Source organism: Misgurnus anguillicaudatus, chromosome 12 (assembly GCF_027580225.2).
Source record: "Misgurnus anguillicaudatus chromosome 12, ASM2758022v2, whole genome shotgun sequence".
NCBI classification, from domain to species: domain Eukaryota; kingdom Metazoa; phylum Chordata; class Actinopteri; order Cypriniformes; family Cobitidae; genus Misgurnus; species Misgurnus anguillicaudatus.
In genome coordinates, this window is record NC_073348.2 from 13,603,868 (window position 1) to 13,731,434 (window position 127,567).

The 127,567-nt window shown below is 37.4% G+C and overlaps 1 protein-coding gene across 3 annotated transcripts; it reads right to left on the minus strand.

The window, feature by feature from the left end:
* Positions 1 to 17,661: 17,661 nt before the first annotated feature.
* Positions 17,662 to 95,678, minus strand: plppr1 (phospholipid phosphatase related 1). 3 transcript variants are annotated; one of them, XM_073873982.1, is made up of 9 exons: positions 94,902 to 95,097; positions 63,609 to 63,675; positions 63,435 to 63,534; positions 40,374 to 40,562; positions 31,741 to 31,873; positions 27,114 to 27,364; positions 26,655 to 26,831; positions 25,792 to 25,923; positions 17,662 to 19,063 (listed from the first exon to the last, which is right to left on the minus strand). In XM_073873982.1, exons 3-9 carry the CDS (start codon positions 63,492 to 63,494, stop codon positions 19,031 to 19,033), a joined length of 975 nt encoding a protein of 324 aa, XP_073730083.1. In that variant the 5' UTR covers positions 63,495 to 63,534; positions 63,609 to 63,675; positions 94,902 to 95,097; the 3' UTR covers positions 17,662 to 19,030. The 3 variants fall into 3 exon arrangements, with proteins under 3 accessions (XP_073730083.1, XP_055065195.1, XP_055065193.1); XM_055209220.2 differs by lacking the exons at positions 63,609 to 63,675; positions 94,902 to 95,097 and adding an exon at positions 95,433 to 95,678 and having other exon boundaries at positions 63,435 to 63,532; XM_055209218.2 differs by lacking the exon at positions 63,609 to 63,675 and having other exon boundaries at positions 63,435 to 63,532; positions 94,902 to 95,096.
* Positions 95,679 to 127,567: the final 31,889 nt, after the last annotated feature.

Here is a 127,567-nt window from a genome sequence, read left to right on the forward strand (position 1 = left end):
ATTTAAAGAGCTCAGATGCCCGTGTTTTATCATACTCCTAAAGGTGCCATAGAATGTAAAACTGTTTTGTAGGTCCATACTGAAAAAAACACAAACTTGCAACTCCAATTGTTCCATCCATTTCCAATCTACGTCTGTTTACTTACAGTTTTTCTCAATTGCTAAAACACAATTTCTGAAACCTTGCTCCTTTTTCTGAAAACATTAAACACAAAACCTCATCTTCAAGCACTATTTGCAAAACCTCTGATTTCTTTTCCAAAATGAAACTTTCGCCCCAAAACAGTTTTACCTGTGTGCAAAATTAAACACTGTTCTGAAAACAGTTTTACCTGTGTTCAAAATCAAACACTGCTCTCAATTCATAAACAAAGTGATCAAAATCATATACACTGTCAAACAGTGAGTAAACACTACACCAAAAAATAGAAAACACATGGTTCAAAACATATAGTTCTCAGGGAGTAAATTTTTACTTATTTACAGTGTAACCCTCATTGTTTTGGACATTGCAAATGCTTTGATACAATCAAGCAGATGATTATGTACAAATGTCTGCTGTTTGCATTTTCAATTTACAGTTTTTCCCAATTGCTAACACACAATTTTGCAAACTAGTCTGGTTTTATAAAAAAACTTAACACAATTTACAAAACCACACACCCAAATAGCAAAATACCACATATATCCTGCAAAATGAAGCACTCCAACCTAAACTACATATAACATTATCAAAATCAAACTTTGACACAAATTGGAACACACTTCATTCATATTACCAGATTTTTGTCTAACCAACTACACACAGTTGGGCATAATGAAAAGTGCACGTTTCTTAAGTATGCTTTGCCATAATACTAAAATATATATTAGATTGTTCACATGCACAAAAATATTTGCAGATACACACACATGCTGTTGATTTTTTTTCACCAAACAAGTCACAACGCCTCGTCCACATCACAGGCAATATATTCCCTTGCCAGACATCGAGGGAAGAAGCACCTTGAGCGCCTTATCCATCCCTAAATTGCACCAACATCAATCTCATCACATGACTCTTCCATAGCCTGCAAAAGAGGCATGCGCACAAAGGGCTGCTGGTCATATACCTTCCATATACAGTAACACTTCTATGGGGTTCAAAAATGGCAAGTATGGGGGGAGGTATTGCACGATAAATGTTTGGTAGTCAGCAAACCAGTTTTGGACTGGAGCTACACGATGAAAGCTCACGTTGTGCCATACTACAACATACCGGTTTCTTTGGTCTACATCATTCATACACTCTGATGGTATGAGAATGTTGTGGAGTCTTTCTAGAAATGTGAGAATATGGGCTGTGTTGTATGTTCCAAGGTTGGCATGACGGTGGAGGACACCATCCATATTGGAGATGGCAGCACACATTGTGATGTTCCCACCACGTTAGCCAGGAACATCTATAATGGTTCTGTGGCCAATGACGTTCCTGTGGTCTTTTCTAGTGCTTACATCCTGATTGAAGTGTTAACAATTAACTATTCAGGTGTTTGGGCAGGTGGCACATATATTGGCCATTTAGATCGTGTAGTGTCATTTTGAATGGTAGTGTTTTGAAAAGGCAAACATGTGAGTTTATGTCAGATTGTTGTGTCTTGTGCAGAGAACCGTGTTCAGTGCGTTTAAAAAGTGCCATTGTGAATTGCAAAATGTGTGTAAAGCAGAAAATGTGTTTAGACTTTTGGAGACTTGAGAAGAGGTGTTGCTCTCTGTGTGTCAGTTTAAATAGTTGTGCTGTTCACGTCATTTTAGTGTGTTAACAATTGGAAAAAACTGTAATTTTCATGAAAATACATTATTCTGGTTTCCATTGAATAGTCTTACACCTCAAAACATTTAGGAATTAGTTCATCGTGCATACTGTAGCATGGAATTGTTGACCAATTGTGTCATAATCTGTTACTGTAAGCATGAAGCAGGTTTTCTGTGGGGTTTTTTTTGTAAATGTGAACTGAATTGATAAATTCCTGTCAAGTTAATCCTGAAATTTGGAGTCATTTTTTGAAATGTTTTATTTTTACTGTAATTTTTTTTTCAAAAATCACAATTTGTGTTATTTGTTTACATAAAAAAGGTGAACATGTAAATTCGTCCACAGTTTACATAAAAAAAATACTGACACATATAATTGTGTACACTTGGTATATTGACAACATGGCAACATTTTGACTGTCTTGTTCATGAACAATGACACACAGACTTGCCATTTTGATGGAATTGACATGTTCACTAATATAAAAATTTACTTTTGAGAGACTTTTCACCCCTAGTTTTACAGTACTGTACCCTGCATTTCACAAACTTGTCCTTTGTTTCTGTGATACTGTAAAACTGTAAAGCAGTCAGTACTGTTAACAAAAGGAAAGCACAATGTTCAGGGCCATACAATTTTTTCATTGTACAGTATACAGCCTAAAATGCACTGTACTTCTGTATACAACAGTGAACTGGCTTATATTGGTTGTGTCACATCATTTGAAACAGGTTAAATCCATTTTGAGTGGTTGTGTTTAATCAATGACATGTGTGATGATATTTGCAATTGATTGTTGCCGCTTGTGTTTAGCAGTATGCATGACATGTGCATTTGAGTGCAGATTGTGTTTTGAGAATGAGTTTGTGTTTGGAGTTTTGCTAAAAAGTCTAATTGAGATCTGCAAATTGTGTTTTACGATGTGAAATGGTTTTAGTGTTTTAGCAACTGAGAAAAACTGTAATTTGAGCTCAGTGTTTCCCACAGGATTTTAAGAGACTTGTGTCGGTGATGACATCAACGCTAATTAGCATATACCTGATTTACATTTGATCGAGTGTTGGCACCTGAAATACAGGCATGAAAATGGGTCAGGGGTGAAAAAGGTGAGAAGAGTGCTCGAGGGGCGACGTGGCCTCTGATGGGGCCGCAAGGTAATAAAATAAATATTACGGCCTCATTAGGGGACACGCTGAAACTTAAAGGGGTCATAGCATGAAAATGTTAGCATTGCCACTTTGTAGGTTTGAGCAAAAATGTGTCGTTTTGGATGTGTTTTTTAAAATGCAAATGAGCGGATGAAGTGCAAACACTGATCACAATGATGGTGGTTTGTTGTAAATCAAACTCAATTGTGCTGTCAAGTCCTTCTTTTCTCTCCAGTTGTGGGCGTGACCGAATTAGAGAAAATGAGCTCAGCCAGGAAAAACATGGTAATGAAGAGACGAGCAGTTCCAACAATAATAAACAAGTTTCAACAATAATAAACAAAGCGTAAAGTTTTATCAGATTTAAAGACTTTACTGCATGTTTGGACTATAAACTTTATACACACACGTGAGGAATATCTTCATTTAACGTTATGTCTGGACATTGAGGAAGAGAAGCATTTATCTTTAACGTTAACTAAGAAGAAGAACAATGGAAGACGCAGCAATGGAGGAGGATATATTCCTGAAGAAACTGTAAGTCATTTGTCTTCATTTATATTTGGTATCATGTAATATGTTATGGCTTGTGCAGTTCAGCCTACATAAGCAACCTTAGCAGACTGCACGCTTTGGATTGAAAAACTTTTGCATTGTTTACAAACGAGGACGCGATCTCACGTAATGGCGGATTGCATTGTTACATGCTGTACAGTGTTAGACACAGTTATTCACTTTCGTATCCTTCATGGCAACTTTGAGTAATGCTGCACTGCTGTATCTTTTAAGTGTTTGCTGTAATATGATTCCATGTTTACATGCTTATTTACAAACGAGTATGCGCGTGATCACGTAATGGCGGATTTCATTGTTACATGCTGTACAGTGTTAGACACAGTTATTCACTTTCGTATCCTTCATGGCAACTTTGAGTAATGCTGCACTGGGGGATCTGCTGTAATATGATATTGTTTACATGCAACGCATTCCATACATTGCGCTTTACACGCGACACCGTTTTATTATGAGCTCCGCTTTGTTTACACGGAGACGCGAGCTCGCGCACACGGACGCCACGTGCGATGTGTTTTTAAAGTTCATACTCGCTTACAGAAACGTGTTTAAAACAGAAGCTAGACGATAAGGGGATAGGCATCTGAAAACAGTCATCTGAAAACAGCTTTTTATATAACTAATCATTGCAGATGTTTATCTGAGATACTAATTTAGTTTAGGTACATGATAGTTTATCTTAATGCAGTGCTATCATTTACCCATCAGTTATGTATGTAAGGGTATTTCTGTGGACAATTTATGCTAACAGCTGCTCATAACTCTCTTACAGGTCTGCATCCCTGTCATCAGTACAAAACTATGAAGTGGAAAAACATATTCACACTTTTTGGGCATAAAGTTATATGGTAACATGAGCCACATGAAGTTTACAGCTCTGTTGTTTATCAGTTTCTTATACAAGTTAAGTTTTTGAATAGGGTTCATTTCCAAATAAACTGAAAATGTCCTATTGACCTTCATTTCTATTTTGATTATATTGTTAACTTCTTAATAAACCTCAAACAAACATGTATACATTTTTCCTTACATTCTTTACTGTAGTTCCCTCCTGCCTCATTATGCAGCTCATTATGCGAGCCTTTGTTTGCTAGCTGTCAATCAATCCTTCTTGCATACGGCCCCTCTTAACAAAAAGTGTCTTACAATTTCTAAATCAATATATTGGTTTATGTGAATGAGTAGGCAGGATGATTTTCACATCATTTTAAAGAAAAAACTCTAGACTACTAGATTCTGTTTAGGAAAGTCTTGTTAAAACATGTTTAGTATGGGTTTTGTGGACTTATATCAGTGACTTAAAATTTTTGCTTTTTTAAAAACCACGCATAAACCTTTTTCTCTCAAAAATACAAACATGTACATACATGTAGCTCATATAATATTTTATCCCAGTTTGTGCTGAACACAGTGGTATGAGACACTTGCCATTATTATGTTTTAAAGCAACTGAAAAAAGACCAAATGTAAGAGCATGTCAGAACCTCTGAGAGTGTCCCAAAATGGTTGGACCCCAGAGGGTTAATAGCAAGGAGCCTGTAGAGAAAGGCAGATTAATTTACTACTTTATAAGCCCCCATCATTTTAAAGACCACTTAAGTACTTTTTAACAGGAGTGATTTACAAGGCCAACCTAATCAGCACTGAACTGAACACCTGAACAGCAGTGATTTACAAAGTCAGCCCAGTTGGCCCTGAACTGAACCATTCATTCAATGGTACCATTTAGAGATAAAGTTAGAAGTGACCAAACACATCAACGTTTTTCCTATTTAAGACGAGTAGTTATACGAGCAAGTTTGGTGGTACAAAATAAAACGTAGCGCTTTTCTAAGCGGATTTAAAAGAGGAACTATATTTTATGGCATAATAGCACTTTTGGGAGTACTTCGACTCGCCTGAAAATCCGCTCTCCTTCCCACTCTCATAATGGGAGAGGGAGGGTGTTACTGCGCCGAGTCGAAGTACTCCCAAAAGTGCTTTTACGCCATAAAATATAGTTCCTCTTTTAAATCCGCTTAGAAAAGCACTACATTTTATTTTGTACCACCAAACTTGCTCGTATAACTACTCGTCTTAAATAGGAAAAACGTTGATGTGTTTGGTCACTTCTAACTTTATCTCTAAATGGTACCATTGAATGAATGGGGCTAAGCTAAATGCTATCGAAGCGTCGCAGCGCGCTCCAGCGCTTACGTGCACGCACACAGATGATAGAGGGATGTATAAACAATTCTTAGTTAAGGTAATAACATATTTTAATATTGAAAATGAGTAGACTATTCCTTTAACTTGTCAAACGAATAGGTTGTTGAAAACACCATGAGATCACTTACTGAATGTGCTTTTACATGGAGACAAAACAAAAAAGTTGTTAAAATGAAGATGATTTAAATTGAATTTAGTCACATATTGCATAAAAAAGCAAATCAGCTGACCACACAGTTCTAGGAGACCAAAACAACTGCAAAGAAAACTTTAAAATCTCATTGAAGGATCAAGCTACTTGCTTTGTTAAGATAAAAGAGAAATTGCATGCAAGAATCCTACCATAAAATTACTGGAGAACAAGGGAAGTGCAGATATGAGAAATGTCATTGTGCCCAAGTCCACTGCCCCTACCAGGATTCGAATCTATGGTTTTCTGCATGGAAGCCAAGTGTTCTGATGTGCTGTCAGGCAAATCACAAACATAGAGTTGATGCTTGTAGAATCTGCCCAAATATGGTTTATTACACAGACAGGTTCATCAGCCATTCTTAAATCTGTGATTTACTGAAACATTGCAGTAGCTGAGAACTGGACCTAGGATATAGCTGGTTGTTACTTTGTTCAGTAACAAGGTTGTCAAAGCTCCCTGTGTGAAACTGGCATCTTGGTAATGGTCAATACAAGCAGGCTGGTCATTGGTTCAGTTAAGAGGATGTTAATCCAAACTGTGCTGTTTTTGTGGTTTCTGTGCTCAGGAGAGAATTCTACCAATGCATTAGGAGACCACAGCAACTGCACAGACATATAGAATCTCAACAGAGAATCAAACTAGATGCTTGTAAGAGCATTAGTAAGATTATTGCTGTTTAATAGCAAGGAGCCTGTAGGGAAAGGCAGATTAATTTACTACTTTATAAGCCCCATCATTTTAAAGACCACTTAAGTACTTTTTAACAGGAGTGATTTACAAGGCCAACCTTGCCCATATTATGACTGCTTTTCCACAAGTTAAATAGGTGTATGAGTTCCATAAAGCATGTTTCAAAAGTTGTTTGCTCGAAATAGCAAAAGGAAAAGGAAAAGATTTGTAGCCTCTGTTTCAGTGCATTTCAGATTGTGCCGAGTTGAGTCAGTCATTACATATTTATGAGCTGCTGCTCCTTTGATCACGCCCCACTACTAACGTCATGTGCCCGTGCACGTGCTCAGTGGTGTCATGAGCAGTACAGACCATACTGTGTTATTATTTTTATATATTATTATTAACGGTTTATGTTGCCAACAGACAAATCAAGCAGAAAAGTATCACTGATAAGTACACTCCAGGAGAAGAAACTCATCATGACACACAAAGATTCCAAAGTCAATTATGATGTAGCAGTCTCAACAATACACTCGTTTTCCCTGGACAATACTAACATATTCCCGTTATAAAACATTTTCAAACGCATTATTTTCGCAAATGACAGACATTTAGATCCGGCGGGGGATGTATACTGTTTGTGGGCCGCGTGCTAATTGCTGGAAGCTAGCGGGAGGTCCGGACCGTAAAGTTATAAGAGACTCAGGGGTACGTTGGCCTCGTCAGAAAAGCCGGATCGGTAAGACCTGGTCTTGGTGTGTCAAAGTCATCATGACAACAAAGATCCCAGAGTAAATTGTGATGTAGCAGTCTCAACAATACACTCATTTTCCCTGGACAATACTAACATATTCCTGTTATAAAACATTTTCAAATGCATTATTTTCGCAAATGACTGCTTGTGGGCCGCGTGCTAATTGCTAGAAGCTAGCGGGAGGTCCGGACCGTAAAGTTAACCGACTCGGGGGTACGTTGGCCTCGTCAGAAAAGCCGGATCGGTAAGGCCCGGTCTCGGTTAGTTTGGCAAAACACTTTTAGTTTGGCAAAGCACTATTATTTAGTTCATGTAGAATTGTAAAATAAAGCCGTTAAATATTTTTTAACTTTCAAAACCACGCTGCAAACTATCTAGCCTGCAAAAAATATCTATATATCCTACTATATACAAACAATAAAAAAAAAAAAAAAAAAAAATATATATATATATATATATATATATATATATATATATATATTTATATAAAATGTATAATTTACGGCATTAGCATCAATGTATGATCTCTGTTTTGAGATACAGATGCAAATGTAGTATTTTGTGACAGAAGATGACAACATGCAAAATATAACGGGACTTCTTACCTTTTGTGTTGATGTAGCGAGCGCGAATCGAATCCAGTCTTTTTCAGATGTGTGAATAATCCATGAAAGTCCAATAAAATACATACAATGACCATTTTTGTTCACAAATGCGTATAATCCATGAAAGCTACATAGTCTGTTGTTTACATCAGATTTCGCATGAACGTCTTATCGCCTACAATCTGAGGACAATTTGCGGCGTAACACACTGTATATGAGATCACATTTTAGGTTTAAATAAACACGCGTTTAAACTTTGTTTTTAAAAGTAGGCGGGAGTATAATCCATAATATCCAAATAGCGCTGGCTGTTATTTCCGTGAGCCATGATAACAGCATAGAGGAGTGACTGCTCTCTCTGTGCTCTCTCTAGCTCCTGGTGGGTGGAGACCTGCGAGTGGGGTGGTGGGCGGTAAAATTCAAACGTAATGTGACTAGGCCTGGCAAACTCGACTCCTTTTAAGGAACCGGGTTATTGTGAGTCACTCACTAAAGTGATCCGGGTTGTGTGAGTCACTTGAATCACTTGAGTCAGTATTGCTAAATCGCCAAGGAAACTCAGTACAGACCCACTTGTAACCGGCTGATCCACGCGACTCGAGATTCTCAGAGCCGGAAACATTGCAGACTCGCAGACCATGGGACTCGCTCTACAGATCCACTAACCGGCTGATTCGCGTGGATCAGCCGGAGCCAGTTAGTGGATCTATAGAGCGACTGAAGTCTCCTCAAAAGCAAATCCACAACAAAAGCCTTTCACTTCTGAGATAACATGCTTATAGGTTTGGTGTGTATGGTCGACCATTTAAAAAAATAGGCCTAATAATAATAGCATAATAATATAGAAAAAAAACTGTGTCCTGCTTATGCAGCCCCCAGAGGCGGAGAGACAGTTCACGCTGATCAGCCGGTTACGAGTTGAAAGATTCTCGAGTCAGAGCAGATTCGCAGATCTCTCGAGTTTGCAATGTTTCCGGCTCTGAGTGAGAATCTCGGGTCAGTTCGCGGCTCGCGCGGTTCCGCGGGTCTCTCGAGTTTGCAATGTTTCCGGCTCTGAGTGCGAATCTCGGGTCAGTTCTCGCACAGATCAGCCGGTTACGAGTGGATCTGTAGTGCGAGCGAAGTCTCATCAATAATGTTGAAAGAGGTTTGTGTGTGTGGTGGCGCTGTTTATGGTTTTACATTGAATTGTAGTAGGACTCAACTGATCCGGGTAAATGACACTAGAGACTCGCGACTCATGAGTTAATTTAAAGATCCGGGTTAAAGATCCGAGTGAGTCGCGACTCAAACAGGTCTAAATGTGACGAAACGGCTAGTTACGTCACAACGGAGCTGAGTTTGAACTCGCGCAATCTGAGACTCATGGCAGAGAACATTCAGAAACCTGGATTTTTTTCCAAGTTTGTATGCGTGTGGAAGCATCAGAGACACAAAATAACCCAGAAAAAGTGAGTTTTTCATAATATGGGCACTTTATTTTCTCTCCATACCCAAATCAGTCAACACGGAGAATCACAACAAAACGTGTCAAGGTGTCATGCTACAGTAGTAGTGTGCATAACACAGCAAGCAACAGACAAACATAAAATACTGTATCCAGTACAGGTTACAATTACAGTAAATAACAACAACCTTAAAAAATAAAAAAACAAAAAATGGCAATATTGTTAAGAAAATACTACGGTCATCCCTGCTGAAAGAACCAGCATACCAGCAATACCAGCATACTGTAATGTTGTGTTTTGGTGCTGGTGACTACCAGCATTCCCATGCTGGTTTGGTGCTGGTTTAGCTGGTGGTCATCTGCATACCAGCATAAGCATCCCATGCTGGCCATACCAGCAAGACCAGCATATGATGTGTTTTGGTGCTGGTGTGCTAGTGACCACCAGCTAAACCAGCATGGGAATGATGCTGGTCTATGCGTTTTTTTCAGCAGGGACATAAATTATCTCTTCGCCTAGCTGGATCTGGCCAGAGAATTTCATAAACATCACAAGCAATATCTTCATTAGCAAGACAGCGCAGGAAGAACCATCTTGAATGTTGAATCCATCCTTGCACAGCTATGGTGTCAACTTGGTCACAGGCATCCTCCATGGCCTGAATGAGGGGTACCTGAGACTGGTGCTGGAGATCATAAACCTTCCACTGCCATGCAGAGAAAAACTCTTCGTTAGGGTTTAGAAACTAGTACTGTCAACTGTGGATGGTGTTCTGGACCAAAGTAAAGCAGTGGAATGACATATTGTCCCAGATGACAGTGTAATGTATCTGGTGCATTTCATACCTGCTGTGACAATGTGGTGCAATCGGTCAAAAAAAATGCGAGAATGTGAGGTGTGTTCTGAGGGCCCATTTTGGCATGATGAGAACCCCATGCTGTGAAATGGCAGCACGAAGGGCAATGTTACCCCCACGTTGTCCTGGGACATTGATTATAGCCCGGTGGCCAATTATATTTCTGCCTCTCCTTCTTGCTTTTGTGATTTTGAACCCCGTCTCATCAATTTATATAAATTCATGCAGGACCTGCTACATTTTTATAGTGCTTAAACCTGATTGGTGTGTCTACAATTTAGCAATAGTGTGTTTGTGCTCCTAATGGCTGTGTTTAACAGACTGGTTCATAAGTGTGGTCATTTGACAGTCAGTGCTTTGGAATTGTCTGGTGTATACACGTGTGTTTAGTGTTTTGCAAATCATTGTGTGTAATGTTTTGCAAATTGTGTGAAGCTGACAATGTGCTTACAGTTGTACAAATCTAGCCTTGTGTTTTGCTCCTTGAGTGTAAGGTTTTGCTAATTGTGGGAAAAGTTACATTTTAGTCTGTAAGCAATGGTAAAAAACTGTAAACTACAAATAAGAAAAAGAGCCATCAAAGTGCCCAGGTTAAGAAAAGAGGAAAGATGAGGAGAAATGTACAGAGGATAAAAGTATGTATACTGCTATATACACTCACCAGCCACTTTATTAGGTACACCTTACTAGTACAGGGTTGGACCCCCTTTTGCCTTTTGAACTGCCTTAATCCTTCGTGGCACAGATTCAACAAGGTACTGGAATCATTCCTTAGAGATTTTGGTCCATATTGACATGATAACATCACGCAGTTGCTGCAGATTTGTTGGCTGCACATCCAGGGCACGAAGCTCCCATTCTACCACATCCCAAAGATGCTCTATTGGGTTGATGTCTGGTGACTGTGGAGGCCATTTGAGTACAGTGAACTTTTATTTAATGTTATAGAGTAAAAATTATGATAATATGCTTTGGAATGTATGTTTTCCAAAGAAAAACACTAATAAAATACAAATACTAGAAAAAATACTTTTAAGTAAGAAGTAAAACCTCTGCTTGATAGTGACCCTAGCAACTTGTCAACCCACCTGTGGTCTGTGAACGTTGGCATGAACGATCTATTTACTTCTCCTTTCTGTGTTTTTTGGCAGTCTGTAAAACGATAGATCCGAATTTTGGTTAATTTGTTAGTACAGAAAGAGTGTTTCTGCTGATTTCAGACTGTACATAAATTCTGCCACTTTGTCTTTTGCCAGTCAGTGGGAGTAACCGCAGTCACTTTCGCCGAAGGTAACGTCACGTGCATACCCTCTATACTAGCACTTCCTATTTCCTGTCATGTGATCGCTCACAAGTAATGAACATTAAATATTGATATTGAAATACTAAATTTGCTCATTTTTAGACCTTCCGTGAGGAAAACCTGTTTATTTTTTGGTTTTAGGATAAGACTCTATTTGGTATAATCATTTGTAAATACAATGTCATACAGTTATGTTCCAAATAATAGCAGTGTACTAATAAAAGTGAATAAAGTGCAAAAAAAAATTAAAAACATTTTATTTCAATATTTCAAATGTATTGAAAACATTACACATTTAAATACAAATCAAAGCATTAACACAGTTTACAAGTCTGTTTTGTTCTTTTAAAGGCAAGCAAAGAAAAGTAAATTAAGCTGTTCAAAAAATAGCAGTGTCAACATTTTTCTCTGTAGACACTTTAAACTGAAGAAGTATTTCACTTTACTTTAAACTATTGAATTACTAATATTTAGTTGCAAAACCATTGTTGTTGATAACTGTTGCACATCTATGTCAAATCAAGTCAACCAACTTCTGGCACCCGGAAACAGCCCAGAATCCACAGTTCCTGTCAATTTTTATAGGTTTTGCATAAGAAACTGCATTTTTAATGTCACTCCACAAAATTTCAATGGGGTAGAGATTAGGAGGTTGAGCTGGCCACTCCATAACCTCAATCCTTTTTTGTCTGGAACCAAGATTTTGCCCACTTGCTTGTGTGTTTGGGGTTGTTGTCTTGTTGAAACACCCATTTCAGGGGCATTTCCTCTTCGGAAAAATGGCAACACAATCTCTTTAAGTATTCTGATGTATTCAAACTGATCCATGTTCCCTTGTATACAATAAATAGGCCCAACACGGTAGTATGAAAAACATCCAAAACCACCATGTTTAACTGTTCTGCCGATAGCCACTTGACCCAAAAGAACAATTTTACTCTCTTCAAGACACAAAATGTTACACCATTTTTCTTTGAGACAATTTTTGTGTTGATGTGATTCTGCTCATGCCTTTTTTCAACAATGGTGCTTGCAAACAGCTTAGCTTCAATCAGATGTCTTTTGACAGTCACAGTACTTACAGATCATTTTAGATCATCTTTGATCTTTCTAGAGGTGATGAAAGGCTGAATCTTTGCCATCCTCACTATTCTTCAATCTGTATTAACCATAGTTGCTTGTTTTCTCCCATGTGCTTTGGGTTTTTGTTGCCCTTTTAAAGCCTTTAAGATTATTTTAGTTGAGCATCCTAAACTTTGCTGCATTTCTTTATATGTTTTCCCTCTCAAAATCAAATTTTTAATCAAATTGCATTGTTCCTCTGAGCAATGATGGAATGGTCCATTTTGCTTTGAAATTCAGAAGCAAATATATTTTATAACAATAGGTGAAACATTTGCTTCCAATCTTTCCTAATGAAGGACAAAAAGGAGATGAACAGAATGAACTCATTTTCCAATTAAACTTTACACTGCTATTATTTTGATCATGATTAATTTTCAATAAATTAGTCTATAACTCAGAACAAGTAGTGTGGATATCATTAGGGGTCAAGCCCAGAATGGGCAAAGCCCCCTATTGTATCCGTTAGTTTTCTTTTCCTTTTGAAATATTCTTCTTCTTCCTGTTCCATTGCGGTCTATGGCTTTGAAATTTGGCACACTGATAAAGGACAGTTCAAATAATACCCATAGCAATTTTGGAGTCTCTATCTCAAACCCTCTAGCGCCACCAACAGGACCCTATGACCCTATTTTCTGCCATTTTGAATTATTTGTAAAACCTACTTTTGCGAACTCGTCCTACAGTTTTTACCCGAACGCCATGAAAATTGGTATGTAGCATCTAGAGAGCCTCACGGCAAAAAGTTATTAAAAGAATTTTGATAAACCAATCCCTTGTCATAGAGCGCAAAAACAGATTTAAAAAAAAACAGATTTTAGGCTGTATCTTTGCCAAACTTAGACCTATTGACACGAAACTTGGTACATGAGATGCCAGTCAGGAACTGAGGGTGCATGCACAGTTTCGTTGCAGCTCCACCTAGTGGCCAGACAAATGTTTTATATGCCTATAACTTTAGCTGTGATTGACGTATTTTCACGGGACTTGTTTCCTTGGAGTTTTGAATAGTTGCCGAGTCCAACGATACCAAACATGCCAGGATTCGTCTTACGGCTAGCCCTGTGCATCAAAATAGCGCTTAAAAACACGTGCGAATATCTCCACGTGGGTTAATCGGATCGACTCGAAAACGCCATAAAAAGAACATTACTTCACCTTCTGAACATAAAGTTCTATTGGTGTTATATTACAATTTTCATCGGAAATGGGCGAAAATTGCAAAAAACGAAAAATTACCTTTAAATTTTGTGTTTTTTACACATAAATGGTTGTAACTTCGTAACGAAGAGATATTTTTTCACCATATTTGATACGCTGATGTATGAGCACAGTCTGAGGCCACACAAAAAAATAGTATGCTTGCACCACTAGGTGGCCTTATAATTGAACAAAACCTGTGAAATCAAGCAACCTTTTGGTCATACAACTTTTTCTTCACTAAACTAAAGTGTATAGTCATAAAACTAACTAGACGTCATACACTCATGACCTGAGGTTGCATGCACAATTTTGTCATTGCGCCACCTAGAGGTTTTGAGATAGAAATATGGTATTTTTGCCTAAAACTACTGCAACAACACATCTAAAACCTTGAGTCATCATGGATTATTCCTTTCATGGCTTGAAGTATAATCAATAGTGGATGTCAATTCACGCCCTAGCAACCAATGAGAATACCTTATCAACCGTTTTTGCAAGAGCTATATCTCTGCATCAGATCATCATAGAGACTTGGGGGTGGGCTCTTTTGACTCATTAACACCACTGTAACATTATGAACTAAGTATTGCCCCTGCAAACACCACTTACTTTTCCTTTAGTGTTCTAGTTGTCAGTGCTCCTCGGGATGAGAGGGAGAGACTTCACTGAATGAGAACACAGCTTTTTTCCTGATAACTGTTATAATATTTTGTCTAAAATCAAGAGAATTTCCTATGTTGTTCAAACCGCTCATCCGAACTCAACTTTACTTTCTTCTGTGCCCTTTTTGGCTTGACCCCGGCAATTGCTGCTTGCAGCTATATTTACAAATGGGTCTGTTGTTTTTATATTACACTACTAGATCTGTAAGTAAATCATTTCCAATGCAGAAATATTTACTACTACAAATAACAGTGGTTTTCCTTAGCATTTAAAACTTTACATGTTAATGTTGTTTATGTATTTTAATTGTGTTTGTTACATTTTTTTTACTATGCTCCATACAGCACTTTGATCAGTCTTTAAAATGTGCTTTATAAAGAAAAACTAGATCTGGAAAAAAGCAGCAAGTTATGTCAACTTATCACAGGTCAACACTAAAATAGTATGTTGAATTGACTTTTTGAATAACCAAGTTGTTTTTCAGTGCATTTTACAAATGCCTTCAGATCATGAAAAACATTCAGTCAAGTGTCCCTAAACTTGTAAACAGTAGTGTACATAACATTCTTTCAAGTTGGTCTCTTAAGGCAGTGTCAATAGCAAGACAGTATATTCAGTACATCAGTGATGCCATAGAAGAACCATTTTTGGTTGCCCAAAGAACTATTCAGTCAAAGGTTCTTTAAAGAACGGTTACTTTCATAACATTTACAGTTTTTTACGATTGCTTACACACTATAATAAAATTTCCCCCAATTAGCAAAACCTAACACTCAAGGAGCAAAACACAAGGCTGGATTTGCACAACTGTAAGCACATTGTCAGCTTCACACTATTTGCAAAACATTACACACAGCGATTTGCAAAACACTAAACACACTTGTATACATTAGACACAGAAGTCTATCAGGATGTCACTTCTTTGCAATTCCAAAGCACTGACTGTCAAATGACCACACTTATGAGCCAATCTGTTAAACACAGCCATCAGGTGCACAAACACACTATTGCTAAATTGTACACACACCAATCAGGTTTAAGCACTATAAAAATGCAGCAGGTCCTGCATGAATTCATATGTATTGATGAGACAGGGTTGAAAATCACAAAAGCAAGAAGAAGAGGCAGAATTATTATTGGCCACCGGGCTATTATCAATGTCCCAGGGCAACGTGAAAGTATTTTACAGCATGCGGTTCTCCTCCATCATGTCAAAAGGGGCCCTTAGAACACACCTCACATTCTCTCATTTTTGGACCGATTGCACCACATTGTGCAAGTATGAAATGCACCAGATACAATATACTGTCATCTGGGACAATGTGTCATTCCACCGCTCTGCTTTGGTCAAGAACTGGTTTCAAAACCATCCACAGTTGACAGTACTATACCTTCCACCATACTCTCCATTTCAAAACCCTATCGAAGAGTTTTTCTCGGCATGGCGGTGGAAGTTTTAGGATCTCCAGTCTCAGGTACCCCTCATTCAGGCCATGGAGGACGCCTGTGACCAAGTTGACACCGTAGCTGTGCAAGGATGGATTCAACATTCAAGACGGTTCTTCCCGTGTTGTCTTGCTAATGAGGATATTGCTTGTGATGTTGATGAAATTTTCTGGCCAGATCCAGCTAGGCGAAGAGAGAATATATAGTATCCCTGCTGAAAAAAACAGCATAGACCAGCAACATTCCCATGCTGGTTTGGTGCTGGTTTAGCTGGGGGTCACCACCATACCAACACCAAAACACATTATATGCTGGTCTTGCTGGTATGACCAGCATGGGATGCTGGTGCTGGTATTCTGATGACCACCAGCTAAACCATCACCAAACCAGCATGGACCAGCATGGGAATGCTGGTGGTCAGCACCAAAACACAATTTGCTGGTATGCTGTTTTTTCCAGCAGGGATGACCGTAGTATTTTCTTTACAACATTGTCAGTTTTTTCAGATTATTTTTATGTTTGTTGTTGTTGTTATTTACTGTAATTGTAACCTGTACTGGATACAGTATTTTATATTTGTCATTTGTTTGTTGAGCTAACAGTGTTATGCACACTACTGTAGTAGCATGTCAACTGGGACATGTTTTGTTGTGATTCTCCATGTTGACTGATTTGGGTATGGAGAGAAAGCAATTACTGTATATAGTTGCACTTTCTCTTTGTACTTCATTTGTAGTACTCTAATCAATAAGAATTAGACTTGATAAAAGTGTTTTAGGTTAGCAGCAGCAGTGTGTAACTGGTTAAAAAAATGAATTCTTGTGAAATGTGTGTGTTTCTTATGGTAACAAAATATTCTTTTTATAAAGTTGTGTATAGTTTTGACAAAAGTGTTCCATTTTGCAAATGATCTGAAATGTTGTGCTACTTTGGTGAAGGGTTGTGTTAATTGTGTGTAGTGTTTTGACAAACCGGGCCCTGTTTTCAAAATTGTGCTTAAGCAATCGTAAAAAACTGTAATAGTTTATAATAAAGAATCTTTGGATGTTAGAGGTTCTACATGGAACCATTAAACCAATATGGTTCTTTATCTTCTATGTACAATGCCACAGAAGATACAAATGTAAAATGTTTATAAATGTGTAGCTGGCAACACTTCCAGGAGTAAATATGTTTTTTGCTAAATTATCCATAAATACGAAAATGAACAATACTTTGTTTTTAATTGTCACATATGTGTTTTGTTAAAAAAATCTGCATTTAATGACTAGAACACACATATGTTCCTCCAACGTTTCCAGTAGTTGAATAAAAAAACTAGGGCTTCACCAATATATCTGCCTATAATCGGTATTAAGCAATTTTCCCCACTATCAGACAACGGACAAATGGTTAATAACACCTGATGATCAGGGCAGATAACATCTTGTCAATCAAAAGGAGTGAAAAAAACAAACTAGAACTCATACTATGTGATTATTTTGAATTGGGTGACAATGACAACAGAATTGCAGTTTGAACTCACTGCACTTCTAGGATTTCATAACATCATAATTTGAAACAAGGAGTAAAAAGCAAAACTATAAGTATCTATATTAGTATAAATATCGATGCATCCTCAAATTTAACTTTATGACCCCTCTTTAAGAACGGATCCCTATAAAAACACATCCAAGGTTCACTACATTTAATTTCTTTTTGCTGGAAAATACAGGAACACAATAATAGAAAACAACACGCTCACCACAGCACAGCAGGCAGAAATAATCCTCTATCACTACTAAATGTGCAGAGGGCAACGAGTAGAGAATACAGTATGGGCTTCCAGAGAAATGACATGTAATCGCAACCCCAAGGACAGAAAATGTCCTGGGGCCTCATTTATAAAGCGTGCGTACGCACAGATTTGATCGTAAAGGGTAAGTATGCAAAAATCCACAGCAAAGTCCATATTTGGTCTGAGCAGACGTACGCACTTTTGCTTGTCCAACTGCTGAAGGTTTTTGGGAATATAAGCCATTCTTGCTGCTCAAAATTGGGTTTAAACATTGACAAGCGCTCTTTTATATGTCTGTGACATTAAATAGGCATCGTTTAATGGCGGAGGTCTGAAACTGCTCAGCTGCACAGAAGTTCAAGATCATTTGCGATTTATACATTTCACATCTGAAAGAAAGGGGTATGCGCATTTTCTGTGCGTAAGTTCGGTCTATGAATCACACGTACATATTTTTGATAAATGATCAGAAGATCAAATGTAGGATGGTTTCTACGCAGCATTTTATAAATGAGACCCCTGGACTTTACTTAAGTGTGCTTTTCCCCAAAACCCACTCAAATGACTGGACTCAGCTACGAGACTATTTATTTGACAAGACTACTCAAGAAAATATATTTAGCATTTCAAATTCTGAAACGCAGACTTTAAACAAGAAAAAAAACACAAGTTGAGAATAACAGGCTATTCCAACAGTTTTGTGTATTTCATGCCGAGTACATGTCCATTCAAAGATGCCCACGAAGAATCAGATACGACGATGTGTTACAATTTGACATGTTTTTTAACCTTACACACACAAAAAAATAGGTATACCAAAAACATTCCTGGAAAATCAGCAGGCAAAGTTGATCAAATGCTTTATACAGATTTAAACAAAAGGAATACAAAATGATCTTTGTTCAAAAGTGTACAGAAAAAAATCCAAATAAAATCAGTTTTTGTACAAATGCCACATAACAACATTGATATTTCAATTACATTGTATATATATATATATATAGACTGTATATATTTACTTTGTGATGTAAAACATGACAGAGAAGGCATACATATGGATGTGAATTGAGCTGTGTTAACACCATGAGGGAAAGCTACAGCACTCTCTTTTACAAAATGTACAAAACAGCTGCTTCTAGGTATAACTAGTAATAACATAATACTGTCTTTTTTCATTTTTTTACAGTATGCCACAGTACAAAAAAACTTTTTGTGCCTAGAAGTGTTGAGGTGATGCGAAAGTGACGTGGTGCTGCCCCCTTAGTCATGTGACCTCGGTCATGGACGCCGAATGGTTCTGAAAGAAAACCAAAAACAGGATTCAGAAAGCTGTGCTATGTTGTTCCAGATGGTAATAAGTGTTTGTTTGACACTTAAACGCTGATTACCCATCAGGCCCATTTGACTGAAACGCTGGAAAATCACATAGCAGAACCTATAATTTCACAATCCCTATTTTTACAAAATCAACAGTTACGATTATTACACTTGTCTAGGATAATGACAGGAAACTCGATTATTCTGGTTTACCATACACACTGCAGTGTACGTTTTACACTGCCAGCTCTAAATTGCACTATAAGGCATAAGAAAAAAATTTGTTTGGTTCCGGTTTCCGACCGACCCTGCCAATTTATGTGCGACCCAAATTTATTTTATGAGCTTGGGGAAGAAATAGTACACATTAAATAAATACACAAAAACTTTGAGGCGAACTATAATTTACCTTTTAGTACAGCACCGTTTTTGTAAAGCACGCGATGCAACGTCCTCTACCAATACTAAAAACAAGGCAGCTATACGGTCGTTAACACAATCGTTCACACATCGTTGTCGTCACTTACAAAGGCACTGGTAACTTTTGGTGTGCATTCGAGATGCTTTTTCGTGCACAGCAACGTAATCTTTTGCGCCCGCCGAAAGTTGTAACTTACAGACCAAAAAAGACGAGCTGAACAACGATATGCAAGTGGGCTTTTCTCTTCCAGAGAGGACAAACCAAGGCTCATTTTTGCGGTCAGAAAGTGAATTATAATATTTGAATTTATGGTATTATGACCAGGGCTTGACATTAACACCCGCCAAATGCGGGTAGATTTCGGCCGTGGCGGGTAAGACAGCCAATCCCACTAGTCACTTTGCCAGGTTGAATATAATTTTTTAATTGTAGTTTTCTTAAAAGTTATGCGAAATGATAAACAATACGCAATGCGGCAACTTCCATGAGCACTCTGCACCCAGCGCAACGCAAAGAGACCGTTTGTTGAGAGACGCTCACGCGATCAGCGGGGCGTTGCGGACCAAAGCGTCACCTTCCAGAGAGCGCGCAAGAGCTGATGGATTTGCGAATGCACAAGAGGACGCAGTCTGAGCCCATACACACTTCGGGAAAGATAAAACAATTGCGTGGAAGTGATTGATTAGATATAAATTGCGTGCAAACTCTCAGGGCAAGAGCGAAGAAAAATTCAGCGCATACCTGAAGGCACACGAAATCAAAGAAAACCCGCCAGCTGAGAGGTTTGCGCATCATTTTAATGTTACAATAATGCCCTCTCAACATTTGTCATTAAAAAGTCTTAAATCACTTTTATCAGTAACCATGATCAAGCTTATAAAATACATCTGCATAAACTAGCTGACAGTAAAATTCATGTACATTTCTTGACAGTATTTACTGCTGTTGGTAATAAATATTTAAAGTGGTTGTCGATGGTTTTTGTGTTTATCTTTTCAGTTTAGAATTAGTGTTTCTTCTACACCCCTGCTCTACTTTTAATATATTCATTCAAAGTTAATCTATTTATGCCTTACTTACTAACATGTTTTTCATGCACCTAAATATATGATATGATCTATACTGATATACCAGCTATATACCAGCTAATAAATGTTGTCTTAATTTGGGTAGTCAGACTGCATTTGAAATTCAGTCTGCATCTAATTTAGCAAGTAAATTTGCTCGAATTAAAGTCATTTTAGAATGCCAAAGTCAAGGTTAATCATATAAAATTGATTTTACCAGCAACAAAAATTTGGCCAGTGAAAATGCTGAGTGGCTAGTAACTTTGAAAAACTAGCCACTTTGGCTGGTGAGCAAAAAAGTTAATGTCAAATCCTGATTATGACAAAAGAGAGAATCCGTGGAGACGTGCTGTGCTGCGTGAGACAACCACGCAATATAGCCAAAGTCACCTCATATATCCGCTATTCAATTTAAAAATGTAACAATTTCCTACCTATCCCTTGCTGCCACTGAAAAAAAATAAAAATAAAATAAAATAAATCCCTACCGACCCATGACCTAAACTGACAACCAACCAGAACCAAACTTTTTTTTATGCCCAATGTTAAGTTTGTGTTAAAAACTAAAAAGAAATGATCCAACCCAGATCAGTCGTTAAGAGGTATTTTGCTGGGTTGCAATCCGGCTAGGAGGCTATTTACATGACATTGATATCTGTAGACTGGAAGGTTTTATGTGGTTTGGCTGTTCGTTTATATGACAACAGCATTTTGGGGTCCTGAAATGCAAACTTTTCAAAATGGGTTTCAAAGTTTTTGATAACTCCTTGTTGTCTACGTGTAAACTATGCTTTTCCAATAACGTTTTTTTAGTCTTTTTAGAAGGTTGCGTTTGTGCACAAGCTTTGTGTTTTTTACAGGGTAACATTGCCATCTACTGGGCTGGCATACGTAATACAGCAGATTGTAGTGATAGATTTACTAATCTCTTTTGCTGTTAAAAAAATACAGGTCAGTATTTACTAAATACACGCACTGAAAAAGTTGTGCTTTAAAAGGCGTGAAAGCGTGTCGTTTTTTTCAACTGACCTTATTGCATATGCATTTGTAGGAGATTCCCTTTCAGACGCAAAATTTATGGGAGAAGAGTTTTTAAAGAGCACCTATTACGTTGCTAAAAACAACGTTATTGTGTGTATTTGAAGTAATACAATGAGTTTGCGTAGTTTATGTTTCAAAACACGTTTTACCGTGCATTATTGGTACTACTCTATGCTCTGACACCCTAAAACGTGTTGATTTTGTGCAAAGCTCATCATTCTAAAAAGCACAGTGTCCTCCGATTGGCCTACCTATGTCGTCAGCAGGAAATGTGATGCTCCTTACTTACGTGTTTGAATCATGGTCTAGTCAGTAGTAAATTCTTTAAATATGAAAACATAGACTACTCACAGGGTGCCAATCAGAAGCGGGAGGAATTATAATAATGACCGTTGTGTCCACGTCAACAGGCACAGGAAGTAAACTGTTACCTATAATCCATGTGTTTGTTGTAGTCCGAGAAAAGCGATAAGTTGGAAATGATAACATGCCTCATTGTTTACTTTGGGATTGTTACCTTTTGCATATCATTAACATGTACTAATACACACTCACATTTAAAGGAAGTGTAAAATCTTAAATCAAATAATTAGTGCTCTATAAAAAAATCACAACACAATTTACACATTTTTAAATTAGATTTTTAAGCATGTGTTCTTTAGTGTGTCTTGTAAATCACCCATAGAAATTTCTTTTTTGAAATGGCACTCTTACACTAATATTCCCCGTTTAGTAAATCTGGCCTTAGTTGTCTTCTCGGATCTGTTTAAACGTGAATCTTTGAGTGTGTACGAGCATTTTTTATAAATGCCAATGAAAAACTTTTCAGTTTTTGGCTACATTGTTGTTTTGTAAACATAGCCTAGATATTCCCATCAGCAAATAATCTCTTTGAAAAAATCAATTCAAATTTTGGTACATGATAAATAAGTGTAAAATAAGTGTAAAAACGCCTGTAAGCGTAAAATGTCAATTTGTTATGTTCTGTATAAATAAGTTTATGTCTACTTTCACTACAAACAAAGTATAAAAAATTCTACAAAGTCATCAGTGAACATGTCTCAGATTAGTCAGAAGATACACTTGACTTTATGCGGCACAGCAAGAAAGACATCGAAGTACTGTAGGAGTAATTACAAAGTAATTAGACTCCACTGTATACTGTAATTTCTCGAATCGCTCTTGATGTACTATGTCAAGCACGCCTATAGTCAAGGGGCATTGAGCCGATGATGAAATCACAACAGTGCCAATATTCAGTCTAACAGCATTCTTGCACTAACGGCGCGTTAACGCTTGACGGAAGGCTTACAGCCAATCACAGTTGCCGCAGCACATGCTCCGGTCTTCCGTAAATGTAATTGGCTGGCTCTGCCTAGGTTATTTGCATAAAGCAATCTGATTGGCTGACGCTCGTGTTGCCGCTTGAAAAGTTGAGAAATGTTCAACTTCTGCCCCAAGCAACGGCAGTTACGCGGCGCCGACGGATCACCAATTCAGGTCACCAACGCTTGATGTCACCCATTAAAAGTGAATGGGAAGTAGGGGTGGGACAAAAAATCGATTCTTAGATGAATCGCAATTTGGACGTGGGGCGATTCTGAATCGATTCACAAATGTCAAGAATCGATTCTTAAATGTTAGTTTACAAAATACGTTATCAGAACCAAAAGGCGGAACTCAACTGGGGGAGCGGTGCTGCACACGGACAACTTAAGAGAGTGCGCACTGCACGAGCGCACAGCGGAGCTTACAAGAGGAGAAGAGAAAGAAATAATATCTAGAACACCCCTGTTTGACTCATTCTAAACTTCAAGAAAACAAGATACACTTTGGGATAATCTTTCTCTGCCTTTTCTCTGTTCAGTGAGTGGCAGGGAGAAACAGCGCATTTAATTTAATGACTCTTCTGACTGTGCTTTAGTGTTTCCCTAAACCACCGCTGACTGTTTAGATATAACATGAATATACTTCTATAAAAATATGCACATAGTTTGTTATTCAGTCGCTGGATGCGCTGCATTATATAAATACAGTAATAATGCCGATCACTGTGTATAATGATGATGCTAGACGCACGTCAGTTCAGTGAAGTTAATGACGGTTAACATATAGAACTAATATGTCACGTTTACTTACTATTTTTACTGGTTTTAATGTCTTACAACAGAAACAGGACATATATGTATATAAGATAATGTATATACATAATTTATCCCTTAGTTGCATTAAAGTACTGTATATGACAGTTCAGAGACTAGTAGCAAAAGCACAAACATTAACCTGGCTTTGAGAGCAAATGTGACGTAATGACGTCACAGATATGCAAATTAGTACGTCAAGAATCGATTCTGAATCGAAACGGGACCCTAAGAATCAATTCTGGATCGATTCATGAGGGTCCAAGCGATTCCCACCCCTAATGGGAAGCGTCAATGCTTACGCCCCAATGCCCCATAATAAATCTCTTAAATAAACAACTTGTCTATTTAATGACTGTTTGTTAAGTTGTTATGAATAGCACATTTAGAAGCAATATGAGTAGCATTACATTTGAGATTGTCAATCACTGTAAACACTGGGTTATTTTGTGCCATGTTTCACCTTGAGAGAGCAATTATTCCCAAGGTTCCAAGATATTTCAATGCATAATTGTAAACCCTGAAATAATGTTTGCATTTGCATATTGATAAGGTCATTAGCATGAATTGTATAAGTACAATTCGCATAATTCTCTTCATTGGTGTAGTTAACACACCATCAGTGTTAAATTTTCAACGCTTTCACTGACGCTGAAATTAAACAGCGTGTTTGTGTGTGTGTGTTTAGTAGAGTTTTAGCGGGTGCTCAGAGTGTGTGAATATTTAATGAGGCACTTAGGCATCATATGATCGGTTCTTCCTTCTTAAACGCCTCGCTGTAACCTTCTACTACCATAGAAGAGGTTTTGTTACCAAGAGTTAGGGTTAAAATTTATCTGGGATTTAAAGGATTAGTCCATAAAAAAATCCAGATAATTTACTCACCACCATGTCATCCAAAATGTTCATGTCTTTCTTTGTTTCGAGAAGAAATTATGTTTTTTATGAGAAAACATTCCAGAATTTTTCTCGTTTTAATGGACTTTAATGGACCCCAACACAACAGTTTAAAATTGCAGTTTCAACGGAGTTTCAAAGGACTCTAAACGATTCCAAACAAGGCATAATGGTCTTATCTAGCGAAACGATTGTTATTTTTGACAAGAAACATTAAAATTATGCACTTTTAAACCACAACCTTTCTTCCTCCAGCTGTAGTTTCGCATACGTCCTCCGTGACCTCTTGGCGTGATGACTTATTGTGTGAGGTGGTGCTGGCGCGTCACATGACCGGAAATAGACGAGAAATTGTGGTTTAAAAGTGCATTTTTTTTGTCAAAAATGACAATCGTTTCGCTAGATAAGACCCTTATGCCTCGTTTGGAATCGTTTACAGTAGTGTTGTAGTCAAGACCACCTAAACCGAGACCAAGTCATGACCAAGAAAAAGACAGGCTGAGACCGAGACAAGACCAAGACTTTAAAGGGTCGAGACCAAGTCAAGACCGCGACAGGGCGAGACCAAGTCAAGACCAAGACCAGTGCAAGTCACTGCATTAAAACACTTAATGATAAAATGTGGACTTGCGATTAGGCACTTCTTGTCTGTGTGTGTGCGTGAGTGTGTGTGTGTATGCCATCAAGTTGATAAAATAATCAAAGGCATTGCAGATATGTTGAAATTTATCTTTGTCTATAAGCAAATAAAAGTGAATAAACACTAAAAAGCTGGCCATCCACTTGAAATTAAATTCAACCGAGACGAGACCAAGTAAAAATGCGGTCGATTCCAAGACGAGACAAAGACCTTTAAAAAGTGGTTCTCGAGAACTACATCACTAGTTTACAGTCTTTTGAAACTCAGTTGAAACTGCAATTTTAAACTGCATTAAAACTGTGTTGGTGTCCATTAAAGTCCATTAAAATGAGAAAAATCCTGGATTGTTTTTTCTCAAAAAACATAATTTCTTCTCGACTGAGCAAAGAAAGACATCAACATTTTGGATGACATGGTGGTAAGTAAATTATCTGGATTTTTTTTTAAGAAAATGGACCAATCCTAAAAAGTGCTACAGGTGGATTTTGATGAGGAGGTTACCTGTGCACTGAGTGTCTCCAGAGGGCTTTCCACACGTGGGAACGTCATCAGTGGAAGTCCACGGTAATCCTCCTGCTTCTGTTTGGTGGGTGTAGAGTGGGTTCCTTTGAAATTGTGCACTACGCAGAGTCCCTGCAATAAGCACATAAACAATTCAGACAGTTTGTAACTATAAGCAGAAATCTAGTATCATGAAAATAATAAATGTATAAACTAGGGCTTTGCAAAAATATCGATACAGCTAACTATCGTGATACATTTTTCTATGATAGTGTATCGATATTTTAATCTCTACTATCAATATTTTTTTAAAACCATCAAATCCCTCTGTGTGCGTCAAAAGACCTCCTCCACCACTGCTGTAGTTGTCGCTGTCCAGTTGTCTGTCATATACGTCCAGTTAGCGGGAGTGAGAAAATGGCATAAAATTTTAAAAACACCTGCAGCTTTCAAAGCCGACGTGTGGAAGCATTTTGGCTTTAAAAAAGTTTACAAATTCAGCTCTACTTTTTTACATTTTTGATAAAAAAAGGAAAAAGTATTGCAATGTATTGCAACATGCAATGTATTGTATCGTATTATATCGTGAGGCCCTTGCCAATACCCAGCCCTAGTATAAACAAAGAATAATATAATAAATTATGTAGTCAGAAGCTAAAGACTACATTTACAATCATAGATTTGGCAGACACTTATCCAAAGTGACTAGTGGATTTGATATAAAGACTATTAACATAACAACTATTTACTACTAAGAACATGGCACCTAAACATGGTTTATAAAATACACATTTTGTAATGGAATACTTTTAAGTAGAAATAAAAAAAGTTAAGAACTTGTGAAGATGTTTTATGAAACCCACCAAGAACAGAGCTACAGAGCTTCCTAATATGAAGCCAGCAATAACATCTGAGCAGTGGTTGCGGTATTCCGAGACCCTGTTCAAGCCGGTAAGGAAAGAAGCACACAGGATCCCCAGACAGAGCACAGGTTTTGCCAGACGGCTGCTTTTCGTCTTGATGGTGCTCGTGATGTACATCTGAAAACAGACACACGCACACAGCCACACTTGTTTTAATCTCCAGCAGGTGACGGAGGAAATCAAGCATAAATAAATACACAAGGCTCGCTTCACCTCTGGGAAATTATGGCAAATTATAGAGAATGGAATTGGAGTAAACAACCTGTAATTCCTATTGAGAAAGAGGAAGTGAGAGAGATAGAGAATGAAAAAGAGAGATATTTTCTAAACTCATACTAATACAACTAAAGTGAATCAAATAATTTAGCTGCGAGACACATTATTTAGGCTGTATCTTACAGTGACATAGACAGCTGAGTAGACACCAAGCGATGCATCTTTGGATGGGAATGACCTCCTGGCTTTCTCCACCACCATCTGGTTCCCGGTGCAGATGTTGCCATTGGTAATGAACTGGTGATTGAGGTTACAGTCCACCCCCGTATAATTTGGCTTGCAGACACTCAGAAAGTACGGTGCCAGATTGCCCGTCACTACCTGGCCGGCATTGACAAAGATGTCGGTGGCAAACAGGCCGAACGCAAAGACACCTGTGATAGACCAAGAAGCCACACATTTAATATATAAATAACCTGTACAGTTGCTCCTAATCAGAAGTGGAACATGTAAGTAATTCAGACAAGGGCTTGGAGGACGACCATGAATACAGATGCAGTCTTGTCAGGACAATCTGTTATTTTTTATCTTCATCCAGAAGTAATTACAGATGCCCAGTAGAGCAAAAGCAAAATCTGCATACACCATTTGGCACAAACAAAACTACTCTGCAAAACTTTATATCTTAAGCAAGTAATTATGATCATTCATCTTAAAACAATTGTATCACTGATTGTGAATCTTGTAAAAAAAATACTACTTTTAGGAAATGGCTTAAAGTCATTGCAGTTAGTAAGTTGGATATTAAATGAAAAAACACCAAGAAAATAAAATAAGTTAACAAAATCTTAAAAAAATAGGCAGCATTCTCTGCTCTCAAGTGGTGGGGGCGTTTCCGCTGTCAACGGTGAAACCTCGCCCACTCGTGGCTGCCGTCTCTCTCAACTTTTCACGCCTACTTAAAAAAACCTTGAACTCAGAAATTGTAATAAAAGTTTACTGATTTTAACTGCAATTCTGTACTACATAGTTTAAAGTCTTTTTGTCATGTTTCACAATACATTTCTAACATTTATAATGTGTTTAGAAACAATTTTCAAGATTAACTTTACATAGACTTTAAACAAACAACATATATGTGATTATTTACTCATCAACACAAATTTAACACAAGTTTCAAATTTAGGAACAAAAATATCTATATACTATTCATTCGTATTTAATCTTTTTGTATGTACACTTTCATTAGATTTTTTTCATAAAAATAGTTGAAACAACTAGTGCTAAATATTTTTTACACCAATACATCCCTTTTTGAGTGTCAAACAGACAACACGATTTACTAATGTTTACGCATGCGATATTACTGGCGCCATTATTAAATGCAAAAAATAATAAACATGTCTTAAATCATTTTGCACATTGTTGCTGATAGGAGAGGCATCGCATAGATCAGAGAGTGCATGGCACAAGGCAGAGGATTTTTTTAACACGTAACAGTTTATTTGGAATGCCAGTAGACCTGTCGCGATAATGACTATATCGACTTACTGTATGGCACGATAAGTGAACATGACCTCGGTAGGGGTTTTTTTTTGAGAGAGAGAGAGAGAGCGAGAGAGCGTGAGAGAGAGAGAGTGAGAGAGAGAGAGAGAGAGAGAGAGAGAGAGAGAGAGAGAGAGAGAGAGAGAGAGAGAGAGAGAGAGAGAGAGAGAGAGAGAGGTGATATATATATTGTCATTGTGTTTACATGTATGTTTGTTTGCATAAAAATGAAGGTCACTAGCATTTTCAATCATCGCGATTGTCTCTGTCATTTCTGTCTACTGTCTGTGGAGAGGAAGAGTGATACGCGCAGCTCAGGGTCCACATGCGTACACACATAATGAAGAAGGCGTGCATACACACATAATGAAGGAGGCAATGAAAAGATCTATACAAATAAATAGTCGTCTGAATCATAACCATAACATCTAGTGTTTAGATCTGGGGTGTTCCTATTATAAACGTGACTGTGAATAATGCCACATACTCACAGATACGATCATAGTAACACTCATCTAAAGCAATAAACCCTGTGAAGCTGAGGTTTATACTAAACAATAATTATTAGCTGTTTAAAATTGAAATACATATATATATTTTAAATCATTAGAATTTTTTTCTTAAGATTCCAATTTTATATTAATATGTCATATTTTTCATCTTAATATTCTTAAAAATTTTAGTTGTGTTCTTAGAAAGGATGTACTTGCATTATTATGAAATGTTATTGTCATACATAATCAGTGACATAAAATGGTCTTAAAAAGGACAATAATATCAACTTTATTATTTCTGGGGCAATTAATTGACTTATGAAAAGTAGCTATCGTGACAGGCCTAAATGCCAAAAGAACTTATTTAAAAATATTGTTTGCCAAGCCATGTTTTCACACAGACATTTACGGAAAATACACTGAAAATGCATCCTGGATTTTTCCGGGATCGTTTGATTTTTTGTTCATTCACACTGCCAATGATTTGCCGGCATCTGCAAGGTCTTTACATGAGTCATTCAGTTTAAAGACTTTTACAAAGCTTTCAATGTCTTTAAAAGAAATTAATTAGTGTTAAACAGATAAAATGAAGTCAGGTTTAGACACAACATGAGGTTAAGAAAACAATTACAGATTTTCACTTTTGGGTGAACTGCTCCTTTGACTTATTTCATCATAGTTGTAAGTCTCAGAGAAACTTTATTCAAGAGCTATATTATAATTCATCATGCCTCTGATTGTCTGAAAGGTGCCACTGAATAAAAAGTTAAACTTATAAAACAAATTTAAGGGCAAAGCTGGACAGAAAAGGTGCTCGAATGTTCTCTGGTCATGATCTCTCAGGTCTCCATACAATGCTTCATATCACTGCAAACCTATACCTCAGAAGACACCATTACCAGAAGCTCCACTACATTATGTATCAGGACCAGTAAATCAAAGTTTTCTATACTTTCTAATTTCATTTTTCATCAAGCTTGGGCACACTTGCTGGGCAGCACTGAAAATGTGTGCGAAAAACAATATACCCTTTATATAGGCTACTGTATCAGAGCATAAAAGACATGGTGTGCCTGAAAGTTGTGCTTGTCATTATGTCTGGAGCAAACGTTTAATATTGATGTGTTTTGGAGGTGCTGTTGTAGCTCCTGTCTGCTCAAAATCAATAAATAAACCAAAGCTCAGAGCAACTCACTTTTACCATAAATCGTTTCTAATAAATCACACAGTCATAAAAATAAAACATGTATTCAATCATTGTGTAAACTTTATGTTTACCTCTGACAGTTCGCTTAAGCATTATTAGTGCATGTAGTTTCATTATAGAAAGTAAACTTTGGCAGCTAGCTCTTCCCACACAGGATGAAAAAAAACAAAAGGAACCACAAAAAACTGCACAAACCCTCCTAAAAGAAGTCCTGGAAGACACCCACAGCAACATGGCAGTACTGTAAGTCCTGCATGGATAAGTTCCAATAAAACTAATTGATATAAGGCCATTTTGAAATTATATGGACTGGCTGATATCCGCATGGCTAATATCAAGGTAAACAGCACAACCAAACAAAAAAATCTGCTAAACAAGTTTCAAATTATAAAAAAACAAACTATAAGTTTTAAATGATAAAAGAAGCTATTTTGTGTCTAATGTAATAACATTTAGGCAATATAAGTGTGAAAAATCTCTTGTGGTCACTGCTTATATCACCCTGCTTACAAGATTCACTAATTATTAGGGGAGACCGGGATTGGTTGTCACAATTTTTACTCATGCATGAATTGCTCATCTTCAAAAAAATATTTCAGCAGTAATTCCTACATAAAATGAAAACTTGAGGTCTTGGCTTTAAATGTGTATACTTTTTACTTTCAGAATGTATTGTAACAGGAAGTAATTAACCAACAAAGACACTCTGACACAATGTGACAACCAACCCCATCACGGGGTTGGTTGTCACGGGGTATGGGGTTGGTTGTCCCTATAGTGATTCAATAGGATTTCAGTGATAAATTGGGATCTGAAAAGATAATGTGTCATTTTTTTGTTTTTTAAGCTAGAAACTGCAAATAAGTTTTAATATGAATACCACCCCTATGATAGTTGTCATCAATGCCCCTTATGTTTAAACAATGGGATTAAAGTGGGTGATCAGTTACTTGAATTGTCTACTGTGTTGAGAAATAAAATGAAATATTTTTTAGTGTTAAAACCTCTTTATTTAATGCTTTATTTATTTTATTTTAACAGCAAACAAAAACAAACAAACAGACCAACTTAAAAGGTCTTAAAAGGTCTACATGTCCAATACTCACATGTAACAACCAACCCCTTAAGCTATGTGACAACCATCCCCAACTGACTTCTTGACAAACATGCTAAGCTAGCTGCCAGACGGCTTTTACTTGATAGCTAAAAGATGACTCAAAATAAAGCTACTACTTTTGGCTTTTTAATGAGTGTTTTGTTTTTGAATGACTAATATCCTACAAGATCTCAACACAAAAACAACACCAACATGAAAATGTACTCTGACCCATGAAAATAAAAAATTGTCTCCTAACCTCAATGTTTTGTGTCTGCTCAGCAAAATTACAAGTGCAAACGAGTAAGCAATTAAAGGCTAACAAATTGATATCAAAATTGTACCACAGCGCCATGTAGTATGTCTGGAATAAGCAGTGGGACAACCAACCCGTGAGACAACCAGCCCCGGTCTCCCCTATAATAATTTATGCAAACTGTCACCCGCTGGTCCAAAACTAAAACTCACCTATAAACCTGATGATTCTTCGGATGAGAGGGTTTAGATAACAGCATTCTCCCGTCACGATAGTTTTCTCCTGGGCAATGAGAGCTTCTCTAGTGGACTTCATGATGTACATGGATACCTCTCCAACAAAAATCTACAAACAGAACGCAAAATAGAAATAAGATATGATGAGAATACAGAACACAGAAATTCTGCAGCACAGTGATAATATGTCAGACCACTGCCTTGTCTCTTGTATGGTACGTCTAGCTGAGGCCACTTAATCTACTTCACCTTACTTAGACCTTACTTAGAACCGTCTCAAATGCAAGCAGTACCAAATAAAGCCCGATTTATAGTCGTGCCTAAGTTCTACGCCGTAGATAAGGCGTAGGCTATTCATAGCTCTGCGTAGCCTGACGTGCACCTTGCAAAAAGTTTAACAGCGCGTCAGATCTACGCTGACCGCAAGCGCTGTGATTGGTCCACCAGAACCCCTCCCGTCAGGTAAAAAAACTGCGTCATAGATATTTCCGTTTGCGACGGTGAAAACAAAGACGAGCAAACTTGAGGAGTGATTTAACTCAAACTGCAACAAAAGTCGCTGTTTATTTACTTCCATAATTGCTGGTCTTCTGAAATCATACACAACAAGTTGCTGTTTCTTCTTCGTTTGTGGGTTAACATGCCAAGCTGCTTCTTCATTGACGGTCACGCTGCTACTGTGGTTACATGCGTGGATACTGCCTACCAGCGGTCTGCGCGTGTGTTTGCACGTCGACGTGGATGACAACGCACAAGTATAAATGAAAACCGACGCGGAACCTACGTCGTCGCGGCTATAACGAGCCCTTAACTTAGAAGACTACTAGCTGTGACGAACAATTGTCTAATACTCCAGATATTTCGTTTAAAAGTGCTAATAATAAAACTCTGCATCATGGTAAAACAATTAAACTCATTAATAAATGATGAAGCTTTCACAGGATCATATATCCTACTGTACACTACAGCACAGTAGTAATGATCTCAAGATTATTAATACATTGTTATCCTTAGAGCGTGTCCCACAAACTTTCATATTTTGGCAGTTGCAGTATCCAACTCCTTACCAAAAAATACAACTTGATCTAAAAGAATTGAAGACCTTGTTTAAATATACCATTTCGGTCTGAAATACTACAGGATACTAAAGGATAACCACTGTATTCATGTAAACAGAGAAATGTTAAATAAATTACCCTTCTACTGTGATGGACCACAGGGGTGAGTGATTGGCCCTCTGTTTTTTCTTGTATATTCTTCGTTTAAGAGCCATTATCAGGAAACATGGAATTACTTTCCATTTATATGATGGTGATGGCTTTATATTTTCTCAAAATCAGAGGATATCTACTGATTTATGACAAACTTTATTTTCGATTTTAGGACTAGAAGAGTACTATTTTCTTTTTGCTGAATTCTGATAAATCAGAGAATCTAAATGATAACCTACTGTAAATATTGTATATTAGAGCATAACCTGCATGAGTTCTCCAGTAGGGATGGGCACGAGTACTCGATTGCTTGAGTACTCGAACGTGGCATTGACAATGATTGTGTTTTTTGTGTGGTTATGGTGGCATTTGGATGTCTGGTTAGCATTAAAAGCACATGAGGTAGTAAAGACTGGGTGCTGTGTTTGACGTCGTGATGAGATGCGCAGACCTGCATATTACATCAGTACCATTCTGCTTCCTAAACGCTCATGCGCCGCAGCAACTCAGCTTATCCTCGCAACGTTTTGAAGCAGAACACACCTTACATCACTGAGGCACTATGGTTTAAAAGGATGCTGTGATTTTTTGATTCACTTTGCTAAGATGAAAATACAAGTCAGGTTTAAAATGTATGCAAGTTCAACGTTACAAGTTCAATGGGTTATCATCTCAAGAGATACCAGAGAGCCATACGGACAGAGTGAGAGGATGACACTAAAATGATAGCAAAATATTTAAAGCTTAATGTAATAAAGCTAGTGCTTTGACTGGACATGTTTTAAAGCACGCTGTTATGATGCACATCCACAACGGGGTTAAACTTCCTGTACAGTACATAACTTAGTTTAAGTCTTGCATTTTGTGCAGATAGATGCACATTGTATAATACATTTATGTTTTATCAAGGTCTAATATTTTGTAGTGTTTGTCATATATAGAAAGTTTGTGTTTATTAACCCTTTAGTTTTACTTCATCACGCAGCTATTCTTGTTAGAGGTTTCTGTAATAAACATTTAATTTATTAATAATCTAGCATGTGTTATTTCTGTCGTAGTTTCTTCAAAATTAAGTTTTAATGTTTTTAATAAAAATATTTCCATTTTCACCATGATGTGTACACCCCACCCCTTTGATTGCCCTGACCCTAATTAATCGAGTACTCGTTTTTCAGACATATAGATTAAGTGAAATGAATAAATGATATACAGTGCCCTCCACAATTATTGGCACCCGTTTAATATGTGGTCGTGGACTTCTAAAAATTCTCCTTTTTTTTTAAACAACATACAACCCAAATGCAAAAAAAGACAAAAATCCAACCCCCGATCCAAGCACACCACCCCGGTGGCAAAGAATCCACACGTTTAAAAAAAAAAAAAACTTGAAATCATGCGTTCCAAACTTATTGGCACCCTGATATGAATACTTTGTACAACCCCCTTTTGCCAACACGACAGCACTTAATCTCCTCCTATAACATTTCACAAGATTGGAGAACACAGAGGGGCCCTCGGGTTTTTATTTAAAATGGCCTGGTAGTTCAAAGCATTCATAATGCCATGCACCCTAACAAGGTTCTGATGACCTTTGGAAGAGAAACAGGCCCACAGCATCACAGTTAAGGCGAGTGGCTATTTTCTTGTAGCCATTGCCTGACTTATGAAGGTCCACACACATCTGCCTTACTTGAATGGTGTGTTCTATTGTCTTTGCCATGATGACAAATGGGTAAGAGAATTAGACCTCTGTCACATCATATTTATAGTCCAGGGAAACAGGAAGTCATGAATTACTAATTAAAACTTCATAGATACCCTGACCAACTTTAGCAACTACAGAAACATACATTTAAAACTTTTTTATTATTATTATTCATAGGAATTGTTAGGGATGCCAATAATTGTGGAACGCCTGATTTCAAGTTTTTTTTCTAAACGTGTAAGTTCTTTACCACCAAAGTAATGTACTTAAATCAAAGGTTGGATTTTTGTCTTTTTTGCATTTGGGTTCTATGTTGTTTAAATAAAAAGGAGAATTTTTAGAAGTCCAAGACCACATATTAAACAGGGGTGCTAATAATTGTTGAGGGCACTGTACATGCATCTATCCCTTTTCTCCAGACAGTTGTTCTGTCACATGTGAACCTAGGTATTGGGTGTTCATTTTGTCAGCTAAATTTAGTCTTAGTCCTGTGTCAAATGTCCTTGTTAGTATTAGTCAATCTAAGTAGTCAATCTTAGCTTACTTTTTAGTAAGTATTTGGTTGACATTCTTAAATATTTTTTATTTTATTTTTTATTTTTTTAAATAAAAATATGAAAATGTATATACACACACACACACACACACAAATATTTCTTAAATATATACATGGATATGTGTGTATTTATATATACATAATTATTATATAGAACACACACACACACACACACACACACAAACATGATTAGGGCTGCACGATTAATCGCATCACGTCAGTAAAGGCGGTTCCTTAAGGAGGGAAGAAGGGAAAAAATAAAGATCGCCAAGACTTCCAAAAAATAAATCTATTTATAAGATGTATACAGAAAGCAGCTGTCGTTCCCCCTTAAAATAGTCATTTAACATTTAGCACATTTCTGTTTAGACACAGCTTAGCCCTTCCGCAACTTTTTAAACCCGGAAGTATTCCCCTATGGCAAGCAGCTGCATGTCCGTGTCTGTTTTAAAGATCGCTCTGAATGGGATCTCTATGAAAAGTCCATCACAAAAAGGGAATTATCTCTGCTTTTTGCTCAAAATGTGGTGTTTTTGCAGAAACCTACCCATGTTCAAAAGCTGATTACAAAAGAACTACTGAAGGTAGGATAAAACAATTTTTTTGTTTGAAAGCAGAGGGTCTGTTCTTTCATTTGATATATGTACTCATGCATGAATTTGTATGTATGTATGTTTATATATTTAAAGAAGAACATTTTCTGGAAGGCATTAAACTATTGAGAAAATCATGAAAAACACTGGCGCTGGCTGGCAACTTTTTTTTTTAAATGCTGACAGTGAAAGAGTTAAGTAAACATAATGTAATAATTTACTTTCATTTTATACCTATACTTATAATTTAATAACTTACATCTTCAATTCTCAATGTTCAATTTTAATATCCCTTTTTTTGTGATTATGATTGCCTGTTCATCTATAATGCTGTCTTGAAATTATAACAAAATGTAAAAAAATACTAGAAGCATCCTTATAATGTTACTGTATGGTCTCTTCTAAAAAAAAGTAATGTTAATGAGTTGTTTCAGAACATTCAAGTCTAAACAGATGAAGTAAAACTCTTTAATAAACGATTTTATTCATGCTTCTACTTCTTCTTCAGATATGGAAGAAATTCAATCTCATTTGTCTTAAGTGGTGGATGCTTTATGATCCATGCGCTTATTAAAAGGACACGGGTCACATTACACACTGAAACGCCGCACTACAGTCTAAATTTAATTTCCCATTTGTGATTTTCCCTTTGCTCTTCATGGAATTATGGAGGTAACGTAAAACAAGCCAACTAAAAACAGAATTACAACTTCCTTGAGAAACTTTGTTTGAATGTGTAGTCATCCTTAAATAGCCTGCATGAGAACGCGAGCGCACTAAAGAGTTCTTTATTTACATATATTTAAAGTTACTGTTAGTTTAAATGTACTTACATTAAATAACTATACAATCAACTCAAATTTCTGCAGGGGGGGTAATATTTAATCAATTTTTATTACAAACACGGTGACATGAGCAGCGCTGGAGACTACAGCCCATTCACACAATTAGTTTGTTTCATTCATGCGTAAGGCCGGAGGGCGCTAATGTCAGAAAAGTCTCATTATGACAGTCATAGTTGAAGATGTCAGAGGTCAGGTTTCAGACGTGTCCATGAACAGTCATGTGCAGATTGCTGTTTTGTTCAATAACAGGCATGGAGACAATAAACATGATTAAGATTATGGTTTATCTGTGTTTTTCACACTATGTCTGGTATTTTCATTACAATACTGTATATTAATAAGCCTATGTTAAAAGAAAGGACGGAATGAAACACTAAATAGAATGTGTGAGTAATTAATAAAAATAATAATAAAAATAATAGAATAAACATTTAAACAGCCATATCCCGAATTAAAAGTTGTTAATGACTCATCCAGATGCTTATTTAATGATTCCGTTTGACACATAGAACAATAGGACAATAAACTTAAAGGATGCTTGTGAGATATAAATAAACAAACATTAGCTTATCATTTTTGCTGTTTTCTCTAAATAAATGTACATGACATGGGTTTAAAAAACATTTCACAGTTTTAGAGGTATCATCTTCAGATTTAAAACAGAACATGGTCAGACCTGTGGCTTAATCTATCTGCAGTGTTTTGTGGAATTAATAAAAATGTATAATTTAAGCTCTTTATAACAACTTTTTTCATTATGGCAGTAACTCATTTTGACTTCTTCTTAAACTTCCAAGTGTCTGCTTTCAAATGAGACCAAACTTATGCTTTTAGTGCAAAGACTTCATAAACTGTATCTATTTTAGTTCGGCTATGGCATTTTTTTGGAGGGGGTTAAAAAAACGGGATTCATGTTAACAGGTTAAAAAAGATGAATTTGAAGCATTGTGAAGCAGCTGCACGTCTTATTTGTTGTAAAGGTTGATGTTGTAGTGCTCTCTAGTGTTCATGTCTAACACTCACAAGACTAAAAATAAACAAGAAATATTACTAAAATCCATAACCTGTTCATTATTTTAAAGGGAGGGGGGGTCAATGGTATTTCAAGCATTCTGACTTATTAACACAGTTATAGAGTTGTTTCCTCATGCTAAACAGCAGTTGGACGTGTTACAGAGTATTTCTGTGCCGAATGCACTTCGCCAGGGTTCGTACAAGTTTCGGAAAGTTTTTTTCGATTACAGGTCCAACTGACGTTTCAGGGGTTTTCGATACGTATCAATTCTTTATATGGACACATCCCCCGGAAAACCCCGCCCACCCGTCAATCAGCGGGAGACGCTGGAGCTTGCAAACATCTTATCACGCCACTCAGCTTTGTTTAATTTCAAAAGATAACAAATGGCACGAAAGATGAAGTGTGTCTTTGGATGTAAGGAGAAGAAAGCCAGCCTCATGAAAACAATGGATATAGTTTATTATCCGGGGTAGCAGTGGAGTTTTGCGTGTGTGTTTGATGCGGTGGATTTTCCCAACCGGGTCATGACGAGTTGCACGCGGTAAGTAAGACTTCTGTCTTATGTTGGAAATAGTCGCGTGCATATTATATAAATGACACGAACATGTAGTGAATCATAAGTTAAAATTGTTGTATAGTGTTGCATGACTCGTACTCGCTCCTCCCGCGGTATAACTGCTCCTTCTTCATTTTTTCGTACGTTATCGGAAAGATTCGGTAAAGGTAATCTTTCTTTTATAAATCTGATTAAACTCAAGACTTTTCGGAGATATAAAGGATGTCATACTACTCTATAGGTACTCCAGATTAACATCAGAAATGCAGAAACAGCGTGTGTCACGTGAGCTTTAAATAACCAGTTTAAACTTATAAATCATTTACCACTAAAAGTCTTAGCTGCAAGTTCCACTCATACTTAAGTTAAAGGAGTCATATTTACACTTTTATAACATTTACCCTCTAAACTCCATTAACAATGCTTGAAGTTAATTAAACATCCTATGTAGAGGTCGACCGATATGGCTTTTTCTCTGGCCGACGCCGATATTTAGAAATCAGGGCAGCCGATGGCCGATATGTTTGGCAGATTTTCTATATGTACATAATAATCAAAATGTTCTCATCAATAGCAGATATTTTAAATGTAAAAATGTCACTATTTAAGTCAAAGTATTTAAAAAAAATGATGACTGGTCTTTCTGAAGAGTTTTACAAGCTCCTCTGCACCATGCATTTATCAGACACAGATATTACCTGACACTCTGCTGTCATCATCTTTGATCAGTTTTTTACCATGGCTTTTATTGCTTTGTAGGATAAAATCCTTATTTGGTAGACCTGTTAAACTATTTATTCATCATAAAGTTAACATAGTAAATGTCTGTTTTTTAGTTGAGACTGTTATTTAGGGCAAATCTTTCTAAACACATTTACATTCTCAATTCTGAGGCGCTATAAGTGACTGATTGTGCTGACAGTGACGTCTTGTGAGTTTAGTGTTGGGACAGATCTGTTGTTTCAACCGTTCATTCAAATGAATCCGTTCAAAGGAGTCAGTTCGCGAATCGGACGCATTGTGTTGTAATCCAGGCTGAGCAGCCCAAAACTGTTAACAAAGTGTTACTGTAACAACACGTAAAACATTTCCTCTGTGGATATGATTTGGTCTTCTGACCTTTCGCCATCGAGTCAGTTTTGTTTTGAGTAATAAAAGCAGGGAGACCGTTTAAAGACAGAAAGCATGCGCACGCGGCTCTTCTCTCTCTGTCACGCAAAGAAAGATAATCATCACTCATTAATCACATGAAATGAGCCTAATCTTTGCACGGACAGTGACCCGCCAGACATAAGCCCGTCGCGCTGTTGTACTGGCTGCTTAATTCGCGTGATCTCGCCATCGTTACCTAAAGGTGTTTGTGAACAAGGCACGGCTGCACACACACGGGAGCGATCTGCTTGCAGCAAGAGGCAGCGTCACGAGTTCTACAACAACACTTAGGTGGCCGCAAATGCGCCTGCCAATTAATCGGCCTAATTTTGCAGCAAAATCGGCCAAAGCCGATTTTTAAAAATATGCCAAAAATCAGCCAATTAATTGGCCGGCCGATAAATCGGTCGACCTCTAATCCTATGCTATTGTTTTTAAAGACTTCTTTATCTAAACAACCTATAACTGACTAAACTTTTTACAACTGAAAATAGTCAGTTCATATAGTTTACACACGTTACACGTTTTGATGTGTAAATGTATGTGAAAGTATTATATTAATCAACACATGATTTTCATGTTAACACCAATAAATTTCTCATCATGCTGTTTTATTAATTTGGATACATCTTTTATTTTATTTCCGTTTGACAGACCCTGTAAGGTATTCTAAAAGCAGGGTTAACTTACTGTGACATTAACCTTAAGCAAAGCAATCATTACTGGTACCAGAAATGTGGTTTGGATGTAATTCTGTTTTTCCCTCCTTGGAATAAGACTTTTTATATGCCGGTGGTGAACATCATAGAAAGACATTTTCAGCAAAGCGAACAAAACTTCAGTCAAATTTTAATGCCCCCAATGAGAATTGTAAACCAATGATTCTGCTTCAATTTGAGACACGTTTTTCGTACTTAAAAACATACTTTCAGATTTCTGCTGAGCTGTTGTATATAGGCAATGTTACACTTACGATAGCTGTGGGTGCGGCTGCCACCACGCAGTAGAGAATGAGAGGAGGGATAAAGCTGCTCTCTTCCACCCCAGGGTAGGGCTTCATCAGGTCAGCATCATTACAGAAGAAACCTTGAATGTGGATTCCAAACGTGTCTGTGCATTCAAAATAGTATGCCAGCAGCACCGTCCCAGCCATGATGACCAACTGGAGAAAGAGAGAGAGCAAAATAAACTTTCTATAATATATATATTGTAACATCTGTCTGGACGTCAACTGGAGGTTTCTTCAGTCTGGGTCGTTAACGGTTTCATGCTGTGACCGTAGATTGAGTTTTGTCACCAGGTCTGCTCGGACGCTTTCATCAGAAGATCCTAATATCCTGATAACACACATTTCCAGACCTATCGACTCTCTCTGGCTGTCTTTATTGCACCAATCTAAGCAAATTAACACCTCAAAGCAATCTTAAAGTACAACTATTGACCAATCAGAATCAAGGACTGGAACTGTTTTATAAAATAGAAACAAACCATATTGTCACACAGCCATACTATATTAAGACAGTACATTGCCACTATTATGCTGTTGTTGTACATGCATAATTGTTTTGTTAAAGTAGATTTAGTTTTTATATGAATATAATAATAATAATAATATGAATATGAATATAATAAAAATAATATAATATTATTTTAAGGTATTTGCAGTGTAATAGATTTTCATTTTACTGTGAATTTACCTGAACCTGTGCTTTCAGTTTATAAAGATGACTGATCATGGTGAATGGCACAAAGACTCTCTATTCTGGTGGGGATAGAGGTTGTGCTACTTTATAATTCAGAGGTTTGTTGCCTTTCTCGTGTATCGTCATTGTCACGAGTTTGAGTAACGCAGGTTTATTTTCTGCATAGCTTCATATCAGACTCAGGAGAAAACATGCATTGAGTCTCTTTGGGGCAACTTTTTGAGAGGCGGATTTCAACCTGACTATGAATCTTGCACAAAGCACCATCACGGCGCGCGTTTCATACATTTTTAAATGCGAGCGATAGTTTTGTCAAAGTTTATAATGCAGACGCGGTCTGACGTCATTTGCCTTTTGAGTTAGCGCTTTAAATCTGAACCGCGTGAAACAGCTGTCCAAGTTCAGAAATATAACTTAGATGAGACAATGTCGCACTGATCCTAAAATAACTTTCTGAAAGAAAGACACACATGCCTATAAGATTTACCTGTTTTATGATGCCTTTTCTGTCGCTACTGCTGCTTCCTGAGTGTACATTTATAGTCTTCAGATATTTTATTTTGGGCCGCTTATTAAACTGAACGCGCGCCTTCGCGGCCACGCACGTGCACAACTTAAAGGGGACATGTAACGTTTTTTTGTACATATATTTTATGTTTTAGCAAAAAATTGCTTGTGGTCAAACATCATTTAATTAGTACTCTCATTTTTTGTTTGTTTGTTTCATTTTGTAAAGCGTCTTTGCGTCCTTTGAAAAGCGCTATATAAGACTTATGTATTATTATTATTATTATCATTTGGTGGACCCCCTGCAGTTCATGGTTTAAATTGTATATATTATATATCCTTGTATTGCATGTTTGTATCTGTAATGAACCACTTTCTTGTAACACTATAGGGATGCTTTGTTTATCTTAGTATGTCTCATAATTCACATTACTATTTGATGTGTGTTTAAGTAATATCTTGTCTACACTCTAAATAATTCCCTTTTCCTTTCCTGATCAATGATGTGCATCATCTTATTCTAACTGATATCAAACTCATTTAAGATTAATCCAAGTTATTATTGAAACATCTCTGCATTAGACAAACCATGTAGATTAAGTTCTGGGAGAACAAAGACTTGTCTTCCCGCTCGATCAACACCCATTCGGATTGGTCATCTGAACTTCAAAGGGGTTGGTCTAAGCTCAGGTTAAGAGGCCTGCTCACAGCTCACAGTTGGCTTACAGTTCTCAGCTCAGCTTCCGGCTGTGGGACCCCTATCCCTCTAGTTTCGGGTACCCTGCCACTTGGACTTAAACTTCAACTCCTACGGACACATCCAAGGACTCCGTCACGTGACCAGAATCTCAGGAACTCTCTTCCTCGCATACGCGCCCATACAGCCGGACGTACACACGTGCCTCACAAAAGCCAACGCAAGTATTGCTTGTTCATTCGCTGTAAAAAGTTATTGCCCATTTTAATTAAGGTGATTCTTAGAGTTCTGATGGTTTGTGCAGAAGTCTATAGTGATATTGCCCTTCTTTTACTCTCTCTCTCTCTCTCTCTCTCTCTCTCTCTCTCTCACTCTCTTAATTTCCCACTCTTTCTCTTTCATATAGGTTTCTCGTTTGTTGTTTGTATGTATAGTTAGTCTTGTGTGTTTTTGTAGTGTAACATAGTTTAATAAACCGGTTTTGCATTTTACAACTGAATTGTTTCAGTGTTCAATGCTCATGAAATCAATGTCAATTAATCTGCCTTTAAGATCTTAAAGCTACATGCTTAAAAATACTTTATAGCAGTAAGAATGTTATTTTCTAAAGGTCACGGAATTAACTTCTTAAATGTACAATTATGAGTATTTGCTGGACAAATACATTAATTCATTGTTATTATTATTCTGCTAAATCAGTTTAAAATCTTAATAATTAGCATAATTAATTACGGATAATTGTACTTATTATTCCAGTTGAGCAAAATCTGGGGAAATTCCCTTAAATTCCCGTAGTGTTTCGGTCGGAGGTTTATAGTGTTAGAAATGACGCCGTTCTCCTCCTATATATATATATGCATATCTGATGTTAATCTGGAGTACCTATAGAGTAGTACTACATCCTTCATATCTCAGAAGAGTCTTTAGTTGTATCAGATAAAAAAAAAAGATTAGCTTTACCGATTTTTTCCGATAACGTAAAAAAAAATTCGGAAGGAGTTGTCACGGGCTACGGGAGGAACCCTGCCGAACCCTTACTCTGTAACACGTTCAACTGCTTTTTTGACAAATTGCTTACAGTATGTTTAGCATGAGGAAACCAACTCTTAAACTGTGTTAATAATTTACAATCCATGAAATACCGTTAACCCCCCTTTAATGGGAAAAATTGTTTATCACTGACTCCAAACTAGCATTTGAAACTTTCATGTTCTCATGCGAAACCTTCATGTGCAGATTTTTTGTTTCACGTGCGCACGCGAAATGCAACTTTATTAAATTTTTTCTCCATGTCTCCTTAGGGGCTCCGTAGGTTTGTAACAACATGAGGGTGAGTAAATGATGACAGAATTTTTGTTTTTTTGTGAACTATACCTTTAAAGCCTTGTTTGGTACCCTATAACAACATAGCAGTTGGTTAAAGACCCTTTTACAGTTGGTAAATATTGTGACGTATTTGTGTGGGTGGGGCTTAGCTGGAGGCAGAAAGAGCCAAGGAGGCAATGTTGCTAGCACGTTTTTGGAGGGATTTATAAAACATGGATGCAGAAGAAGGTTAGGAACTGTCCGAATATGTAAAGTCACTAATTCTGCAGGACTGTGACAGCTATTTTTGTAAATTAACTCTCGCGATTTTAACCAGGTTTTGGATATTTCCTAGACAACATATTAATTACTTTTGGGTGGTTATCACTGGGCTAACTATGATTAGCAATGTGGATTATTTTAAGAGACCATTCAAAGGATGGCACATCTTTCGCAGTATGTTTGTTTAACATTTAAGCTAAACAATAGCGCTGAAGGTTGGCGACTTTTCACCTATAAAACAGAAACTTTGATTAGTACTGATTTGTACTAGATAAAACCAACACAACAGTACATATGCATAAATGATTTTAATTGATATGAAGTGTGCACTGCAAACACAAGCATTATTTATGATCATCTCCATCCAGTCTGTACAGCGTTTTGTATTCAACCACAATTGTCCTCTTGATTTCTATGAAGGAATGTCTGCCGGGATCCGGTAAAACTTTAGTTTTGAACCAAAAGTGCTGTTCCTTCTATTTTGGCAGCCAAAAACACAACAAGATGACATTTTAAAGTCAAAACCTCAAACTTGTTGCACGTCTGCTATGAGTTCCTACTTATGTTTTGCCTCCAGCTAGAGCGGTGACGTCACAGTGACGTAGGCGATTAAGGGGTCTATAGGGTGAGCAGTTCTGTCCATCTGTTTGCATTAGGCCCACTTACACTATTACACTTCAAGCTATTTTTCCTCTCATAAACAGTCCTTATGCTACTCAGGGTTACATAAAGGGCTTCTCATGAAACATGCCAGAAAGTGTCTTTGTAGAACGGCCACAGGCACAATTTGTCTACTGTATTATGTAACATTTATTTAACTCTTCACAGCATATACTTTATTACAGGCCAGTTAAAGAAGCTTTAAGTGATTTTTTGGAGTGTCTATACTACCTGAAAAATACTACTTGAAATATGTGCCAAAGCATACATGAATGGAAAGCCAGAAATTAAGCTCTGTTTTTTGCACAGGGCTACTAAAGGGTTAATGGTGCCACATGGTGTTCAACAGTAAAAATGACAAATTTTACCTCTTTGCAAAAGAAAAAAACACAAAGGATCAAGAATGTATGATAATAAAATGTCAAATGGGGCAAAAAAAGCCACAAACAACCAATTAGGGAGAAAAAAATAAAAACTGATGCTGCACAAGAACTAAAAATGCATCAAAGCCAATATTTTTACCAATCTATGACAAGTCCACGATTGTGAAAAAGGTTTAAAAAAATCCAGTCTACAATCACTTTTTGTATTGAAAATCAATTTGTGTTTTTTTCCCAAATCAGTGACATCACTTATGAACTTGGCAATTAAAAAGTTAAAATCATGGAACTTTTGTAAACATTTGGTAGTTTTGATCAGTACTGAGTGTGATTAACAGATTTAAGAAAAAACAATAGAAAAAATATGAATCTGATAGATTCTTACAGCCGTTTAATTCAGTGGCGTTCAGTGGCCTACACGAACAACCCGAAAGGGTAGTTAATTGGAACAACCCACAAGGGTTAAGAAACAGTACAGTTTTTATTAGGTTTAATTTTTGGTCAGATATATATTTCTAATCTAAGTTTAGAAATGTCTGTCTTTCCCCATTTAAGCAGAAAAGACTTTAGTTTTGCATGACAGAAATAACTGCTGGGAGGCGTTGCAAACATGGCCACTGAGTGGCACGACTTTCCTAAAGAGACTTTTTTATATACAGTACAGTATCTCTGGCTATATGTCAACAATGTAATTTTACTGGGTGGTAATATGGTAACACTTTACGATAAGGTTCTTTTGGTAACATTAGTTAACTACATTTGTTAACATGAACTGCACTTATACAGAATTTATTAATCTTTGTTTATGTTAATTTCAACAATTACTAATGCTTTATTAAAATCTTGTTCACGTTAGTTAATGCACTGTGAACTAACATGAACAAACAATATAATGATTCTAACTAACATTAACAAAGATTAATAAACACTGTAACAAATGTATTGCTCATGGTTTGTTCATGTTCGTTAATACGTTAATGAATGTTAACTAATGAACCTTATTGTAAAGTGTTACCAATTAATTTTTTGTTGTGGATGGTTATCATATTTCTTTTTGGTCTCCTTGCAACTATCGTATGAGACATTATGTGATCATGATATGACTGAAAATATCTGTGTATTATAATATTTCTGGTGTTTAAATGCTGTCTTTTAAAATATTTAAACTGTCAACACGTTAGTTTTGCATTTACAAAATGTTCTGTGGTATTCAATGGTATGTTGTAATATTATGTATTAATTCTAAAACACTTCTATAAACACTAGACCACAGCACCCTATAAATTTAACTATTCCCTACTACAGCAGCAGTCACATCAGGACAGATGCATTAATATCACACCAGGTTGAATGGCTGCTCTTACACAGTTTTTACAATCTGAAACAGCCCATAAGACCCAGCAGCAATGTACGGAGTCAGCAACTCATTAGTACTTCATGAGTCAACGTGTCACGACTCCTCATGCTTGACTCATACTGTAATATAAGGTCAGTTTATACTGTAGAGCCAGCAGGAGAGCATGTCTACTCCCATTAAAGCCACTATTACTGATTTAGCACTTCAAGTCATCCATTTCAATACTTGATTTCAGAAAAGAAGCTGAAAACTACAGCTGAGCTCATAAGTTTACAGACTTCTTGCAGAATCTGCACAATGTTAGTATTTAACAAATCAGATAGCTATCCGATCAGAGAAAACACATGAAGTGACCAGGTGTATAAAGGCCCTTAGATGTCATGTTGAGCACAGAAGTTGTCGTGAACCTGTCTTTATAACAGGGAGACTTGAGTAAATCTGTTTTACTAAACAGACAGACTGTGTCTTACAAAAGTGTTTAAGGATTTTAGAACCACCTTGGAGTTAATTTTTTTTAAAACACTGTGCATTGCCATTGTAAACACAACTTTACATTTAATATATAATCTAGACACATATAAAAACATACTCTTGAAACAAAATGTTGTGATGGTCCACTAAAAATGTATTAGGGCAACTAAAACTGTAAAAAAAAGCGTTTGAAGTGTTGATTGATCCACTATATAATTGAGTTCAGAAAAATATTTTTGTCATGAAACAGCTATTAATATTTGTTAATCTCATGTCTGTTCAACACATCTTATCCTTAATGCATAAAGCATTGAGGAATGTAAACCAATCTGTTCAGCTGTAGAAACTGATTTTATAGAGGATAATTAGCCATTTCCTTTGGATCTCCTTATCATCTCCCAATCCACAATACAATAACAGAAAGCGTGACACAGGAGTACACACAGTTTATCTGATCTCCTACAGGAGGCAGTATGACACTATGAACAGGAGTTCTTGGCGGCATGAGTCAAGCTGTGTGTGTGTGTGTGTGTGTGTGTGTGTTTGTAGAGGAGGACAGACTAATGAATACTGTGCAATAAATGCTATATTATGCTTCATTTACTATTCTTTTTGCATTAAAAGTAAGCAATAAATCTTCTAAAAAAGTATGCTACATTGCATCGTGCTTTGTTGAATACTGTACATTTTAGCAAGTGTAGTAGATAATTCAGAAATCTTTTATTTAAAATGTGTATGCAATTCATGGGCCACCTACTATATTCTGCTCAAATAACTAGTAGTATTTTTTTAAATAAATTGTATAATGTGTGTAATGAAGCATGCTTATGGAATACTAGCTTACTATTTACTGAATAGTGCAGAGTATACAGTAAATTCTGTCTTAATTTTATTTAGAAGTAAAAATCGTATTCATTGTTCTACAAATGTTTGTACTATGCTACACTGTTGTCAGATCACCTTAACTTATTTTGTGTGAATGACATGCATCTAATTAGTATGTACTTTACCATATAGTGTATACATTTTAGAAGAGTACTATTATCCAACATATAATGCTAATGTAGTACTAAATTGAAGTATAAGTGAAAGTAAAAGCAGTTTCATAGACAAACACTTCAAAAGCATTCCGCATTTCATTTCTCTGGTTACATGAGTGCATTACAAAAAAATGGGTGTCTTAATGCAAATACACTACTATTCATTACTCCACCTTAAAAAACTTAAGACGACGTTTATGCAACAAAAGGCGGCACTTACTGTATGTTGTACTGTATGTTGGGCAGGGGATGCGTATCTCCTTGCTAGGCATGAGCGCGTAGTACAGAGCAGCAGAAGAGTGACGTCGCAATGATTTAACGTACAGGTCCATAACAGGGAAAAGCCTCCACAAAACTGCCTTTCAAAGATTTATTTCTTTGTTTAATATAATTGAGTTTGTCATTGGACTTTTATTGGTTCTAGAAAGTTTTTTTACCGCTGTTGCCACTCCATAAAGCAATAAGCATGTCGTCTTTGTTTGTTTGCCTATTTGCTGGCTAACTTCCGCTTGACATGCTTACATTTGGAAGGAGTAAGAGGTGACATATGTGGTTTCATCAACCAGATGTATTTACACTTGTTCAGTTTCGTCTGAAATGCGTCCCAGACCACCTCCTGAAGTGGTTTGAGCGATCAGATTTAAATCCGTCTCAAAAACATTTCAGACGGCATTAACACCTGGTCTTTTTACGATCAGATAGCTATCTGATCAGAGAAAACGCATGAAGTGACCAGTTGTAAATAGCCTCTTACTTAGGCCGGGCTGATTTTGGGCCGATTTCCCCCCTTCCGACAATCCTAGCTATGTCCCGAGTATCGCAATGGTTTTACAGATTATCTTATCAGATTTTCCCTTGGTGTGAGGTGTGTTAAGAGTGTCCGAACCCGCTAAATATTAAATATTTACGATCAGAAATCCTGATGTGTGTGGGAAATCCCGAGGACAAACGCGAGCAGGCTCTTGAGATTATCATGTGAAACAAAACCATATCCAATCAGAAAGCGAGATGATGAAAGAAGGAAGCAGTCATGGCGCAGCACAAAGGCCGCTTCTCAATCCGTAGGTCGCATTTCCAGGCTGCATAGACGTCTTATTTCAGAATATTAACAGTTATAAAATTTACTATTATTCCTAGTTTATCGTATATTGTTGTAATATACTTAGGACTTGCGAATGTAATGCTCAGTTATCTTGAATAAACCAGGTATCATGACGTATGCAGCCTGCATATGTGACCTCCACAGGCTACAGCCTTCGGATTGAGAAACGGCCAAAGTGAAGTTGATGTGGACAGCAGAAATGAAGGATCAGCTTGTTGATTTGTGGCAACAGCACGAATGTTTATACAACGTGTTTTGTAAAAATTATTCCAAGCACTATCATTGAAATTTCTTCCTGCATATCGTCCTCCATGCTTATTCTGAAGTCTCGCGAGATTTTGTGGGATTTCCTGTGTTTACAGTCAAGACTCTGGTTAAAAATCTGTTTGTGTGTGGTGTGCTGTCTTTGACTCATAATGGCACACCGGGCGAAAATGTAATCTAAATGTTGGGGGGGACAATAAACATAACATTTTTCAAGAACAATTTTTGAAGGGGACACCAATAATACAGGCAAAATTGTACTTTCAAGGAAAGGTGTACATATAAAAATGTTTCTCTTTCTCTATGAACGGACACAAATTTAATTTTAATACACATGAATGCAGAGGTGGAAAGAGTAATAAAATATTCTACTTAAGTAAAAGTAAAGTTACTGGTCTAAAAATCTACTCAAGTAAAACTAAAAAGTAAGTCATTTTAATTTTACTCAGAGTAAAAGTTACTTTTTTACAGTGGGGAGTAGGGCTGGGTATTGTTAGGAATTTCACAATTCGATTCGATTTCGATTCTTGAGGCTTCGATTCAATTCGATTAGATTCAATTCAATATTGGCTTGCTTCCTTCGATATCGATTCAATAATAAGTAAATACACAAGCAATTAAGTACCTGAGTATATTTTTAAATAATGTGTGTAGTATTACTAATGGAGGTGGAAAAAGTACTAAAATATTGTACTCAAGTAAAAGTAAAGTTACTTCAATAATATTTTACTTAAGTAAAGTAAAGTTACTGGTCTAAAAATCTACTCAAGTAAAAGTAAATAATTTTAACTTTACTCAGAGTAAAAGTTACTTTTTTTACAGCGGGGAGAGGTGGAGGATTTTAGTATAGTTCAAAAACGACAAGGGAATATACATCTCAAACTAGTTATTTTTAATTGTAGGAACATCTTTACAATTAAAGTGCAATAACAAAAAGTTAAAATTAAAATAAAAAGCTTTTTTAAACTAAGAAACATTTATGGAATTATTTAATGATTTTACATGTGAGTTATGCACTTTTGAAGGTGGTCAGCAGGTCACCTGGGTACCTGATGTCAGACCTTTATTCTCTCTCTCTCTCGCATGTCTAATGACCTGCGCATTCACGAGGACGCGAAGCTGCTAGACTGCGGAGGATAATTCGCATTGTATTAAAAACGCGTCGTGCAAATAAGCGGTAAAACCCGGTCTGCAATTTCGTACTCGAGAGCATGATTCTTACCTTTCATAGGAATGAAACACTCGCTTCGCGTCAGTGGAAAGTGGTCGCTTAAATATGACCAGGGTTTCTTTCATAAGATTTGAACTGAGGCGGGTCTGCATTAGCGCGCGCCTGTCTCGTCCGTCTCCCTGGTTCTTTTTGCGCGTTCCCTCGCCCATCAATCATCTGTTGTGCGTCTTTATCACCTTTCTTTTTTTTATTTTACTCAGTAACGGATATGATTTAAAATGTAGCGAAGTACAATACTTTAAACAAAACATACTTAAGTTAAAGTAAAAGTACATATACAAATACATATATTTCAATAAACAAGACTTAATATCTTAAGCACTTGCTTACCAAGACAGTGCATCTCAATTTAAGAATTTAAGGTATTTATCCTTTTTTTTAATTTTTATGTGAACACACTTCTTGCACTATTTATACAAAATGATGTAGGATAGTGTATAAGTGTGTGATTTGGGACACAGCTTTAGAGATCTGGCATGGGCCTTTTTAAAACGTCATTAAGAAAACCCCTAAAAAAACTGTACAATTGTACTGCAGCAGTCCCCACTCACACTTTCAACAGAAAATGTTAAGATCTATTTTTTTTATAATCCCTCAGATAAGAAAGCACATGCCATCAGTTCACCTTCACTTGACTTCTCTCTAGAGCAGATCAGAACTTAACTATACAAAGTCAAGCTACAGCTGTTCCAGACAACCACAATCAATCATAACAGGCTGTACGTGTCGGGAATACGACTAGTCAGACAATTTACAGTACACAGTTCAATGGGACATGGCTATACAGCGCACATGATGAACGACTTCAGAGAACACCGATTTATCATTCTGTTCATTGCTAAATCAAATGAATTAAAGGAGTAGATGGTCTATTTGTATAATTGTGCTGTAAAAATGGTTTTAATGGTGTGTGATTCACTAGTAGGGGTGTGCGGGGCAAAAACTAATGCTGGGTTAGTTTACATTGTTGCACAGGGTTGAGCATTTGTTTTTCCAATAATGTTTTCACACTGTTAAAAGACAGTCTCCCGCAAATGTATAAAAAGGTATCATTTTTTTCCATAGAGTTATTGAGTGTTTTGGTAGCATGTAAGTAAATTTTTTCATCATATGTTATTTCAGTTTCTGAGTTGGGTGTGTAAGATGTCAAAACCAATGTTATGTCATAATAATCAGTGTCTTGTTGACTAAAACATAGCATCATTTTGAAATATGTCTGCAGCTCTTAGCAACTTTTTTGGTAGGCTTGAAAATATTTTCACCCAGCGGGGTTAGTTGTAACGCTGTGTTACAACTAACCCCTCAGCACTAACAATATGAAAACCGCTAACGTTAGCGTAATTCTTGCCGTTGTTTTAAATAGGCTACACACTAATGATTGCTGGCTGCCAACAAAATAAATGTGTCTTATCAAAAATTTTATCAAAATTTATTTTTGTTCATATTGTTAATATTGATCGAAAAAGGTCACGTCAAAGAATAAAATCATAATGAAATGAATGGCTAAAATCAGACTTTGATTTTCATTATCTCAGAATTTGATATTGAGACTTAAGTATGGTTTTTACAGACTAGGTCACACATAACAATGTTTTTTTTTTGTCATAATTGTGCTGCTTTTCTCACTTATTTAGACATTTGAATCCATGTATAATTGATCTATGGTTAGATGAGGGATGATGAATAGTGTAGATACCTGTCTATTATAGACTCATTATTATAAACTCAAAAACAATTTTAATGATTGAGCCAAAACCAGAAAGCGTTAGGTTGTACCCTGCTCTCCCCTACTGCTTGGATAACTAGTTCAATTTTGATGCAGTAGTGCAGATGCAAAAGATAATCTTATGCTTCTGTTTGGACTTCTACACATTCAGTCATTACCTTAAGACCCCATGAAATAGGAATCTGAGGTCAGATTCACAAAACATTCTTAAGGAAATTATTCTTAACTGCCAAAAAGTTAAAGGAACAGTATGTAGGATTGTGGTCAAAACTGGTACTACAATCACAAAACTTGTGGCTAAAACTGGTACTGCAATCTTACAACTGGTGGCCAATACACAACATGACCACATAAACATCAGTTGGGGGCTGCAACTCCACTTTTTAAATGACAATATCCTGGCCATAACACTGTTGTCAGTAATATAAGTATTTGAAATGAAAATGATTTCTTAATGTCTAGTGACATATCAGGGCCATTTTATGATTAATTAATATAGAATTCTTACATACTGTTCCTTTAAGAATGTTCTGTATTTTTTTACTTGATTCTTAACAACAAAAATTAATAAGAATTCAAATTACATTAATTACAATTTAATAGTACTTGTATTGTTGTTCTCGTGTTGTTGTAATTGCTTCTATTCTTTAAAAAAAGCGCCTGCTAAATGACTAATGACTTAAATCTCGATAGATAAGATGTTTTATTTATTTATTTTTATTTTTTGTTAATACGATTTTTTTAAATGTTACAATTTTTGACGGAAATCACAATATTAACTGTTTATTTTCCAAGGATTAGTTTATTAAGGAGAAATTTCATACTTAATATACACATTTATACACTAGCTATCCTCTGTTACACTATAAATAATATCTTCTATAGTATGCAACAGATATTAAATGTATTGCATGTTTAAAATGCAAGTTATATGTTATATGTTAAAAACTTAAAAACTTCTCTATAATCGCTAAGGTGTTAAAAAGATTAATTGACTAATAAGAGTATTGTTACCTTATGAGCAATATAGAATATTTAATGTCAAAGCTTGTCATTTTATTCTTAAGAAAACAATTAAAATGTTTTTAAGTAAAGATTTTGAAAGCTCTTTTTCTTACAAACATATATTTTATCTTGAAATAATTCAATAATAATTTCTTAAGAATGCTTTTTGTAAATCTGGGACATGGAACTGGGACATGGGCTTACCCTTAAAATAAAAATAAAGTTATTAGTTCACATCAAAGCCATAGCCCAGTATAGTTCATTTACATTTAGAATATGTGTAATTAGTTATACACATTAAAAGTAACATCCAACCATGTTATTGCTCAAAGAGAGCAAAGAGATGTAACACGACCAGACTTCATGTAATATAAACTGACATGATAGATGTGCGTCTCTGATTTACCATCGATTTGTTTTGAACCTAAAACTGTATGTGGTGTGTAATTGTAGAAGAAAAGACTTTAGTCAGTCAAACTGAATTTAGCTAATTTATTTTAATCTGATAATTACTGTACATCTCTAAAATAATCACCAGTCGTCCAGTACTAAACTATCTTCCCATTAATTAGACAGACATTGCTTAAATGCCTGCTGTTTGTTCAGTGAATAGTGAATTTGCTGAAGGCACTCAGCAGCTGGTACAGTTTGGCGGCTTGATGAGCCGTCAGCCATTTTTGTTTGGATTTGAGAAGCTCTACTCATACATTCACAAAGATAAACTTAAACAATCCCTTGTGTAGAACACAGGCGAATTTCAGGTCATCCACAGACTGTTTACAAAATTAACCCCAACTAAATACATTAAAAAAAGAATAGTTTGATCACTGGAGAAAGTGCTTATAATGAACATTAGATGTAAATTATTCTGATCACACTGTCAAGGCTTATTTCTGCGATGACAACCAGCTGCCTATACATTTTTCTTACATGACAGCTTGGACAAACAAAAACGGTCTGAGTACATTCAGGTGTGCCATCCAATGACTAAATCTAACTAGCTGTGGGTGGGATGGTTGTTTACCTCTTTCCCTGCCACTTAACTCGTCATTAAGAGAAAACGCTTTCCTGCCAATGACAAGTTTTAACGGCAATCCATATTTCCGCTAAGGCAAAACAGTAAAAACTATGTGTAGGTTTTAATCATCGCTCTGAATCTGATCTCTATCAAAAGTTCTTTACAAAAATGCAATTATCTCAGCTTTTTGCTCAAAATTTGGTATTAACTTACCCATATAAGTGATAAAAAGAGAACAAAGTAAGATATATTTAAAACATTTATTTAAAATATATATTTAAATATATTTAAAGAAGAACATTGTCTGGAAGGCATTAACTCTTTCACCGCCACTGACGAGTTATCTCACCAATCAAGGGAAAACACTTCCCAGCCAATGACGAGTTTTTCCGGCTCTTCAGCAACTTATAAAACCCGGAAGTATCACCCAAGAGCAACCAGCTGCATGTCCGTCTATGTTTTAAAGATAGCTCACAAATTTTTGTGTTTTTGAATAAATATTTCAGAGGTGATTACAAGAGAACTAATGAAGGAAGGATGAAACTTTTTTTTAAAGCAAAGTCTGTTCTTTCATTTGGTATATTGTATGTTAATATATTTAAAGAAGAACATTTTCTGGAAGGCATTCAACTTTTGTGAAAATCATGAAAAATGCTGGTGCTGCCTGGCAACTTAAAAAAAAAAAACGCTGGTGGGGAAAGAGTTAAAAGTAACAGAAGTCACATAAGAAGAGACGCGCCAAATGTGTAATATCAAAGAACACAGCTAGTCCAATACGTAGTTCCAAAGTACTATAATCTCAGAAAAATGGGGAATATCCGCACACAGTTATATGTATGTATTATAACTCCTAAACACTCATTATTTAAAGGGATAGTTCACTTTAAAATTCAAATTCTGTCAAAATTTATTCATCTTCATGTTGTACTAAACCTGTATGAATTTCTTTTTTCTGATGAACATAAAAGAAGGAATTTTGATAAATGATGGTAAGCACACAGTTGACGGTACCCATTAAATTCCATCATATTTTTTTATTTCTACTTTGGAAGTCAATAGTCACTATCTGCATCATTTTTTAAAATATCTTCTTTTAAGTTCATCAGAAAAAATTTATTCATACAGGTTAAAAACAACATGAGGATGAGTAAATGATGACAGAATTTTCATTTTAAGGTTAACTATCCCTTTAATGCTTTATCAGAGGCCATAAAAAACTAAAGGAAATTTGCAAAGGCAAAACGAAAAAAAATAACACGTGGCACATTTAAGATTTAAAGAGCTTTACTCTTACAGAGAGACTTAAAGCACCAGTGGATGGCTGAAACATTTGTGGCTTACTGAATAATTAATTGTGTCTGACGTTATTGGGAAATAGGTGATTTGTGTACAGGGAGAAGATCTCAGACTGCAGCAGGCTGAGTGTGTCTCACAGGCAGGGCCCAAATTTAACTGTCACACCTTTCATGAGAATCAAAAGAACTGTTCAGTATGTATTACTCAAATCTAAAAGACTATTAGCATTTGAGGCATAGGTTTTCAAAATAATTTCTAATGGGTTTTCACAACCACAATATTCATTTCCAAAGACTTTCATGAACAGTTCTGAATGATGCCATAAATACTGAAATGGTTTAAAATTAAAAAAGTTAAAGGCACAATATGTATTTTTCACACTAGAGATCACAAAATATCAACAAATCCGTAGCTTGATGATGCTTTGAAGGAGTGTGAAATTCAATGGGATTCAAGTCATGTTCATGGATGATGTAATGAAATAAAGTTTTATAATCATTACATAATAACGTAAGCCAACAGAGTGGCTTGACAGAAACAACAACAGATGGCCATGCTCATCGCTACAAATAGTACTGCCGTATTTTTTTTCATGAGATGCACATTTTCATGTTTTGCCATGAGGTGTGTTCGATTGCATGCAGTGCTGCGGAGATCAATTAGACATAAAAGTATCAGGAGAGTAACACTACAGTGCTGCTTTAGAACCACTGTAACAATACTGAATATGCTGATTTGCCTGCGCAGCGCTGCATACAGTCAAACACATCTACTGATTTCTACAACAGTAAAAGTGTACACCAAGGATAACATTTTGTTGTCCTCTGTTTTCTCTTTCTTTTAACTCTTTCCCCACCAGCGTTTTTAAAAAAAAACGTTGCCAGCCAACGCCAGCATTTTTCATGATATTCACAAAATTTTAATGCCTTCCAAAAAATGCTCTTTTATAAATATAATATAAACATTCAATATATCAAATGAAAGAACAGACCATCATCTTTAAAAAAAAAAACTTTCATCCTACCTTCATTAGTTCTCTTTTTATCATCTCTCAAACATGGGTAGGTTTCTTCAAAAACACCAAATTTTCAGCAAAAGCTGAGATAATTTCATCTTTGTGAAGGACTTTTGATAGAGATCAGATGCAGAGCAATCTTTAAAACATACACAAAGTTCTTTCTCTTTTTCGTAAGGCGTTACTTACGGTTGTAAAAGTTGTGGAAGACATAGCCACCTGATGGATATTAGCAGTATTGCGGAAAGCCGGAAATTCTCATCATTGGCAGGCAAGCGTTTTCTCTTAATTGACTTGATAACTCGTCAATGGCAGGGAATGAGTTAATAATGTAAAGCTGCTTTGGAACAATTAAACCATTGTAAAAAGCACTACTTAAATAAAATTGAATTGAATAACATGAACATGACTTCACTGACAGGTGACAAAGAAGGGGCGTTTCACTGGTAAAAATTGTGAATTTTTTGGATTCAAACATTACTGAAAACATTTGGTATAATTTAACTACGTAAGTGAACAAAACACATAAAACTGCTAGTAGTAATGCAATAATCTTACATATTGTGCCTTTAATGTATGTACAGTTCTGATAACCTGAGAATCAATGGTAACTGCATTTACATGCATTTATTATAGAAACCTGTCTTCAAGTGTTTCCAAATCTATAAATTGTCTTTAAAGTAAAAATATAAACAAACAAAATGGTATAAAAAAATAATTAATTGTAGCCTTGTGACTAATAGTCTTGCATTGCCAAATCCCTGTTGACTCCCTCCCCTATTTTCAGCCTTGTTATTTGTCAGTCCCTAGAAAACGGGCCCAAATCACTGACCGCTCAAACAGGAACAACACCCTGACAATATGGCCTGAATCCAGTTCCTGCACAGTAAGTAACTGAGAGAAAAGCTAGCTGGCATATGTCACCATATTGGACACGCTTTTTGGCCTAAAGGACAGATTTCTCAGTGTCTTCACTAAGCGAGCATTAGACTGTATGATCATTTTTGTGTGTCCTACTTTCTGTCTCTGATGTTTCGTGAAGGCTGCAAGCGAATCTAGAGGCGCAGACAAAAAGATGAATCATATACATGCGTTTAATGAATGCACTGCAGAACAGAGAATTTGTCCCCTAAAATGCACCTCTGTGACAAACGCTTTTTAAAACGAATTTCATCTCTGGTTGCATGAAAAACAACTTAAATCTGTTTGAGAAGCTTTGCACATGGTGCATCTATTTACATATTTGGCCAAGCAGACTGGTAAGACATTTTACACCACCACAAAAATAAACAAATCACTGGCATAAAGGGAGAAAGGCAACTATAATCAAGAATAGGTACAAACATTAAAAAACTTAAAATCTTGTGAGTTCCCTAAACAAATTAAATATAGGCTAACAACGATTCAAGAGACATTCAAGAACCAGTGAGATTGCAGTAACTGACGTATAATGACAGCATGTTTTTATAAAACCCTTGGTGTTCAGTAGGCTTGCCGCGATGGTCGGTGAAACGGTGATAACCGGTGCTTCAGCCTCTCACCGGTTAGATCACTTGCCCACCGCGACACCGTCTTTCACCGTCGTTTTGATATTTTCGTGTAATTAAATCATTTAGTTTCGTTAGAGAGAGCAAACACTTACAACTGAATGTGTCTGCAGACTGAATTTAGCGGAGCTGAACGCGCGTCACGTCACAGAGCAGCAGGTGTCAGATTTAATTTATTCCTGTCAGAGTGTGCAAGGCAAGCTGACTGACCAGACGAAGGCAGAAGCCGCGTGGTTAGGTTACTCGTTTTTGTTATAATATACATATATGATGTTTAATATAACCGAGATCGTTTTGTTCTTGTGTTTTTCATCAAGAAAAATAATAAACCCATCATTGATCATTCAAGCAGCGCTTTATGGAGAAGTAGCCGGTTGCTCTGCTTGGGACTGGCGGGTTCTGTGCGAATTACCTGGGCACATTAACTTAAGCACTTAAATAAACCAGCTGTTGCACTCGCATTGCACGCAAATTCATACGCGATTTAACGCAGCGTACGCAAGCACTGCATTTAAACAGTTGCGTAATTCAAAAGTGAAAGTAAAATGTGCACGTCTGCATGCGCATTTATAAGCCCCTCCCACCCGGTGAAACCGGGATCACCGGGTTTGTGACGCGCCGATTAACCGGTGAGAAAATTCTGTCACCGCGGCAACCCTAGTGTTCAGCTCATGAAAAGAAATCATATGTGGGTGAGTAAATACCATAGGTAGTCATAAACCATAGGGAAGTCATGCCATGCGTGGGTGAGTAAATAATGAGATAATTATATTTTTAAGTAAACAATTCCCTTAAAGTTTCCATCTTATAAGCTGCTTATAAGAAACAGGGTTAGGCTACATTTACACAAACTCAATGTAGCAAAAAAACGTAATTGTTTTTCATTAGTATTTTTTTAATGTCGTCAAAGCGTTTACATGGATCCGCGAAAATGACTAAAAATGCTGTATTATGCATGCCAGGCCAGTAGATGGTGATGTTGTCACTTTGCAAAGAGAAACATTACGTGCCTGCGCACATTAGCACATTCTTCTACAGAGCGATAAATACAAACAAACAAGAATCTGAAAGCATTGCGCAATTTTGTTTAGGCGAACAAAAAGGCAAATTTATTAATACACAGTAGGGCTGTGACGATAACTGCTCACCACATCACCGCAGTAATGAGATGCTTACTGCTGTGCTAAGGTCATCACAGCACTTTTTAATATTTTCATTATTTATTTATTTTGCTGGTGAAAGTTACAGAAGTGCATATGGTGTATGATTTGTACTATTAAGGGTGTCACGGTTTCGATTTTTAAATCGAAATCGATCGAAATTAAGTCACAACCTCGAACTTCGAATTTAAAAATGGAATTGTTGATGCTGCCACCCGCCTTCCGCTGAACTTAATCAGAGCACGCACGCGTGCACAGCAGAGTGCCGTCTGTGACAGGACTGGTCGTTTCTCTGAACTGAGATCCGTTTAAGTTTCAGAACAACTTATTTTAGGTAAGAAAACCGCATTTAAACATGACTTATTGGGGTACCGTCTCACAATCTCGTCTGGCGGTAATAAAGGCGCGTTTTTAAGATGCAAAGCACTGACAGAAGTTTCGTTTTATTAGGTATGTGCGTGTACCATATTTTTCCACTGGCAGCATGACTAACATGGCAGGGCATCTCCGGGTTCAAGGTCAGATATTATATTTCATAAAAGTCTAGTCTAAAAATGCCATAGCAACCTGTTCTTAAAAAAACCTTAGAATCAAAAATGTAATCGAATCGAGGATTTGGAGAATCATGACACCCCTGTGAACTATACACAAAATTCATTGTTAATCATCATTTGTTGTCTTTCATCCTATATTCAAGGACTTCTAGAGAAAAAAACTGCTTTCTGCACAATTTGAAAAATTCGAATTAAATATATTAAAGGGGAAAGAGAATGAAAAAAAAACATTTTACCTTGTCTTTGTTGAATAATGGTAGTCTACCCACATTCACAAACATACAAAAAGTGCTAAACATGCTAAACATCTCAGTCTCAATCAGCCCAATCTGAAAAACTGATGCTTATGACATCACAGGCATCTAACTGCCCCTCCACTTTAAAATAATTGGCTACACTTTTTGAGTGGCAGCAAAGTCAGCCAATCAGTAATGAGATTGCAAGTTAAGCCATTAGGGGGAGCCAAATAGGTGCAAAACCAGTTGTTTAAAATCCCCCCAGAGGTGGAAAGTAACGAATTACATTTACTCACGTTACTGTAATTGAGTAGTTTTTTTGTGTATTTTTACTTTTTTGAGTAGTTTTTAAAATCTGTACTTTTACTTAAGTATGTTTTATTTAAAGTGTTGTACTTCGCTACATTTTAAATCATATCCGTTACTGAGTAAAAAAATATTTTAAAAAGCAAGGTGATAAAGACGCGCAACGCATGTAAATGGGCGGGGCTCGGGGGAACGCGCAAAAAGAACCATGGAGACGGACGAGACAGGCGCGCTAATGCAGACCCGCCTCAGTTCAAATCTTATGAAATAAACCCCTGGTCATATTTAAGCGACCACTTTCCACTGACGCGAAGCAAGTTTTTCATTTCTATGAAAGGTAGGATTCATGCTCTTAAGTACGAAATTGCATGACGCGAGGTATAGCAGCTTCGCGTCAAGTCAAACAACTTCAAAACGTCCTCGAGAATGCGCAGGTCATTAGACATTGCAGAGAGAGAGAGAGAGAGAGAGAGAGAGAGAGAGAGAGAGAGAGAGAGTGAGAGAGAGAGAGAGAGAGAGAGAGAGAGAAGAATGAAGGTCATCAGGTACCCAGGTCAGGGAAGTAAGAAGATAATAAACGTGTCAAATGTATATAGACATGGCACTCATCTCATTATATGCTCATTTAAACTATATATAGTTTAATAAAAGAATGTATGTTACCAGCAAAACATCAATTACAACCTTACTATAGTGATTGTATTTACAAGCTGCTGACCACCTTCAAAAGTGCATAACTCACATGTAAAAATCATTAAACAATTCCATAAATGTTTCTTACTTTCAAAAAGCTTTTTATTTTATTAACTTTTTGTTATTGCACTTTAATTGTAAAGATGTTCCTACAATTAAAAACAACTAGTTTAAGATTTATATTCCCTTGTCGTTTTTGAACTATACTAGAATCCTCCACCTCTTCCCGCTATAAAAAAGTAACTTTTACTCTGAGTAAAGTTAAAATGACTTACTTTTTACTTTTACTTGAGTAGATTTTTTGACAAGTAACTTTACTTTTACTTAAGTAAAATATTATTAAAGTAACTTTACTTTTACTTGAGTACAATATTTTATTACTTTTTCCACCTCTGAATCCCCCACCCTAATAGAGCTATCTGAGAGAGGTTTTTAGGAAGCTTCTAAGGCATTACAGACCCAAACAAAAAAAAATTGTCTACATGTCACATCACAGAACAAGTATAAATACTCTGTTCAATCATTCTATGTCACCTTTAACTATAATAATATGAAATAGTATTTGTTTTCGATATCTTTTGAGTTTAATATGAATTCTAATATTTATAATTCCTAATAAAAATTAAGGACATATGCATGTCGGACGGCTTGTGGGTGAGTAAATCATGGGTTTAATATCATTTTTGCCCAAACTATCCTTTTAAAAGAAGTTTTAATTAAAGGTGCAGTGTGTAACTTTTAGAAAGATCTAATGACAGAAAAGCAATATAATCTACAAAACTATATTATCAGTGGTGTATAAAGACCTTACATAATGAACCTTTATGTGTTTATTACCTTAGAATGAGCCATTTTTATCTACATACAGAGCGGGTCCCCTTACATCGAAGTTGCCATTTTGCTTCTATTGTCATCCTAAATGGACAAACTGCTCTACGAAGCACGTTTTGTCACAACTGTATTTTGTCTTAGACGACAACATGTTTGTCCTGTGGTGGCTACCGTAGCTTCTCTATGAGTTGCGGTGAACGGTTGACTGAGCCGTTGGTTGCCATTCACAATCTCTCTGCTAGAGCCTCTAAAATCTACGCACTGCACCTTTGAATGCTAGACATGTGCTATGAACAAAAACGTCTAGAAAGGACATAAAGGGCCCTATTTTAACGATCTGAAACGCAGGTGCTAATCGCAAAGCGCAAGTGACTTTGTGGGCGGATCTTGGGCGCTGTTGCTATTTTCCCGGCAGGAAAAATAACTCTTGCGCCAGGCGCAAATCAATAAGGTGTTGGTCTGAAGTAGGTTCATTATTCATAGGTGTGGTTTGGGCGTAACGTCAAATAAACCAATCAGAACGCTATCCAACATTCCTTTTAAACGCAAGGGCGCAAGTTCCATGGCGGGTTGCTATTATTATGACGGATTTACCAGGCGCACGCCAGGTGCGGTTCACAGCCGAGGAGACCGACGTTCTTGTAAGAGCAGTCAAAGACAGAGAAGTTGTTTTGTATGGGGATAGGAGAAACCTGCCCAAATCAGCGTAGGTTAAACAGGCGTGAGAGGAAATAGCCATCAGCTGGCATCCCCATCGTTGCATCAAGCGCTACAATGATGTCAGGAGACGGGGGAATCCCAAGCTTGCCAGCATAAATCAGGCACACCGTGTAACGGGAGGTGGATCTGCCTCTACACATGACCTGACGCCCGCAGAGGACATCGCTGCGTCCACCCTCACCGCTGAAAGGGTTTGGGGGCTTTGAAATCGGACCCAAGAAACGCAAGCAAGGTCCAACCCCAAAGTACACTTACAAATCAAGTTCATATACATTAAGGTTTCTTATGAAAACATTTTGATTATTATTGACCTAAAACAAACGTAATACAGCCACACAACAAACTTATGAAAATATTTGAATCGTTATTTGCATGAGAATTTCTTAACGCAGCCACACAATAAATAAAAACTATCACCACAATGCTCACCACTATGATTTCCCTTATCTCATGTGTTAATATTTTTTATTGTAACAGTTTATGATTTGAAAAAATAACTGTTGCATCTGTGTAGATTAGATAAGCAAAGTGTGTGCGCGTTGTGCACGCTATACATTATGGTCAAGCATGCGCCCTTAAAATAGCATAATGAACCACACGCAGCGCGCCACTGACTTTAGACTATTTTTTTTTGGTCAGTGGCGCAATTGTTTTTTGAAACTGCAAAATAGCATCAGGGATAGTTTGCGCCGGAACACGCCTCCTTTTTTGCGCTGAACCACCCAGGGAGCGCAAGTTCATTCCCTAGTTTGCCGACGTGCGTCTGTGGAGGGAAAAACCCGCTGTGCACCGGTGCAAAATACGAATGATACATGCGTCACTGACAAAGTCAATTGCGCTGGGTGCAAGATAGGGCCCAAAATCAACATTATAACTGTCAAATTACAACTAAAAATTATAATTTGTCTGTCAAAGCAGCCAATCTTACCTCTACAAAGATGAAGCAAGGAATGATGGAGTAACTGCGTTGTGTATTATCGGAAGCCATCTTGTATCAGTTTAGTCGAAAGGTCCACAACTGGCAATCTAAAGAGAAATAATTATAAAATTAATAATGCATTTAATAAAAATCACTTTAATAACAGTAGATTTACTAATATGAGCTTTATTTGCTCCTGAACTGTGTGAATGACAATTGGACAGTTGTACATTGGATGCATTGCAATGCGCTGAAAACAGAAGAATACCACTGTTTGCATGCACTCTTGTAAACGCAAACAGAGAAAATGTCAAGAATTCATAAAATTATGAAATATATTTTTTTGTTTTTTTTCTTATATTTATATATCTTGGAATATATAAGAAAATATAGAACAATGTTATAAAACTTTATTTTATAAAGCTTGAGAAAATACAGGCATAATACATAGCCACTGCATGAAAAAAACAGGACATTTTGGTTTCTGTTTTTGGATCAATGCATGCATTGGATTTACCGTAAAACTTCAAATAATAGCCCGGGCTTTTATTTTCCCAAACCTATCATCACACCAGGCGTCTAAAAGAGGCTTTTAATTTAATTGTTCCAGCATGACAGCAGGATGTTACCACATATTACGTTTTATTTTTAATTTGAATGTGTTTAACAAATTAGTTCGTGTAATAACAACAGTCTTAAATTATTGGCAGTATAAATAAAGCAAACAATTATATGTTTTTTTATTGGTTTTTGCGTGAAATCTTACCCAGATACAACAGTGCTATTTTCTGATTGGCTATTGTGTAGCCTCTTTCTTTTTTTTGTATTGGCTCGCTCGACTAGAACTCTAGGGAAGACGGGCTTGATAGAGAGAGAAAGCAGTGCGGCCAGATACATTTTAGGCGCTGCAGCATATTAAATATGATAAATAGTGTTTCCGCGTGAGAAATACAATGTGTGGCGGGAGAGCATGCATGACAAAAGACTGAAAGCCCGGCTATTATCAGCGGCCCCAAAACACTACCGGCCACACGGGGAAAAGTCCTGACTCTCTCGATTGCCACTTCGCTACTGTCATCATCACCTCAATCCTAGCGACGAAGCTTGTTGTGTTGTCATAGTGATGAGTAACGGAACGACTGCGTCTGTCACGTGACATCTACCAGTAAGCAAAACAAACTTTAGCGTGTTCAATCTGCACCATAGAACTGTCTTAAACAGACTATCTGACGGGTTTTAGAAGATTAAATACAACCCGAAACTAAAAAACAGACCAGGCCTTTATTTGAGACAGGCGTTTATTTACCCAAACCTGTCGTCACACCAGACGTCTAAGGGCTCAGTCACACCAAAAGCGTTTATGGCAGTTGCAGGCGCCTTTTTTGAATGATATTCTATGGGCAGGGCGCGTTTGCGCGCTGTTTATGCGCGCCGAGCGCCTTGCGGTTTTCTGCCGCCTGCCGCGCACGCGTTTTTGAAGGAGCGCTGAGAGCGGAGGAGCGCCTGACGTCATTCGCGTCTTCCATTGTCCAATCGAATGAGGGGAGAGGCGGGCCTTACGTTGTGGCGAGGGAAGTTTACAGTTGGTTTGAAGAACCGGACTCCACTCGCTCACTCTCTCCTGCGTGTTTGTGCACCTCTCACCCTCAAACAAGGTCAGAGCAAGCGCCCTCTTTTTAAAGTTTCTGCTAATATGACAGTTAACAGCAAAAGAGCGCTCACGCTTCAATATTTGATTGACAAGACAGCTGACTCGGTGGTTGCTTAGCAATATGAAAAGCCGCGCTGCACTGCTCTTTTTTAAAAAAGGCAGTGCGTCGCGCCTTGCGTTTGCAAGCGTTTAAAGCGCTTTTGGTGTGACCGAGCCCTAAAAGAGACAGGCGTCTATTTGGGACTCGGCTATTATTTGAAGTTTTACGGTATTAACATTTCTAGCTGAAAGAAGTGTACAAAATTCACAAAGAGATGGACTCACTCCATCCACCCACTTATTCAAGTCAATCTAGAAACGTTTAATTTATATTGACTCAAAATGTTAACGTGGCTTAATGCAACAGGGAGAATGGAATTTGTCTTACATTGTCCATATCATAAACACTACATACTGCCAAACAAGTGCAACTTAAAACATTTTAAAGAGGAAGTATTATACATGGTTCACTTTTACATGACATAAACCCCATAGAAAGAGTTTTGAGCTTTGAAATAAAGTCTGGTTACTTTTCAGCTTAAGTCAATATTAATCAAATAACTAACGTAACTTAATCAAATATTTGAGTGTAACTCAAAAGTGGAATAACTTTATCCTCAGGAATAAATCATTTACTTACTACCTGCATTCAATTTCATTCCTTCATCAGTCTAAAAATTGACGCTTGGGACCAGGCCTGAAATAAACACCCGACCACCTGCCAAATGCGGGTGAATTTTGCAATTGGCGGGTAACACTGTCAATCTACCGTCCAAATTGGCGAGTAGCCAATGCAAATTGAGTGATTCATTCATTGTTGGGTTTTTTACATTTCACCGAAATCCGCCATTTTGTCTGATTTTAGCTTAAAATGTGGCAGCACATTACTGGGGTAAAGAGGTCAGCGGAAATTTATAACTAACAAAATTAAGAGGATGTCAAAGAAAAGTAAAAAAAAGACGGTCAAGACACTGATGTCCATGAAAGCAACGCAGTTTGAAAAAATTGAGAGACGCGTTTCAAAAAGCAAGCATACATAAAATCGTTCTGTTCTTGACATGGCACATATAAACAAAATGATCTTCAGAGTATTCTTTTTCTAATAAAAACATTTGTTTATGTCTTAAAGCAACACCAAAGAGTTTTGGCTCTTTGCTCCCCCTACAGGTTAGAAGCGTAATTGTCCATTACCCACTGTCATAAATATTGAGGCATAGCTGGCTCTGATTGGATTGTAGGTCTGCCGTAAAGCAAGTTTTTGTAGTATTCACTCGGACTATAGGACCGCTACCCGACGGTTGGAAACTTCTTTAGTGCAGTTTTGGCCGATAGAGGGCTGCAAAGCGAATGTGAAAGTGCTGTTCATCCTGTTTAGAGTGGATGAACGACTGAAACTGTTTTGGAAGCGTTATTTTAAGGTAAAAAAACCTCTTTGGTGTTGCTTTAAGTGTATGTATAAATTAGAGTCAAAAACCAGTCTGTGCTAGTTGGGTCTTAAAGAGACAGTAACCTCAATTAACATACTTAAGTCTGTGTCATTAATGTTAACAACCTAAGACAAAGAGAAAATCACTTTTGTAGTTCTAAAAAAAATAATTATATTTAATTCATACAAGAAAGACAGTGCTTTCATTCATTATTCAGGCAAAAAACTGGCTGGTAAAAAGTCACTGTGGCAGGTGGTCAAAAAAGTTAACTTCAGGCCCTGCTTGGGACCCTTTAAACACTGGGACTTTTTGTTTTCTGGCAAACTGAAAAAACCTGTGCACTTTGACAACAGGAATTGCAGATTTTCAGTTAATTATAGAAGAAGACTGCAGATGTCAAAATGATAACAGTTACTATTCCCATGATGCTAACATAAAGGATAAGAGTGACACGTAAGACATCATGACAAGATGAGTCAGTATCAACACACAGAACTACATTTGTATAGTTTTTAAAAGAGCTACGCTTGACTTAATCATATTAGTGTTTATATTAACATAAAGTTTACACATTTAAATAATGTGCAATGAGAGGTTGTAAATAGCTAATGGTTCAACATTATATAAGTGTTATATAAGTGATTAGAGGTCGTCCAATATGGGGGGGTTTTGATGGCCGATGCCGATATGAAGATAGCAATGTAGTCAATTTGCCTATATAAGGGCGATATTTAAAATATATCATTATAGAAACATACAACCAAATAGTAAAACTAAATAAACATTAATTTGGCATATCTATGCAATTCTCTTAATTAAAAAAAATTGAGGTAAAAAATTTAATGAGGTTAAATAATTACTGCTTATAAATTAAGATAACCAGTATAATTAATGACAAAAACAATATGTAATTCCTTAAGTAAATTGCATTAAGTTAGTTTATTCAGTAAGAGTTGTTTCACTTTCTTAAAGTTAAAAAATATATTATTAGACCAAAAAAGATTTATGTCTGTTTTTCTGTTTTATCTTTGTAAAGCAATACAAAAACACGACAATTACACAGCCTAATTTATATATTTGCTTAGATAGATCCATGAAGCATCAGAGCAGAATGATTACACATGACACACACAAAACAAGGCTGTGTCTCTGTAGGCAGCCTGGGCTCTGAGATCTGCACACAAAAACAATTGGTTTCACCAACCACTCAATACCAAAATAAAGTGTTCCAACCAATCACCGACAGGGGTTGGCTGTTGTTAGGTAGAAGAAGCCAGTGTCACAACCTCAGACCAGCCACCCCATGTCGGTGATTGGTGGATTGTTGAAAAAGATTAGACGAATGTGATCATTCCTTTTTTGGCCTTAAATCGCTGATACAACCTTTAAAAGACTATTGTTGTTTTTGGTATTTATTTGAGATACATTATGGATTTTATTAATCGAGCAACAGAAAAGAAATTGTTAGATTAATCGTCCAATTAGTTGTTAGATTAGTCGACTAATCGATAAAACAATCGGCCGATTAATCGTTTAATAATAATCGTTTTCCCCAGCCCTAGTAAGAGCGTCGTTGTACATTCCCATACATTTATTTACTTTAGTCCGCCACAAAATTAAAATTGACCACCACAAATAGATGTTTGCACATCACAAAAGGTCCTGTTCCACTATAAAACATGCCAGATTATGGAAATTGACATTCTGGGCCCTATTTTAACGATCTGAAATGCAAGTCCGAAGCGCAAAGCGCAAGTGACTTTGTGGGCGCATCTTGGGCGATGTTGCTATTTTCCCGGCGGGAGAAATAAGTCTTGCGCCGGGCGCAAATCAATAAGGGGTTGGTCTGAAGTAGGTTCATTATTCATAGGTGTGGTTTGGGCGTAACGTCAAATAAACCAATCAGAACGCTATCCAACATTCCCTTTAAACGCAAGGGCGCAAGTTCCATGGCGGGTTGCTATTATTATGACGGATTTGACAGGCCCACGCCAGGAGCGGTTCAAAGCCGAGGAGACCGACGTTCTTGTAAGAGCAGTCAAAGACAGAGAAGTTGTTTTGTATGGGGATGGGAGAAACCCGCTCAAATCAGCGTCGGTTAAACAGGCGTGAGAGGAAATAGCCGCAATTGTCTCATCAGCTGCGCCAAGCACTACAATGATGTCAGGAGACGGGGGGATCCCAAGCTTGCCAGCATAAATCGGGCACGCCGGGCACACAGGAGGACATCGCTGCGTCCACCCTCACCGCTGAAAGGGTTTGGGGGCTTTGAAATCGGACACAAGAAACGCAAGCAAGGTCCAAACCCAAAGTACACTTACAAATCAAGTTCACATACATGAAGGTTTCTTATGAAAACATTTTAATTATTATTTCGATAAAATAAACGTGATACAGCCACACAACAAACTTATGAAAATATTTTAATCGTTATTTGAATGATAATTGTTTAACACTGCCACAAAAAATAAATAAAAACTATCACCACAATGATTTCCCTTATTCTAATGTATTAATATTTTTTATTGTAACAATTTATGATTTAATGATTTCCCTTATCTTATATTTTTTATTGTAACAATTTATGATTTGCAAAAATAACTGTTGCATCTGTGCGTTGTGCACGCTAATACATTATGGTCAAGCATGCGCCCTTAAAATAGCATAATGAACCACGCACAACGCGCCACTGACTTTAGACTAGTTTTTTTTGGTTAGTAGCGCAATTGTTTTTTGAAACTGCAAAATAGCAGATGGTTTGCGCCGGAGCACGCCTCCTTTTTTGCGCTTAACCGCCCAGGGAGCGCAAGTTCATTCCCTAATTTGCCGACGTGCGTCTGTGGAGGGAAAAACCCGCTGTGCACCAGTGCAAAATACGAAATGATACATGCGTCACTGACAAAGTCAATTGCGCTGGGTGCAAGATAGGGCCCATTGACTTAAAAATGTAGTTCAACTGTTTTATTTAGATGTTTGAATAATAAACACACAGTCACAGCAAACAGAACAAAAAGAGCAGCCAGAAATGAACAGAGAGCTTCATATCCCTGAGGGAAATTCAGTCAGTGAAATGTACACTGAGGACAAAATGAGAAAATTTGTGAGAAGAGAGTCTAACACCGCAAAATGACCTGTCAAGGTCTAAAACACATTTTATTATCTCCTTGTATGCACAAAAAACCACACATGCGCACAAACAAAAAGAATTCTTACAGAAAGATTTAGGGCCCTATTTTAACCATCTGAGAGCATAGTCTAAAGCAGTGGTCACCAATCCTGGTCCTGGAGGGCCGGTGTCTCTGCAGAGTTTAGCTCCAACCCTAATCAAACACACCTGAAGCAGCTAATTAGAGTGCTTCAGGTGTGTTTGATTAGGGTTGGAGCTAAACTCTGCAGAGACACCGGCCCTCCAGGACCAGGATTGGTGACCACTGGTCTAAAGCACATAGATTTTGTTTCTTAAGCCCAAACTGTTCAATATTTTAAATATCTATTTAGTTACCCATTATTTACAATCTTGCAGACAGTATTTGCAGACTTTTTATAATTAGTATCGCACACCACAAAATCAAAATTGACCACAACAAATAGATTTTTGCACTATTTTACTACCTCTCGCGGTTTTCATTACCTCTCTCAAAGGTGATAAATATAATGATAAATGTAATAAAAAAGCCCTAAGAGTGAATTGCATCAGATCAGACTGAAATTCGCATCTGATTAAAACAATGGCAGCCGCTCAGGTTCCAAAAACCTAATGTAACCTCGCCAGTTTAGGAGCATTTCAGCTTTAAGCAGAATGAAAATGGGAAGACAACCAATTTAGGCAATATGTAAAATATGTGTAGAAAGGTCTTTGTAAAACACGGAAATATGTTAAATTTGAGGTTCCACCTAGCCACTATCATCCAGCTATCAAAAAGACAGCTCAGGTCAGTGTCATTTGACAATGTGTTCGTCTGAAAGATGATGGACATATAATTTATCTTGGATTGCTTGAGGGTGAGTACATCATGGGGTAATTTTGATATTTGGTTGGAATATTGCTTTAATTACATAATTATTGTCCTAAATCAATTTGCGATATTCACTTTCCCTTCATACCTGTCAGTTATTCTAGATCAGGGGTGTCCAGACTTTTTTGTGTGGTGATCTACTTTTAAAATGATACAGCCGACAAGATCTACATGCTAAAAACACTTTAAATGCGTGGACTATAATGCATATATCTCTACATTGGATTTAGGGCTGTCAGTCACCATTACTCTATTTTTTTGAGGAGTTAAAAAAATCCTGGAGTACATGTCGAGTACTGTTTAAAATAGCGGAGATACGGTTTAGTGAAACAAACTAGAAAGAAAATTACAATAGTATCCGAAGCATATAAATCAGCCCAACGCTAACCTCTCTCTCTCCCTCGTTCGCGCGCGCACACAGACAGACACAAACACACACACTGGACGCGTGGATCACCTTGTGCATGAAGGCAAGAATGCGATGCGATTGCATGCATCCTGGTTAATTTCGGAAGTTTACACGACTGAGCTGCAGCGGGCAGGCATAAGATTTATAAAAACACATTTAAAAAGAAAGACACAGCAACTCAAAAAGACTTACGTGTTTCGCAATTACTCTAAGACCATGCTAATTTTCAGTTTTTCGAAGCTCGTGGAGGCATGGAGCAGCATGAGGATACACAGTTAACTTACGTGCGATCTACCGGCATTTCCTTTACGATCGACTGGTCAATTGTGATCGACATATTGGATACCCCAGTTCAAGACGTAATGCTGCGGTGGGCCTTCCAGCCAGCCTGTCTTCGATAACCTCGCCACCCCTGCATCCCACCCGTCTGACCACATATTAGTTACCAATTACTCAACAATCCCACCGGCAGATGTGCTGCCACAAACAAACCGTAAGTCTGTGGAAAAAACTATAGGATCAATGTGAATTAGCCTTAACAGAGCAACCAACTGACAAAGTTTAACACTTTTATGGGTAGCTTTATGTTTTGGTAACAGGAAGCACCACCGTAAAGGTTGTTTTGCCTGACACTTACATACATTTAATTATATATAGCAAACGTCAATAGAAATAAGCATACATTTGCCTTGCAGCAGTAATGTGCTTCTAAATCTAGGCTCATCTTGGAAGATCTTGACCAAGCCCAGGCCATTTCTATAGACTCTCTAGTCTAATTATTTCCTAAAGTGCTGCACCAATACAGTGCTTAACTTCCTTTGATTTAAGACCAGTCAGTAAAAAAACAGTGATTCATGATTCCATTAGCTCTAGTAAACCACATTGCTGTAGGTCCAACACAAAGGTCTTGACAACACTTGCCATTTGCTTGCTGCTTCTGCCGTGGGAGAAGCTGCCCTGCAGGAGAGGTATTTACATTAGAGCCTGACCGATGTGCGTTTTTTCGGGCCGATGCCGATACAGATATTAGGGAGTAAAAAAAGACCGATAACGATATATCGGCCGATATTCTTTATGTGTATATTATAGTTCAGTATGTACTACAGTATATTATACTACAGTACTGTACATAGAATACACTATATACTTTAACATAATATACTTCATATGAATAAATACAATGCAATGCAATGATCACTCACAAATGTGGTGATCACTCACAAATGTGGTGATCCAACACTTATATTGATGTGACAAAGATATGTACTATAGGCAAGAAGTTAACAATAAACTTTATTATCCAAAATTTGTTGGATATCAGTGCACTAAACAGTAAACTTGACTTATTATAAATAACTTTAAAACACAAAGAGAACAAAAGACATAAAACTTGCATCATTTGCAGTTTTGACGAGAATAACGTTATAAAGAGAAACTTATGAAGTCAATGATTAATTTTGGCTTTACAGTAAGTTGTGTACTTTACAAATTAGTTAGCCACTCACAGTTACGAAGACAATGCTTGACGGAGCACATACTTATGTACGCTATGTTTAATGTTGTGCACAACGTTATAACACAAACCCAGGGTTCCGTGCAAACTTTAGACTTTTATAAAACTAAAGCGTCTTCGCTCCGCCTCTTTTATTTAGCAAGGGTGTAGAGTTGCGCGAGCTTATTGAATCAATTGCTCTGAAATGAGCATGTTACCTAACAACACAAGCAGCAGTAATCTCATATAGTGATATATAAGTGCACGGCTGCGCGTAGTTTAAACGTGTCATTTCTCCGTCTCGCGTCATGTCTCCCGCTTGCGTTTTAACTTGCAAGTCGACAAAGAGACAGATTAAAAACACCAAATGTACGCGGGAATGCGTCTCTCTTGTCCATTTATAATCCAATCGACCAAAGCGCGTCTTAATACCAGGTGTAACAATGTTGTTTAGAAGACACTGCGTGACTGCAGCCACCTGAACTGAGAGACTGACTGAAGTGAAGGGGGTGGGGGATTGGATGGTGTCACTACAGTGAGTGATCTGGGTCACCATTAGCAACCAGTATGGCGGACTCTGCTGGACAAACAAGTACTTACATCTTTCAAATGCATTTAATGTGTTCTGTAACAAACGTTCATATCGGAGCATATCTGCGGCTTATACGCCGATACAGATATATCTGCGACATGCTCATATCGGCCGATAAAATCGGCAAAACGATAAATCGGTCGGGCTCTAATTTACATATTGTGTTTTTTATCCCTTCCTTCCTGTTATCATCACTTACTCACAGCATGTATCCCTCAATAGAAATAGTCAAACTGTAAACAACTTTCAAAGCACCAGAGAACTCTTTCCTGAAGGAACCACAAATTGCTTTGACCAGATGGCAACTATAACTTCCATCTGGGAACAGGAGTAAAGAAATGAACATCTGTAATACAGCAATTGATATGTCTTATAAAAGAAATGATGTTCCCTGCGTCATGATTGTGTTGCCCTGCTTATTTCTGAACTCATCTACATTTCATTAACTTTAAAATACCATCCATTGTGTGGAAAAACATCGCCTGTATCTTTTCAAAATCCACTCTGAGATTAATTGCAAGTATGTAAATGACCATAAAACACTAAATGAAAGCAATACTGACGGCACTGATATAAGGGTCCCGAGAACACATTAAGAAAATAATAGATAAAATGTATTCTGTAAAGATATCAGTTCATTGATGCTAAACAGAAGACTCAAAACTTTTTCAAGGAAACCCATAATTAAATGTATTAAAGGAATATGCTAGTTCACCCAGAAATAAACATTCTGAATGTTTTCAAAAACTTGGAATATAGTGAAAGTGGCATGATTGTCAAGTATTTCCATAATTGAAATGTGACCTCTGCATTAAACCAGTGTTTGAATTGAGGGGGGCTGGGGTGGTCCCAGATCTCCTATAAGCATTAAGGGACCCCATATAAAGCAAAAAAATATAAATTGGTCCACGTTTTTATAAAACAAAAAATCACCTGGTCAATGGTAAGAATAAATACTTATTATATTTAGTTATTATCTTTAGTAATCTTTAGGGTTAAGGGGCTTTTAAAAAAAACTTTCGGGGGTAAAAATGGTTAGGGTTTGAGTTAAAGTTAATTTGGGGTTTCTTTGATTAAAACGTTAATCCAAAACATTTTTATTTATGCTGGTTAAAAGTCTCCTCACATCCTGATAGCAATCACTATGTTAAGTTGTTTAAATGTATTTGTAGAAATTTATGTCATCTGTGAAAAGCGTAGGACCAAAAAATGTTCAACCAATTATAGATCTCGGTCCGAACGGACATTGCCTTTTTTGTCCCTCATCCGTAAGCGTAATTTAAATGCCCACCGCACAACCAGTTCACGCACACACCATACGTCATCGGCGCGTTTATGTGCGCTCACCTCCTGTCTGTAAACAGAGGGAGAATAGCAAACTTTTCTGCTCAGTTGACAACCTGCACAGGAGCCACAAAACGAAAGATATGTTTTATAACAACAACAGCAAAAACTGCCTGGATCAGCAAAGAGCAAAAAACCCAAATTAACATCAGTAACTTTACTGCTTTACCACGAGATGCAAACAGCTGCAGGAGGCAAAGGGTCTGAAAGGGTTGTTGCACTGTTTAAATTGGTAGGGTAGGTACACGATATGTTTGTATCAAGATGTATTCAGATATTCTACTTTGATGAAACATTGTGTTTCTTATGAAATTTGTGTTCGTTTACGGAGTAGCGTAACGATATAGTTACTACGTCTACACAACCAAAGTGTGCTTAAACTAATTCTGATGTAAACCAGTTGTTTATGTTGGTTATTTTGGAAATGTTATTTACTTTGTACTGCAAAGTTTTCTCACTGGTGAATGAGACATCAGATGTGACCGTCTGATCTGTGCGTGTTCGTGTGTTTTGAAAGAGGCGTGACTTTGGATGGCGATTTGACTGGAGGGTGGGATCATGATTTCATTGCTAGGCAGCTACCGTTACCATTTTTCAAAATGTGATACCCTACTTTTAAAAACATTTAATTCATTAATAATTATTATTAATATTATTAAGATGCAGAACACTTATTAAAATATATTACTTCTTGATACTAAACGTGATCGTTCATTAATGTCACGTTCGAGTACTTGGGTGCAGACATGCATGAAGGTGTGTGAAATAGTCTTAAAGTAACCATGCTATGGTGGGGCTAAACACCAGCTTTCTGTGAAGGTTTGGGGACATATAACTTCCTCTGGCTATGTCCATCCCTGCTAGGGCAACATCTATCTTTCATATCTAATCCAGGGATCCAAGCACTCCCCTGAGGGAGCACTGTGACATATCTCCAGTAGAACGTCTCTCTGACTCCCATCAGGGTAATGTAATACCAGTCAAGAGCCACTAATGGACTGGGGGATGGATTCAAGATACCCATCAAAGAAAACAGAAGGACAAACTTATATACATTGAAATATTTAGTCTGAGGATCGAATATCATATAATATCATTGGATGATATTATATCCACACCGTTTAAAATCAAGACAACCTGAACATTATACTATAAATAACAATTAATAATTACAGATAGACCCAAACATGAAATTAATATTCTTTTCCGGCTACGTTTATATGCAACTAAATAACCCGTTAGTAATCACACTGATTGCTCAAAACAGACTGAAAAGCCTTCATGTATTATACACCTTAATTGTTCATACAGAAATTTAGATCGGATTGAACGGGTTGGTGTGGATCTGGGATCCGATCATCAGGAGAAAAGTACACATGTAAATCCTTGTGTGAATTGGATCGCAGACGATTTGTCCACAATTATGAACGCAATATGGCCTAGCTTGTCAGTGAACTACGGCTCTGTGTAGTACATGCCGCTCCATCTGAAAACAAGTGATGGCGATTTACTCCTAATCAAGGAACCTCCTTTACTAGCGAGATGCGCATGATAATAGCATGCGATTAATCATGCAGCCCTACTTGGAGGGTTCATTTGTTGTTTCATAACTTTACATAAAGCAATAAAATAGCATCAGGCCATTAAAAAAATTGCATTACCCATATTTGAAACAACTTTCTCCAACCCAGCTTGATAGGTGCTAGGTGCAGTGTTGCCAAGTCCATTCGCCTCTCCGTGAAGTTCTGAATTGGGCTATTTTTAAACCGTTTTTGAGGATTGTTTTTCAACAGATGGAAGGATTTCATTCATTAGTTGTTGGTTTTTAGCCAAACAATCAAGTATCTGTTAGAGGTCGACCGATATGCTTTTTCTCTGGCCGATGCCGATTTTTTAGAAATGAGGGCAGCCGATGGCCGATATGTTTGGCCGATTTTCTATATGTACATAATAATCAAAATGTTCTCATCATTATTAGCAGATATTTTAAATACAAAAATGTCACTATTTAAGTCAAAGTATTTAAAAATACATGACTGGTCTTTCTGAAGAGTTTTACAAGCTCCTCTGCACCATGCATTTATCAGACACAGATATTACCTGACACTCTGCTGTCATAATCTTTGATCAGTTTTTTACCATGGCTTTTATTGCTTTGTGGGATAAAATCCTTATTTGGTAGACCTGATAAAATATTTATTCATCATAAAGTTAACATAGTAAATGTCTATGGTTTTTAGTTGAGACTGTTATTTAGGGCAAATCTTTCTAAACACATTTACATTCTCATTTCTGAGACGCTAAAAGTGACTGATTGTGCTGACAGTGACGTCTTTTGAGTTTAGTGTTGGGACATATCTGTTGTTTCAACCGTTCATTCAAACGAATCCGTTCAAAGGAGTCAGTTCGCGAATCGGACGCGCTGTGTTCTAATCCAGGCTGAGCAGCGCAAAACTGTAAACAAAGTGTTATGCCGAGTTCAGACTGCACGATTTTAGCCCTGATTTTGACTCGGCGACATGTTTTGAGATATCGCCGACAAATGCCCGAAATCACAGGCAAATCGATGCTCGTGCACGCGAGTGACAATCACACAGTGTGAATTATAAAAGACGCGTTCTGAGAGGATCGACGACGAGTCGCCGACACCCGTGAGATATTTGGCATGCTTAATATCTGGACCGGTCGGCGTTTCAAAATCATGCCGTGTGAAATGTGTTTTGACTGACAATAACATCGGCGATGACCTACATCCAATGAGAGAGCCAATACAGGACAGCTGGAAGTTCGGGGAGGAGTCTCTCAAAACATTTCCTTCTTCATAATTTTTATTTCTTCTTCTTTCTGCTGCAAATGAGCACACATGCAATTTGTATGTTAAACTTCTTGCGGGTGACCATTTTTAATAATAATCCCAGTCTCACGTGAGAACTCCGGTCTTGCACGCGTGACCTCGCGTTGTTTCCTTCGCGTCACTTCTCGCGTGCGTTTGGTTGTGAGACGTAGTTTGCGGACCGGGAAAAAGTTATCGGCGATTCTTCTTACGGTAAAGTCATGCAGTATGAAAACCCTTGTCGCCAATCCATCATGCAGTCTGAAACAGCAGCGACTGAACCCTTCCCCAGATAATCACGCAGTGTGAATCCACGGGTGACCCGAGTAGTTTGAAAATCATACAGTCTGAACTCGGCATTACTGTAACAACACGAAAAACATTTCCTTTGTGGATATGATTTGGTCTTCCAACCTTTCGCCATCGAGTCAGTTTTGTTTTGAGTAATAAAAGCAGGGAGACAGAAAGCGTGCGCGCGCGGCTCTTCTCTCTCTGTCACGCAAACAAAACTCATCATCAGTCATTAATCACATGAAATGAGCCTAATCTTTGCACGGACAGTGCACCGCGAGACATAAGCCCGTCGCGCTGTTGTACTGGCTGCTTAATTCGCGCGATCCCGCCATCATTTAGTAAAGCTGCTTGTGAACAAGGCATGGCTGTACACACACGAGACGGGAGCGATCTGCTTGCAGCAAGAGGCAGGGTCACGAGTTCTACAACAGCGCTTAGGTGCCCGCAGATGCGCCTGCCTATTAATCAGCCTAATTTTGCAGCAAAATCGGCCAAAGCCGATATTTTTAAATCTGTAGTATCTGTATTGTGTTGTTTAAAGGGAAACTTCACCCATTTGCATTAAGCTTTGTACCGTTAGAACCCCAGTCATGTTTTTGAATGGTCGTACACCATTTCCTCAGTTTCCGCTGAGAGGGGAGAAATACTGATTTCAGTGAGGCACTTCCTTCTTTCAATGATGTAAAAATCGTCATTTTGCGTCATTGAAAGAAGGAAATCCTGTATCTCTATTGAGTGTGAAAGACTACAGACACTCATTCCTCATTTTTCCAAGGTGGGGGCTATGGGTGGGACCCACTCGCGCTTCAGACCAATTACAGATAAGTGGGTGGGACTTACGAAAATATACGAACACAGACCGAAAAAAAATGATCAGCCGCCATCTTTATGCTAAGCTAAGCTAAACAGAAGTTGTGGAGCGAGCCGAATTCATGTTACAATAACAGTGGAAGTTAATCAATATTACATGGAAGAGGGTGATTTTACAAGCGTGATGCTCTAATCCGCTGTTCATTGCACCTTTATGAGCCACAATACTGCAAAGAGCTGAGCAGATGTAGGAACAGAAGCCCGAGGAGAAGCCGGAGCCTGGGCGTCGGCTGTGTAGAGGAGCCCGGTGAAGACGCAGCAACCATCGGCCTCTGCTGCGTAGAGAAGCTTGTACAGACTCCTGCCTGTATTCTCGCTGTGTGCTTGCTTTATTACATTTCTGCATCAGATAAGGATATGGGCGTTTGTTTGGTGAAGGTTTCTATGCAAGAGAGGAACTTTGCACGCGTTTGGAACGTTTATTTCACGGACATGTTTCGGTTTACGAGCAGACGCGCTGCGGAGTATATAAGCTTGGACGGACTCGCGCCGTTTGCTTTCGGTTTAACATTTCTGGATCAGATAAGGATATGAACGTTTGTTTTGTGAATGTTTCTGGTCGCGTGCTTATTTCAAAGACGTGTTTCAGTTTACGAGCACAAGCTCCAAGAGCTGAGGCAGCGCGTCTGTGGAGATATTATGCAGGGGACGCGTTTGTGTGGAGGATGCAGGGATAAACGGACGTCTGACTAAAGTGAGTGTTTATATTTTCTTTGTTATACTAACGTGGCATTTATGTACACACAATAGCATATCTGAGCGGTGTTTTATATGTCTATATTGTGAGAGCAGTGAGGCCAATAATAACACAAATGTAATTACAGTAAACAAGAGACAAAAAGAAAATTGGTAAAACTAAATAAACATTTAAAATGCATACCATTTTTTTAAGTACTTGGAAAGACATTTGTACTGCGGATCTGAAACTGCATGTTACTGTTTGAATAAGACTTTGCTACACACCAGGCCAGAGTGTTATTGTGTGTAACACAATGTTTCATCACGTTTAAAAGTAAATCATGATTGGTGTCAGTCAGACACAGTGGTGGTGGCTATTTTCTTTGTTTTACTAACGTGGCATTTATGTACATAATAGCATGTCTGAGCCGTGTTCCGATTAATGGGAGTGGCTTGCAGAGCTGTGCATTGTGGTGCATAGTGGCAGTTGTAGTTTTTAATACAAATGTGCTCTAAAGTCACATTTTGTCTTTTCTCTGTCAAATAGGCACAAAATTCTACATTTATGTTACATTTTGACTACAAATATGACTCACTTTCCATAAAGATTAATGTTCCTATCGGTGAAATGGCCCTTTAAACACTGCCAAGACACTCTGTAAATGTAAGAAAACCTTAAATAAATACAGGGCAAACACTTTCTTAAAGTGTGTTTAACAATTTTTTTTTACAAAAGTAACACTGCAGGGCTCAATGCTAAGGATTTTTACTACTGGCCCAAGAGCACTAATATAAAACAGATCTGATTATTGTCTTTATTGTAGGCATGTCCCTATACCCCTTTTTTTATTTCCGAACTGATTCCAATACCAGAATTCCGAATATCAGCCGATACCGATACTTGCCCAATACTACAAAATATTGTCGTAGTACAAAAGCTTTAGTGTGCAGAAGGTTATTTGGGAATTATGCGCTTGACCGGACATTTTATGCACATTCCGGGTGAATAATTAATGTGCCTAAATCATCCTTTACACTACGCTTATGTGCTTCCTGGGCACAGAATTGATGCCCTTGAATCATCCTCTCATGAGAATCCTCGCACCGCAATAGAAAGTTCATAACTGTTAAAACACAAAGAGAATAGATGCATCATGTGCTCAGCACATTAGTGAAATGCATACACCCAACGGCTTACTGAGACTTTATAAATTCAGATCTTTAAAATAGCCTGCAGTTATCTTGTGTGTGAATGATGCGTTTCATCCGTCTGCTTACCCAGTGGATTAACTCAGTTTGCGAGCAAGTTACAGAGTTTCTGTGAACTTAAATATCTTTAAATGTGCGTTTGTTCTTTCACATGAAGCTATTGAGTGTGTTAAAAGACTTTGAATATGGTGCATAAAACGTTTATGGTGCTTTTATAATACTTCGTCGTTTTAATAGCTTGTCAGTAACCATCACGGCTAACGCACAGTATCGGTATTGGATCGGTCATGTTGTCGGTAGTCAATCCGACATCTGATCCAGCCAGAATATCAGATTAGGACATCGCTACTGTTTTTGACTCATGTAGCCTTAATAAATAAGGTTATACCACCTAAAACTAATAGTCTACCTCATAAATTTAAAATAATGTTTAACAGTTAATAACAAAATAAGAAGAAATCATTAAATTATGAGCAATAGCACAAATAAATACAACAAACCAAACCAATAAATTTCAGATTGATCTAACAGTACTCATGTAATATGTTAAATAACAAGTTTAATGTCTAACCTAAATTTACCCTAAATTATGGTCATTCTGTTCTTTGCCGTTACAGAAAGTGAATTAAAAAGTAACCAAATGTAATTTAATACTGCATAGTAATCACTGTATAAATTAAATATAGATTCATCCTTTTACTAGTGCAAGGTTTTTCTTGGGTGCTGTCACTTTAAGACTGAATGTGTGAATTCAATATACTGTTACACATGCGTTTTGTTTCCTAACAGTTCACATTTACTTAAGACATAACTTACTATGTTTACGAGAATAATAGCGACACATAATTTTTTTGCTCAAGTGCAAGAAAATGTAAACTTAGTATTTGCGCATCATCTGAAGCTTTGAGATGCAGCTTTCCGGGCATGCATTTTGAATGTGCGCACACATGAATCTTCTCAAACTCGCACACTGCAATCTGTTTCAGGTCTTCTTTGATTGAATTTTGAATTGGCAAGGCTGTTGTGATGGTGATGCACTGGCCCATCGGGCAATCCTTATTGTCAAGCCCTGACATGGTAATGAGATTAGCACACATCACCACTGTTGATGATGTGCACCTATAAGAACATTTTGGATCTGATAAATAGATGAAAAATGCATAAGTATTGCCAGAGATTATAAATGTTATACAAACTTGTTTTTAAAACTTGTTTATAATTGAAACAGGGCATTATACACTGATAAGCAAACGTTTTACAAGTTAAGGTGTTGGGAAGAAGCATTGCCATACTATCCATCAGAATCTTCTTTTAGGGCCTTTGCACCTGGGGAACCCTTTCACAGAACCCAAACAATTTGTGGAACCTGCCTCTTTGTGGTGTATATGGACCACAGGAATTGGGACAATTTAATACTCTGACTACCTCTTTTTAGGACTAAATTAGCTCCTACTCCGGAGTAGGGTCTAACCAGCAAAACACAAACTATGTGTGACGTAAGTGTATGTTTATTGGCCAAAAGCATGTTATACAAAATACTAGCACCAACATTCTTTTAAAAGCCTTGTAAATACAGTTTATACTTACTCCACAAATATTTTACAAGACATAAACATACATAAACATGTTATTTTTTTTAGCCTCGATGATATGTAACACTGCAAGACAGTTGTTGAAGCCAGTTGTTGTTAATTTCATAGCCTTCTGTTTTGCTCTTTAAATCGCATATCATATAATACGTCTAACAAACAACAACAGCTCCAATCATGGCACTCAAGATATCTGCAGTCCATCTGGGTGCTATTTTAAGTTATTGCTCAAATGTAATACTGAGTTATCATCACATTCATAGCAGCACATACCTGATTATGAAACTCATTCATAATGTTATTATGAAATGTGTCAATCATAAATCCAGACAGGCTCTTGCCTCTCTTTGATGCCAGGTGTTCAATGGCATCCATGTGTAGTTTTAGTGTAGTTTTAGTCCACAAAGGTTAAACATAGAAGAAATATTAAGATATCATCCACTTTTTAAATGTAATCATCATTCATGTTTTGAATGGTTCAGGTCTTCACTTTCCCTGCCAAAATGTTCATTGGCCCCAATAAAAAATGTCAGTGTCACATATTTAAAAATAATAATTCAAAAGTCAAATATAATAACAAAAAAGTATGGAGGCAATGCAGTGTTATTCTTCACTGCGTGAATGCTGCTGCCATTTGTGCAGATTTCAGAATGGTACTTCACGGAGTACGGCACTTCAGAGTCCCAACTGGCAGTAAAACAGGAAAAAAGTACTGGGGAACATTTAGTTCACGCAAAATCTTCCCAGTACTAGGAACTAAGCTTTGCGAAAGGCCCATTATTACCCCATGATTAACCCTCAAGCCATCCTTAATGTATATGATTGCATGATGATTAGGGCTGGGATGATTAACTCCCTGGGGTTCAAAAATGCGGTGCTGCGTTTTGACGTGTTTTCTCCTCATCAAAGTAAAATCAACTTAAAATACTCCATCATTAATATTCATACACTTACGTGTTATACATCATTTGAAACTGTGAAGGGTCTTCTTTAATTTGTGTACATTCACAATAACAACTAATTTTTGTGTTTTTGTCAAAGAATGAAAATAAACAAATGCGCATTTAGACATTTCTTTCTCCGCCAGCTGTCTCTCAAAACACGTTACAAAAATCAACTAAAACTCCGCGAATACTCGCCACACAAACATGATACACATACAGGGCTCAACGCAAATAATTTTTTATACTGGCCCGGTCAATAAAAAATGTCAGTGCTACATTTAAAAATAATAATTCAAAAGTCAAATATAATTGTATACATATACAACAGGCATGTTCCAAAGAAAAAGGCTCCCAACTTTTCTGCTTTACCTGTAAACTGACAGCAAATTGTGCAAACAATTTCATTGTTTTTTTTCGTCGTGTTTTACCCAAGTAAATGTCTGCTTCCAAGATGTTAAATAATATATATTGATAAAAATATATTTTAGTGACTGAGGGTAAAGCACTGGCCTGATCGGGCCAGTAAAAAGTATTGCCACTTGCCCGATCAGGCCAGTGCTTCACCCTCAGTCTCTTACGCTTGCCCCGGGCAGTCCTTTATGTTGAGCCCTGCACATATTCAAAGAAAGCCTGAAATGTCTACTTTTAAACAAGCTAATTATATTCGGAAACAAATATTGCCTGTTTATATTATCTGATTGAAGTAAAGAGAGTACAGTTTTTCCTGGCTGACTTCATTATCTCTAATGTGGTCACGCCCACAGGCGGTACCCGCTGTTCACATGGTAATGAATAGACAAACAGTTCAAACAATGACAAACAAAGCGTAAAGTTTTATCAGATTAAAAGACTTTACCGCATGTTTGGATGATAAACTTTATACACACACATGAGGAAGATCTTCATTTATGTCTGGACATTATGGAAGAGAAGCGTTTATCTTTAACGTTACCCAAGAAGAACAATGGAAGAGGCACAGGAGGAGGATATATTCCTGAAGTAAGTCATTTATCCTCATTTATATTTGCTATTATGTAATACAGTGTTTCCGCTATATACATTGTACCGTGGCGGCCGCCACGCCTAAAACATCTCCGCCACGCGGTTGTGGATAGAAGGGATACGGCAAAGAAATCTCACCGGATGAGCACTGTTTTATTCTAATCCTTCACCCAAACCCAACTCTAAACCCAACATTTCACAGGATTTAGGATGTATTTGTATCTCATTTAGCCAGAGCCGCTGTTTTCATCCTAAAAATACCTCCAAATCTAATCCTAAACTTTTCGGCATTTGCTGTATCCCTTCTAGACAAAACCCACGGCGGCAGCTCGCAAAATAAAGCTACAGAAATGTCCGCCCTGCCAGAATGGCTGTTTTAAAAGATAAATTCCTTTCTGGATTTAGTTTCATGCACAAATAGATTTAAATCAACAGATGATGATTAGGCTACGTCTCTGTTTTGAGAAATAATAATAAAAAATAAGCCTACACAAAATATGTTACACTTAAATAATTATCAGATTGACAAACGAATAAAAAAGTATTTGAGTTTCTTTTTTGTGACGTGCTGTAAAACCAAAGCAGCAGAAAGTCATGTTTTTAATGATTTTAAATAAGCACAATTAGGGTTGGGTATCGTTTAAATTTGAACGATTCCGATTCCAATTCCTTGTTTCGATTCCGGTTCCTATCGATTCTCGATTCCGATTCTTTTAAGAGGCAGGGTCAAAAATGTTTAGTATATTTTAAATGAGCTAGCTAACCAATGGTCTTTCTAAAGGAAATAGTATGACCTTCTCCATCAATTTAAATTTTATAAACTTTTGACTTTTTATGAACTTTACTATTCATTTCTCACATGGCTGTTTTCAACTACAATATAAATATCAAATCTATGAACTTGAATATAAATATTATAAATTATGAATATAGTTTTACAGGGGTACACTTTCCTCAAGAGAGCTTTATTTTTGAAAACCTCATGAAAACACATTTACACATGAGTGTATGATGCTGCTGCAGGTACTTGAACATGTTACCGTGCTCCCATTGATGGCCTAACTAACATTCGCACTCTTAGCTCGTAAATTGTCTATGAAAAAATACATGGGCTAATTTGTTAGCTCAATGTTGGCACAAGGCATTCTTTTCAGGGATCGCAAAATCGCTAGGCCGACGTCCCGGGGCTATTGCGAATTCCTGTCGGGTTACCAAAATGCATCTTCGCTCTGCCCGTCGGGCTATCATAGGAAAAATATTTTAATGTTTTTGCATTCTCTCAGATTTTGTTAGGTAGTATGTACGGCGTCGTCTTGTCAGTCATTACTATCCTCACATAACAATAAGTGAAACTGAAAGCATAATTAAGCCCATTATTCCTTTCGTGTTCACATCTGAGATGCGCGCTCCTCTGCATCCCGGGTCCGCTCTTCACAAGTACGCGCTTGTTCTTGTGCTCAGCAAAAAGCGCGAACTCAAGTAATTTAAAAATAATAAGTCCTTTTGTTTTCAGAGACTAACATTGTTTTAGCTTTCTTTTTTCTACCAGGGATTTTGAAATTTAGCGAGCCCTCATTGTATATGTATTATTTTACTTACTTGATACGGACTGCAGTGCAGTCACTGCGGTGCCAAGCTGGGGGTCAGAGACAGAGGAAGAGGCAGCGGAGGACGGTCGGCGCAGCGCGTCAAAGACGGGGCACACATTTATTTCTACTCAATGAACGAGGTGCTTTATAACGTTCGACGTGCCTATGCACAAAACAGACGCTTCTTCATTGGTGTTCAGCGGTTTCTTTTTCCGGTCGGCGGACTGTGAATCGAAACTAGGAATCGAAATTTAAACTTTTGAACGATTCCGGGAAAATCGCAAAGCTAGTCCCGGTTCCAATCGACTCTCGATTCCCAAGCCTAAGCACAATGTTTTCTCCTTATTGTGAGTTTACACAAATAAAAATACACAATTTACAGTTTCGAATGTTGTTTTAATTTTATCTGTATGGCCATAAATTTAGTGTAATTTAAGGTGGAAGTTCATCACGCGTATGATGTTGACCGGCTCATATACACCAACGCAGCGCTGAGCTGCAAGAAATGACATGATTTAAAGGCGCTCTAAGGGAATTGAAGCGTTTTAGACCATAAAACATTTTTTGTTACATACCGGAAAAATCTCCTCACTATCTGCTTGCTGCCTGTCCGCTGATCAAACTGTAAAAAAACGCCATCTCTGTAGACAGCCCAGGCTTCACAAACGGCAATATCAACATAGTGGCCAAACCCAGCCAAACCTAGCATCACAAAACAAAGTATTCCAGCCAATAAACGACAAAAAGGATTTGGGGGTGGGGGTTGGGCGCGTTCATGAAAGCACGGAAGGGAGGGGGAGGAGTTAGCTACGCTCCGTCTGTTTGAAAACAGTTTCAAACGTCATAACTAACGTCTCGCAGATTCGCTTAGAGAGCCTTTAACATATTAGAGTTTTTGGACATTTATTTGTAATCAATGTACTCATATTATCAAGTTATCAGGCCATTAGTTATTCGGAATATAGGCTATAAGCGCAGCGCGCTGCTGACCGCTCAGCTGTCAATCTTCCGTTCTTCAGATCGACACTCACAAAGTTTCACATTAAATGATAAGATATTTGTACAAAAACAAAAGGCTAAATACTGAATACTACTCATATGCGACTGCAAGACATTAATAGTCAAATCTGTTTGTAAGGAAACTTACATTATTCCCGTGGAAGAGAAGGACGTTGGTAATAAAAACTTGAGGCAGACAGTGAGACGGTATCATCTGTTTTCAGACGAAACAGCAGGGTCGGGGTACCTGCGGGTGAACCGCATAATATTTGATGTAATGGCTGTAATAATAGGCTATTAATGTGTCATTTGCGTTGTAGATGCAGGTCGGGACTCAATAGGCAAGAGTAAACTGCGGTTCTAACATCCAAGACAAAAATTTGACTCGATTCCGATAGATAGCAGTTTTTAAATGGGCCGTGCCTATTTGTCTTTAAGCTCTGTCTGAACGAAGACCGTTAAAGGTTTATATTTAACTGCGTGATTCACGGTGTGACCAGGTCGGGGTCACAAGTCTTTATGTCAAACAAGCCGGGTGTGGAATAAAATTGCTGCTGATGTCGGAGACTGTTCGGGTGTTCTGTCAATCACAGCGGTGCGGATTATCAAACAGGATTCTGCGTGACTTTGCAACAGCTCTGTAACGCTAAACACCAACACGAACTTGCGCACTACATTAAAACTACAATGAAAGATCCGTCCAAAGCTATAAAACATATATTTTAAGAAAATTGTTTAGATCAAACATAGAAAAGCAATATGCTATAAATATAAGGAAAAGTAAATGACAGCATGAAATTATAAAAAAATACATGATAGTTTACTGAAGCCTATATTCTACATTTAAAAAAATAATGTACATTTATAATCATCATGGGCGCCCCCTGCTGCCACAGCTGGAAAAAATCCTAGAGGAAACACTGTAATATTCTTATGGCTTGTGCAGTTTAGCCTACATAAGCGACATCAGCAGACTGCACGCTTCTAATTGAAAAACTTTCGCATTGTAAACAAACAAGAACGCATGAACTCGCTTAAGGGTGGATAACTGTCTACATGCTGTACAGTAGGGGTGGAACAATACATGTATTTGTTTCGAACCGAATCGGTACGGGGGTCACGGTTCGGTGCATGAATTTAAACAGAGAATACACGGTATGAAAATAAAAAAACTTGCGTGCAAAATAATTAATGTAATGCGGAACTACTGTTAGATACGCGGGTTCTTTATGGACAGCTCATCTGTTGCCCCGCTTTAGCTCTGAAGCTCTGATTGGCGCCGATGCAGCCGAGCTCCGCCTCTGTATGCGCTCTATCAGAGCCCGTCTACATTCTCTGGCACTCTGCATTTTTTTTGTCACGTCGACGCTCACGCTGGTCCAGTCAGTTAGTGAGCAGCGATTGCGAGGATGGCAAGTGGTGTTCCACAAGAGTTAGACGCTCCGCCGGCCTCTTTAAGATCGCAAGTTTAGCAAAACTTCAGTTTTCCAGTCAGTTACAATAGTACAGGCGAGAGATTGGTGGAAAAGACGAGGACCTTGCGTCGGCGTTGTTCAGCAGTTGTTAGGTATGTGAGTGGAAATACATCTAATCAGGGCTCTCAAGTCTCACGCATTCACCTTGACGCACGCTTTTCAGTCAGTTCAAACGCCACACTTTGTATTTCTCACGCTGAGAAGTAGGAGATAAATTGTCCTGCTATATACAACAGGCATACGCAGGGCAGTTCTGTCGAGTTCAGCTGCTTTCAGGTTTTTTAGCATGCTCAACTTTACGCAGCGCCATCAGCGTCAAAGTACCGCGAGAAATCTTGCGGAGGAGGCTGATTTCAAATCGCTCTCGCGTTACTCTGACGTCATCCACTTGTCGTTTCTTGCAGCCCCTCGTGAAGTCGTACACACCTATTAATTCATCCTACAAGCCTATTTTTTTGTTCTTTAGTACATTGATATGAAATAAAAATGTAATTTTAAAATGTATTTAGGTAACACTTGTAATAATTTGAACCCATATTTGTATGAAAGATGAGTACAAGATTACTTAAACATTTTTGAAATACGAGATAGTATGTTAAATGCATTTCAGTTCATATTCATGACATCTCAAAATAACACTGATAAGGACACCTATGTTTTTAAGATTAGCTTAAGTACTAAAAAAATGCCTTCTTCATTTTTGTTTTGCTTTTCCCTCCATTGTACCGAAAGTGAATCGAACCGTGGCGCCTGAACCGAGGTACGAACCGAACCGGGACTTCTGTGTACCGTTCCACCCCTACTGTACAGTGTTAGTAATTCACTTTCGTATCCTTCATGGCAACTTCAGTAAGACTGCACTGCAGGATATTTTAAGTGTGTGCTTTAATATGATTCCATATAGTGTTTACATGCAACGCAATTCATTGCGCTTTACACGCGACACCCTTTTTATGAGCGCCGCATTTTTACTCGGAGACGCGAGCACTCGCGCACATGGACGCCATATACGATGCGTTTTTAAAGTTCATACGCGCTTACAGAAACGCATTAAAACATCGTTAAAAACAGAAGCTAGACGATCAGTCGATGGGCATCTGAAAACAGTCATCTGAAAACAGCTTTTTATATAACTAATCACTGCAGATGTTTATCTGAGATGTTCTGAATTTAGTTTACATGATAGTTTATCTGAATGTAGTGCTAATCAGTGATATTTACTCATCAGTTATGTATGTAAGCTTATGTGGTATTTCTCTGGACAATTTATGCTAACAGCTGTTTATACTCTCTTACAGGTCTGCATCCCTCTCATCAGTACAAAACTATGAAGTGGAAAAACATATTCACACTTTTTGGACATAAAAGGGGTTTTCACACTGCGCTTAACCCTGGGTTATCTTCATTCTAAACCCTGCTTTTAACCCTGGGTTAAGGAGCGTTTCACACCTGTAATTTGAAAGCGGTGTTAGCACCACTTTTTACCCAGGGTTATGAAACCCTGCTCTGGAGCAGGGTTAGCACCGCATTTGTGGTGTTAACCCCGCATTGTGGTGCCAAACGCATGCAGTGTGAAACGAAGCAGGGTTAGAATGTTATGACCCTAATTAAACACAGCTGAAGGAGCTAATCAAGGCTTGATAATTACAGACAGGTGTGTTGAAACTGGGTTGGAGACTCCTGACCCAGGGTTTAGGAATGCACAGTGTGAAACGTCAAATTATGAATACCCAGGGTTATCTCTTAACCCCTGGTTAAGTTTGAACAGTGTGAAACATGAAAAAAATAACCCAGGATTCCGTTAACCCTGGGTTTAGAATAACCCAGGGTTAACAATTTCAGGTGTGAAAAGCCCTAATGTAATATGGTAACATGAGCCACATGAAGTTTACAGCTCTGTAGTTTATCAGTTGTTTCTTAGTTTATACAAGTTTTTGAATAGGGTTTGTTTCCAAATAAACTGAAAATGTCTCACTGACCTTCATTTCTATTTTGATTATATTGTTAACTTGTTAATAAACCACAAACAAACATGTATACATTTGTACTCACATTTTTACTGTAGTTCCCTCTCACATTCCTGCCTAAAGGCTCATTATGCAGCTCATTATACGAGTCTTTTGTTTGTTAAGCTGTCAAACAATCCTTCTCGCATACGGCCCCTCTAAACAAAAAGTGTCTTACAATTTCTAAATCAATATATTGTTTTATGTAAATGAGTAGGCAGATTGATTTTCACATCATTTTAAAGAAAAAACTCTAGACTACTAGATTCTGTTTAGAAGTCTTGTGAAAACATGTTTAGTATGGGTTAGTGGACTTATATCAGTGAGCTAAAAATTTAGCTTTTTTAAAAACCACATTATTTTCTCAAATATACAAACATGTACATACATGTAGCTCATATAATATTGTAGCCCAGATTGTGCTGAACGCAGTGGTATGAGACACTTGCCATTATTATGTTTTAAAGCAACTGAAAAAAGACCAAATGTAAGAGCATGTCAGAACCTCTGACAGTGTCGCAAAATGGTCGGACCCCAGAGGGTTAACCCACAAAAAAAAAAAGAACTTGCTTGTTGTGTATGCTTGGTGCCAGGGGCGTTGCAATCAAAGGGGCGTACGCATCATGATGAAAAATAAAATATTTTTATTTAAAACACTCAAATAAAACTTAATTTTGAAGAAACTATGACAGAAAATGAACACATACTAGATTATTAATGAATTTATTGTTTTTACCTCTAACAGAAATAGCTACGTTATAAAGTGAAACTAAAGGGTTAATAAACACAAACGAAAGCAGATGTTGTAGAACGTCTGGCGAACGATGATAAATAGCGAAAAATTTTAAAAACTGATTATTTAATTACATTACAATTAAAGAAATGTGTAACTACTGTAGCATGTAAATAATGCACATAATGTGAGCAAAAGCGCTTAACAATTTGATCTAATCTAGGGGAGTGCCGGTTTCAGAATTCAGACGGTTATGACGCGAGTCAAATATGACGGTTCATAACATAACCGTCCGGGTGGGGGGGTATTTTGCACGTTGCGATGTTCGTCTGTTATAGGACAACTGACAAACGAGCAGACACTGACTAGCTACTTGCTCTGCGTTTATTTAAAATTAACAGCAAGACAACTAGAAGTTAATGTGCTATATAATAACCGTCACACTCCTAATCTAATCAACAGGCACGTAAAACCTAGCTAGCAGGTTCCTCAAACAACAAAATCACCAGCTAACTTACTTTAAATTTGCAAGAACAAACTAATACAATAAATAAATAAACCCAAAACATAAGTCCACTTACAATTCTCACGGACACGTGTTTTATCAACTGGCTAACCTCCAGACATGACGAACCACGTCTTTATCTCATTTCGGCCGAGTGGCGCACATCACACTGCGAACATGCTATTCTCCGAGATGCACTTGACGGCCTTTTGTGCAGCGAATTTTTTTTTGGAAGACTGTGTTTGTTTATGACATGATCATAAGGAGCGTGAAAATTAAAGAAGAAAACAATAGTGTGTGTGTGCAAATGCTGTCTATTTCCTTTGTATAATTGTTTGTAGTGGAGTGTCCTGTCTAAATATTTTCACACACATGCGCTGTTGTAAGCGGACTGTACGCGCATGGACGACCGCGGACCTCTTGATGGTGAAAATTACCTCATGCGGATGGCGCGCATACACGGACGTCCCTAGTATACCTTTGGCTTTATACAGCGTCTATGGAAGGCACATTAAATTTGTCATTGTTCTCTCTTTTGCCTAGCGTTTTAAGGACATTTCCTTGTCTGATGGCATAAATGACATAATGAATGACAATACATTACAAAGACAAATATATATACAGTTAAATAAATAGTATTTATATACAATATAAAGAGTATGCCACGTTAAAAAAAAACATTAGGATTTAGAAATGTTTGATTGGATGTTTGTTGATTTTTGGTGGTAAATTATTTGTTTAGAATAACTGATTAATCGATAAATTAGTCGATAGATTAGTTGTTATAAAAATAGTTATTAGTGGCAGCCTTACCTAATATATACAAATATCAGCCAATATATTGGTATTAGTATCGTTATTCTCATCAGCCCCCCCTCATCAGTTTAACATGCATTCATTAGCCATGTTTCCCTGCATATGAACAGGTGTCTGTAAATGAGTCCCTCTGTAGACTTTTCCCAGTCTCAGATGAGCTATCCCATCAAGCCCTGCACAATTATTGGATATGCAACTTTATTGGTGCTAAAACAACATTTTTATCAAACTATTGGACTCTGGGGTGAAGATGAGGGATAGTGTTGGGGATTGCCCAACATTTTTACCAACCCATGTTCCTCTGATTTTTGGTATTTAATGGTTGGGGAAATGTACATTGTAAGACTATGTTTGTTTGACAGGAATGCTGTTTTAAGACCAATAAAAGATTTGTATATACAAAAATAAACTATAAATAAGCAGTGGCGGAACTAGAATTTTTTTAATGAGGTAGCCAGGGGGTGGCCAAAGCTACTTTTAGGAGTCCACAGACCATGAAAGAAAATGACATGTAACCATGTATCAAGAAAGCATAAATGAATCTTTTGATCGCATTAGATGTAAACATAATAAGGGTGAATTTTAAATCTTTCTACTGTATTTCTTACATCTGATTTACTGTCTGTTAAAGGGATTCACCCAAAAATGAAAATTCTGTCATCATTTACTCACCCTTATGTTGTTTTAAACCTGTATTTTATTTTAATAAACACAAAAGAAGATATTTTGATAAATGATGGTAAGCACACAATTAATGGTATATCCATTGAATTCCATTATGTTGTTTTTATTCCTACTGTGGAAGTCAAAGGTTAACAGCTGTGTGCATACCATCATTTATCAAAATATCTTCTTTTGTGTTCATAAGAAAAAAGAAATTCGTACAGGTTTAGAACAACATAAGGATGTAAAAATTTTCATTTTGTGAACTATGCCTTTAATGAAGCAAAAGATCAGGAAATCTAAACTCCATGATAAACCTTAAACTTACTTCAAATAGCAGAGCTCAACACAAAGGATGTTTGCATTAATCTTTATTTACGAAGATACAGAAGATGCAAAAGTTTTCTTTTTTCTTTTGATATTTAATTAACTTTAATGACAGAGAGACTTCAACAGGTTAGGCTAAGACCGAATGCAATAAAATGTTTATTCGTTTAAGACGTACAGAAACCAAATGTTTAGTATGAAAATTACCAAGACAGCTATTTTGACATATGAGCACTTCTCCGTTTAAGCCAAAAAGACGCGAATATGAAGTCGTTTAAGCTCTGGCTGTACACGCGCACTATCGGATATGCGCGTCGCGCTTTCAAGTTCAATGTGGCAATCCAGCCGAATTAACAATTATACAGTAGCCTATAAAGATCACGTCAAGAATGAAAACATGGTGCTGGGTTTTGTTGTAAAAAGAATTGGCAATCTTAGACTTTGTTCAGTCCACAAGACAATTACCACACTTCCAGCATATACGGTGAAAATAAATCATGTAGTATTAGCAAAATGTACGACTTCACTTACATCATTTTAAAGATTCCAAGCATTATGTAGACATGACATGTATCTTCTGATGGTATGAAAAGTATTCGTTAAGTTACAGTAATTTTTCTGACGCGTTTTTGAAAAGACGTCACTGATGGAGAGATAACAGAACACGCATTGATTATGTATATTTTCTTAATTTGGTGAAAAGCACAACATTCAGTTTTATAGACACACAGAAAAATGTCACTTGAACGTTTTAAATGATGTATAAATCATATCTCTATGTCCAAAATCAGCAGAGTAATCCAAGTCTCTTTGCGCAGTGATTGAAAAATAAAGAGTTTGCGCCGCGACCGCAGGGAGGGTTAATATTCATAATGTTTGTTTTTAACAATGTGCTGCGCTGCCGCACGTCGAAAATAAACGATTAAGTGAAAGAAGCGCATTTAATTTGGGGTGGCACACGGGGTGGCCAGTGACATGTCAAGGGTGTCCAGTGCCACCCTGGACACCCCTCTGGCTCCGCCACTGTAAATAAGTTTTATTAATAATAAAGTTGTATACACTAAGATACTTTTTGAAAGAAAATAACAATGAACAACACTTTAACAGTTTTTTTTCTTGGTTAATATTAATTTCTAAACATAGCAATACTTTAGGCAAGCATTGCCATAAAATTCCACACAATAATAGTTATCTGTTTACATTAAACTCATTTTTCTTACACTGACAAACAAAAGTAGGTTTTGGGAAACCATAGCAACAAGAACCATCCTTTAAACAAGCATTGCAATGTCTAGCCAACTAACTTGAGGGATTCCGATCTTGGGATCAGTTCATCTCTTCTGTAGGCTATAGATTACAGTATAGATTTCCTTTTCAAAGGCTACATCAAATTCCAAAATAGTCATTAAGATTAGGTAAGTAACAATTTATGCATTTTCATCAAGATATTTATATCGTTCAATGCAACGTCATATTAATATAAATATTCATTCACAAGAGTTGTATCTGTCAGCCCAGCATAATTCCCATATGAAATGATTGCACGACAAACCACATATTTATTTCAAATCCATCTGACCACAGTGCTGGTTGTTATTTCGCGTAAAAAGACTCATCGTATAATTTCTCATTGGAACTTCTCCCTGTAGTGTAAGATGCAAATGCACCACTGTCACGTAAAGCCACGAGGACAAGTGTCCATCATTATAGAGGCAATCCACGAGAACACTTGTTTCCAACATGTAGATATGCCAGCTGTCCCAAGTACTAGATGGTTTACTATTAAGGGATTGCTAAATGTTTATGCTTATTTAATATAAAATATAAATAATTCTGCATCTCAAAAAATTTTGCCGTTTCCCTGTCAACAATTTTAAATGGATGCACATGATCACTGGACGCACGAGACAATAGCAGGTTGCAACTACCACATGCTTCATCGTTTCACCCCTCCGACCTCCTCTAACAACTTACCGCGCGATTGATGTGTATTATTCCCGTATTAATCCATCAACGATTAACGTGGATGCAGATAACCGCTACTCCATATTTTGTGTTTTCATGGCGTTACATTGACGCCGGGTTCGATGTTTGATTGAAGATAAGCGATTAGAGGCGATCGTGAATGCTACAGGAGTTCACACACACGCTGATGCTGAGACGAGTGGGGGGCGGGGCCGAGAATCGACCAACTATGGCAAAGGCATCACTCATGAATATTAATGACGCAACGCGCTCCTCGCCCAGTAAGATGAACTGTATATTTAATATTCATAATATACGCCTTTGCAGTAGTAGTATTCGTAATTTCACATTACAAGTATTGGGAATGCGAATGGTTTTTTTTTCAATCTAAGCAACAATGTATATTATCAAACCAAATACTTAAAATAATTGCTTTACGAATCAATTGAAATTCGATCGAAACATTAAAAAAGACGTTCGCTCATGCATAGAGCAGGAACCCCCGTTGGTTTTCCAAAACCAATATGTACACGAGCTTACCGTGAGACTTCGACTGGTCACCACCACCAGTGCAGCTGACTACATTTTCGTTTGCTCCTGAATTATTAATTAGAAAAGGGGATAAGAGAGCGCAGACGCTCTTGGTGAAGCTGGCATACAGTAGTGTAGCGTAACCGAGATTGTAAAAGAAGAACAATTAAATATCGGGCGCGATGTATACAATACTGTAGGTAAACAAATAAAAACAGCGCAGACGGAACGCCAGTGTTAATGCCTGCAGCAGAGAATAGGGTTTCATTCAGAAGTAGATGATAATTTGTCATGGCAAGCGCTACACACGCATCTGTTTGCGGCGAGGATGTGCTGTCAGGCGTTTAATTATATGCAGTTTGGACAAAAGGACTGGAGGAATGCGGCGAGTGCATGTTGCTCTCTCTCTCTCTCTCTCTCTCTCTCTCTCTCTCTCTCTCTCTCTCTCTCTCTCTCTCTTTGTGTGTGTGTGTGTGTATGTGTGTGTGTGTGTGTGTGCGTGCGTGCGTGCGTGCGTGCGTGCGTGCGCGCGCCTCAGGCAAGCAGCTCTGCGGGGAAAGACCTTCCTTCGTGTTTAATCATTGACTATAAAGCTCATACTGCAACCAATTTGACACTTTAAAATCTTGTACGGTTTTATAAAATGCATCTTATTTACCATCTTTATAGGACATATTTCACGAATAACACAAATTATGCACAGATTATGGGATATACATACATACATAATAATAATAATAATAATAATTATTATTTATTATTTTATATATAATTCACTGTATAGGTTGTGCAAAAAGCAAATCTGTATAAATGGCTATAGTATAATAAAGGTTTGAGAGATGTGTTGATCATAAATGTTTCATAAATATTTAATTTATTTATTCTAATTTATTTATATTCTAATTTTTTTAATCACATTTTTTTTTTAATTCTGTATTTAACTGCAAAATGTTTATGCATTGGCCTTGTGAACCACCAACTCCAGAGTCCAGAGCAAAATTACTTACTGCCATTCATATTAATTTCCTACTTTTGTTTTGAAAGTGTGTACATGACAGTATTTGAGCATAATCATGAAGATTCTGTGAAGTTTATTTACATAGGCTACTGTATGGATGCATCTAAGCCTGAAAACTGGCTTTGTGTTCCCGTTATATAGACAGTTTCTTCGGACACACATGCGTTGTCGCAGTTATGCGTCTGGATGGAACTTCTGGTCTTTGTTTGCTTAATGGTCTGACACGTGGCTAAACTGAACTCTGGAACAAATACCTTGTCAAGTAGTACACATTTTATACAGTAACATTAGTTAAGTGTAGTTTTTGATACACTTTAGCTATGATTTGAACTAAGATAATCTACTTCTTGTTTATTTTGCTTGTTGTCAGAATTAAAGCCTTTACATAAACAGAGAATAGCTGTATTTAGCAAAACATTACTTTTTTGGAAGTAAAGGATATAAATATATTTTACTGTGAAAATCTGTATAATGTACTTTCACAGTAAAATATTGTTAAAATTATGGTTTTCTTTTAAACAATTATGTTGTTCTTGTTTTTGTTACAATTTACGTTCATTACAGTGTTTGTGTTGCATTTTATGTTGTTAAATAAGTCATATATTTCTGTTAATGAAATAAGCAGTTAAAAATGGTAAAGAATACAATTGTGCAATGACCCGATAGTTGTCAACAGTGATTATGGGTAAATGTTTGTTATGCATTGATGTAGTAACAGGCAGCTCATGAGACCATACAAAATTTCTAGAAACATTGCATAAGGTCCTGAATTGCAGCCCTGCCAAGTAGTTTAGTAGTGGGTGTTGAATTGTTTTTGTAATAATATTTTGAGATTGTAATGTTATTGAATTCAGCCTATAGATATTTATAAGTTTTACAGTATTCACAGTTTTTTCTTTGCCAAATCAGTTAGCCAATTACCTGATTATGTATACTGCTTGCTTCAAAATTAAAAGTGGCTCAATTTGTATATATTTAAGAGTTCACAGAGCTACATATATACATATTCTTGGGGTCTTGCTTATTTAACCTTAAAACGCCACTGAAAAAAATGTTCATTCAATTTACTTAATTTTTTAAGGTAAGTGGTCGCAATCAATTTATTTAAATGCGCTCTAAGCGAATCTGTGTGACATTACATTTTGTTGATGTTTGAACTGTTTTCAAACAAACGGAGCGTAGCTAACTCCTCCCCCTCCCTTTCGTGCTTTCATGAATGCGCCTAACCCCCAAATCCTTCTTGCCGTTTATTGGCTGGAACACATGTTTGCTGTATGTAACAAAAATGTTTTATGGTCTAAAACGCGTGAATTCGCTTAGAGCCCATTTAAGCTATACATTTAAACAAAAAAAAATGTGAAAAACAAAACAAAACAAAAAACTTTTGTTTAAATGTAGCTTAAATAAATTGATTGCGAACACTTACCTAATTAAGTAAATTGAATGAATTATTTTTTTCAGTGCAGGGTACGTGGTGTTCTTTATACACAGAGCCCAACTGCTATTGGCTTAGATATTCAGTTTGTATCAAATAGTACAAACTCAGCAGCACACTACACTAAGGGGTTACCATGGTGATGTAGGAGACAAGCATATAGGTATCTCAGAACAGGCTTTAAATCAATGTGTAGACAGTTTGGCTGAGCCAATAGTTTGTAAATGAGACTCCAGGGAGATCAACCCAGCCTGAAAATTGGGATTGTGTCCAAGTTATTCTCTGCCTCATTCTCAGCTCTAAATGTACTATCTTGGCACAAGACAACTGTCACCGTTCTACAATGCACTAAAGAGTTCTTTGATTTTTCTTCAATTTTTTTTTAAAGAGCACCTATTTCGTTGCTAAAAACAATGTTATTTTGTGTATTTGGTGTAATACAATGTGTTTGCGTAGTTTATGGTTAAAAAACATATTTTCCACATACCGTACATTTTTGTAGCTCCAGATTACACTCTCTTCCTGGAATGCCTGATTTGAAAAGCGTTTTGTCTCTGATTGGCCAACTATTCTGTACATTATGATTGGCCTAAATACCTCTGACGTCAGCCGGAAACGTGACGCTCCTTACCATGTTTGAAAGATTCGGTTGCTAACAGGAGTTAACTTACAGGCTGTAAATCCAAAGCAAGAGGAATTATGATAATGTTGGTCTTGTACATCACCAATTCCATGAAGTAAACTGCTGCCTACAATCCGTGTGTTTGTTGTGGTCCAAGAAAAAGATTTACATTGGAGATGATAACTCGCATCATTGTTTAATTTGGGGTTTGTACCTTTTGCATATCATTAACATGAACTAATACACACTTTCACACCAAAGATAATTTAAAAACGTTAATCGGACAAAATGTGCTCTTTAATCTATTTGGCGTATGTGCTTGTTTAATATTTATACATTTGGCAGATGCATCTTTCAGTCAATCCATACATTTATTTTTATTAGTGTTAACTGGATATTGAACCCATTACGACTGCTAATGCAAAGGTAGGAACACTGTTACACATGTTGTTCAAATATTAAAAACAATTTTGAGCATAAATGTACACAGTAAAAGGTAAACTTTTTTTAAGACTTGCTTAAAATTAGGGGTTTTAAACTCCAGCATGTAAATTGTCCAGCACTATGAACACATCATGTGGCAGGCTGAGAAGGACTCAAGCTATATACAATTCACACTGATCCAACAAATGCCAACAAATGCTAACAAAGACCAACATTGCATTTTAGAATTAACAAGTTTTTTGGCCTTCATTGTATCAGTGTGAATTGGTTTTGTTATTCCATTTGCTCCAACTAGTACAGAAAAAGGTAAAAAAGCTGCCGCTGGGCGGTACTCTTTCATATTTTCACTCAAAGATACATACTGCAACCAAATTTATATATATATCTCTACCATACGCTTGACATTTGAGCAGGGTCTATGTTTAAGACATTATCGTAACAGTCTGAAGAGCCTCTATCCACAATAAGAGATGGACTGATTGTTGACATTTGTGTTTGCGTGTGAAAGTGAAGCACATGGAAAGATCTGACCTCTCCTGTCATGGGTTTACTCAGTGGCCCCTGCTGGGTTTCCCATCTCCGGTTAAGCAGGACCGTGAGAAACGAGATAAATACAGATCTGATGAATACATGTGACATTTTTTATCACAATTGTACTTATCATATTGCTGACAGCAAACCTCACGGAATATCATTTGCGATTCCAATTAAAGGGGATGTGTCAACATTTTAAAATAAGATTTTTTAAATATTTTTAATAATCGAATAAACATGACTAGTGATTTTATAAAAATTTTAGAGATGTCTGTCTTTCCCTATTCAAGTAGATAGGACTTTAGTCTTAAAAAGGTGTTGCAAACAAGGGGCCACCTAGTGGCACAACTACTCTAAAAGGATTTTGTTATCATTAAAACACCATTTTATTTTAAATAGTATGTTGAAATAAAAATTTGATATAGTACATAGTAAATATAGTGATACAGGCTATATCGATTCATTGTTTCAGTTGCCATGCACCTTTGCCCCACGCATATGGAAAATTCTTTCAAAAGCATCTTACTGTGCGTTACACATTTTAATTAGCATGTCTGTTCCCTGCTTGAACCCATGACCTTTGCAATGCTAACGTGATGCTCTACCAATTCAGCTACAGATGTGCTGCTATTCCCAACAAATAATTCTTTTTAGCTGTAACAACCCTGCCCCCCCCCATCTACATCATTACTTATTTTTTGTTTTTACTGCCATGTTGGCTCAGCGGCCTTTCTCTCACTCGTGTGCCTGCGGTGAGAGCAAGCTGATACTAAAAATAACCTCAGTGGAGAGGAGGTAGCCATGGTAACATCAAAATGGATGCAATGGTGAGAAGTGATCTTCAAAAAAACATGGCTGAGTTTGGACTCTCTCTCTCTCTCTCTCTCTCTCTCTCTCTGTCTCTGTGTCTCTCTCTCTCTCTCTCTCTTACACACACACGCACACACACACCATGAATCTCATTTTGTCACGGTGTAGGTCTGTGTTTTATGGTTTCTGCTTTCTCACACATGACTGGACAACAAGGCCATGTGTGCCTGCAAATAAGGAGCCGGCTCTGCATCTTCTCTTCCTTACAGATACTGTAGCAGCAATGTTCTATTATTTTCTCATCTGAACAATGACAATCATTTGTACATGCAGGTTTTTACAGAAATTGTATTGTGAAATTTATGTTTTGGCTAAAGATACAAGCAGCAATACAATAGCCCTAACTTTAGACAATATTTTTGTAGCATTCCCTGCTTCTCATATCATTTTTTTAGCGTGTGGATTACATTATATACTATTCACTTTGTTTAACACAATACCCACGTGAGCTACTGCCAAAATGTGCAGTATACAACCAGAGCAAAATATATTGAATATTGTATCCCATGATGCAATGTGGCTGAATTTGGCCTTTCATGTTGACAGTGACAAATAATCTGTAAACAGTATCAGCTGTGATTTTTAAACATTTACCATTATAAATGTTGTGTTTTATGTACAAGAAAAACAAATGAACAGATATCACAAAAACTTCTGCTGTCATGACCAAAATCTCAGACTGGTTTGATCAGTGTTTTTTTATCATTAAACATCCAGAAAACTGCTTGAATCTTTTTGCACTCTTTGACTTGACTGTGAAGTGCATTTTAGAAAAACAGATTTTGGTCGATTAGCTTTTTCTTTAAAATAATTGAAATAATTTACCAACTGATATTAGACTGTTTACCACTTTTGTGCAGTTTAAATCACATTTAAAAAGATGGTTTGTGATCACTGATTATACAATGTAATGTTTTTTTGTATTTTACTGTGTTTAAATTGTATGGTATTTTATTGATAATTTGGTTTACTCCTGCCCAGAGACAGCAGATTAAATTGAGCTCTGTAGCTAATTCTTGGGTAGTATAAGCTGGTAGCTGGTTTTAGCTGGTTTAAGATGGTTTACACTGGTCCTCCAAGCCTGACAAAGCAGGCCATGCTGGTAGGCCAGCTGGTCTTCCAGCCTGACCAGCTAAGTCCAGCTAGACCAGCTTAAAAAGTGACCAAAACACAGCTAGACCAGCTTGCCACACCAGCAAAACCAGCTTCCTACACCAGCAAAACCAGCTAAAGCCAAGCTGGAGACCAGCTAAAACCAGCTCACCAGCTTATGTTGGTCTTAGCTGGATTTTTCAGTAGGGCTGTTATTGTTGTCCCTTTCAAACAAACAAAAAAATCTGACATTGTTCCTAGTCAAGTTTTGTGGGGTCTGGGTTGTGTTAGAGTTTCTGTTGTACAGTAAGAAATGAATATTTTTTTCAGTGATAGGTGGTGCAGATGTTAATGTTGCTCTATTTGACTTCCAGTTGTCAAAAGAGGATGAGGAAGGCTAGGCCATGGTCTCAGCTACTTTAAACGATTTTACATACATCATCTGAATAAACAAATACGGGATAAGAATGGTAGATTTTATTTTCATATTTCACCCTAGTTCCAGTTTTTTTCGCATAAATTAAATGTTGCATGTAAATGTTGTATTGTGTTTTGTGACTATTCCGATTTTTTTGCATTGACATTATTTAAATAACAATGATGCCCCACATTATCTTCTCCTTTATGTGTACTGGAGCCATACTTGTGGGATCGGCTAATGACATAAACTGCAAGCAAGAAATATATTTAATATTCAATGAAGTTCTTCCTTCTGATGATGTAAGAAGAATAATCTTATCGTTTAAAGGGATCACAGTTTAAAAAAGAAAACCATATACTGTAACAGTGTTGTAGTCCACAGAAAACGGTTGATGGTTTCACCTACACCCTTTAAGGAGATATAATGTATGTACTTTATGTGTTATCAGATCAATTCATTTACCTAGAGATTAAGTAGAATTTTAGGCTTAATTCAATTCAATTCAATTCAATTTTATTTATATAGCGCTTTTCACAATTTGGTAATTGTATCAAAGCAGCTTTACATAATAGATGCAGTGAAAAGCACAGAAAATCGACAGATAGCACAACATAATACACGATAGCACAAGTAGCTAAAATTACTGCGGCTATAAATCAACATTATAAGCAAATGTATTACTAATGTAACGTATAGAAGTTAAGCCCAAAAAGGCTGCCTCCCCGGGTTGAAAAACCCCCTAGGAGAAAAAAACCCAGATTTTAAGCCGGGGAAGTAAAAAAGTCCTAGGAGGAAAAAACCCTTGGGAGATATATATAGACAGGTTAACTACTGCTGGTTAAGTGTATTACATATAGTTGATGATTTTAGAATTTTTTTTTTGTGGGCCCAGGGCGAGTATATGTATAGGGCCCCCCATATGAGCTTTAAAACAGAAACAGAACTCGTTTGACTAAGGCCAGAGGCCCCACTGCCGTCGCTAATACTAACGTACAGTGGCAAGCGGTTCTGTATGACATACTATTTTTAAGGCCAGGGGAAAAGGCCAAAAATTGCAAACCGACCATATTTGGCAATTAAGACTCAATCGACAACCAATGCAAAGTTTCAGCATATTACTAAAGAGTATTAATGACATTTACCATGTTTTGGAATGTTGACGAAAAAAGGTTTTAATTTATTCATTAATTTATTTATTTATTAGGTTGTACAAGCTAGCTATTGGGAAATAAGTACTATTGCTAAAACAAACTATGCGAATGCCTTGTTAAAGAGAAAAGTTTTAAGTCTAGATTTAAAGTTATCTACCGTCTCTGATTTTCGGACGTTGGTTGGTAAATCATTCCATAGCTTAGGGGCTAAGTAGGAAAAGGAACTGCCACCTTTAGACACTTTTGATATTTTAGGGATAATTAAGAGGCCAGAATTTTGTGACCGCAACAGGGTATCTGCACATTTTTTAACAGCAAATTTAATGACCTTTTTAAGTCCTCTAAAATAAAAATTTAAGACTTTATCATAAAAAACAGGAAAATGTTCAGCGCGACACGACACAGAATTGTGTGTTGAAGCATAGCACGGCACTGCTCGCCTGAGCCACACTCAAGACACATCACAGGGAAACAACAACTTTTATACTAAGTGCTAATTTGCCTAACAATTCTGACATGGTTGACTGTGTATGTAAAAATCTGGTTTCAGGTAACTAAAGCTTCTGGTTGCAAAGCTGTTGGAGTTTTTGACTGAATCAATAATAATTTAGCATGAATTTGGCTTTATTCCCCAATATTAGCTTTCATTGTCTTTGATCAAAGGCAATGATTTCGTCCAGGAATCGTAAAATCAAAATGCTTAAAAAATGGCTAATATCTACCGCATTCATCGGATCTTGCTCATCCAACTTCCACTCCGTTAAATCCATGTTAGTAACGAACTTGCTAGCAGCGGGATAACATCACCAGAAATAACTTCTCGTTTATTTTTGATTGCCTGGTAGGATGCATGGTGTGAACGACTTCATTAGGCGCTGCAAAAAAACGACAAGTGGATGACATCAGAGTAACGCGAGAGTGATTTGAAATCAGCCTCCTTCGCAAGATTTCTCGCGGTACCCTGATGTCAACTGCGTGTCGGTTTTGTGGCGCTGCGTAAAGTTGAGCACACTTAAAAACTCGAAGGAAGCAGCTGAACTGCCATGCGCCTGGTCCATTTATTGAATATAGCAGGACAATTTATTTCTTACTTCTCAGCGTGAGTAATACAAGGTGTGGCGTGTGAACTGACTGAAATGCGTGTGTCTCACGGTCAATGCGTGAGACTTGAGAGCCTGTGTATATAAATAGAATTACTGACTAAAAAATAGTGACTAAACACGACCCAATAACACGACCCTCATGTTTAATCCAACCACGTTACTTACTGCTTAAATCCTGATTTATAGCTAAACGCTTCTAACAATATCACCATATATTTACATTTAAGAGCTAATATAACATTAAGAGGTGATTTTGGCTACATTACCTGTGTGTCTCTTGCAGTGCAGAGCTTTACCGTTGCTCTTCTCGTCTTGTTGTGTTATAAGCGCTTTTAAAAGTAAAAGTATTATTGTAGATTGCGTATATATAAAATATGAGAGAATAAACACTGCCAACTTTTAATTCCTTCCCCCACGTGCCATGTGTGAGGTACACGACGCAGGATGAGAGAGAGAAAGCACGCGCACACAAGAGAGGCGCCGCTGAGCGCTCGAAACAATGAATAAAGCCGTTTTAAAATATTACAATTATAATACTACAAATACATATAGAAAATGTATGAAATATAACAATGTATGGGAAACACTGGATGATGAGTCTGACATGAAATTTAAGACCTTCTTAGTGGAAATTCCAGATTTTAAGACATTATAAGACCTTAAAAATCGAAAATTTTATTTAAGACGTTTTAAGACTTTTTAAGGACCCGCGGGGACCCTGTTTGTAGACAACCTACATGAACCACTGAACCACTGCCACTCCATACATACAACATACATGTTATATAAATAAACTACGTTTAAAGTACTTTGTTGTTATTTATTCTTAGCGGAGTTTACCGGAAGTTACGCGCGGACCGCGACAGCCGTTTGTTTATGTTGTTACTGCTGAAACCGTCTATAAGCATACTATGAGTGTAACGTGACCTCACATTTTGACCATAGCATGAGCGCACAGTGAGTGTGGTATGACAGCATATTCACTGTGCACTCAAACTACGCTCACGATGTGAGGTCATGACACACTCACTGTGTGCTCATATCATGGACACAATGTAAGGTCAAGCCACACTTACTGTGTGCTTATACTATGTACACGATGTGAGGTCATGGCACACTCATTGCGCACTCATACAATGAACTCAACATTCTGAATTCACTATTTAAGCAATATCGCTCGAGTAGGAGTGTGATATAGCTCTATATCATCACGGCTGTGATTAGGCTAGAGGCACGAGGCCGTAGGCCGAGTGCCGGAGGCAATCACGGTCGTGATGATATAGAGCTATATCACACGACTCCGAGAGCGATATTGCTTTTATACAACAGTTCGACGGCACACGTTTGAGAAACGAAAACTAGAAAACAACAACAGAGTTATTTTAAAAGCCTCTTTGTTTGAGAACTACTTCTTCCGCCACGGATTTGAGGGCGGTCAGAATGACAGGTAAAACTTTCGGCTGCTTTGAAGCTCATAATAACTCAATGGACGGAAAAGCCGTTTCTTTATATTACCGTTTCTTGGTCACAAAGTGTAGTTTTAAGATTAGTTCAGTCGAGAATGTATATGTATTATATTTAAATCTGCAGTCGATTAGTAAAGATAGCGCCTGTTTGAACGTTTGCTTAGTGAGATTCGGTACGAATGAGAACCAAAACATGAGCGGACGTCAGTGTTTACTCGCCCCGCTGACCACCGCCCTCTCTGGGCTACATCTCTGAAAGGGATTCCCCGGCTCTCATGTTGGCCTTGTTTGTTTATGATCGTCAAAATGAGATCAAATCAGCAGTATTTGGTGTCATGATCAAATTATTACTTGTTTTTTATTCATATTTAGTGTCTTTTGTGTTGTTATTGTTTTGGCGCGAGGTAAAAGTTAATAAAACTATACTTGTATAACGTTACTATTGCTTTCTCATTTATTCTTAACGCGATACGAGCACTCAATTATTATTATTCAACTTTGTTCTTGTCAGTACTATATAAAACGTTTTTTTATAAGTGTCAGAGAGATGTTTTTGCATGCTGCTTATAAATATACCAGTGGCAATATCTCATAACATGTTTTAATAGTCACGTCACGATAAGGTAAATGATCAATGTCCACATTTAAAAGCTGCGGTGCTTACCTGCAGTTCCACAGTGTTTTCGCGTTCTGATAAGAGATATAGCTCCAGAAAATAACGAATGTTTATATTCCTCTTTCCAAGTGTTAATCGTCCACACGATGTGACAAGACATTTCTCCCATTAACTTTAATGTAACATCCAGGAGCGCTGATCTTTGACGGAATAATAACTTCCGATTGGGGATTCACAGACTGATTTATGAGCTAGTAAAATAATGAGACACACGGAGAGTGTTTAAAAACAGCGCGTCTGTGTTTTTCCATTCAGAGATGAGCCTGCTTAGGACCTCCATTCACTAGGTGGCGGAATGATACGAAAGGTGAAGCGGTTACAGTGCCGTTATCAGCACAATATCACATAGCTCTTAGCCAATCAGATTCGAGAACCAGAAGGAACTGTTGTATAAGAGCTCACATATAGCTCACACTGTGATTATTACCGTATGAGAATGGTGTGTCATCACTGTGATCTTGCGTGATCTCGCTTGTTGAATGGGCAGTGTGCGTCTGTCAAAATAAGAGATGACCGAGAACCGAGTGGATGTGCGGTAAGCAGAACTGCTTTTGAAACACTGTCGTTGGATATCCTCTTGATAAAATGCAGTCAAAAACACAAGTGATAGACCAATGGCTGTTTGCAAAATGACAATGATTACACTGCAATAAAATCCAGTGTGGGCAGAAATATTAGGGGGCTACATTAAACTTTTGATCAGTTTTTATCAAACATCTAGTTCCAAACCAAATTAATCTTAATAACTCCCATAAATTTATTTAAAAAAGCATTTATAAGTAATAAATTATTGTTAATGATGGCTGGCTGGCCAAAAAAGTCCCCTCCTAAAAACGATCTCCCTTTATTTCTGGTCATAATGTATGGCAGGTGGGCGGGGTCCGGGAGAATATCACTGCGATTAGCAATTAGCAACACGACCCAACTTCAAATGATCCAATCAGATTTCGATGGACAATTCAAATCCAGCCCTGCCTTATTTCATTTCAAAGGCTGGTTTTACTCGGATACACGTCACCACAGGGAAAATTAGACAATTGATACTTCTGTTTCATGGCAACTTTAATCATTATATGGAGTTGGTAGTCAAGATTGCACAAAGATGGGTGGTATTTGTGATCCTATGTAGTGGCCCGGTCTGGGCCAAAATGCCAGGCCCGATTTTTTGTCCTAGTCTAGCCCTGCTATCATATGCATAAATGTAAATGAGAGTGACCCAGGAAAGTTTGGTTCTCAGAACTGTCAGTGATCTTTTCCAGAACCTGATGAACCTTTCTAGCCATGAACAATGACTACTCTCACACTCACATCTGAGCAGTGGGGGATTTAGCAAATTGGGGGCCCAAGGCGAAGGTATGTTTGGGGCCCCCATCCAATCTTTAAAAGAGAAAAAAATGTACTCCAAAATGAATGTTTCCCAAAATATGTGTCAAAGATGACACATATAAGATTTGTCACAAAAAATCATTTCATTTGCAGAAACACAGAGAAAGTTGTGACCAAATTAATACTCAACAGCACCCTATAGTGGAGGAAAACATTCCCAACATAACATAAGGGTTCAATTCGTTTTTTCTGTAGTAACGTTTATTAATGTTATTTAGCCCCATTATTGCTTTTTTCTTTTATTTGAGCCGCTTGGGTAAGATATTTTAATTTTCGCGTTTATATTTGTCTTGATTCGTCTCTGTTTGTGTACTTTCCCAGTCCTCATGTTACTCTGTGTTTATCTTTCGCGCAGCGTGCACCTTTACGGGCTAGTCCATTTCATTTTGAAAGAAGGGGGTGTATGTGTGAAGGTACAGATAAACATGAACTGGACATTTTAAAGGTAGGGTAACAGATTTGACCCTGAAACATTTTTAGTTATGCTGTTTAAAAGTCTCCTCAAATCCTGATAGCAATCACTGTGTTAAGTTGTTTAAATGTATTTGTAGAAATTTGTGTCATCTGTAAAAGGCGTAGGACCAAAACATTTCATCCAATCATAGATTTCGGTCCGAACAGACGTTTCCTTTTTTGTCCCTCATACGTAAGCGTAATTTGAATGCCCACCGGCAAGCTAGTCCACGCAGACACCATACGTCATCGGCATGTTCACGTGCGCTCACCTCCTGTCTGTAAACAGCAAGAATAGCAAACTTTTCTGTTGAATTGACAACCTACACAGGAGCAACAAAACGAAAGACGTCTTTTATAACAACAACAGCAAAAACTGCCTGGATTAGCAATGAGCAAAAACCCAAATTAATCGGCAACTTTATTGCTTTACCACGAGATGCAAAGGAGGCAAAGGGTCTGAAAGGGTCGTTGCACTGTTTATTTTGGTAAGGTAGGTACGCGATATGTTTGTATTCAGATATTCTACTTTGAAGAAACATTGTGTTGCTTAACGTAACAATATAGTTAATACGTCTACACAACCGAAAGTGTGCTTTAACTAATTCTGATGTAAACCAGTTGTTTATGTTGGTTATTTTGGAAATGTTATTCACTTTGTACTAGAAAGTTTTCTCACTGGTGAATGAGACATGAGATGTGACCGTCTGATCTGTGCGTGTTCATGTGTTTTGAAAGAGGCGTGACTTTGGATAGCGATTTGACTGGAGGGTGGGGTAGTAATTTCATTGCTAGGCGGCTACCGTTAGCATTTTTCAAAACCCTACCTTTAACTACTACTTCAAAGTTTCAGCGTATTTCTTAAGAATATTAATACAATTTACCATGCTTTTGAAGTGTTCATGATGATAAGGGTTTATTTATTTATTTATTTTTTAGGTTGGTTGGGGGCTCCCTAATATGACTGCTGGTAGGGGGCCCCAAGCAGCCTCCTACCTATGTCTATATGTTAAGACCGCCACTGCATCTGAGGCCCGATCCAACTTATCTGAATAATGTCAGCATGTGAAAGCAAAACAGCAGTGCTATTAATCTTCATTATGAGTGAATTCAGAGGAGGAAAGGCAGAGATCTGAATAAACAGTTCTGACTTATCAGCATTTAAAAGCCCTGAAATCTGACACATCCTGTCTCTATTTTTTTTCTCTGCTAACTCTTAAATATGTGTATTTTTCTTTAAAAATATATTTTTTTAGTAAAAAGCTGAAATAATTGCTTTTTTTAAAGGAATTTTGTTAGAGATCAGATTCAGAACGATTATTAAAACATACATACACTCTTAAAATGAATGTGTTAAATTAACACATCTTGTGTCTAGTTAAGGACAACACATCTAGTGTGTTGTCCTTAATTTAACACATCTCTGTGTTATTTTTGGAACAACACACTTTGTGTTGTTTTAACACATCTTGTGTTGTCCCTTTTATTTTTTATGAACTTAAATGACACTTAATGTGTTAAAAACAACACGTAATGTGTTAAATAGTTTAACACAAAGCAATGTGTTAAAATTAACACATCCAGGGTGTGTTAATTTTAACACATTGCTTTGTGTTAAACTATTTAACACATTATGTGTTAATTTTAACACATTATGTGTCATTTCGTGCTGATTTAGAGTTCATATAAATAAAAGAGACAACACAAGATGTGTTAAAACAACACAGAGATGTGTTAAATTAAGGACAACACACTAGATGTGTTGTCCTTAACTAGACACAAGATGTGTTAATTAATTAGGGTTTCCAGTACTTCTGTTAAACTAGAAAATGTGAAAAAGAATAACTCAGTAACTTAGATTTGGTATACCATGCAAGCATGTAAAAAAAGTTAATTGAAATGTGGCTCCCCTTGTGATGTCAGAAGGTTTACTTCCTGGGATTGGTGATGTAAAGTTTTAGATGTCTCCTTATTTAGAACACCTGATTCAACTTATCAGCCTCCTTCCAAAATGGTAAACATGTCTCCCTAACAAGCTGATGAGTTAAATCAGGTGTGTTAAATAAGGAGACATCTAAACATTCTGGGAGAGGAGCCTCGAGGACCAGGATTGGGAAACACTGATGTAGACAATACCAACATTATCCTAATTCCTCCCGGTTTGGACTCACAGCCTATAAGTTATCTCCTGTTAGCAACTGAATCTTTCAAATATGGTAAGGAACGTCACATTTCTTGCTGACGTCAGAGGTATTCAGACCAATTACAATGTACAGATTAGCTGGGCATTCAGGGACACAGAGCTTTTCGGGAAGAGACTGAAATCTGGAGCTTCAAAAAATGTACGGTAATAAACCACGTGAACACATTGTATTATACCAAATACACAAAATAACATTGTTTTTTAGCAATGACATAGGTGCTCTTTAAAGGCGGAGTCCATGATGTTTGAAAGCCAATGTTGATATTTGAAATCACCCAAACAAACACGCCCCTACCCCAATAGAATCTGGACCTTCTGTTGATAGACCCGCCCCACACATACGCAACCCGGTATTTGATTTGATTTTATTGGCTATAAGTGGGTTTTGGTAGTCGGACCGTCTCCTTTTCCAAAGCGTTTTTCAAACATCGTGGACTCCGCCTTTAAATCAATGGTAATTGTAATTAAATAATGTCATCAGTGTTGTCAGCATCAACTACATAACTGTGCCATGCTCTGAATGTTTAATTTATGCTATTGGTTTGTTTACGAGACTGCTACTGTAGTCATTTTGTAATAGCTGAAATATGTAGCAATTACCTGAGCTTTCACATGCTCTTTCACCGGCCATCTGTCAAACAGATACTGGAATTGAATTGCTGTTTAATTGTCTCATATAATCAGAATCAAACTTTGTCAAGCGTTAAAATGAAAGAGCATTGCAATTGTTTCATTTGACTATGCAAAAATTGTTTTATACACAAGCAGACATTTGTGCATAGGGGACAAGTGGAAGTGTTTTATAAAATGCTTTCATTTGTGAGCTTATAACTTGTATTACTATTATTTGATCACTATTATTAGTGTTATTATTATTATTAATACTAATGTATTGATTTAAAAATTATTATATTTTAAGAGAATATGGAGTATAGACAATAGTTAAATAAAATCTCTCCCCGTTGTATTACTGTAAATACATATATAAAGGCAATTTTTGTTTATATTTACAATCCTCCTGTATATCCTTTATTCACAAAGTAGCCCTGTGCTGTATAGCTCAGCATGTAGAGCATTGCATTAACAGTGCAAAAGTTTGTGGATTTGAACCCAGGGAACACCCTATTGACTGTGTAATGTCATGTCAGTGATTGAAATCATAGTGAAATTAATACCTGAAATCAAACTGAGATGCTCTTTATCTCACAATCAGATTTGAGACTTTAATCAGATTTTTACAGATTAGTCTGTATATTTGAGCTGTTACATACACCAAAAAATTGTAACATAAAAAATGGCAAACAACAACAATGCATCCTTTTTATAAATTAACTTTCTGCCTCACATAAGACTGGGTCAAAAATGCTTGACCAAAACTTGTATTAATAACTATTAGCATTGTTTATAAGGTGAATAACAGGTTTCACACACCAGCAGCTTCAGTAAAGCAAATACAGTATTGTTCAAAATAATAGCAGTACAATGTGACTAACCAGAATAATCAAGGTTTTTAGTATATTTTTTATTGCTACGTGGCAAACAAGTTACCAGTAGGTTCAGTAGATTCTCAGAAAACAAACAAGACCCAGCATTCATGATATGCACGCTCTTAAGGCTGTGCAATTTGGGCAATTAATTGAAAGGGGTGTGTTCAAAAAAATAGCAGTGTCTACCTTTGACTGTACAAACTCAAAACTATTTTGTACAAACATTTTTTTTCTGGGATTTAGCAATCCTGTGAATCACTAAACTAATATTTAGTTGTATGACCACAGTTTTTTAAAACTGCTTGACATCTGTGTGGCATGGAGTCAGCCAACTTGGGACACCTCTCAGCTGTTATTCCACTCCATGATTCTTTAACAACATTCCACAATTCATTCACATTTTGCTTCAGAAACAGCATTTTTGATATCACCCCAAAAGTTCTCAATTGGATTAAGGTCTGGAGATTGGGCTGGCCACTCCATAACATTAATTTTGGTTGGTTTGGAACCAAGACTTTGCCCGTTTACTAGTGTGTTTTGGGTCATTGTCTTGTTGAAACAACCATTTCAAGGGCATGTCCTCTTCAGCATAGGGCAACATGACCTCTTCAAGTATTTTAACATATGCAAACTGATCCGTGATCCCTGGTATGTGATAAATAGGCCCAACACCATAGTAGGAGAAACATGCCCATATCATGATGCTTGCACCTCCATGCTTCAATGTCTTCACTGTGTACTGTGGCTTGAATTCAGAGTTTGGGGGTCGTCTCACAAACTGCCTGTGGCCCTTGGACCCAAAAAGAACAATTTTACTCTCATCAGTCCACAAAATGTTCCTCCATTTCTCTTTAGGCCAGTTGATGTGTTCTTTGGCAAATTGTAACCTCTTCTGCACATGCCTTTTTTTAAACAGAGGGACTTTGTGGGGGATTCTTGAAAAAAGATTAGCTTCACACAGACGTCTTCTAACTGTCACAGTACTTACAGGTAACTCCAGACTGTCTTTGATCATCCTGGAGGTGATCATTGGCTGAGCTTTGCCATTCTGGTTATTCTTCTATCCATTTTGATGGTTGTCTTCCGTTTTCTTCCACGTCTCTCTGGTTTTGCTCTCCATTTTAAGGCATTGAAGATCATTTTAGCTGAACAGCCTATCATTTTTTGCACCTCTTTATAGGTTTTCCCCTCTCCAATCAACTTTTTAATCAAAGTACGCTGTTCTTCTGAACAATGTCTTGAACGACCCATTTTCCTCAGCTTTCAAATGCATGTTCAACAAGTGTTGGCTTCATCCTTAAATAGGGGCCACCTGATTTACACCTGTTTCTTCACAAAATTGATGACCTCAGTGATTGAATGCCACACTGCTATTTTTTTGAACACACCCCTTTCAACTAATTCAACTAATTGCCCAATTGCACAGCCTTAAGAGCGTGCATATCATGAATGCTGGGTCTCATTTGTTTTCTGAGAATCTACTGAACCTACTGGTAACTTGTTTGCCACGTAGCGATAAAAAAATATACTAAAAACCTTGATTATTCTGGTTAGTCACATTGTACTGCTATTATTTTGAACAATACTGTATAACGACAGATCATTGAAACCGTGAACTCGAGAAAATAGCTATACTAAATGATTCTTGTAAATGAACGGGACTCTAAAATTAAACGAAAGGACAACTATAGCAGATTACAGCATACATTTCCATTGATTTCTTAGATTTTGCAAGGTGAGAAGCTTTAATATACATTACTGGACTAGTTTAGCCTTCGTTGCATTTCTGATTGATCAAATTAACTTGATTTTCGACTGCATGAAAATACTTCCTTGGCATATTGTGTTACAAAACATTGGGGTGTGTATTGTGGTATAATTTTTTTGTTTATTTTAATTAGCTTATATGGGCTATGTTAATTAAAACAGCTTATAAGGGCTGACTTCGCGTCAGAACCATAACACAAAACAGGGAATGTAAATCATAATTTTTTTAACTGAAGTGAACAGAGTGAAAACTTTACAGTGAAAACTGCTATGTATTGCTCCAGCATTACATTTATGTAAACCGCATTTATAGTAAGGAAGTGCACATATGCGGATGTCATAGCAAATAGCAGTAAATATACACAAACTTTTCTCTTCTAAAGTTCACTTCGCACTGTAACGCCCCATTCAGACAGCCAGCGACCAGCAGTAGCAGAGCGACGCAATATCATTCATTTCAATGGAAACCTGGCGACTTCCGGCGGCACGAGAGAAAGTGACCGTTAGCGACCGTATGGGCGTGTCCAGCGACTCGAGAAAGTTAAGAAAAGTTTAACTTTATGCAAATGTCAAGCGAATTTTGGGAGCGACTATCAATGAGAACGAAGCAGTGGAGTTCGTGTCATCCTTCTCTCGTCAGTTATTGGCATGGATGGTACTCATTTGTTTATGACAAGCAGATTTAAAAATGCCTCATTGAAAGAGACGGGCGAGACACAACGATAACATTGCTGGCTGTTTAAAAGTGGCTTAAAAGCGTGGATTAAAGAAGGCGTTAAAAATGCAGAGTAAAGACGGGGCTGCGCATGTGGCACAGTCTTTTTGCTGGGGCCCACAAAAGTTCATGGGCCCTTAGAATTATCCTAATCTTCCTCTGCTTATGAACACCCCTGGTTTTATTTTGTGTAACTTTATGCTATCATCTTTACTGATACCGAATATGATCTTCTTTCACATAAACAATCTACCATGTCTGCTTTTATTTGGTTATTTGTCTCTTGCGCTATATCCATTTGACCTTTCATTTGTGCTGTATGATATACACTCTGTAATTAAAATTAGGAAGACATTGGCTGTGATAGAACAGTTCTAATATATATCACATTAGCCAGCTGCTGATGAGTCACGTTCATCTGACTTTATAAGAACCACCAAGGGCCTTCTATGAAAGATTGCGCCTGTAATTGCAGTTAGCACAACGCCAGGGTTATTATATATGCTTGAATTGCTTTGTCACAGCAATGACTCGACTTCATTCTATGACGACCCCTGCTGTCGGGTTCTGGAAATGCAGTTCCCTGGCAAATTACTACAGCTAATTGTAGATTGGAGACACCTGTATTAGGCCAGACACTCCTTTAAATAAAATCGTCAAGTGAGCCAAAGGAGGACTCTGGTTTTTGAACTTGGCATTTGTTTTGTGTTCTGATTATTTTCTCATTTACATTTCAACACCTCATTACACACTCAGCCATGCACCCTACGTTACACACTGATATTGCTGATTGTTTCAGATATACTGTTAACAAATCGTTTGAGATATACTGTTATACGTAACAAATTGGCTCGTCCTCATCCTTGTTTAGTTTGGTTTGCGCTTAGTTGTTTTGAGATGCGCATATTAATTTGTTCCAGAGTAAATCTAGTCACCACGTGAAGTCATCATTTGGTAAGATATTATGTGCAATGTTGTTTGAACTTGAGTTTCCCTGATAGGTTTAGCGGCATGTCTCTTTAGAGATGTGTCGAGTTTGTTATTTTTGTCTAGTGTTGCAATGAAAGTGGGTAGAAGATCTTATCTCGGGGCATGTCTGTGGTGTTGAAAGCATTGCTGGTCTGACCAGTTGTGTTTTTCACCTATAGGAGGGCTATAGTGCATAAATGCCCCCGCAATTAATCGCATAAAGATTAGGATTCAGTTAGAGGGAAAACTCATTATTTGTTTGCTCTTGGTAACTAAATTAAGTTTTTTGTGACTTCATGGCTGATATTGATTTGTTTGTTAGTTCACCTTCTTGTGAATATTTGGATAAAGGGTCACACACCGTTTGAGAAGCGCCGTGTCGCGCCATGAATCTAAAAACAGAACATATTCTTTTTTATGAATGTACGCACAACGGCGGCGCCTGGCAGCGGCTGTCCACTATGACTCTGGACACTGCTCAAATCCCTGTCGCACCACAGAGCGCCACTCACATAGTTTAACACAAAATAACATCATATTTGTCCCTAATCGCTAGTGATTCACATTGCCTGCTAACGTATACTTTTTTTTACATTTTGAAATAGACGCTATCTGACTAAGCTTGCGCTTTTTAATGTGCACTTCCGGTGTATGATACCTCCAAGTTGTCCTAGAAGCTGTGCACTGTCCGGTGTGCGACCCCCTTAAGTGTACTAAAGAGCAATTATTACAAATTGCAGATCGTTATCAAGTGATGATTTCTGACAAAAGGCTCCAAGGAAACATTAAAGTAGTCTTAATAGCTAAATTGATATAAAAAGGCATTTTGAAGGCCGATATGGATGAGTCTGTACCAGTTACTGCAGAGTTACAATCTAATCTGTCTTTTGACCAGCAGAAAGAATTGTTGCTTTTATAAATAGAACATGAAAAATTAAAGCGTTCTAAATGAGGAAAATGCAGTTGGAATTAGAGTTTCTCTTGATTTGATGAAAGAGGGTAAGCTATCTAATTCCTGGGAGAAGCAATATGTCATTTTCTCTTACCTCAAATCAAAATTTAACAAAGAAGATCCTGATGCTTTTTTCACTCTTTTTGAACGCATGGCAGAATTAAGAATTGGTGAGATGATAATCGGGTAGCACTGTTACAATACATGTTGACTGGAAAAGTGCAAGTTGTTTTTTCCAGCCCGGCTCCAACCCACAACAGCCAGATTTCCCTCGGCCCACATACAACAAAGAATGACGGCCCTACAGTGGCCCATATCTGGATTACAGACAAGGGCCAGTTTATAGCCCAAAACTGGCCCTGACCTGGGATTCTACCAGAACCCCCAAAACTGAGCCATAACCCAGCCTAATCTTGTCCAAATTATATTGAATAAATAAATCACAAGAAAAATTATTTCCAAAATATATGCCTTTTTATTAGTCAATCAAAAACAACACAACAGTCACATTGTATGTGTTAAAACTATTCTAGTAGAAACTGCCTACAATAAACAAAAATACTAGTTTTTTTTACAATACTAGTTATACATTAATGGCATGAATCCAACACAAACATCTTAAATTACAAAGCAATTTTATCCTTAGTAAACAAACAAAAGTTTAAAACAAACTGATAATTAAACAAAAAACAGTTTGTCTAAATTACTAGCTATACACAAATAGAGGTTATGCACGTGACGTCATCTTTCGGGGATAGTGACTGCGGTTATGCCCACTTAGTGGCAAAAGACAGAGCGGCAGCTTTTGTGTGCAGTGTGAAATCAGCGAAAACACAGGGAAAACGCATCTAAATGGGAAAAAGCTGTTGTGCGATAGACTGTACTAACAGAATAACAAGAATTCGGAACTATCGTTTTACATACTGCCAAAAAACACCGAAAGGAGAATTAAATGGATCGTTCATGCCAACGTCCACAGACCAGGTGGGTTGACAAGTTGCTAGGGTCACTTTCAAGCAGAGGTTTAACGTTCTACTTAAAAGTAGTTTATCAAGTATTTGTATTTTATCAGTGTTTTTCTTTGTAAAACATACATTCCAAAGCATATTATCATAAGTTTTACATTGGTCAACTTCTCTGCCGCTGTACACCCAATAGAGTGAATGGATTTTTTTTCTCTTCATATTGTTAGGGTTCAACTGTAGAACCATAACCAGCATCTAAACGAGGTTATTAATAATGAACGATCTTTGAAATCGTAGACCATAGCTTTAAAGGATTAGCATGAATTTCACTTGGGTAATTTTACTCTTAGTAAATGAACAAAAGTTTGAAATACACTAATACAAATCAATTGAAATAACTAAAATAAAATAAAACAAACAATTCAACACTATTAATAAAGTATGTGTTTGTACGAGAAAGTGTTCTGCTTTCCAGCCTCCCTTTTCTTCTTTTCCATAGACATAAATATTACAGCAGCCCACTGTTATATAAAAGAAAAGAAAGCAGATCCAAATGAATATTTGTTATGAACCAGAGGCCATTTAATATGTTTATATTTATTTTATGTTTGTGTTTTAAGATATATATTCATGTTATTTGATTGGACAGCAGTACTTGCTTTTTTCTTTGATTTGCCATTCCAGTCATTTTTAGGGGTCAAGCACCGAAGGTGCTGAGACACCTATTGGAATTGTCAGTATTATTATTATTCTGCTGTTTCTTCTTCTTCTTAGCCATAGGCGTCTATGGCAGCCCTATGAACCGTACATAGGAAAATGATGAAATTTGGCACAGTTGTAGTGGTGGTCTTAAAAAGTCACGTGACCAAAAATGGGGTCTCTAGTACTAACTCTATAGCGCCACCAGCAGTGCAAAAATTCAATGTTCAAATGGTTATAACTGCTGATCCGCTTGATCTATGAAAATTCTACTTAGTACACGTGATTGCTCTCCTCATGCTTATTGTTTTTAATACCTTACATGAAAACTCCACCCATTACAGTAGCGGCCATTTTGAAATGTACAGTATTCGGTTTATTCGCTACTCCTCCTTCAAATTTAGTTAAATTGTTATGAAATTTGGCACAGGTGAACTATGGAGTGAGCCGCACAGAAATGACCGAACAGAATTTTGATATTTATCTTTGTTCAAAAGTAATAAATGCGCAAACTTAACGAGGTTGACGCAAAAATGGTTCTGAAGCTGTATCTCGGTCATTCTTTGATCAATTGAAATGAAATTTGGTACACTTCATGTGGACCATGAACTTGGGGTTCATGCAAAATTTGGTGACAGCGCCACCTATGGGTCATGAGATATGAAAAATTGCTTTTTTTGCCCATAACTACTGAATTGTTTGTCAGAAAATTATGATGTTGGTGTTTACGGATTCCTTGGCTCATGCCGAATCTGTCCATATGTATTATGTCGGGTTTGACCACACCACCTGTCTGCCATTTTGAAATTGATCATAAATTGTTATATCTTTTGAACTATTGGACATATTCGTGCAAAAATAGTCAGGGAGCTTCGGCATGATGTCCTGAAGGTACCTGGGAAGTCAGAGTACAGCGCCACCTAGGGGTTATAAACTATAACATTTCTTATAGAACTGCTTATATCTTCAGAATACTTTGTCTGATATACATTTTCTTTGTGAAATTTTATTTACTGGTTTTTGCCGATCGCAACAATACCTTGTTTGTCATTTTCCATCATTCTGTTCATGTGTTATTGTAAGGCATATGGTAAATGATTTTTTCGCTACTCCTTTTATTTTATGCCAGGTTCTGCTTGTATAATGTTTGGAGCAATCCGCACAGACGTGATTGAACAGATTTTTCTGCTGAGTGTCAAATTTTTGAGAAATACCTCTGTAAAGCGGACCGTGCCTGTCATGCTGTCCCTTTGTCATATTAAAAAGAATCTGACAAAATTTGCCCATGTTGTTCATTATTGTACAAAATGTTCTTCACAAATTCAGTGCCATTTAAGTTATCTGATTGCCCTACACTTTGTATTTCTGTTTATTTTTGCTTTGTTGTGTTATTTCTGCCCTTTCAGTGATTGGCATGTCAATGTTTGCAGTTTTGAAGTCTCTTTTCCCCAGCCTTTCAACCCATAATTCCTCAGTGGCGCATGCGGTTAGTGCTGTGCTATGAGAACCTGATTTCATGGGTTCAAATCCCATGTGCATTGGTTTTTTGTCTTAACTTTTTTTCTCACTTAAGTTTTGTGATTTTCATACTATACATTGTATTTCAGTTATTTGTGCTCTCTGTTATCATTTCTACACTTTTGGTAATTGCTGGATATCAATGTTTATAGCTGTAAAGCTGTATTCTATAGCTTGGACACACCAACTCAGTGGTTTAATTGTTTACTCAGTGGCGCATGCGGTTAGTGCCGTGCTTTGGGAACTTGAGGTCATGGGTTCGAATCCCAGCTCTTACTTTCACTTATTGAGATTTCCTTTTGTGTTCCCTTTAACACGTTCTTCTCGACCTGTCTGGTTTTCCACACGTGTTATATTTTTTCCATCTTTTCTGTTGTTGCTCCGCACTGCAGTGGTTCTGCTCTGCATTTGCTTTGCTTCGGGTTCGGGCTCTCTATTGCACGCTTTCTGCGCTTTGCGCATTTGCTGCGTCGTGTGGTTTTTGCTGTGCTTTGGGTCCTCATTGCGCTGAAGGTGCTTGACCCCGCAATTGCTGCTTGCAGCTATATTTTACAATAGGTTTTCGACTTAATGCGGCATTGCAAGAACTGACAAACGGATGACATCAAAATACAGTGACAGCCATTTGAAATAAGACTCCTCTAAGATTTTTCGAAACACTCTTGTGGTACTTTAATGTCATCTGCTTGTCGGTCCTTGTTGCACTGCATAAGTCAAAGGTAACACTTTACAATAAGGGTGCACTAATAAGCATGACTATTGCACAGATAATACTGAATTAATGTATTACTAATGATTATCTAAGCTCTCCTCAGTGTTGCAAGCCTGCCCTGAATCTCTTTCTGCAACAGGTTTATACCCTCCTTCTCCTCCTCTATGGCCTTCCTCCATTGCTTCTTCAACGGCCTCCTCTCCTTGACTAGGTGTGGACTTGGTGGGGATTGAACGAGTAGCTCGTTTGTCTTCGACCACTCCAAATTGTTCCACTCCATAGGCATAGATAGGATCGCCCATCCTTTCCAACTTTTTCATGGGTGGAAGTACCCTTTGTCCAACCACAAATGCAGTTCTGGAGCTTACATCCTGCTGTCGGAGCCTCAGGTATGCTGATCATCAATCCCGTAGTCTATTCCATTCTTGTGTTCATTACCGGGTTATCCAGCAATGAGCCATCTTCCAAAAGAATAGGCAAAACAAGGCAGAATGATCACGGGCAAACGGAGGGCTAACAAAACAACATATTACAAAATGACACTGGGAATATAAACCAGAACAAAACAAGAAACCAAACCCAGTAATCCACATATAACGACTCACACCAGACAACTGAAACAATAGGGTTATATACACAGATGCCAAAGTATACACCAATGAACAAAAGAACTACAAAGAACTACAGACATTGATGACACAGACATGACTTCAAAATAAGAGTACAAGACAAGGGTTACACAGAACAAGACCGTAACATAGCCAAACCCCCAAAAGGAGCAGCTTCCAGACGCTCCACATAAAACAAAGCAAAGAGTCCAGGAGGATAGTGGAGTGGGGGCCAGGACCAAAGGTCAGGAAGCCAGGGCGGTGCAGGCAGAGCAGGTAGCCAGGGCGGTGCAGGCAGAGCAGGTAGCCAGGGCGGTGCAGGCAGAGCAGGTAGCCAGGGCGGTGCAGGCAGAGCAGGTAGCCAGGGCGGTGCAGGCAGAGCAGGTAGCCAGGGCAGAGCAGGCAGAGCAGGAAAGAGACCAGGGTGAAGCTTTAGGCGAAACCAGAGACTAGGGCTGAGTTAGGGACCAGGGTGGTGCCGCAGGTGGAGCCAGAGCCGAGCCAGAAGCCAGAGTGGTGTTACAGGTAGAGCCAGAAACCAGAGCATAGCTGGAGACCAGGGTGGAGCCACAGGCATAGCCAGAGACCAGTTCGTAGCTGCAGATGTAACAAGGACAGGAGAGAGAGAGGCTGGCAAAGTCATTTTGGGCCAGGCAGAGAGTTCATAGATAGCCATCTTCAATAGGGCAGAGAGTTCAGTGTTAGCCATTTTGGATGAGGTAGAGAGTTCAGTGTCCGCCATTTTAGACAGGGCAGTGAGTTCATCAGAGTCATGCAAATTTCTTTTTGGCAAGGGCAGAGAGTCTATGGAGCTTGGGAGTGACCATAATCACTGAATTACAGGATACAGGAAACTCAGGATATTCAAAAGCAGGCCTTAGAATCGGGAGAACAAATTCAGACAGTTCAGGTTCAACCAACTCGGTTGAAACAGGCAGCTCAGGGGACTCAAGTGCAAACTTCTCAGCCATAACAGAAAGTGCAGAGGACTCACGTGACCTAAGTGTTTCTGAGGATTCACTTGACTGTGGTGATTCACTCGTAACAGAAAGTGGATGAGGCTCAGGTTTGGACCTTCCAGCCGTGACAGGGAGTTCAGGATACTCAGGCTCATGAGTTTGAGAGACTTCCTGTGAAGCAGAAGAACCGAAAACAGACCAAGCACACCACAAAGCCAAGGCAAACATAGAATGTTAAAAAAGTCAGATGATTCGGATTGTCCAGTTGAGTCAAATGACTCATTTGACTCAGGTGATTCAGAAGAATCGGATGATTCACTTGACTTGGTTGACTCATTAAACTCAATTAAAATCGGAAAAAGTAGGTTGAACCGGCTGACTCCGTCATTCCAGTCAACCCGGCTGACGTCAACAGCCGGTCGACCCGGTAGGCTCTAAAAAACTGGTCGACCCGATCGCTTCGGCTGGTTTCGTTGACGAAATCATACCAGCTGGTTCTGTTGACTTGATCGGGCCGGCTGGCTCCATTGACACAATGGGTCCGGCAGTGGAAGTAGATGGTTTAGGAATGCCGGCCGCCCAAACCGACACCAACAGGGTATCCGCTAAGCTTGAGACTAACCGGTTTGCACAGGCCTCAACTGGGCTTACCGATATCGCAACCATCTCCTGAACTGACTCGGGACTGGCAGCAGCCATCTTCTGAACATGCTCGGGTATGGCGGCGACCATCTTTTGAACAGACTCGGTAGCGGGCATACAAAGGACAGGACTGGACAGGATTAACGTAGTGCATTCGGGGGTCCGTGGCTGCTCTGGCTCTACATCCCACGGACCCCAATGCCTACTGCCCCCCCCAAAAAATATTTAAGACCGGTGTCCATCTCTACCCTGCTCACAGTGAGAGAGGTTGACAAAGTCCGAAAATGACCCTACCTCTTGGCCACGAGGCATTAACCAGCGCGAACTGTCCCGTACTCCATGGCAGAAAATGTCATTGAGCGTCTTCTCCCCGAAGTCCACCTGGTTACACCGGTCCAAAAACACCTCCACATATTCCTCAACTGGGGAATCTTCCTGGCATTAACAAAACAAGATTTCTGCTGAGACAGAGGCGAGTGAGGGTCCAAGTGCAGTTAAAGTAATATTTATTAAATAAACAAATAAACAGGCAAAACAAGGCAGAATGAATACAGGTAAACGGAGGGCTAACAAACAACAACATAATACAAAATAACACTGGGAATATAAACCAAAACAAAACAAGAATACAAACCCAGTAATCCACATATAACGACTCACACCAGACAACTGAAACATTGGGGTTATATACACAGAGTAATCAAGGAAGACAAGACACACCTGGGGAACCATTAGCACACGGACCAATGACCAAAAGAACTACAAAGAACTACAGACATGGATGACAATATTATATAAATGACACAAACATGTAGTGAATCATAAGTTAAACAGTGTTATATAGTGTTGCATGACTCGTACTCGCTCCTCCCACGGTAGTAACTCCTCCTTCTTCATTTTTTCGTACGTTATCGGAAAGAATCGGTAAAGCTAATCTTTATTTTATAAATCTGATTAAGCTAAAGAGTGTTCGGAGATATAAAGATTGTAATATTACTCTATTAGTTCTCCAGATTAACATTAGAAACAGCGTGTGTTATGTGAGCTTTAAAAGCTTTCAACAAGTTTAATATATTATGCTCATTGTCCCTTAAAGTGTGTAACTTTATTTGTTTCCACAATGTGAACACAATTCCTAACATTCTATATCCAACAGCCAACTGTCAGTGTTTGTTGCCGATTGTCAGATCAATGTGAAATAGCTTTTGATTGCAAAATATAAAATCATCTGTTTGAACAAATGGGGTGAGATCAACGCAGTGATCTAATAATGACAAATTGCTTAGTGGTGCATGAATACTGTTCGACTCATACAGTATTAAGTCATATGAAAGACCAGAAAATGTTAGGAAAACAAGTGCTTGTGTTTGATGTTATGCCAAGATGCTGAAGTATTCTGGGTGGTTACCAGGACATTGCTATTTGATCACTAAAGTGATTGGTGATTATTTGAACTATAGCTTTACCAGCATATTGGTTGGAAAACATAAAGTAATAAACCATTATAGGAAAATTAACTAAATAGTACTTTTTTCCTTACCATTGTCATTAAAAGCGATTCAATGGGAACACATATTGTTGTTACCCATCCCTTTAAATCACAAGAGCACATCATAAAAACATCATCTCATGAATATTTAAGACGGCACACGATTAAAAAAATGTGTACTTGGATGTTCTCTGAGCTGTAAAAAAGGGAAAAGGGGAGTCAGATTCCTCCTTTAGGGAGTACAAGCAGGCTATTCAAACAGCTAAATGCCCAAGCCTGAGAATGTTCACAAACAGAAGCCCCATCTCTTTCACGAGCTCCTCCATGTATCCAGTACTACTTAAGAATTTTTTTTGTGAGATATTTGTGTGGCTGGATCATTGGGGATATAAATCTTATTGACCAAGTAACAAAAATCAATGCTAATTTTCTCATTGTGTCCTGTGATATTTAAAAGTAGAGTCAGCAGTCAACATATCTTCCCTAGAGTTTATGGGCCCTATTTTAACGATCTAAGCGCATTGTCTAAAGCACACGGCGCACAGTCTAAACGTGCGTGTCCGAATCCACTTTTGCTAATTTAATGATGGGAAAAATGGTTTGTGCCCCAAGCGCACAGTCTAAAGAGGGTCGCACACGGCCGCGCAGCTCAGTGCCGCGCCGTTCAAAAAAAAATTTGTTTTAATACCAAAAAAAAATAACAGTTTCAACACACATGAAAACAACGCAATTTTTAATATCAATTTTATTGCGTTATTTTCATTTGTACTGAAATTGTTATTTTTTGGTATTAAAACCTTTCAAATTCGTTTTCTTTCAGTAATGAAAGCAAAATTAGCAGGCTTTTAATTGCTGTAAATGTGTCCGATAATCAGCCTACATTATCAGTGTTATCTCAAAAAATAATTTACAAATATGCAAGAAAAGGTTTGTAGCCTACTCTAAAAATACTTTATTTGTAACAAACAAGAGATAAAGAATTTACAAACATTCGGAGAGCTGTTTCAGCACTTGGACAGCGCCGTGAGTGTTTTGAAAAGCATTACTTAAAAAAGGTTTTCATCTCAGCATATCCACAGGTACAAAGTCATCATATACAATAAAACCGTGGGGTAGCATTTTAAAAAAGATGCGCTCTTTAAATAACAAAAACAATATTGCGCCATTGTTGTTTCTTTTTGGGAGGCACTAAATCACTAAAATTCCACGGTAAAAATTGGTTTGGGTCTTGAATGCCGTCACGATCTGTAAATAATCACAGAATTGTCATTTTAACTATGTCATGAAGAAGTCCGACAGTACCCCTCCGATTACTAATTATCATTTGAGTCAAATTAAATATAGCAGATATTCTGAGGAAGGTCTATTAAAAATTTATATTTATGCATAATTCATTTTAAAATGCATGGTTCAAAGTTCAAAGCAATTATGCAGTCATTAAAATAGATAGGAAAAGGCTCCCAGAGAGCTTATAGATACTTAAAGACTATACTGTGTGTGTGTGTTTGTGTGTTTACATATGATGTCTAATGATAGCCCACTTAATTGAGTAATCTGTGTGTTACTGTGTTGACTGTGGTTAACGGAATACTAAAATACCGAATACATTGCATTCCATTTATGTGTCAAACAGAACATATTATACAATGTCATTGATTTTCTGCACATAATGTATTTAAGTGTTGAGTCCAGTTGTTAGCTTAAATTCAATTACATTTTTTAATCTTAGATATAATTTTGCTTCCAATGTGAAGCAATAGATTTAAAAATCATGGGTAATATTACTTCTGGTTTAATTGCCACATCGGAAATTCCAGGTTGATACTGACTATTGTATAATGAAACACAGTAATGTGAACATACTGTATGTCATTATTCATTTTATTCATACAGAAAATATGTTTACTGTATTTGCATACAGTACTATATACCACAGAAGTGGTAAGAGTAGGTAGTATGCCATTCTGAATATGGTCTGCTTGCATTCAGCCCTCTGAAGGCATTTAGTATGAAGCAACGTGTAAACACGCACACACCCTCCTTTACTTAATGACAATTCCTCTGGTTCCTTTTTACCATCTTTGTCACCATAGCAACGGAATCTAGCGGGACGGCATTCCCATCTCTAGGGGCCTGGCCTTGTTCTCCGGTTCACATGCAACACAGCTGTTTCATCCATCAACAAAGCAATTAACACACAGGGTCAAAACAGGGATCCCTCCTCCAAATATCAGCCTTCACTCTGAGGGAATGTCTTCTTTTCTGTCATTATACAGGGATCTGTTCCCATCCGAGCAGGTTGTTAATGTAGTTATTATGCTAGCAAAATTAACAAAATTCTAAAAAAAAGTTTCTGTTGCGCAAATGATAGAACACTGCAGGGCAAAGCTGGTGGGTTTAATCCCAGGGAACACACATAATGATAAAATATTTATCTTTTAATGTACTTTGGATAAAAGCATCTCCCAAAATGCATAAATGGAAATGTAAACAAAATAGAGAAATTTTTTTATTGATTTAACTTGAAATTTTTGCAAACACAATTTTTAGCAGATGGTTCACAGTTTGTGACAACTGCGTTTACCATTTAGAAAATCAATACATAGTCTCTTATATAACGTTACAGTCAAATGTCTGATCATTATCTTTTAATAATGTGCAGTCGCAACAAATCTTCCAGGGTATTACAATACACCATTCAGTGCATTGTGAAAGGCATGTCAAAACAGGGCCAGGTGGTTGGGGGAAGAGGTTTATAAACAATTAAAGAATCTGTGTTGTGCAAACCTTGACTTGTTAGAATGAGCCAGTTAGCCTCTGTTGACAGATGCCGTAACTTCATATTTCTTCATTACACCACTACTTTTTAAAGAATATTATTCTTACAAAATGGCTTTTTTCGCAAGCAAGGTGCACAGTAATTTGTTAAAATAAAATGTTTATGATAACTATTATAACACAACAGTGAGAGACTTAACATATTTTTCAAAATTAGGGGTGTAATGTAAACATATTATGGTATACAGTTACTATCTGACACTGTATGTTTATGGTTTGTTTAATATGTGTAATGCATTTATTCAATTTCACACTACAAAGCTTTTTATTCAATTTGTGAAAGGTTTTGGGAAAAATTGGGGCATGTGTACACACACACACACACACACACACACACACACACACACACACACACACACACACACACACACACACACACACACACATTCTGGTTTCCATGTTTTGTGGGGACATTCCATAGGCGTAATGCATTTTATACTGTACAAACTGTATATTCTATTCCTCTAACCTACCCCATTCCCTAACCCCAACCATCACAGAAACCATTCTCCTACTTCACATTTTCAAAATACATCATTTTGTTTGATTTATAAGCTTGTTTCCTCATGGGGACATCAAAATGTCCCCACAAGGTCACAAAAACACTGGTATTCCTATCTTTGTGGGGACAATTGGTCCCCACAACGTGATAATTACCAGGTACACACACACACACACACACACACACACACACAAACACTTAAAGGGACATTTGTTAGTCATTTTGAACCTATCTTCGCAGTCCCACGAGGGGGGAGGTCAAGTCATCGACACTAAAACACTTCCCCCCACAACTGTCCCAACCCTCCCCTGTCACGGTTAAGTAAAAATAAAGCTAGAAAGATTTCTTTACAGCAGTGCCATAGAAGTGTGATGCTTTTGGTTCCCTACAGTACACTCTAAAAAATGCTGGGTTATTTTTAATGCAGCTTTGGATCAAACCCAACCCA

Bases quoted from the DNA above. Each gene is read 5' to 3' on its own strand.
- plppr1 (XM_055209220.2), bottom strand. From the start codon at position 63,494: ATGGCTTCCGATAATACACAACGCAGTTACTCCATCATTCCTTGCTTC. The intron at 40,563-63,434 runs GTAAGATTGGCT...CTCTTTCTCCAG, and splicing joins CTTGCTTCATCTTTGTAGAG to TTGGTCATCATGGCTGGGAC. The intron at 19,064-25,791 runs GTAACCTCCTCA...GTTTTCTTTCAG, and splicing joins TGGAGACACTCAGTGCACAG to AACCATTCGGCGTCCATGAC.